The sequence below is a fragment of the Cupressus sempervirens genome, chromosome 11 (genome assembly GCF_028749045.1).
Source record: "Cupressus sempervirens isolate cs-2001-9-10 chromosome 11, ASM2874904v1, whole genome shotgun sequence".
Classification (NCBI taxonomy): Eukaryota; Viridiplantae; Streptophyta; class Pinopsida; order Cupressales; family Cupressaceae; genus Cupressus; species Cupressus sempervirens.
Window position 1 is genome coordinate 2,576,586 of NC_143128.1, and position 144,179 is coordinate 2,720,764.

Below are 144,179 nucleotides of genomic sequence, written 5' to 3' on the forward strand. Positions count from 1 at the left end.
TGCATACGACACCCCTTCTCTAATGTACCCAGTAATCTAAATATTACATTTTCTTGGTTTGGACTGATATACATTTTGTCAAACACTTTTCCTTTTATCTGGCTATATATATGATCTCCACAGGATGGCAGGATTTATAGCTCTGATACCACTGTAATGGGCACCCTTAAATGTCCCAAAAACTAAACCAAATTGCTGAAAGGAATTATGTCAAACAGTTTGCATTCAACTTCTTAAAACCCCTTATAACTCTGGAAATCAAACGTTTATTTGTTTGTTGTGTTTTGTGCATGGAATTGGTATCATACAACATAAACAAGAAAGAAACTACAACAATATGCAAAGTGGAAATGAACTGCTGCTAATAAAATGTTATTTTCAAAATTCATAAAACCAAATACATCGCAGATTTATCAACTCACTAATTACTTCAGCAATATTGTCATAATACTCTAGCCCATGCTTACAAACTTGCTCCTACAATACTTTGTCCTCCAATCAGTCCACTACTTTCATAATACCATTCCCTCCAAGCGGCATAAGTGTCGGACAAGTAGTGAAGAAGATATGAGCAAAATATCAAATCTGCCTGTAGCCGGAAATGCAACTAAACTGCCTGATAATGAAGCCAATAAGAAAGAATTCCAAAGGCCAAACCCCAAGGGAATGACGTCTAGAATGTTACAAGAGAGGATAGACGTCCTCAAATGCCAAGAACAAAGCTGCAACTCACACACCAATTTCTTCTCATATTCAACCTGCCTAATGAAGCCACAAATGCTTCCTTTTATTCTATTCCCACGGGTTCGCTCAACTCATATGGGCAATGTGGGATAAAAGATGTATAATATAAAACATATATTAAAATACCCCTTATGTCTCCTTTGGGTACACATCACCATAAAATAAATATTAAAGTAACAATTTAATATTTTACAATTAAATTAGACATTACTTTAATAAAACTTTAGGCATTAAAATGTATTAGCAATCGGACTCCGAATAATGCGAGTGATAGCTCATCGGCAAGCTCTCACCAAGGAGTATCGAATCCAATCACCAAAATTGACCTGCACTGTGTCCTGCTGACTTACTAGAAATAGTAAGTATGCCTGAAACTGAGTAAATCAACTTCGTTTTGGCCCAAACTGGAAATGACTCGGCCAAAACACTCCAAGATCCCATTAAACCCTTCGTTAGCCCTCGGGACCATGTAGAACAAGGCTAACGCACACACACTTTGTCAACTGCTAAAAGATGGGCTCAATACAAATCCGCCCTCCTTGAAATTGCTTTTCCTCAAGCAATTAAGCAACATAATGAACTCCAACCTCCACCTGGATCCCAATTGAAGTAATGTGTGATATCCATATAGACATTAAACAAACTGCAAATGAACATCATTAGGACAACCCACATGTCCTGCAAGTTAGCTCCCAAAACTTGTGCTGATGAAGTATAAGTCTGGATGTCACTAGAAGGCGGCTCCATAGAAGATCTCTGAAACCTCTTCCTCCCAACTACTGCAACACAAAACTGAATCTTTGTAGATAGTGAAAACTGAGCCCATCTCCACTCAGGTGAATGATTAACATCAGCCTCAAACATCAGATTGCCATAAGACAATGTTGCATCCATGTTGAACATAGTACTATCCCAAGAGTGAACATTAACACTTTGTTGATCGATAGTATAATATGACTCTATCACTATATAGCTCACCTCATTAGCAATAACAAGTGTACTATCATCAGAGCACACATCTACAACCACATGCTTATTACCAAACTCCTCATTGGATGGTTCAACTAACATAGAAGTGGTTGTTGATATGACAGTTCCCTTGCATTCTCCTAATTCCACTATTGCTACATCATCATCCCCTGACAAGGCTTCATATGTGGTCTCCTGACTTTGCACGCATGTCTCTACTGACTCTATCGAAATGCCCACATCACCAACATCATAATTGGTTGGCTCTATACATGTCTCGATCCCACCTGAGGAATCAACTACCTTCTGCTCTGGAGCAGCATACAAATCATCAATGTTGATGCCCATCTATCTAGCCATAAGATGCAACATCATATCCATTTGCCTATTCTGCTCCTGTTGCATACGTTGCCCCTTCTCTAATGTACCCAATAACTCTCTGAACAGTACCTCCCCCTGATCTGGACCAGCACTCCTGCCTCCGCCTAATCCTGTATTCCTGTCATCTCGATCACCCATATTGTTGTCCTGATCAAAGAATATCTCCTCCGTGTCTGTATGGCTAGATTCAATGTCCCCCTGCACAGATGTACTAGACTGTTTGCTTTGAAAATCTGAAATCCTATTTTGTCTTGCTCTGGTATCGCAAAAATTATAAGGCCCCTGTTGCATGCTCAAACATAAATGCTTAGCCTGTGTTTTTTACTTACTTTTTCCCTCTATCCGGCTGTTCCAAATTCCCTATAAGACCTCCATAGGATGGCAGGACTTATAGCTTTGATACCACTGTAATGGACACCCAGGAATGCCCAAAAGATGAATCAACTGCTAAAATTATATTAATTCTAAAAATGTTGCAATCAAGTACAAAGAGATGTATTCCAAAGGCCAAACCCTAAGGGAATGACGTCTAGAATGTTACAACAGAGAATGAACGTCCTCTATTGCCAGAAAAGAGTGTGATTCACACATCCAAGCTCTTATCAAATGCAAGTCATAATCATCCGATACAATAATCCCATACTCAACAATGAGACTTTCAACCCTATTTATCCTTTTCTTCATCCTTCTAGAAGGAACTAAAACATTAATTAATTGCAAGAGCTAGAAGCTTCCTCCTTCCAATAATTAATGCATTCTCTAGAAATCCCTCCCTAGCAATAATTAATTAAATGACGAGAGGCTTCCGCCCTTCCAATAATTAATACATACCCTAAAAGCTACTCCTTTGTAATTAATAATTAAATTAATTAAATACAAAGTCACTTCTAAATTGAATGACTTTATAAGAAATTAATTTAATTTCTTCTTATCCTCCACTTAGACTTTGGAGAACGTGAGAGCTAAAAAGATGGGATCATTACACTAGGTCCATTGATCCACTTTGGCCTAAAGGCCAGTAAGGTTAGGTTAGCTTATCTTATTTATGAAATAGGTATTTCCTTGATTTGTATGAATATTTAGGCACTGTGTTTATTTATGCAGCTATATTGAAAGCAAGCATCATCATTGGCACCCAAATTATAATTTGTTTACTAGGGAGATTGAGAACACTAATAGGATGAGAATGGGCCTTTGCCTCAAACATACAACGAATTATCAAAACATAAGTGAGAGATCAAATAGAAGATCTGCATTGCTACTGAAAATGAAGGATATGCTTGAGGAACTTCAAATTGAATATCAAATTTTGCCGGAAGAAACGCCCGTTAAGTTTTTTGGGTCTACTGTAAGATGAGATCCTCATTCATTTCTAAGGAGTTGAGGTAAATAAAGAATAACAATTTTTATTGGAAGTGTTTATTTTTCTTTGTTTTGTTTTAATGACTGTTTCAATACTTATCTTGGAATCTGCATTGGTAATTATAATGACAAATTCTTTTGGATTGTGTTTTGTAGGGAAGGAAGCTCCATTGCTTTGTGAACAAGGTACATGTTTCTAATATTATAGTTGTAGGATTGAGCATCCTTGCAGCATGGTCAGAACAATTAAGAAGCAGCAACTCCTCAGTGAGGGAGATTATTTTGATAAAAGACATGTTCCCTTCAACATAATTCCAGAGACATCTATGTCTTGTGTTTTTTGTGTTGCAGCTTTACTGAAGGCAGCAATATATCCTCATTGAAGTCCTCGAGCCATAAGTCAGTAGTAATGACTGTGTACACATACAATTTTGTACAAAACAAAGAAGTCATGTTCATCCTTTAATAAATATAATGCCAACAGAAAAGGCATGGAGAAGTTCATGAAAGTCATGCAAGTGCAAATTAGTTTTCTTGTCAACTTGTTATTACCACTTTGCATCCAATTTTCAGATTGGACTACAGCAGGGAGATAATTAAGTACTTGAAAAAAATAGGAGGTCCATTTGACATTATTGCAGGTCATATTGATCCAAATATGGATCATGTATTGAACCAGTTTTTGATACATCAAAATAGAACTATAACTCATTCTTTTGTAGTTTGGGCTACAACCTACCCATCTATAAATTTAAAAGGAAGAGCATTCTCTTATCCACACGACAGAATCAGTATACAACTTCAATGTCCTTCCATTTATGATCTCAAGCTGAACGAACCTCTCTTTTAAAGAACTATAATTAATATACGACAGGTACCGAAAACTTTTTGAAGAAAAATTGACTCGCTTTGAAGAGTTATGGTGGAACTGAAACCCAACAAGATTATTTTCTATGATTTGAGAAGTGTTAGAAGTTGTAATCTTTCCTTGGTGTGTTTATAAACCAAGGTTAGATCTCCTTTCTTTATTGTTATAATATATTAGGATATAAGCCAAGGTATCTTAATATATTTCTTTTTAGTCTTTTTTCCACTACATCTTATTTTGTCATCTAGTGGAATATGTGAGGACAAATATTTATTGTAATTTCTAATTTTAGATTATTCCTCCTTAAGAGAAATCTCACACTTGGCCTCACACACTTATGAATGGTGGCATTCATAGACATGGGAGTTACATTCCAACTCCTCTCTCTCATCTCTATTTAAGAGATGAACCTCCTCTCTCATTCAACAACAATTAGGTTTCTTCCTCTTCTCAATTATTGTATGAGCATTGCTCTCTATCTCTCTCTCTCTCTTTCTTCTTAGGCTTTTCATGCCTCATTCATAATATCACAAGGGATTTTCTTTGCTTTCCCCTTTCCAAATATCTTGTCTCATGGTGTTGGAGCTTGAAGCTTTCTCTCTCCTATTTTATGGTAATATCTTTTCATGCATTTACTCACTTAGATTCTTTCCTGGTATTGTTTATTTACAGATTTCTTTTTCCATTTCTAACATGGTATCAGAGTAGTTTAATCTTTGTTTTGAGTGTTTGCATGAAGGTATGATTCAAAGGAGACTCTTGAGAGAGATTTCACTAATTTCTTCTTTAATCTTCTTAAGATGGAAGAAATTGAATTTTTTTTTTGAGTTTGGCTGGTTTACCACCAAATCCGATTAACTTTTGTTTGCTCTAATTTGTGCAGGTTACTTCTTATTTTTTAATAGTTTTCATCTAACCCCCTTTGGAAGGCTTGCCGCCAAAGGGTTTTCCTTATCAGCAACTCTGTGCATAGGTTTGGCTCGCACTTGAAATTTTTAAAGGGTATTATGCACTCCTAAAGCTAGATAAACATCCTGGATACAAGAGCTGTCTCTTGACCTGGCAAAGATGACCTCTGAGATGAGGAATACAAATGAAGCTTTATTTGCCTGAGAGGTAGCAAGAGCTTCTAGGTCAGGAAACTATATAGTTTTCTTCCGACTTGTAAGAAGAGCAACTTATTTGCAGGCATGCTTGATGCATGCTCATTTTGCTAAGTTGCGGACTCAAGCATTAGCTTCATGTTTCTCTACCACTTGACAGTCTCGACTTCTATTTGGGTTTCCAACTGCAACTTGCATTTCAAGTGATGCAACAGATTTCCTCCTAAGAAGCTTACAAATGTACGTCTTGTAATTTCAGTCAACTTTTGTATCAAAAAACAACAACGTTGTATGGTTCCCAACAATTTTTGATTGAAAGGTGGAGGGAAGTTGCCTGTCCAAAGTTCAAATCTCTTATCTTATGTCATCTACTTGTCTGACTAGTATTTGCATGCGCTTTGTTTTTGCTGCTTCCCCTTCAGTCTCCTGAGCCGACTAGCAATGGGGCTCCAACAGACCTTATCATTCCCATTGCAACTCAAATTCACCACTTCTTCAAAAAGAAATGGTGGCCACTCTTCTTTCCAATCTCCTCCTTGCGCCTCTGCTTCCGGCGTCCCCCTCTTTCGGCTGCATCGAGGTTTGAAACTCGCCCCCTCTCTCAGCTCTCAAAGTAGCCTTCTCTTCATCGCTACACATAGCTGTAATGCAGCTAGGGCTATCAAAAGCCACAGGCTTCTGGGGCTATACTTATTGCTGCACACGAGATAGTGCCTTGCGACCATGTTCGTGAGGTGCTTGGCATCATCTACCACAAAGGTCAGTCGACCCGACATTCAGATTGACCCACTCTCTCTCTACTTTGGAGCCAATATCCATCATTTACTGGCGTCCAAACCCTATCTTTGTCTTGCAGGTCATCCTTACCATGGTTGAGGATGGGGCTGCCCCTTCTTCCACTGGGATTCATAGTGGCCGCCTCATCTGGTGGGCTTCTCTGCTGCGTACCGGACCAGCCGGGGTGCAAGACGATCCGGATGTGCAATCCCATAACACAAAGCTTGTCCCTGTTGCCCTCCACATTGAAAGAGTGCTTTGTTCCTTCTATGGGTCTTTTTGTCAACAACGCTTCCCAATCCTACAAGCTCGTCGTCGTAGAGGATGATCTGATTTCCCCATTCGCCGTCAAGAATCTGAGCACTGAGGTCTTCGAATCAGTGGGGAGGTTTCCAGAGTGGAGAATCTCTGGAGCTCTGCCTCAGCTCTGTAGCCTTGAATCAGGTAAGATGACTTACTCCGATGGGTATTTCTATTGCGTCTTCCTGCGAGCATTTAAATAAAAATGTGGGCACTCTGCAATGAAATGAAGTTGTTGTGGTACGCAATTCTTGTGCACAGTTTTGTCTTCTAAGATTAATATCTGATTGTCTCCTTGTTATTGAGTTCTTCAAAGTGCAAAGAGGATAGGATTTTCCAATGCAAGTTTTGCAACACGTTCTAAAGTTGGCTAATTCCATCACAATTGATATAAAAAACCCCAAGTTGCAGTATAAATTTTAGTAGCTACCCAATTGAAATTGGGATGATTAAAAATAATTTAACTTATGGGGTGTAATTAGCGAAGAAAGAAATCCGGATTCTCTTTGCAGATAACACTCCCACAATATTGAAAAAATGCCAAAATAAGAGACCGATTGAGCACAGTTTGAAATACCACTCTGGATTTAATCAGTGCCCGCCTCATTTACTCGTGGCCCAGCATGGCTTCCTATGAGTTTGTTTGGCTGCCCTTTCCACATTTAACTGTCGCTTGTTCTTTTTTCACAGGTGAAGTTTAGTTTTTGGGCCTATTGGTTTCTTTCTACTGTTAAGTTTATCTGCCACTTTGCTATATTTATCTGTGAGAAATGACAGAGATTTTGAATATCTCTGGGCATCATTATGAAGTTTCAATATTCCCACTCTGTAGTTTATAATAGCTGTTCTGACAGTAACTATTTTTTAAAAAAAAATTTGATTCTTTATTTTAAATTTCGGAGCCCTATTTCAAGCATACCCTCATCAGAAGCCTCGCTGTTAGAGTAGATAATCCAAGCAACATCATTAATGATGTTTTTGGGGCTAAGTGGTTGAACAGTTTTCTTTTAATTAATGATAAATTAAGTGGTTAAATGAACAGTGTTCCATTTTGCTTATATTAATATTTCTTTTATGTAACATCTTCTTTTAATTCTTTTTTATTCTTTTCTTTTGCCATCAAAATTGTGGTGTAAAAATGATATGACTGAATTACTATTTAAGACACTCTTGAATTACTATTTAAGACACTCTGTCTTTATTCATCATATTCATTCTTCTTTATCTTTTTTATAGAAGTATCTTCTCAATGTTAAAGGTAAATATTGTCACTTATTGTATATTTATTTAAGTATATATGGGTGCACACATATATACCTAGATAAATATATAATTTTATGACTATAATAATTCAGAATTTGATTTATACCTTCAAAAAAATGAATTAAGTACTCATGTTTACCTTCAATGGAGTTTTATACTTGATATCTATATTTAGTTGATCTTCCTTAAATCATTTTACATAATTGGATTATGAGTAATCTTACACATTTTCCTTCATTTTGATATTTTGATGTGCCCATAGTTGCACTTTTATGCTTTTATAGCATTGTTCTATGCCCATGTTGGCACTTTATGGTTTTATACCATTGATCTACATGATTTAAATAATATTTTGAGTTGCATAGGGAGCCAATTTTTTCAAGGTTAACTATGTAGGTCCCCTTAGTATAACTGATACATAGTTTCCTTATCTGACCCATGGAGTATTGCTCCATCCTATATTGGTATGCACTCATTTTATATGGAGTTTCCCTCCATTTGATCCTATTTGTTCCATTTTGATACAATAATATTGTTATGGAGTTTCCCTCCATGTTGTTCCATTTTCTGTTCCTCATGAAGGTGATGTTATTATTAGAGTTTTCCCTCCAAATTCAGCTGATTTGATCCAATTTGAAGGCAATATGTTGTTCTATCCTCATAATCCATTCTTTTGATTATCCTAACAAATCATGATAATTCTAATTTGATCAGCATGTCTCTCCTTTATGTTATTTTCATATATTAATGTGATAATGATCTGCATACATTATTGCTTAGATCATGAGTCATGCAAGTTATGGTGTTGCAACCCATTAGCTTGCTGTGGGATGACTCATTAGTGGACTGTCTATATCCATGAGATTGACGCAATGTTGCTACAGATTTCATTAGTTTACCTTGTCTATGGTCATTTGTGCATTAGTATAATATTCTTTTCATGAGAGCATTGATCAAGCTTTTTACTCAATTTGTCCTTGTTGACAATTTTTGAGCATATAATTTATCTTGATATCAGGTTATCTCCATTGTTTTGTGGTAACATGTTTTACTCATTGTTTTTCTATGAGAGTTTTATTATCCTTATTCAAAAGGATTTCGAATTTGCATATATGACGGCATTCTACTTGTGGATAGTTGTCTTGTTGTTCTCTTTTTTTAAGGTGATCCATCAAGGAACCTTCTTGGTTTTCCACATACGAAGAGTTGTCTATGCTTCCACATTCAAAGGACTCATGTACTTCTTTTGGATATGCATATGTACCATATGGCTTGAAGACAATCAAATTACTTCATATTGAAGATTAAGTTGTAGATTTTTGTAAAAATATGGGTTTAATACCCTTTGATGTAATTACCCCAAGTAAAGATTAAAGGGGGGTGTTAGAAGTTGTAATCTTTCCTTGGTGTGTTTATAAACCAAGGTTAGATCTCCTTTCTTTATTGTTATAATATATTAGGATATAAGCCAAGGTATCCTAATATATTTCTTTTTTGTCTTTTTTCCACTACATCTTATTTTGTCATCTAGTGGAATATGTGAGGACAAATATTTATTGTAATTTCTAATTTTAGATTATTCCTCCTTAAGAGGAATCTCACACTTAGCCTCACACACTTATGAATGGTGGCATTCATAGACATGGGAGTTACATTATAACTCCTCTCTCTCATCTCTATTTAAGAGATGACCCTCTTCTCTCATTTAACAATGAGGTTTCTTCCTCTTCTCAAATATTGTATGAGCCATTGCTCTCTTGCTCTCTCTTTTTCTTCTTAGGCTTTTCATGCCTCATTCATAATATCACAAGGGGTTTTCTTTGCTTTCCCCTTTCCAAATATCTTGTCTCATGGTGTTGGAGCTTGAAGCTTTCTCTCTCCTATTTTATGGTAATATCTTTTCATGCATTTACTCACTTAGATTCTTTCCTGGTATTGTTTATTTACAGATTTCTTTTTCCATTTCTAACAAGAAGAAATCAAAGAAATCATTTCATCTGTAAGTGAATCCAAAGAAGAACATAGAAATCCATGCATTCGATTTTTGGACATAAAAACTTACGTAATCAAAATTCTAAATAGCTCATCTAATTAAATTTTCAAACTTTTAAATTTCCAATATTTTAAGAACTACAATTTAATATGAAATCAAATTTAAATATATTTTTATAGCTTCTTTCAACACTACACTTATTCGACGACAATGAGCCAGCATTTAAAAAAAAACCATCTGGCATGTTTGCACTCTCAGTATGTTATGCTTTTAACCTCATTGTTGATAAAATAAAATAAAATGAATGAACTTGCCATAACAATCTCTGTAAGTTCTAGAAGAGGTTCCACACTTAGGCTCCACTACAGCAACGTAAATCTGATTACTTCACATCCATGGTAAATATAGTTTTTTCCTTGCTTTGATATTGAATTTCAAAAACATTTTCTCCTCCTTATTTGTATGGCTCATTTATTTTTATTTTCCAATGCATTCAGGGTATACAATATTTCAACAAAAGAGAAGAGTAAGAATATTTACACAACTATCCAGTACAATTGTCATATGCATTGAAATAACTAAAATTTTATTGAAGAGAAAATGAAAGAGTCTTAATTGCCTTAAGGAGACCATGGCCTAAGGGGCTATGGAACATAACATTTAACACTTTTTGAAGTTTTTTTTTGATGCAAGTTTTCTATTGCAATTCTTTGATATCACCTCTCTATAAAAGTAGGATAACAATAACAACACTAGTAGTCCACTCATTTGGGTTGTTGCTTTATGTGGCACCATTAAAAATTCTCTTGATTTTGGAGCAAGAATTTAGCAAGTGGTCCATCAATGTCTTGAGTAAGTTTTCTTTAGGAGCCTTGCATCTTTCATCAAACCAAGGGGTAGGTTAGGAAAGTATTTAAACTTGTCTTCATAGTATGAGATCTCCTACACGTCATCAAAGTCTTGTGCATTAAAGTGAATGGTATATTGCTGCAATATACTCACTTCTATAATCGTTTTCCTTGAGGGTGTTGCTCAAGTGCAGCCACAAAAAGCTTTCAGTTTTCTTGCTTCACAAGGAATATACCTTTTGTCTATTTTTTTATATTAATGTTTTTGGTTTCCTCTCATTAAAGATCATTTGCATGGATTCCAAACTTAACAAAGAGATATAATGTTCAAGCTTCATTTTTTGTAAGCCAAACCCCAATATTGAAATCCAACAACTTGGAAATATAACTTCAAGAGTAAATCACATAGTAAACCATACTTCCGTCCATTGTAGTTTTGTAGTGACAATGGAGTTATATGCTTCATATGTGGGTTTAAATGTGATAATATGCCAATTTTGTGACAACATAGAATTAGAATAGGTTTCTAGGTTTAGTATGTATGTTCCTTGAAAAATTAATATTTGGCTTTTAAGAGCCTTTTTTTTCTATTTTGTTATTGACTATTTATAATTAATATATTACTAGGCTTATAGCCTATTTGTTTAAAAATAAATTACTCTCTCTAAAGTAGCATAAGGAGCTTTGCTATCTAGATTTTTTCTCTTGTAGATCTTCAAGCTTTTAATAGAAAAGTAACAAGAATCCATCCTAATTGTTGCCCCCTTTATATTATTTCCAGCCAATACTTATGTAGGTCTTCTTTATCTACTTTTATTATTCAAACCTATGATTCTCTCATTGGGATTGTGATCCCTCTATTCCCCTTACTTGTTTCAATACATTCATTCCTCATTGATACTTTATTGTATCCTTCAAAATTTAGAACATTAAATATATCATGCTAATGTTCTTTCATAGGAAAAATAATGTGTTTTCTCTTTGTGAAGGGTGCTGACCTTAGTTTTTTCCTTTATAGGCAACCTCTACAATTCCTACTTGTGATGCAATGTTGGTAGATGTAAAAGAATGTGATTCATATCATCTTGTGGTTGTAGTATGATGTTAGGTAATGTAAAAGTATTTTAGATCTTAGGTTTTGTGTTCCCATTTGGTCTACAAAAAAATTTGTGTTCTTATGAGTATCAACCTACATACAAAGATAGTGTATCAATTTATATAAATGTTTTGCATTCCTACACATTCAATGAATTTGGTGATATGACTCTTTTCTTATTACTTTGTCAATTTTAGGTGATGTTATGTTGGGCATTTGTAAGTATCCTAGAAGTTTGCATCATTTTTGGAGTATTAATTTTAATGTGCATTAATAGTTCTATTTTTGTGAGTTGAATCGAGTTGTTTAAATTTGTATGGTAAAATCCTAGGTAGCTCTCAAAATTGGCAACTACATGCAAACTTAAAATGCTTGTATATATATTTTCCTTCATTTTTTTGTTTGGATAAAAACTAAAGACTATCTTAATTAATTCAAACACCTTGATCATGATAGCGACCTCATAAATGCATTTCCATGGACTAATTTTGACATGAAATATAAATCCACATAAAGGAACCAAACATAATCTACCAAAAATAAATTCAAAATGTCTCAAAACATTATCTAAAGACACATCAATATTTCATACCATGTACAATTTGGCTATGGAGGTAGCTACCCAAGATATAGAGGTATGATCAAAAGTGTTATAACAAGAGATAACCAATATGAGAAGGATAAATTGTATTCTTGTCAAAAATGCAACTAGATGGAACCAATAGAATTAAGTTCACATGAGACCCCTTGGTTAAATAGGCCAAGGTGAGATATAGGAAAGTATAGGATTATGTAAACATCTTAATATTATGCCTTTATACATAAAGTGATAACTTATTACCCACCTAATGTAGAAAAGTGCCAGTATGATAAGTCCACCAAAGGTGAAAGTGACACTTAAGGTGGAAAAGTGAAAATGTAATAATACCATTGAAAGGGGAATATTCCTATGTAGACCTAAGTAAGCTTAAGTACATGAGTATTAAGGGCCTAGAAGATGTACTAGGTACAACACTTAAAACACATCAATGATATTTCTTGCTTTCTCGTCTAATCCTTAGTAAGATGAAGAATGCAAGGCTGATTAAAGACATTTCAAAGAATATAAGAAAACAAAAAAAAAAAGAGGAAACATGAATGATTGATAAAAATTTAAAAAATAAGATATGTGATTTTAAAAGGAAAGAATTAATAAGTTTCAAAAATCACAACCGTAGAGTCTTTTTAAGGGAGCTACAAAATAATGAAACAAAGAGAAAATAATACCGTTAATGCTCACTTGTTGGATTGTGTGAAGTTCCTCCTTTAATGGACAAAGAGGAAAGTAGATACAACTTGTTTTATGGTAGAGACACATTATACATGTATGGAGGCAGTTGAACCTAGAGTTCAATGGATAACTCTTATGGGTTATGAAGTAGATCCATTTGTTGTAACATAACATGTGGATTCCATACTTGCTTTTGAGAAAGATCTCAATGTAGAAAGATGGGGAACTTATCAAGAGAAATCTCAGAAGGTATGGGAGGAGCAGCGAAGAAGTTCAAGGAAAAGGAAGGTGTAGAAAATAGATGATAACATTGTAGAGAAAGAAGGAATTTCTAAAGAGCAGATGGCAGAATGTTGAAAAAAAAGTGAATCTATGCAATCAAAAGCAAAGGTTTCTACCCCTATGATGGTACAAGGTGAAGCTATTATTGAGCTTGAACCTTTAGACATACCAGACTCACTTACTCTAGTGGTCTCATCTACAAATATTTCTCCTACATTGTAGGGAGTAACAAGAAGATTATCAAAGAGAACACCACCTGCAAAAGTTGTGAAGGGTGAGGTCTCAAAGGTAGATTTAATTGCTGAAAGAATTGTGAGACCTACAAGAACACCTAGACCTAAGGCTATGTTGGCAATTTGGCTAAGGATAGTTGACAAGGCTGTCATTAATGGAAACATAACACAAATTTTGAGGTAATTAAATCAAAAGACAAGTTTAGCTATAGGATACTTAGAAAGTTGTCTAAGTATAATAGTGGTAAAAAAGAAAAAGTCATACAATTTTGTTTAGTGAACTTCACATAAGGCATATGAAATTAGACGATCTTAGCATAAGGTAGTATGGACATCATAGATGATGTATGCAAGGCTACTGAAGTTTAAGATAAGTTTGTTAATCTCAAATTGGTTTTGACAAGGCATTAACAAAATACTTAGTCGTTATTCAACAAAATTACACTACAAGCCAAGTGATTAGAGAAAGCAAAGAAATCAATGCGAATTGAGTGATCAAGGCATGTCGAGCATCAGTTGCCAAACAATACATGTTGAGTAATACATATAGTTAATGTCAAGAAGATAGTTAGTGCCGAGTCACTCATAAGATGAGTGAATAGAGTATGCTAACTCATTCAGAAGATGAATTACAACATTGAAGATACAGTGAATGCCAAGAATTAGTGACTTCAATTGCTGAGTGAATAGTTTTGGACATAATTTTTTGTAATGGCACAAACTTCTATGTAACCCATTTTTGGGCTGACTTAATAATTATTTTACGAATCCCTATGTAGCGCATGAAACCAATCAAATTGAGGGATGTTCTAAGTGAAAAAATGGATCAACCAAAGCTGTTTATTCTAACCTAACCATAGTTAAAGTTTGTGTTTACTTAAGGAGACAAACCCTAAATAGTTTGTATTGCATGAAAGAAGAGAAGGAGACACAAGAGAGATCAATGCTAAGTACAAAGAGCATTCATGATGGCTATGGAGGTTGTGACAATGTTATGAATTGCAAAATCACTTAGAGAGAATAGAGAAAAGTAGAGAGAGGATAGAGGAAACATATCTGATCAGAAGGATCAAGTACACACTAGGAAAGAGAAGATTTGACATCTAGCAATAAAGTGTTAACCAAAGGATCATGGTGCTAAATCATTCCAACAAGAAATGTAGAGAAAATCTCCTAATAGATTAGTCTTAACAATCTTGTGTAAAACTCTTAACTGAGTACTTGTTTTATTGCGAGTTTAAGTCCTCTAACAAGGAACACTTTTAGCATGGTGTTTAAATCCTTTAACAGGGTGAGACCTAACAGTCTTTGTAAGCCTTTAATAGGGTAAGCCTATCATAGGGTAGATCATAGTTATTATAGTCAAACTTCTTGTAGCTTTAATTGGCTACACTTTATAGTTGCATCCATGAAGATTTGTGTGTGTCATCCCCACCCTAGTTTTACCTTCTTATCGGAGGGTTTAAAAAATTTATTGTGCTATGTGTTATTTGTTTCATGCTATGGATGAACATTTGTAGTTAGCTATTTCAATTTACATGCTAAATTATAAGATGTATGTATGGTGAATGTTTTATGGTTAAAGTTTGGAAGTACTAATTCACCACCCCCCTGGTAGAGTTTACTTTCCCATTATTATTTCTAACAATTGGTATCAGAGCCTTTTTCATTAGAAAGGAAAGCTTTATAACTATGAGGAAAGATCTTTAAGATGGAAGTCTACAATTTGGGAAAGACTATTGAGAACTAGAATATTGAAATCCATCTTGCCCTACACCAACTCATGGAAGCAAGAGATGAACTACAATGTTCATTGAGGAGAAGGAAATAAATATCTATTGAGCAAAAGGACTCTCATTATTAAGATGGAGACACTATTGAATTGTTTGCAAATGGAAAATCAAGTGAGTTTGATGCAGCTATTGCATATCTGATGGAAAAGTATGGTACCCTAACTAAAGAGGTCAAAAATCTTAAGATAGAACAAGAAGTCTAATTAGTATTTCTATGTGAAGTGATCAAGAAGAAGAAGAAATCCAAGGAGGACAAAGTCATTATTGAAAATGACAAAAGAACATTGACCAACAGGCTGTAAGAGAAGACATCAAATGTGTAAAAGATTCCTAACATGTAATTGGATACAATGAATCAATTGATGATTTCCAATCATGAATTGAATGGAAACGATATTGAGATCACAACCCTAAAGTTACAGAATAAAAAACTGAGGAATGATTTGAGAAAAGAAAAGGATTTTGCTAAAAGTTTCAACAAGCCTAGTGAAGCCATCAAATACTTTGAGAAACTAATGAGATCTCCTAGATCTAATAATGATACTATTGGATTGGGATACACCAAAAATGAGGAAGGAGAATCATCTAAAAGTGGTGAACAATGAAACAACAAAGGTAAGAACTACAAATCCACTTGTCATAATTGTGGAAACTCAGGTCATACAAAAAATGTTTGCAGGAGCAATAATGCAAATTAGAAACCTAAGTAGAAATTCAAGGGTTATTGTCATAAGTGTAACAAGCAAGGATATCAGGCACATGAATGAAGAACCAAGACCTTAAGCATAGAAATATTTGAAGGATATTGTCACAATTGTTAGAAGTATGGACATGAAACATATGAATGTAGATATAATGCCAAGTGGACATCTAACAAGCAGAAAAAAGGTACAAAAAAATGGAAAATCCTACATTTGGGATTACAATACAAGGTACACTTGTCACTAATGTCAATAATATGGACATGTTCCCAAGAATTGCATTAGAACACATTTCAGAGGCAACTACAACAGATGGTTGAGTGAGACTACATGCTTTAGCTTTTTGAAGACTGGTCATATCAGCAGAAATTGTCCAACTAGATCACCAACACCAAGTAATGGAAACAATAAAGGCAATGAAAAGGTCAATGTTGAGAAGGTCAAAGTGAAAATGAACAAGACATGGAAGAAGAAGGAATATTTCAGCACATTAAGTTTAGATGAGGTCACTTCATCTAATGGATTAGGTGATCACATTACCTCCAACTAGGCAATCAAAAGTATGTGTGGACTGATATTTCAATAATATATTTTACATTAGTTCTGAGAATCTAAGTTTTGAAAAGATTATATATGCATGAATTAAGATACAATGTATTGGTTCGAACTTGGAAGAAATCTATAGCTTTGTTAGTTTTCATGTTGTTTCCAAGCATGAAAGGTTTCATAGTTACTACTAAGAGTGAATGAAATTTCAGTCATTTTTGTGTAATGAAGGTATGCTAGTATTGGCTGAGTTTGCTATGTAAACTGAGAAAAGTGGAAATAATGCATATGCTGAGTGAGTTGGAAACCCTATGTTGATCGAGATTATAGTTGTGTAAGCATTAATAATTTATTGCAAAATTGTAAGGGTTATATAATTGTTTCTTGACTCATTTGCATTCACCAACAATCAAAGAGAGCATGAAGAAAAATTGCAATAGGAGATTCTTGGATTTGTGAGCTGAATTCAACTGAAACTCGACATATTCATAACATTGGAAAGGTATTTTACTAGTGTTGAGTTTCATTGTTTGAATTTTTGTAAACCCTAAGTATTAAATATGGCAACTACCTCTTCTACTAGTGTTAGGAAGGAAGGAAGGAAAGGAAGTTTTTAATGTGAAATCAATTAGTAATGACGTAAGACAACCACCTTTTCGAGAAATACCTGAAATTGCCTATAAAGGAGACCTGTCCAGTGCACTATCGATGATACCAAAGGTTCTTATGATTTAGGATGTCAGGTGAGTATAGGAGTCATGGAGATAAGGGATTTGTATAGTCAACTTTGTGTAGATGGAATCTTAAGGGAAGAGAATAAAATTGTAGAAAAGAAAGGGTTGACTTGTGCCCTAGATTTCCCTAACATATTCAAAACTAAATGGATAAAGATTGTGCTTAGTAGAATATTTGATGACTTTGTATGGTTGGAAAATGGACCAATTAAAATCACTAAAAGGATCATCAACTAAGTGACATGATATCCTACCTTAGACAGACCCAAGAGCATGTGAAATGATTCAAAGGAGATAATTGAGAAGAACACAAGTGTACTATTGAGCAAGAGGTTTCTATAGTTTCTATCTTAGACCTACTAATTGACTTTATTGTGAGAGTGATAGCTCAAAAGTTCTTCCAATCTAGCAGATTGAACAGTGTATCTTACATGGCTGTAGATTTGGGGTACAAAATAGTGAAGAGAGACCACACCTATGACCTTGTCGAGTTGCAACTTCAAAAATTATTTGAAAACTTGGAGGCAATAAGGAAAAAAAAGAGTGCATCTTGCAAATTTGATTCTTTACTAGTTTGTATATTCTTTTATGTGCAGAACACATTTCCTACATTTGGAAAAGTTTCTTAGAAGAACAATAGGTCTATTAAAATACATATTGTAGAATTCATAGAGTAACTTGGAGATAACTTTGAGTCAGTGATGACTAGTTATTTTGAGGATTTTAAGAAATCCATGAAAAAGAGACTAAGGATTCCTGTGTCACTAGTGGAGAAACATTACAATGATGTTTCTTCTTAGTGGATGCAGATTATACATATGTGCAGGCAACTATTCCTAGGGTCAAATGGCTTAATACCTTGCCATATGTGATCAATGTTGATGAGGCATCTACAACTATCACAACTCTACTAGCAAAAGAAATAGATAAAAGTGCCACCTCTTTTGGAAACTCTGAGGAAGCCAAGTCTAGAATTACAATTGCCTTGAAGAAAAATTCTATGGTAAGGAAGAAGAATAAACGTGTGAAGAAGCTTAAAGAGAGATTTAGCAAAGGGGGAGAAGAAGATGAAGATGAAGAAGAGGATGAACAAGTCCAAGCCCCTTTGGAACTCACTGAAGGAAAAGGAGAAGATGATGAAGTAAATGAAGAAGGTGTCAAGGGAGAAGAAGTTGATGAAACACCCAAGCCTACTGAGAAGAAGAAGAGAAAGGATAAGGAGCCTGAAGTGGAGAAACCTAAGAAGAATCTTGTGAAAATTACACAATAGAAGCTAACAATAACTGCTACTAAGTCTAGCACAAGGGTAGCCATCAAGCAAGTTAAGGTTGTTGAGAAACCTAAAGGAAAGAGGACTATTATCTTAGTAGAGCTAAGCTAGCTAGCCAAGAAGACATATGTGAGGAGAAAATACACTCTAGTGGCTAAGTTAGATGAGGAGAAGACATAATCTAATAACATGAGTCAATTCAAGGTGGTAAGCCACAATCCCTCCTCTGACTTAGATAATTTGTGTGACAATATTAAACTAGTTTTGCACATATAGGTTTTGATAAGTTAGGAAAGGTTGAAAAAAATATTGTTGAAGAAGCCATATATGTGACAATGGCTACATTCAAATCAACTCCTATTGAGATTTCCAACTCCCTACCTAAGAGTCTATATGACCGAGTTGAGCAGAAATGACAATATAGTTTACAAATTGAGAGACAGATCAGGGAATCCACTCTAGAACAAGTAAAGCCAGAATTGGATAACAGGAAGATTACCAAGGCTATGGAAAAAACAAGTCAAAATTTTCCCTGATATATAGAGCTTTCCATATATTGAACAAGAATATTGAGGATGTGGTGACCAAGAGTACACAAATCTAGAAAACAATCTATGGGTCATCCACTCCTACAATAAAAGACTAAGGTGAGCAAGAAATGAAAGATCCTAAGAAAGATGAAAAAGTGAAAATAGAAACAACACAAGAGGAATTAGTAAAGGATGGTAGTATGGGAGGCACTAAGGAAGCAACAACAATAGAAGCAGCCACTATAGACACCGAAAAATTGGCAAAGACATAAATCACACAATTTTGATCAATCAATGAAAATTAAAGAGAAAATCAGAAGAAACACAACAAATTTTCAAATCAAAAATCACATCAGGTCAGTAACTATCTATCAAGTTGACAAGACCTAAACCAACTTTAAAAGAGGAGAAAAATAATTCAAATTCATGAAATGAAATTCAAAAAAGGAGGAGGAAAACATAAAGTGTTGAGAATAAATAAGACATTTATTAAAACAAAAAAATTATTTATCCTCACAAAATTGAAAATCTCTCTTTTTCATTTTAAAAGAATTAGAAATGTCCTCAATTATCCTCAAAACCAAGTCTATTGGATTCTTCCTCCTAGTCTCTTATGAGATATTTTAAGTTTGACTTTTTTCCACCAATCAAAGGTAAAAATCTCAATTCTTACCCCAACCCCTTCCGGAATTCTATAAATAGGAGAGAAATCCAAGAGCCAAAGAACCCAAGTTTTAGGTATCTGCACTATAGGCACATTTTGATTCATCATTTTAGCAATATCATTCTAGAAAATTCATATCATTTTAGCATTGTTTTTATGTCATTTAACATTATTATTTAAATGTTGGATCATTGTATGACCATTGTCATAGCATTTTAAGAGTTGTTATTTTCATATAATCTGCATTATAGTCATAGATCTTGCATGCATTCTTGTAGATCTTCATTTTAAACTTACTCCCATTCTAGAACTGTCACTAAGATGTTGGTTGTTAGTGAATAGATTGTCCTTTGAAGAAATGTATGCAAATTTAACCCTATATGCCCAAGTGAAAGGACAAACTATCACTAATAGTTGGATAGGTTATCGTGGGAATGAAAACTTTCCTCTAAATTTTATTGGGTACAGCTCCCAGTATAAGATATTAAATGAATTAATTATGGTTGCTTTTAACCAGAAAGCACAAAAGGATTACAAACATCTACCTGTCAATACAAAGTAGATGTGGAAAGCTAGATGACTACAAGAAAATGAGTAACAAATGACACAAAGTCCATTTGCATGCATCGTTAAAAGGAGAATGTAGCCTAAGAAAGAAATAATCAAAGCTTTAAAGACACTTTGAAATCAAATATATTCATAAAGCCATGACATAAATGCATTTAGAGAAAACTAAAAGTCATACAAAGATAACACTCAGTGGAAAGAAAATTGCCCGGCCTCAAAGTTCTAGTATGCAATTATCTTCTGAGTCTCCCTCCTCTAAAAATGCTGAAACAAAAAAGTTCTCATTACATCATACATCTAAATCACTAACTAAAAAGGAAACCTGAATTCCCTCTCTGTACATACATTTAAAATCAAAATATCCCCTGTTTTCCAATTCACAGTTTGAAAAATTAAACAAAACTTTGCTCTTTCTCTCCCAACAAATGAAACTTTCGATCCAACTCCTTTTTTCTGTAGTCCAAAGTCTACAGACCAAGTAGAAAGTGAAACCCCTTCCATTGTTGATGCTGGCCTTTTTATCTTTCCACTTCCCATGGCTTTTTCAGTTTCCCTAACTGAATCTTGAAACCATTTCTCTTCACCTTCCTTGATAGATTTTCTTTGAATTTTATGACATTAAGCTTTAAATATTTTTCACTAAATCAAATGTCATCTTAGCATATTTGGACAAGTGACAAATGAATAAATCAGTCCAAAATAATAATAAATTTTTTTTGCTAGGCGGATTTGTTTTGATAGTCAAATGGGTCTTGGTGTGGGGGCCGTAACTAATTATTCCACTGTTGGATTTCCTTCATTTTTGGATATGTTGGAGAGATCCTAATTCCACACAACTTGACTAGAACGATTGAGAAAATTATGTTCAAGTCAAAAGTTATTGAAGATTGAGTGGACGTATATAAAACTATCAAACCATCACCCGTTGAACCACTTTGAACCCTATCATGTTTCGAACTTGAACTCTAAACTGTTGAACCTTTGAAACTACTAAACTAAAAAAAACTGATCATGAATTGTGAACTCTTTTGAATTGACCATTCTATACTTTGAACCATGAGTCTAAATTCAAGAACCTAAAACTGCATTTCAGAATCTGATTTGGTTTTGCAACTGAACTTCAAATTGTTGAACCATTACCCTTAAACTAATTTATATATTCAAACTATTAAGCTTCAAAGTCTAGCTTGAACATTGTGGATGATGACTAGCTTGATAAACCTCAAAGCATGAATTCAAAACTATGACTTCAAAACTTCATACCTTTAAACTGGGAGCTATTTTCATGGTGTTGAACTACTAAACCATTGAACCACTTTGAACTACTTCAAACCTCAGTTCGAAGTGGTTCAAAAACTTTGCACCTCTCATCTTCTAAAGTTGTTGGGCTAACTGAAATTGAATCACGAATAGGGACTAAATTCTCAACCTTTTTGAACTAACCGATATGCATTTTCAAAATCATTTGAACTGTCGAACCGCTTTGAACTACTTCGAACTCCAGTTCAAAGAGGTTCAAAAACTCTAAACTTGAAATTTTAAAACCATGATCATATTGGGTGCTAACATGGGCTCTAACTGCGGAACTAATTTTGATACAAAATTAGAGAACTCCAACAATCTCTGGGAAAAGAATAGTGCCTTAACATTGGGCAGATAGAGTCAGCAAGAAAATAAGACTAGGAGCTACTTGCAAAGAGGGCAGAGGGGAGCAGGTCAAAACCAACAACACACACCTAAACAACCAGCAAGCACGAGGCTTGCACATTATTTAGACTACACTACGCACAACAAAAACTTATTTACAATATTTACAAAGGTAGAAAAAGAACCTACCATAGGAACCAGAAACAAGAAAAAGTCATGCAAATCCATTTACCGGTTGGAAGAAGTAGCATCCTTTTCAGAGCAGTAAGTCATGTCTCATTTCAGAAAGACCAAACCAGTACGTATAGGCAACATCTTGAATGCCAAACTACATGCTGAAAGCACATATAAATATGCTGGCCAAACATTCCTTCCCAAATAGCCACAATTCATCATAGCATTCCTTTTCACTTGAAAATTGATCTTCCACACTCATCAGATAGGATTTCATTTCAAATTGAAAATGAAAGACTGTTGAAGTTTCTTCAAGAAAAGATGCATGATATCAAGAAATTCCGTCATTAATATTCACCTTTTGCATGTGGCTCCTAATATCATGATCAATTTCTAGGCATAAATATGCCTCCTCTAATGTGAGATCAAGTCCCGAATGTACAACATCTCCACTTCTTCCAAGAAACAAACTGTCATCAAGCATGCAGTGTATGTTGTCTTCTTTCTTTTCAAAAGTATCGTTACATTTTTTAGAATTACTTCTACAATCTAGATCAGAGAAACCATGCATAGAAGACTGAAAAATAGATTCATTTACCAATGTTTCATTTTCAACTTGATTTGGATGAATACTTGAATCAACCTGAGAGGAAAAATTTGACTTGAGTGATGATAGAAATTTTTGCATAATATCTTCTTCCTCATTGAAAAAGGTGTTTTTCAGCATTTTGGTTGAGTCATCAAGTTTTTCAAAAAGAATTTCATCATGAGAAGCTCCAACCCAGGGCATCTTTATCTCATCATAAACATCACTTCCATTTTTAGAGTGACAAGGTTCTTCAATGGGCTGACCATCATTTTTACAATCAAACATATCACTTTCAACCTTCTCATTAAAAAAAAAAGATTAAACTTCTGGTAACACATCATTAGCCGTTTTTACACAAATAGGAACTTTCTCAACAAGCTGATCATCATTTTCTACATAACCCCTAATATTATGACATGTTCTAGTAGAGTAAAATGTTTCATTAAACACAAAATCTGTATTTATAGGAATACTTGCTTCACTTGGTGGAAGTAAAGCATCATTGTTGTGCACACCAATCATCCATCTACTTCTTGATTTATCAAATCATCATAGTGCTCAACCTCATTGCCACAATCTGAATTTTTTATAGTGAGGTCATCTTTTTTTATAACTAATATTTCTTGTTGCTGTAGTGCTGCATAGGCATGGTTATGTTTCCATTCCATCTCAACATTCACATTGTATAACAAATCTTTAGAGTTAGACAAATCTTTAGAGTTAGACAAATCATTATCATTAGCATATGTCATCTTATTATCAGCACAAGATCTAGGTGGAGAATATGATATTGCTTCATTATCACAAATGATAGATTCTTTAATTGGTTGATTACAATTTTCAGAATGCAAAGAATCATCAATACTCATTCTTTCAGTGAGACTAAACTTTTGAATACCATTCTAAAAATCTTTATCATCTGGACCATTTGAAACTAGATAACATTTCGTACCTATGGATTTGAGAGATCTAGCTTCTAGGCTGAAGAAAGAATGTAGTAAAACCTTGTTACCTAAATTTAGGAGCTCTTTAGCATTGTTTTGCTCCTTCTCATTATTTTCAATATGCACACAGCAGAATCTTGACATCTTTAAAGCACCATCTTCAGCCAACAAGGGTTCTTTAAAGTCTCCATCATTAAAAACTGTCAAATTCTAAAACTGAGCAACCTTGGGAGTAGGTTTGGCTTCTTCTAAAACATGCTTCCTTTTTTGTAGCTTCTTCATCAATGTACTGTTGCTGTCCACAAAGGTACTCTTTCACTGGGAGAGTTTTTATAGATTTCATACCACTAAGAATTAAGGCATCATCTAACCTGATTGCTTCTTTTTCCACATTTACCAAATTTGGCATTCCAGGGCGTTGTAACCAAAACTTGACTTCAACATCCATAGCAGCAATAAAGAAGCATACATGATTTCTCTCATTTGGTTGGTCGGATAGAGGAATTTTACCAACAGTCCAATTAAATCTATCAATGAACTCCCTTATAGATTCATCTTCTTTCATCTGAATTTGAAAAAGGTTTACGAATAATTGATGGGAATTGATTCTGGGCTGAAATCTCTCAAGGAATCTTTCCTCAAGATCGTCCCAAGTTGTAATACATCCACCTTGCAAATGCTAAAACCATTCCGCAACTTTTCCTATGAGGCTTTGAACAAATACCCTGACAAACACATCTTCTTCTTGCACACCAAGAATCCTACATGCAACAGTAACCGCTTTGATGTGATCAGCTGGATCTTGTGTTTTGTCTCCATGAGACTTGGGAAGGTATTCCCATGACCTTTTTGGTAAGGTTGAATACTAAGCCAATGAAAATGGTCTGATTTGAGCCCCCCATGGTTGGGTTGCAACTACTGCCATAATACAAGTTGAAACTCCAAAATCAAAGATTCAACGAGTCTGTAATGTAGAGTCACCAATCTCCTCCATGCAGAGATAACCATAAAACTAAGGAAAAAAATGTTAGGCAATGATCTTCATTTCTTTTCCCCTATAGAGTCACCAAAAATTTATTAGTGAACAGATTTTCATTTGAAGAAATGTATGCAAATTTAACCCTATATGCTAAAGTGAAAGGACAAACTATCACTAACAGTTGGATAGGTTATCATGCGAATGACAACCTTCCTCTAAATTTTATCCGGTATAGCTCCCCATATAAGATATTCAATGAATTAATTATGGTTGCTTTTAACCAGAAAACACAAAAGGATTACAAACATCTACTTGTAAACACAAAGTAGACATGGAAAGCTAGATGACTACAAGAAAATAAGTAACAAATGACACAAAGTCTATTTGCATGTGTCATTACAAGGAGAATGAAGCCTAACAAAGCAAGAATCAAAGCTTTAAAGACACTTTGAAATCAAATATATTCAAAAAGCCATGACATAAATGCATTTAGAGAAAACTGAAAGTCATACAAAGATAACACTTAGTGGAAAGAAAATTGCCCAGCCTCAAAGTTCTGGTATGCAATTATCTTCCGAGTCTCCCTCCTCTAAAAATGCTGAAACAAAAAAGTTCTCATTAAATCATACATATAAATCACTAACTGAAAAGGAAACTTGAATTCCCTCTCTCCCTGCATACAATCAAAATCAAAATATCCCCTATTTTCTAGCTCACAGTTTGGAAAATTAAAAAAAACTTTGCTCTTTCTCTCCCAGCAAATAAAACTTTCGATCCAACTCCTCTGTTCTACAGTCCAAAGTCTACAGACCAAGCAGAAAGTGCAACCCCTTGCATTGTTGCTGCTGGCCTTTTTATCTTTCCACTTCCCATGGCTTTTTTAGTTTCCCTAACTGAATATTGAAACCATTTCTCTTCACCTTCCTTGATAGATTTTCTTTGAATTTTATGACATTAAGCTTTAAAGATTTTTCACTAAATCAAATGTCATCTTAGCATGTTTCTCCGTGCAAGGGGCCATAACTAATTATTCCACTATTGGATTTCGTTCATTTTTGGATATGTTGGAGAGATCCTAATTCTGCACAACTTGACTTGAGTGATTGAGAAAATTATGTTCGAGTTAAAAGTTATTGAAGACTAAGTGGAGGTATATAAAACTGTCAAACCATCGAACTCGTTGAACCACTTTGAACCTTGTCATGTTTCAAACCTGAACTCTGAACTGTTGAACCTTTGAAACTACTGAACTAACAAAAACTAATCATGAATTGTGAACTCTTTTCAATCGACCATTCTACGCTTTGAATCATGAGTTTGAATTCAAGAACCTGAAACTGCATTTCAGAATTTGATTTGGTTTTCCAGCTGAACTTCAAATTGTTGAACCATTACCCTTAAACTGATTTATATCTTCAAACTATTAAGCTTCAAATTCTAGCTTGAACATTGTGCATGATGACTGGCTTGATAAACCTCAAAGCATGAATTCAAAACTTCATACCTTTCAACTAGGAGCTATTTTCATGGTGTTGAACTACTAAACCATTGAATCACTTTGAACTACTTCAAACCTCAGTTTGAAGTGGTTCAAAAACTTTGCACCTTGCATTCTCTAAATTTATTGGGCTAATTGAAATTGAATCATGAACAGGGACTAAATTTTGAACTTTTTCAAACTAATTGATCTGCATTTTCAAAATCATTTGAATTGTCGAACCACTTTGAACTACTTTGAACTTTAGTTCAAAGAGGTTCAAAAACTCTGAACTTGAAATTTTAAAACCGTGATCATATTGGGTGCTAACACTGGTCTAAGAGCTATTTTAGTAGTAGTTAGGGAAACATGAGATGCTCATAGAGATTACATTTTGATGATGATTTCTTGGCTTTAGTCTATTTTTTTGTCAATCTATCTGCATTCTACATTAAAGTTTCATGAATACGTGTTCACATTGTATACAACCATAGCTAAAGAAGAGCAACAAGAGGAACAAAATGTACAAGATGTAGAAGTGCCTAGTGAAAATCCTCCACATGTAGATCAAGTGAGTCAACATGACTCAATACAAATCAAGGATGTTCCTAATAATTCTTCTTAGGACATCAATCCTTAGATTGATGATGACATGAAGAAGATATTGAAGGATTCCACCATGGTAGAAAAATTATGCTTCAATCCTATATTGGTGAGAACTGAAGAAATTGAAAAGGAAAAAATGACAATAGCAGGGGAGGAACAAATTGATGCATTTAGTGTGCCCCCTAAAACTACAAAGATAAAAAATCAAAGTGCAAGCACTAAACAACTAAGTGTTATTATTTAAACACTAGTAACATTGTCTCTAGTGCCACTCATTTCAACTAAGAAAGCCTTAGTTATAGTTGAGAAAGATGGAGCATAAGTCAAATTAGTTCAAGAAGCTAGTCCTATACCTACTCCACAAATTCAAGGTGAAGCTCAATAAGAAGTGAGACAAGTTGACAAGTCTAAAGAATTGAAGGTGACTACTACTTTAGAGGAACAAATTGCCATCTAGATTTTGGTTACCTTACTAGCTTTTATGACTCCTACCATTAGTCAAATTCTTCAAAGGCCGAGCACTCATGCCACACCATTTCAAATATCAAGGCCCAATGCAAAAACATCAAGGAGATCAAAAGAAATATCTTAGGGAGATGTAAGTCTAGATGAGGTGATTAAAATACTTTGATCTTAACACAATCACCATTGAGCATATGAGCATTCTATAGGAAGCTCTATAGAGGAAGAAACAACAAGAGTTGCTAAGAAGGGAGCATATTTCTCGATGCTTTCAGTCTTCCAGCTACAAATGAAAACAAACCAATTATTGAGCAACTGGTACACACTATTGATAAGATCAATGATGAAGACCTAGATGTAGATACTAAACTATTAGAATGGTTTGAAAGAAAATTTTATACTAAGGTACTTGAAAAGATATCTAGTGCCCTTGCACTATGATAGGTTGATTTAGCAACCAAGATGGAGAGTGTGAAGAACGTTTTGGAGAACATTTTCTCTCTTTACACCAAGTTATGTGATGTGAATCTTTTCACACATGAGATTCAAAGGCATGTTGATCAACTTGAGGGAGATCTAAAGACTACAAGTAATACCTTAACACTATCTCCTAGTCAAAGTTACTCACATTTTCAAAGACTACTATCCACTCAAGGTAGTCTTGCTGAGGTGAAAGCAAAAGATACTAACATTTGAGCTACTTTGATCAGCATCCAATCCATGTTGAACCCACACATGGAAGTCTTGTACAAGGAACTAACCTATGCTGAAACATTGATGAAGAAATATTCTCATATTTCCACTCATGATGGCCTAGTTAACCTTGTTACCAAACTGGATATCCAATATGAATTTCTAGAGGTAGTGTGCAACAATTGGGATGCAACATTGAAAATCATAATGGAGATCTATAAATCATTTTTGGATAAACACACTATTAGTGTACCACCCATGAAATAAGTGTCAAAAGGAGAGATAATGAATATAAGGGGGATATAATATAGAAAGGGATATAGTGAAGTGAAGGTGAGTAATGTAGAAATAGGGTACAACTAATACACTCAACAGGAGTATTAGATTCATATACAAAAAAGAAACATTTACTCAAGGGAGTAATGGAGTAATGGATGAATGAGGTATGATAACTCATCATCCATTTTGCAAAATTTTGAAGTTTTTAAATTTTGTATAACAACTGAGTCACATATATATTGTCTAAGTTGTGCTCATAATAAGGATTGTATATACATGACAACATGTTTTTGACACTCATGTCAAAGGGGGAGATTGTTAATCTCAAATTGGTTTTGATAAGGTAGTGACAAAACACTTAGTCATTATTAAACAAAATTATAGTCGAGCAATCTGTGCATGTCGAGTGATCAAGTCATGTGGAGCATCAGTTGCTAGACAATACATGTCAAGTAATATACATAGTTAGTGCCAACCACTAGTATGTGCCAAGAAGATAGTTAATACTAAGTCACTCATAAGTTGAGTTAACAAAGTATGTCAAGTCATTCAGAAGATGAGCTACAACATTGAAGTCAAGTCATTTAGAAGATGAGCTACAACATTGAAGATATAGTGAATTTCAAGCATTAGAGACTTCAATTGTTGAGTGAAAAAATCTGGACCTAGTTGTTTGTAATGGCATAAACTTCCATGCAAACCATTTTTGGTCTGACTTAACGATTTTTTTATGATTCTAGAAGATGTATACAAATGTATATCATGAATTCCTATGAAGTGCATGCAACTGATCAAATTGAGGGATGTTCTAAGTAGAAAAATGGATCAACCTAAGTTGATTGAAACCTAACCCTAGCCAACTTGTGTTTACTTAAGGAGACAAACCCTAAACATTTTTATTGCATGAAGGAAGAGAAGGAGACACAAGAGAGATGAATGCTAAGTAAAAAGAGAACTCATGATGGCTATGGAGGTTGTGATAATGTTATGAATTGCAAAATCAATTAGAGAGAATAGAGAAAAGTAGAGAGAGGATAGAGGAGACATATCTTATCAGAAGGATCAAGTACACACCAGTAAAGAGAAGATTTGACATCTAGCAAGAGAGTGCTAACCAAAGGATCATGGTGTTGAATCATTCTAACAAGTGATGTAGAGAAAATATCCTAACAGAGTAGTCTTAACAGGCTTGTGTAAATCTCTTAACTCAGTGCTTGTTTTATTGCAAGTTTAAGTCATCTAACAATGCACACTTTTAGCAAGGTGTTTAAATCCTTTAATAGAGTGAGATCTAATTATCTATGTAGAAGACCTTTCATAGGGTAGATCATAATTTATGGTCAAACTTCTTGTAACCTTAATTGGCTACACTTTATAGTTACAACAGTAAAGATTTGTGGGTGGCATCTCCACCCCAATTTTACCTTCTCATTGGAGGGTTTCTAGGTAACAAATTAATTGTGTTATGTGCTAGTTGTTTCATGCTATGGATGAACATGTGTAGTTAGCTATTTTAGTTTACATGCTAAATCATGAGATGAATGTGTGGTGAATGTTTTATGAATAAAGTTTTGAAGTATTGATTCACACCCCCCTCTCAAAGTTTACTTTCCCATTGTTATTTCCAACAAAGTTTTGGGAAGTTTTCTAATAATAGTTATAACATCGCAAAATAGAGTACTAGAATACTAAGTTTTTGGTTAAGGAACTATTTTGACTTGTCAAAATAATTGCTTGGTAATGTTGGGTCGATATGCTAAAAATTAACTCTCAAATGGAAGAACTTAATAAAAGATTTTGGTAGCACGTGAAGAAGGATAAGGATGATAGTTCAACAATTTTGGTATAAAGGAATATATTTTTGTTTATTGAACTCACAAATTGTATTCTAATGATATGATTGCTACAAGCGCACATTGTATGTACTATATAGATACAAATTTGATGAGCAAAGAAGGAAAGATTTTTCTATGAAGTTTTGTATATGCGGGACTACACAGACACATTATACATTCAAGATATAAACATAGTTGAGGTTTTGTATCTATTCATATAACTTGTAAAGTTGTATATACACATTTGGGAAGTGGGATGAACTTTCATTTCGTATTGTAAATACAAATTCTAATAGCATTGAGGCGTCTGACAATGCCTAGTCCTCTCATAAGGACATATACACTATATAAATGTAATAGACTCATAATAGGGTCAATATCTTTCACAAGATACTTTTAATTAGTTGATCATTTTGTGGGTACTATCCCCATCGAGGATTTTTACTCGGCTATGGGGTTTCCCTAGATAACAAAATATGGTGTTACGAGTTTCTTTATGTTACACGTGGTTTCTCTTTTTAGTTTACTGTTGTACATGCAAGTTTAATATTTGTAAATGATATCCATAGTTGGACAGAAAATTGTTTAAAATACATAACTAATTCACCAACCGCCCTAGTTATATTAGTATAGTTAAATTTGTAACAATTGGTATCAGAGCATAGTTACTCAAAAAAGTTTAGTAACTTGAGGGAGATGACTTTAAATTTAATACATTTGTTGAAGAATCTTGAAGCAACACTTGAGGAATTAGATTTGGTTAATGATGAAAGAAACATGTTAAAAATCAAGCTTAAGGATGCACAAGACTTTATTCAAAAGATGAAAGATCAGATTGAGAGTACAATATCAAAGAAAAAGGACTCACCAGAACAAATCAAGGATTATAAGTCAGCTACAAAGGTTAATAAGGATAATGAAATTTTGAAGCATGAACTTGGAAACACATAATTGAAGATGAGTATGCTAGAAGATGAGAAAAAGAAGCAGTCAGAGTTGAGATTTGAGATTAAAACTTACTAACATGACATTTGAACTTGAGAAAACAAAATTAAGTATGCAAAACTTGAGAATTATAATTGTTGTGATTCCACTGTTGGAGTTGATGAAATCCAACTTTGAAGACACCTAAGATCAACTACATATGATAACCTATCAAAGAGAAGCCAAGGAAGAAGAGCGTGGAGCAAGGAAAAAACTCTAAACAGACATGAGAGAGCACATATGCAAACACAAGAAAATATGTATTTACAATATGATGAAAAGTGATGTGAAATACAATGAGGGAGCTCGAATATAAAGAGCTCCAAGAATCTTCCAGAACAAGCTAGAAGATGCTAGGAGATAAGTGTGAAAACTAAGCATACATCCACATAAGGTGGAAAGTCCTCGAACAATGTGAGAGGATAAGTATGACTTAGGAGAGAAAAAACTCCTGTATTGTCAACAACTTATAACAAACTCCTAGACTACAATTAATAAATAAATGCATTTAACTAAGTAAGCTTAAGTAAATAGAATAAATCATAAATAAATAATTATTTACTTTAAGAACCCCCCCCCCCCCCCACCCCGCCTCCCCCCCCCCCACCCCCTTAAGTGTAACTTAGGGAAATGCCTTAAGCTCACAAAACTAAGGAAAAAATGCAAAATGGGTCTTGGCAACGAGGCCATTTTAGGGACCCAAGTACAATGCAAAGAAATGCAACCTCTGTAAATGGGGAAAGAGAGAAAACCATGTGGGAAAAACCCTCCCCCAAAAAGAGGTAAGAACCTAGTGAAGAACTGAAGAAGCCTCCAACTAGGGAAATGTCCCCTAAAATAGGAACAAGGAGTGATCAAGAAAGAGCATCACTGAAGCATATAGAAGCCACAAATCTGTCAAACTACTGATCTAAAGAATGTCCATGGAAGAAGAAGGCACAAACTAAGCATGTCTATATGGTAGATTATCCATCTCACCGAAATCCATAGGCAGCCAACCACTGCAATCACCTTGTACATAGGATTAACCACTGAATACATAGTTCACGCTATCGAACCATCGAACCACAGATGCATTAGACCATCAGAATAACCCCTCCTTAATGCAGATGGGGTGAGATGATAGGCAACTAAAAAGGTGGGCCAGAGTCTCCTGCAGACAAACCAAGAACGACGAGAGAGGAAGAGGTACAGACACCTATAAAGACATGGTCACACTGATGCTACATGGGACTAATGTCATGGAAGGGACACCCACTTGACAAAGGGAAAATGCCTAAAATAGAAAAAAAAAATCCCCCCATGGTGCTTTATGAAAATAGCGCATGTACAACTGACTCAAAACAATGTTCATGATCCCGAGAATGCAAAAGTGGCACTTTATCTTAGTGCAATACATAAAAGAACTTCAAAATGATAGCTACAATGATCAAAACTAAAAACAAGCTGCAACAAAACATAGGATAGCCTAAAACAAAGGAAACCATGCCAAGAAAATAATCTTTGAGCCTAAAACACTCAAGATATCCACCATATAGAAAAAATGCCAAAAATATGATAGAAAGAGCATGGGCCAAAAACTAAGGAAAATGACTATATTTCTTAAAAGGTGACAAAACCAACTTTCCAAAAATATAACATTTTCAAAAAACTGACATTGGATGCAAAAGATATGCATGCCAAAGTCAAAAATGTCTCAGTCTCAGAACTAGGTTTCTGGTGCTTCTTTTGGATCGAAAAAATACCTCTGTATGCTCAAGTTATGGCCAAAAAACCATAAGTAGGTCTGATACAATGGTGACATCATCATTTCATGGCATTAAAATTGATAGCTAAATGGCTGTCACAATAAAAAAGAAAGCCATATGGCACGCTAGGTGGTAGCCAAATGGCAATGATGATGTGGCAAGGGTGACATGGCAGGTCTACGTGGCAAGGTACCACGTGGCACCAAACCCATGTGTCACCCCCGCAGTGGTTGTTGGTGCTGAAAACATGTAGATAGTGGTGCTAAGGTGGAGTCCCTGTTGGTGAAGTGGCAAGGTAGCTATAGAACCAGGTTGAGAAAAGGAGAGGAGAGGCTCCGCCAGTGACAGAGGAAACACCACCAGAGGAGGAGGCGCTCAGGCGGAGTGCTAGCTAAGGAGGTGGCACAACCTATTTGGGAGGAGCAAAAGTTGTGCACGGGTGGCCCTGTAGTGGCTGCTAAGTGGTACCACAACAGCACAGCCCAAAATTGTTTTTTTAAAAAAAATCTAATAAAATTGTCTATACAATAGTACGGTAAGGGCCTGTAAGAAATTTTTTTTTGCCTCCCGGAGCTCTGTTTCCAAAATCAACAAGTTTTATATGATTCTAATTGCAAATGGCCTTTTGGATCCAATGGCAACATCTATTTGGGCTGAACATACTCCAACAATTTGTTGTTCCCCCGATTTGAAGAAAAAAGCACAAACAAACTAGAGTTTGTGACTTCAAATGATGGCTTCAAAAATCCTTCAACCAAGCAGCAACTGGAAGGCTCTAATACCATGTTGGAGTTGACAAAATCCAACTCTAAAGACACCCAAGATCACTTGCATGCAAAAACTTGTCAAAGAGAAGCCAAGGAAGGAAGAGCGTCGAGCAAGGGAAAAACCCTAAATGGACATGAGAGAGCACATATACAAACACAAGAAAATATGTATTTACAATATGATGAAAAGTGATGTGAAATACAATGAAGGAACCTAAATATAAAGAGGTCCAAGAATCTTCTAGAACAAGCTAGAATATTCTAGGAGATAAGTGTGACAACTAAGCATACATCCACATAAGATGGAAATTCCTCGAAAAATGTGAGAGGATAAGTACAGCTTAGGAGAGAACAAACTCCTGTATTCTCAACAACTTATACCAAACTCCTAGAATAAAATTAATAACACACACCCCATTTTTTACTTTAAAAATGGGGAACACCCCTTTTTTCTTTTAGGTCATGGGAATCTTCTCTTTAGAATAGAGTGTCTCTTGAGATGCCCCAGAGAGAAGGAGTATAATGGTTTGGGTCTCATAGTTAGGAACAAGTAAAATTATCCAAATCTGGTGGCAAGAAAATTTAATCTTTGACATAATCTGGGTAATGTGCACCTTGGACACTTACATATTTGTGCACATGCACAAAGTCAATAGAACAATGCTAGCATCTTTGTAGTCTTTGCACATGCACATTTTGTGCACCATGTGCAGGGTATGCAAGTGTGCAATGTACACAGCTCCCCCTCTAACCATGTTTTCCATTCGCACTTGCATACCCTGCACAGATGCATGATGTGCACAAGTGTGCAGAAACAAGCATCTTACATTTTTTGCTAGTTTGCCTAGAGTCTTAGGGTTTTTTCCTTCCTTTTGAGTCATTAAGAGTCTTTTAACCTTCTAAACACATGGCTTGTTGACCTCTATTGGGGTAAGTGCAAGAAGTTGCATCTCACTTTTTGGCAAAAAGTGGAATTGTATTTTTCCTAATTGTAAAATTTCTTGTCAATTGATGTCAAAATTTGAGGCATTTAGAGATTGAATGTAAAAAATATTTAGAAATACAGATTATAGTTCTTAGAATCTACTTTTTGAATATGCAATTTATTTGTGTACACATATGATAGATTTTTTTTTTGGTATGGATCTTTAAAAATCACTTTTTAAAAAATGCTTGTTTCAGGACCATACAACACTCATGTATGAATACAATAATTTGACACAAATAAACAATTTCCTTTTAAAGGAAGTTACCTAACACACCAAAGATTGATAAAATTATTTTTTCTTATTTTTAATTTTTAATTAGCTATAAAGGTAAATTTTGAAACCTTTCATGTACAGACACCATAATTTGATCAAAATTTCACCTTTTTCAAAAAAAAAAATTTAACATTCAAGAAATTGTATGTAGATTGATGACATATAAATTAATTTAAGAAAAATCGTAAAATAAAAAAGTTATTTACGTTTCAATGAACCTTGCTATTTTACATTTAGGTACCACCTTTATTAAAAAAATAATGTAAAAATAGTAAATAAAATAATAACACTAGAAAATTTATATTTCTGAAATAAGGACAATGAGAACTCTAATATGTTTTTGTTTTGTTAAAAAAAAAAAATTTGGGAGACCCTCTAAAAATTATGGCAAGGCCTAAATTTGTCAATTCAATGCCTTAGCCAAATCTTGAGAGGTGAAGGCATAGGCTTGGTCTCGCCAAGCCTATCTCGAACCGAAGTTCAAGGTGGGAGAAAAAAATCCCACACCATATTGTAAGAAACAGCCACCCATTTTTTAAAATTCAAAAAATGAACACCTATTTTGAAAAAGTATTTTCAACATTTAAAACACATTTTAAATCCTAAAAAAATTTAAAAATTGATTTTTTTAAAAAAATTGGGCACTTGTTTAAAAAAAAGAAATGGGTACCTGTTTGAAAAAAAAAAGGTACCTATTTTTTATTTTTTTAAAATGGGTGCCCATTTTTAAACAATTCAAATTTTTTATTTTTTCAAAAATGGGCACCCATTTTTTAAAATAAAAAGTAGGCACCCGATTTTTTTTAAAATGGGTGCCCATTTTTTGAAATTCAGATTGAGCACCCAAGCCTATTATGGGTGCCTAATTGTAGAAGAACATGATCTCAATCTACGAACTTCCATAGAATTGAGACTCATCTTTGTACACTTACCCATTGGTTTTGAGTAGATTACCATGGCATCCTTATCATCAACAAATGCAATAAAGATTTCACCTAAGTTAGTGACCTTCACTTGCAAAGGAGTCTCAAGAAGTTTGGGTCTATGAACTTACATTCATAGAAAAAAGATATAGATCTCAGACATGTAAGTCTCAATGAATTCCTCATCTTATGCAACAAACCTCATAAGAGCCCTGAGTTCATGTGTGACATGATCCAAAATATTTTAGTGAATACAACATCCCACTTGACATCATTGCAATCTTCTGAGCTTGTTGTAGCTTTGGCTAAAAATTATGTCCCAAATGTGAGGGTGGTAAAGAACATCATGGGAGAGATTATTTTGGGAAATATAACTAGATAACATTGAAAGGGTTCTCCACCTTCCCAATGTTGATCAATTCAACATCGCTTACTACACAATACTTAACTAGTATAGAAAACACAAATAAGAAGTTGATAAGATAGTGCAAGATAAATACTTGATACAAAAAAGCTCCTTAGGGGAAGAAGGTTGGAAAAATTGATATGACTTGAGGATTCAACAAAGACACCTTAGTAGTTTAGATTAAAGAGGCACATGGAGCTCAAGTCCATGCCAATGTTGGACAATAAGGATGACATAAATCATCAAAAGATAAGAAATAAATGCCTGTAAGTGCTCTTATAAGACCCCATCTGAGAAAAACCCAAAAACCATTTTCAGATCTGGAAACATTTTCTTTTGGTGATTTGCTCACCTTGGGAACCTTCCAAGGTCCCCCTTTTTCCCAAGGTGCACAAGATGCACAAATGGGCCTAAATCATCATAAAAATGAGATATATATATGTTTTAGAGGACCCTATCTGAGAAAAACCCAAAAACCATTTTCAAATCTAGGAACTTTGATTATTTGTTGATTTACTCATCTTGGGGACTTTTCAAGGTCCCCCTTTTTCTTAAGGTGCACAAATGAGCCTAAATAAACAGAAAAATAAGAAATAAATAATAGAAGTGCTCCAAGATCTCATCTAAGAAAAATCCATAAATTGTTTTCAAATCTAAGAAGTCTAATTTTTTAGTGATTTTTTTAGATTGAGATCTTGTAAGTCCCAAAGTGCACCATTTAATGAATAAAAATAAGAGCACATGCCTACTTAGCACCTAGTTAGGAGTCTGCTTGTACATTGTTTTTATAAAGTTAGTATTTTTAGCATGTTTATTGCAAGGAAAAATCCCTAGCTCCAAAAATTTCATGAAGGAAAGGGTTTCCTATAGATTTAAGAATGTAATATGTATTCAAGGTTGATGTTTTGATGCAATAGAGTATGATATTGGTGCTCTCATCCTATGTGTAGTTTTTCTTACTAGAATGTGTGTTTCCTTTATGAATTTTATGTTCATGAATAGAAATGGAGCCAATAGTCATATTGTGTTTTAATGCTATTGTGATTATTTTGTTCTAGTGTTTGTCATATTTAGTAGCATAATTGCTCTATTGTGCTAAGTTGTAGAGAGGATAATTTAGTTGGAACTACAATTGGAACAATTGTTATGTTGTCATTGATGACAAACCTTATTGGTGAGATAGTCCCTACTTGAGTAGACTACCATATCGAGATGATTGATGAAAAGTATTTGAGAAGAATAGATAACAAGAGGACCTTGTGGAAAGGTTGAGTTATGTGAAATTGAAAAGGGAACTTGATCAATTGGACTTTGGTAAGAGAATGTGTTGTTTAATCATAACACTAAGTGGAGAAGATAGTTCTATTAAAGCCTAGAAGAGTGATGTAAATTGGATTGCTTCTTAAGCCATTTTCTTCTCTAAGGACTCACCTCAGCTTCCCTTCTAGCATATTAGTGTTCCCCGTTATCACCCTAACCTCAAGAGGATTTCTATTTTATCATCCAATCTTCCCTATCTAGATACACGAATGTTTTTACAACTTCCATCCATGATGCAAGAGAATCTTGGGTTGACCATTTATCCTGGTCATTTGTGTTCATTTTGCTAGTTGTTGTCGAGTTATAGTCATTGTCGAGTACCAATAATTTTGCAGCATAAACCAAGTTAAAATTATCCCATGTTATGTTAACACTCGAGGTAGTGTGTTATCTCATATCACTTTGCAGTGTGTGCCGAGTTCCATAGTGTATGACAAGCTATCCTTCATGTGCCGAGTGATCCTTTATGTGCTGAGTATTCCTGTTGATGCCAAGTGTTAGCATTTTGGATGAGTTTTTTACATTTTTTATGGGAGCCAACTTGTGGGATTAATTTTGATCACAACATTTATGATTAGATCTTGTCTTGGGATGTGTGTAGACTTTTGTTGGGTTGACCTTTCTATTTTGTAATGTTTGTAAGCCATTTTGGCAAGTATAAATAGGGTGTTTAGCCTTAGAGTCAGGGCAGAATGAGAAGGTTTGGAAAGTTTGTGGCATATGTGTCTGGAAGGTGCAAATTTGAATCTAGATCTTGGATCTAAAATATATTTTGTAGCTAGTTGTAACCCATAAGGCCTTATAGTTGGGCATGTATGCTAATCATTTGATGATTCAATAAAAGAATATTATTCTCTCTCTCTATCTATCTATGGAGATAAAAATATCCAGAGAGCAAAGAGAGAAAGCCTAAGAGGAAATTTTGATGACATAAAAATGGAGGAAGGTGAAAATACTGCTCAATATGCTGCAAGAATGAAAGAAGCGGTAAGTGCAATAAGAAGTCTAGGTGGTGAGTTGGAAGAAGAAATTGTCATTAGCAAATACTTGAGAACTCTACTCCCTATCTATGCTATTAGAGTTTTAGCCATTCAAGAGCTAAAAGGAGGAATAGGTTCGTGATTGACTATGCTAGAGCTCTGATGCTAGAGAATAATGTTGCACTAAAATACTTGAGAGAAGTTGTTAGTACTATAATCTACACACTGAATATAGTCCAAGTCAAGAAAGGTACAAATGCAACACCTTTTGAGCTATGGTATGGTCACTCACCTAATGTTAAACATTTCAAATTATTTAGTTGTAAATGATATATTGTTAAAGATGCTAGAAATGGCAAGTTTGATGCAGAGTGATGAAGGCATATTCCTTGGATACTCCACTAGAAGCAAAGCATATAAGTGTTTAAAAACTAACACTAACAAGATTGTGGAGGGTGGAAATATAAATTTTGATGAGCATGCAGAAGTTCAAGTTGATGATTCTGAGCAATTAGAGGATTATAGAACCTTTGTATACTTCTATGAAGGAATGACTGTTGAAGACAATGTTGTAAATCAAGTTGGGAATCATCAACAAATTTTAGTATTTGTAGCTTCACAGCCTGTGAATGCTGAGTTGCTTTCAAAAGCCGAGCTGTACAATGTACAAAATGCACATTCTAATTCTAAAAATAGTAGACATGAGAGAAATGATGAAGTGCTAGATGAAGAAGAAAAAAATGATGTTGAAGCTGAAGTATCAAACATGGAAAGAAGGACAGAACCAAGATTAGCCAAGTATGTAAGAAGGCATCACCTTGCAGATCAAATCATTGGTGACAAGTATGCCAAACCAATGAGAAGGAATAGATTGAGGAATGAATCATGTCTACTAAGCAAGGTTGAACCTAAAAAAGTGAAGGATGCACTACACAATGATTATTGGTATAAAGCCATGGAAGAAGATATAGATCAAACTGGGAAGAATAAAACATGGACCTTAGTTCCTAGGCTAGTTTATAAGAATGTGATTGGTGCCAAATGAGTGTTTAGAAAAAAAATCAATAAGATTGGTGAGATAACAAGAAATAAGGCTACACTAGTTTTTAAAGTCTATGCACAAGAAGAAGAATTGGATTATGGGGAAACATTTTCCCCTATTGCAAGAATGGAAGGAGTAAGAACATTACTTGAATATGCTGCACAAAAAGGTTTCAAAGTGTACAAATGTATGTGAAGTCTTCTTTTCTAAATGATATACTAGAAGAGGAAGTCTACATAGAACAACCAGAGGGATTTGTAGATGAGAAGAACAAGAACATGGTCTACAAATTGCACAAGGCACTTTATGGATTGAAGCAAGCACCAAGAGCATGGTATGAGAGATTGCACAAATATCTTGTGAAGATAAGATTTGAGAGAACATATGAAAAAAACAACTTGTACATTAAAGCTAAGAAAGGTAAAGACATTTTGATATCAAAAATTTTTGTTGATGATATAATATTTGGAGGAAAAGATGTTCTATGCAAGGATTTTACTGATCAAATGAAACATGAATTTGAGATGTCAATGTTTGGAGAACTCAAATTATTTGTTGTTTTTCAAGTACATCAATTGAAACATGGAATATTTGTGACCCAATCCAAATACATCAAGGAGATACTCAAGACATTTGGGTTAGAAAACTCAAGACTAGTCAGCACACTAATGACAACATGCCATAAGCTATTTAAGAATGATGAATCTGCTTAAGTGAATCAAATATTGTATAGATCAATGATTGGAAAGCTACAATGTGTTGTACATAGTAGACCAGACATTACATTAGTTGTTAGAATAGTGGCAAGATTTTTTGCAAATCCAAGAGAAAATCACTTAATGAAAGTGAAGAGAATACTAAGGTACCTGAAAGGAACTGATGACTTTGGCTTGTACTACAAGAGGAGTGAAAATTTTGAACTAAGAGCTTACACTAATTAAGATTGGGGAGGTAAAATTGGTGATAGAAAAAGAACCAATGGAGGAGCACTTTTCTTGGGAAAGAGGTTGATTACATGGACTAGCAAAAAGTAAAGTTGTACCTCACAATCCACTACTGAAGCTGAATATGTTGCAGCTGCTATAAATTGCACCAATATTGTATAGATCAAACATTTGCTGCAAGGTATGAAAGAAGAGGTAATTAAGCCTATGATACTTTACTGTGATAATATAAGTTCTATTAACATATCAAAGAACCACGTAATGAATGCTAAAACAAAGCACATTGCAATCCAGTATCACTATGTAAGAGAGTTGGTGGAAGATAAACAAGTGAAGATAGAATATGTTAGCTCAAAGGAACAAATTGCTAACATCTTCACAAAAGCACTAACTAAAGATGCTTTTCAGTATCTTAGAGGTAAGTTAGGGGTGATACCCCTAGCCAATGCTACTTGAAGAAAAAGCAAGAATTTCCTGCATCAAATAAGATGATTGTTGAAGATTTTACACATTAATGTAGAGGATGTTTCCTTTAGGATTCATGCCTAAAGTAGTAGAAGTGCTAAAGTTCCAAATCAGTCACAAGCAAGGTGACAGAGGGAGAAATGGAATGAACCTGCATAAGCAACACTTGCATATTAAGATGCAAATATGTCTTTGGCATTGTTGTCAAAGAGGGAGAAGTTGTGAGAAACTAATCAACATGAAAAGTTGTGAGAAATTGATCACATGTTGATGATTTGGTAATCAAATGAAGCTAGATGGAGAAGTTGATAGAAATAATCAAGGTTGATCAGAATAGTAGAAGATGAACAATACAAAGGGAAGAGAAACAAAGAACAAGGATACAATAGCTAAGAGGGAGAAGCAAAAATGAAGCAATCAGAATACTAAAAGGAGACGTGAGAACTGATGGTAATACAATTACTTTTCGGAATTTGACTTACTATTCTAACCTAGTTAACATATGGTTGAATAGTTTAGTCTGATGATTGATCAGTTTGGTTTGCCATCAATGACAAAGAGGGAGATTGTTGGAATTCTAATTGAAAAGCTCATTGTTGAAGATCAAAGAGGGAGATTTTTGCAAAAAAAGAAGATTGTCATTAAAAAGACTATTTTCAATCATTGTTTTGTCATTGATGTCAAACTTTCTATTTGTAGGAATGATATTTTCTTATAAGATCCAAGTATTATCACTTAGTTGATTGATGAAGAGTATTTGATCAACAAGATGTAACAAGAGCACCTAAGGGAAAGGTTGAGTTATGATGTTGTAATGAAGTGCAAGGATTAGTTAAAAGAATGCTTAAATGATTTATTGATAACTTACTCAAAGATATAGAGGTTGTTCACACTTAGAAACATTGGAGGAAGAAGTTGTAACAAGGCTGACTGCAAAGCTTAAACTAAGATCATTAGTGGGTGTCGAGCAAGTTAGTTGAAGCTGAGAAAATTCTTAGTTGGAGTCAAGTAATAGGAAATTATAGTGTGTGCCAAGTGAAGATCAAGTGCCAAGCATTAGAAAATCTTAGTTGGTGCCAAGTGATCTTCAGGTGTTAAGCATCAGGAAAAATATAGTTAGTGTTAAGAATTGAGTAGCATGTAACTAGTGGTTTTTTCCAATTTGAGTTTCCACATAAATCATATGTCATGTGTTGATTTATAATGTTTTGTGCTTTCATGTTTATTTATAGTAACTTGGTAGTTAGAAAAGTTAAAGCTTGGATGAATACATGATTCAATGGGCTCACTATACTTAGTGAAAAGTTTGAGTAGGACATTTGGACCTTGAGTAACTAATTCACCCCCCTTCTTAGTTATTCTAAAGGATTTCTAATAGAACCCTAATTTGGATTTGGTTGTAGGTTTATAGATCTATGGATTTGACCTATAACTTGTAGAAGGTTACGATCTTGCATGAAACTAATTTGTAAAGATGGTTCGTGGTAGAGGAAATATTGATAATTCCATAGTGGATACATTGAGACAAATTGCAGCTAGAGTAGATGTTGTGCATCTATCCCAAAGGAGAGGAGCACATCTTGAGGATGTGAGTGATGATGAAGTAGTAGCACCAAACCCTAATTTAGAGCCTAAAGAAGATCAAGACGAGGAAAGATTCTTGAGAGTATTATCTAGGGCATATTTGAAGCCTGATGTAGAAGTTGTTCCTTATGATGGAAAATTAGACACCAATGCTATGTTGGATTGGATCTTTGATATGGAGAAATTATTTGAGTATGAAAACACTCTTGATAATGGGAAGGTGAAACTTGTAGTTACTAGGTTGAAAGGTCATGCTTCACTATTGTGGGATCATTTGCAAACTGATAGAAAAATGAGAGGACATGAAAATATTAGAACTTGGGTGAAGATGGTGAACAAGACAAATTCTTTCTTATTTATTACCAAGTTAGCTTATTGAGAAAGATGCAAAATTTAAGACAAAGATACATGAGTGTGAAAGAGTATATTGAGGAATTCTATAGATTGGACATCAGATCTGGACATGTGAATGATGATGTTAAAAAAATTGTAAGATATCTAAATGGATTGAGATCTGGAACTCAAGATGAGATAAGTTTTATGAAATTGGAAAGTGTGGAGAAGCATATCAATATGCCTTGAAAGCTGAGAAGATCTTGACAAAGAAGCATGAACAAATACAAAGAGGTAGATGTGGTAGATTCCAGAGAGGCAGAGATAGATCTTATCGTGAAGGTGGTAGATCTGATAGTTCTATGCAAGATAAAGGAAAATCTAAATGGAAGAATCATGACAAAGACAAGGCCAAGTGGAAAGTTGGTAGTTCATACCAAGGAGGTACTGGTTCTTATCGAGGAAGAGGTAATTCTTATTCTAGAGTTGGTTTTCGTGGTAATTGTTTTAGATGTGGTTAAGAATGACATAGATCTTTTGAATGTACATCCTCTAAAAGTGGGAAAGGTAATAGAAATGTTGTCATTCAAGAAGACATTGACAGTTCACCAAGTGGACCTGAGGCTAGAGAAAATCTAACAGTGAGAAGAACCTTATGTAGTAAGAGAAGTGATGAGGAACCTGTACTTAGAAGAAGTCTTTTCAAGACTAGATGTAAGATAGCTAGAAAATGATGCAAGGTGATCATTGATAGTGGTGTAATCACCTAAAATTGGTCACATCCTTAAATGCAAAATTATATCTTGGAATGGAATAAGTTTGAATAAATCAAACAAGTCAAATCAATTTGAACACATTCAATTGTGACACATGAATATTAATTTCAGAATAAGCATTAATGAGTCATTATTTTAGAAATCAATTTAATATTTATAAGGGTCCCCCTATCCATAAATGAATATTTTATTCTTTATGGGGTCCAAGGATATTCTTAAACAATTCTGAGTGGGATCTCCACTTCAGATTGTTTATTCTTTTATTTTGAGTGGGATCTCCACTTTAGATTGCTTATTCTAAGTGGGATCTCCACTTTAGATTTTTTATTTTGAGTGGGATCTCCACTTCAAATTTTTTATTCTTTTATTTTGAATGGGATCTCCACTTCAGATTGTTTATTCTTTTATTTTGAGTGGGATCTCCACTTCAGATTGTTTATTCTGAGTGGGATCTCCACTCTACATTATTTATTCTAGTGAGATCTCCACCATGAATAAAATAATCAACCCCCAACCTCACTATGGTTGGATCAAACTCTACCCCAAGCCCTTGGAAAAATCTATAAATACAAGGCAATTTAAGAGCTAAGGGAGGCAATTTTAGAGCAAAGAAACTCTGTTAGATTAAGCATTCTAACATTTCATTTCTTTTATATTTCAATTCTAGATTAATTTATTTTTTTCTTAGCTTGATTTTACTCCATGCTAGCTTAATTTCATTTCAATTCAGATTTTGAATCTTGCATTCTAGGGTTGTCAATGTCACTAATTTGATCTTAATTATGAGAGCAATTAATTTCATTTACATACTTATTCCTTAGTTAGAGAGAAATAAGATGGTTTCATAGGTTTTATGCTCAATTTTGATTCATTATATGTGCTAACCCTGTGATATAATGTCTATATTGAAGTGTGTTGGTTTTGCAGATACGTTACCCACAATTCTCACACACATTTTTGGTGCCCACCATGGGGCAACAACCAAGTTTCTAGCTCCATTTTCTTGCTGGTATTTTAGTTGTATTATCATGTTTGGTTTTTTTTCAGCAACCTATTGCATCTAACCAAGTGGTTTTACAAGTTTCTTACTTTGGTTTTAAGGCTAACCCATATGCAGAATGGTTTGAAGGCTACAACTCTATATTTTAAAAGATTTACTCATATCTTCCAAAAAATTGGGGATACAGATCTAAAAATTTTTTTTTAGAGTGGAAAAAGTCTAGAGAGTCTTTACTCCAAAATTTAGACTTATTTAAATTGATTTGCATGATTTGTAATAATTTTATTATTTTTCCAAAAAATGAGATTTTTGGTGCAAATCAGTAAATTTTTCAATCAACTTAGAATTTTTGGATAGGTCTACATATTATATAGGTTTTTTGTTCTTTGAATTTTTAGGTTACATGTTATATCAATATTCAAATAGTTGATTTACCAAAATTAGTCTATTTTGACAAAGTGGGTCCCATAGGAGAAAATGGGTAGATATGACCAAAATTATTACATTTTTAAAAACCTCTCTAATTTTTAGTAGGGTACCTTCTTTTTACTTCTATTTTTGAAGCCAAAATCATAAGAAATAAATCAAATCTTGTTGACTAGGTCAAAAACCAATATTAAAAAAAGGGCATTTGATGAATAGCTTGCATTTAGTTTTCACATGGATCAATGTAGGATGTAAGCTTTTATTTTGGTTATTTGTTGGTTATTATCACTCTTTAAAATCAAATATTTAGATCTAACCCTATTTTTGCATAAGTCGGATATATATTGCATATCTTGTGTTTGCTTGTTTTGCGTGTTGCTTTATTCATTGTGAGTGAGTGTCCAAGCACAAATGAAAGGTACAATAGAGAAAACATGCATTGAAAAGATTAACAATTATTTTCTTGGATCTATACAACATTTGGATTTGGAAAGGAAATGAGCTATCTCATGTGTTTGGCTTGACTGCTTTTACATACTTTCATAGACTCACACTTCATTTGGTGCTCAAAAAAAGGATCTAGATTTACTTTCATGAATATGTGTTTCACATAGTAATTAGGCCCTATGAACAATATTTGTGGAGTTCTCAAGGGAATGTACTTCATTCACTTGCCTTACATGGGAAGCTCTTCTCAATGATAGATCCCCCAATAGGTAGGGAAAGATATTTGTTAGTATCTCACTATTTTGCTTGGGTTTGTCCTCGACATCCATTACTACTTTCTCTTTTGAGATTGGTGGTGTTTTTTATAGGCTTTTTCAAAATTTTGGTGAGGTGATTTCAAATTAGCGTGTCAAAGAATCTTGTTTTCTATGTTTGGGTAAGGTGAAAAGGCTAGAGGATTATGCTCTATTCCCTTTTGGGTACATCAGAAACTTGGAACCCTTGAATCCAAACAAAGTACCCATGTGGTATGACTTTGTGAGTCTTCCTTGATTAGAGAGGGTTAACCATAGTAAAAATTCCCTTTATTGGGTCAACCATGTGGATGGACCCTCAAGCAATAATAGCCATTTTTGATGTGGTAGTAGCAACTGCTATATAAATGTCCTTGTGGGGGAAATCCTCACAGGTATAGTCTTTTGTCGGGTTGTCAGATCTCCTTAGTATCTCTGATTGATTAAATTCTCAGAATATGTCAAAACTTTGGTGTGTCAGGATTGGATTTCATGAACTCTAGATTGCAAAAGTTGTAGAGTTGAACATTACTAAGAACCATAGTATTGCCAAATTTTATTTTCTAGGACTATGTGTGTAATTGGAAAAAATTTTGAGAACATACACAATGATGGTTCTAGGGATTAGATTGGTACTATGACACTATTCTTGTTTATGTAAAAGATTTCTTTGTGCTTTTCTCATTATTTGAAGATGTTTTCTTGAAATGCCTGATTGTTTTCTTGTGTTCTTAGTTCATGATTCAAGATTAATCACACCTAGTTGGATATTTAAAATGAACCAAATCTGAGTTCCTGAGTTGAGACTTTATGATCAAGCTTCTTTGCTATCCTATTATTTCTAGTCTTCCTATGATGATCCAGTTCAAATTAGGAAATTTACCCTAATGTTAGAAGCTTGTTTACACCTTGGGTTATAGTGCTTTGACCCCCTTCAGGATCTTGTCTCAAAACTGTCAAATTGTTCTGTTAGAGCTATCCATGCTCTAGGTTTGGTATATTACCTACAAAATTTCACCACTTTTCTATCTGTAAATAGTTTCAACCAATGACATCTTGCTTAGTTAACAACTTGTGACCTACACTCAACCTAGTCTCATTTCTCAGTTATCTTGTTCTTATCCTTTAGTGCTTTTCATACTCGATGTCACAATAGTCATAATCTTTGGCTATTCTATTTGTTACTTAGACTAATCATACCTTAGTATACAACACTCTTATCTAACTCTGAGGCTATGTTCTTGTGTGGGCCTTGTCTAGGCTTTTGCTTTTCATCATTGTTTGTGGCTATAAACATTACATTATTTCTCTATCTACAGTGGGCTTATGTTCTAAAACTTGACTATCACTACTTGAAACATAGTACATCAAAATGGTTAACAATAAATACACTAAGTCTAACATTCCTAGTGAGAAAGAAGAGATTCTAATTGCAAAAGGGAAGAAACAAATTGAAACAATAAGCACTCAACATCAAAGACTAAAAGAAGAGGAAAACACATCATTGGGCACATTCTCCTTGCAAAGTTATACTAGTTCATCTAAAGATATTGATCCATCAACTTCTTATGATGTTGAAACCAAATCCTTGGTAAAAAACACAAAACCCAAGAAATCTAAAGGTATCTTTGAAAATAAACCTTGCAAGTTTAAACCAAAGCATGATTTCACACCTTTGGGAAAATCTTACGAATTAACCTTGGAAGAACTTCTTCAAGAAAAACTCTGTTTTACCTAAGGTCACTTTGGTGGGAGTTTCCTTTATGAGTAACTATTGTGCCTATCATAGACATAACTTACATAAAACTTCACATTGTAAGGAGCTGAAGAACAAGATCACCAACATGCCATCACCTTCTAAAGCATCTGAGCTTTCCAACATACCTCCACCAAATGAAGAACTCACTACTTTCTCTATTGACTATATGTACCCTCAAGGGCTACCTATAAAAGAAAGCCAAGATAATCTTGACCTAGCTGCAAACCTCTCCCATACTACTAAAACTAAATATCCAAAACATTCATGCCTGACTACTCCTATTACTCCCACTCTAGCTAGTCCTTCACTATCTCTTTAAGAGCCTACCATGCAAACTCCACATTCTACCTTGTCCTTAGAAGTGGATCCATGTCAAGAGGATTCTAAAAATATTAAACATCAAGATCAAGAACCCTCTCATCTCCCTCAAGATGTCATCCCTCCATCTCAAGAGCCACATAGTTCTCCATCTCACATATCATGCCTCTCTACTAGGAAAGAACATGATATTCCTTCCACCATCACTAATGAGATTATTGAAGATCAAGAGAAGGATACTTTTCCTATGCTACCTAAACTTCCTTATGAAGATAAAAGTATTCCCTCACCCTCTTGTTCTACTTCTCTACATCCACTTCAAATCTACACTCAAGTTATAAGTGCTCCTATAAAAGGTGTTGCTCCTATTAAAGTTACATGTGAGTCTATTAATGGCCTAGGTCATGTTGCTCACTCTAAGGATGTTTATATCCCTATCGACTATCCATTTGTATCTTCTAAATCTATCATTGTTCCTTATCCATCTAAGCTAAAGCCTTCAAACCTTCCATCTATTTTGGAACCTTATATTCCTCCATCTCCTGATTCCACTCTTAACTCATTACCTACTTCTCCTAACCTACCTCAAGATCAACAAAGATATATATCCTTGAGTCCTTCACATAAAGATTTCCATCTAAACCAACCATATCAACCTTCATCATCCACAAGTACCCAACCTTTTGGAAGCAATTTGGATGATCAACTTAAAAATGAACATAATCACTATGTCTCCTTGAATAGACATGTGAATGATAAGAAAGGAAATGCACAAAAGAGACCACAAATTTCCATTGCTGCAAAATCAAAGAAAATATAGGTTCCTAAATCCATTATGGAATAAATACAATCTAAAGTATTGAATGAGAAATCAAAAGCTATATGGATTCCCAAGTCTATTTTGAAGGACTTGAATATTGAAAATAAATCAAAGTTGATATCCAATCTTCCAAAGGCTTCCACTCCATCTTCTCCGAAACATCTTCTTAAAAAGGTTTCAATGCCTTCCAATCCATCTTTTTCTAAAACAATTATACAATCTCCTACATCAAAACCTCAAGCTATCTCATCCATATCTACTCAAATATTCCACTACCCTTCAAGGTGTGTGTCTTTGTTGATCTTTCCCACTTTGACACCTACCCTTCTACAATCTTTTGAAGCCTACACTTCCCTATTATCCACCCTCCATCTATCCATCCAAAACCTACAACCTTATCATCCATCTACCTCTCTTTTTCCTACAATCTCCCTTCTATTACCCTATCAACATCTTTGAGCATACATTTCTATGGTCTTGGTCTATAATGACTTATCCTTCTAATAGGAGCACTATTAAAATTGAAAAAGGCTTGGACTCTTTTTTTTCTTTTTTTTTTCAAATTCAAAAATAAAGTGCCTTGGTTGAAGGAACTTCTTGTGGCACCTTGCTAGAAAAAAAAATAAAATAAAAATGAATATGTCATATGGTGAAAAACACTTCATGTGGCACTTTGGACAAGTACCATGATGAAAAATTGGCAAACAAGCATCATGTGTAATTCTTCCATCACCCATCTATCTGCTCTTTCACCTTTGATCTTGACAAAGTTGATCTACCTATGAGCATTGGCTATCTTATCTATTAATTTCCCTATCATGATCTTGTGTATCCCACATCTCATAGCCTCCGTACCAAAATTTTCTATTCTACTTGCTTGACCCTTTGGTCTTGATCAAAAGAAAAAGAAAAAGAAAATAGGTTCTTAGAAACCTCTTGACATGTCCATTCTCTTGGATAACTTACATTTCATGACATCATGTCAATATCCTACATGCTACCTTCCATTACACCATATTGCTATATCCTTTTACCTAGCTTGGGTACTCTTGAGGAGTCAGTCCTCAATTCACTTTCACTTGCTTCTAATTCCTTACATATCCATCTCTACTTCTCCACCAACTTGCTACTACATCTTGTCCTAGACCTGGCTAGACATTGGGGACAAATCAATGTGATCATGCTTGAGAGCTAGATATCTATTTAAAAAATAAATGCTAAAAATTGTAAGAAGTCTTGAAAAAATCATTATCCTTGTGAAAAACTACAAATAGACATCTTGATAATACCAAAATAAATAAATGTAAAAATCCAAAAAATCCAATAAAATGTTCAACATTCTTGTACAACTTTCTTTTTTTCTTTCCTACTTTGAGTGATTTTCTCTCTGCAAGTTTTATACTTTAGCTTTGCTATCTTTTCTTGTGCATAAGCTCTCATCTAACTTCAAAACATTGCTCATACCTACATGGATTGAAATTGTTCATAAGTCTAGGGAGCAACCTACATATGGATATGTGCAGGATCATGGTGTGCCAAAAAGTGGCGATCTGAAAAATATGTAGTTCTCAAATGCCTCAAAGAATATCAAAATCTATTCCAACTTTTTTTCGACCCATCTTGATACTAAATGAAAATAATTAATACCTTTATAATTCCTACTATAGCTTTCAATACCAACCTTATATGGTCATCTTTAAGACATCTCAAAAATGTGTTTTTGGTATGTTTATATGTGTTTTTTACTTCAAGCATGTAGCTGACGACTTTTTTTTAACCCTAAATTTGATGTAATGAAAAGGGTTTCTTACGAATGCTCTTAAATTTTCATAAATGTAAGGTTTGTCAAATTATGAGTTGACTAAGTAATTATTACTTATTTTCTAATGGAGTTAGCTACAAAGTGCCCATTGACATACTGGTTGAAAAATAGCTATAACTTTCAAACCATATAAGATTTGTGAAATCCAAAAGAGGCGTCACATTCTATGCTTTGACTAGTATAAGAAAATAAAAAGAAAAAATTAATTTTGATTTTTTTTGAACTAGTTAAGGTGGTCAGACACGAGAGTTTTTTAATTCTGAAAATAGTATAGTAGAAAATTCATAATTAATTATTTATTTGGAATAAAAATTCCCAAAAATATGTGTGACATCCAGGAATGAGTCTACTTTTTATATCTAAAATTATATTTAAAAATATTATCATTTGATTATGATTAAAGTGGTCAAACATACACCTACTTTTTTTTTTTGCCCTGAAATTTTTTGTAGTATCGCATTAAAATCCAAACTTTTGACCAATCAAATGATTTTTTATCTAGATAAGGCCTTGTAGTTTAGAAACTAGATTCAATTTCCTATAGATTATTTTCTTACAAATTTTTGATATAAATTCCAAAACCACTTTAAAATTATGTGCCAAGTTGACATAACCCTGATTTGCTAGTTTTTCACTGCCACTTAAGGCCATAGTTTGTACACCATGATCCTGCACATACCCATATTCTAGGGGGAAATGTCCTATACTTTCTAAAAGTCTCTCTTATGTCACTTACAAGTTGTTCTAACTGAGTCTGTCTACTATCACTCTACTACAATGAGATTCCTTTAGTGTTCTCAGAAACTCTCTCACTTCAGTCACCAGTTGTTCTAACTACGTCTATCTCCTATTGCTTTACTACAAAGATTTCTCACACTCACACTATGACTTTCAAACATGACATCAATCAACTTATACCAAACTTGAAAACTAAAAACTAAAGCTATTTGAGTTATGCTGAGCTTTACTTTTGAAAACTATCAAAAATATCTATATATCAACAAAATAAAAAAAAAAATTAATTTTTTTCAAAATCCCAAAAACATTCATAAAATTTCTAAAAATTTGAAACATTCATATTGAATTAAGATCATCACAATAAGTGATACACATTTGAGACAATTTTTAGAAATTTCAAAAAATGCACTTTATTAATGAGTATCTAAAGCATTAGTTACGAACACACAAAGCCAAAACATAAAGCAAATGCTCATCGAGCTCCTCCTCATAGATGCTGGATATTTGGATTCCCAATAGGTGGCATTTCCAACTCCTATTTGTGTAGTTCCAGATCATGAAGCTCCTATTGTTAGTTTGCACCTTCCCAAATTGTATCCATAGGAATTGGGATATGGCCACATCTCAACATAGTGTTCGTTTGTGTCATAAACATTCTATCTAAGAACGATACTCCTCTCTTGTGCTTTGGAGGGACTACCTGATGATACATTCCCATGTAGAATGTCGCCTCTTGTGCAAGCTTCTCTTACCACTCTCGAACTTCATTCATATTTGACCACAGTCTCATTGCCCCAAGTAGCATTTTTACCTCTTCAGTGATGTCCCATTCTGCCTTATATATATTCATAGTTATCTTTTAGGACTCTCTCTTGTACTTCACTTCATGCATCTGATTCATGAAGTGGGTGATCCTTGCATTGGCAGCATTTAATTGATCATGTGGTTGATACGCTATGGCATTAGTCTTTTCCATACTTTCTCTAAGTGCTTCCACCTGAGCTCCTAGCAAAACCATCTCATTGCAAATTTGTTCCAATGATACTCGCTTCATTGCTAGAGATTCCTTTGCAGTCTCTGCTCACGCTCGTTCTACTACCAACATTACTTTTGCCCATTTCAATTCCTCGTGTGCTCCATCTTCTTGGACTGTCTCAATCAAACCTTGAAATAACTCTACGTCTTTCTCTACATTATTGACCCCCTATGTCTCCACCACCAACACTCTCTTTAGCTTTTCTTCCATTGCCACAACTGCATCATGAACTAGTTGCAAGACAATACCAAGCTATGCTTCTCTGAAAGGACAAAATGAATACATAATAGAACTACTCACCTTCTCTTTAGATAAGTCAATCATTCCCCCCAGGGTGTTCTTTCCATGCCAAAATGGTGATGCTACTAGGTTCACCATAGTTCCTTGCTCAATGATCAGGGTAGCCTTTTCTATAGGCATTTGATCTTCTGTCTAGCTATTAGTAAAGCAGATATGCACGTTGCTATCTTCTAGTTGCATCCCATCACCTAGAGATTCTATCTCCTCCACTTTCTCATTTTTCCTTGCGATATACCTGACACTTTCAGCTAAAATTTGCAATAGGGTAGGATCCTCTTCATTTTCTTTTGTTAGATCCTAGGGCAGTTCACCTTGACTTGCCTCTATAGCTTCACGTTCACATTGATGCACATTTCGATGAGAGGATGCTCCACTTGCTTCTGATCAGCTAAACTTTGCTATTCTATGTCTTCTACACCGTGTTCCATCTACCATACTATCACTATCATCATCAACCCATCCACCAAGCTTTGCTTCTCCCATTTGATACTCTTGTTGCAATTTTTCTTGTGATCTTGCCATGGCTATTTTTGCGCACAAATAAATACAACTATCTTCTTATGGATTTTTGGAGTCTTTTGATGCTTTTGACACACTATGAATCAACTCATTAAGACTCATTCACCTATTTATGGCAACAAACTATCAATACCTTCTGCTACATACTACCAACTTCTTAGGGGTAGAAGACTTGTCCACCATCTTTTTCAAAATGACACGTAATAATGCCACTCTGATTAATTTTTGTACATCTCATGAGACATAACAATAACACAAAAACCAACCTCATCCTACCAGCACATCAAACATAATGCCTTTTGACAGTTGCACTGTGCTCTTGTTTCTTCCAAATGATGCTTCCCATGTGCACTCATGCTTGTCCTCCAAACAAGACGAAAATTGACACACTTCAACAAACACATCACATGCTATGCAAATTGTAAGATTCTTTACAAGAATGATTTATCCAATCTTTACTTGGTTGAATCCTATGAGCATGCAAAAATATTATCACAATAGACAAACCTTTAATTATTTGCTACAATGAGTTTTTTATTTTCACTTGCCAACAAATCCACATGGTTCTATCACTGACTTTATTTTCTGCATGGTGACAAATTTCATACTATTTTTTATAATTGTTCTTCAAACAAATATGCACATGAAGATTATGTGATTTTTATTTATTTTTAGTCATGCTTTTTCTAGCAACTCGATGATGTCTAAGACTAGAGATGCCAGGATGAAAAATATGAACTTTTTCTTTGTTTTCTGACTGTCGTGTTTTATTGCGACAATTTTGTAATTATTGTACATATTGGTAATTATTATAAATAATTTTCTTTTCACATACATATTGGCTTGGAATGATAAAGTATTCATATTGCCATAGTTGAACTAGTGGTGATTGTGCTATATCATTTTATTTTTTCTGCTAAATGATGAAAATTAAACCATACTGATTCAGTGAGCAAGTCATAGGGTTGCATTCATTTTAGGTTTGCATTTCAGCTCTGCTTTGTACTACAAAATATCTCCCATATCTCTTTGACTAGCCTTTGACAATACAAGCGGTAGAATATTCAACACAAATTACATTTCATCATCCCCTCCTTAATTTGATAAGCATGAGTCCATTTTCAGCGTCAAAATCAAAATTTGATATTCTTTGACTTTGAGAAAACCATTATCAAACTTGGTCAAACCTAGTCATATGGACCCTCACATCACTCTGAATGGACTCTACACTTTCTACAATCTATTTTGATCTGTTCTACATTCTTCTGAATCACTCATCATATCTACATCTATTACTCTTCATCATGTTTTTTTGAAGTATCATCTTTCAATTTTTCTCCCGAGGAGTTAGGATGATTACATCATTTAATATTATTTCAAATATTTCTTCAAAAATCTTTCTTCAACATTTTCTTCAAAATCTTTCTTCAAAAAATTTTCTTCAAAATCTTTCTTCAAAATTCTATTTCAAAATTCTACTTGAAATCTTGTTTCTTTCTTCAAATCTTACTTTAATATGTCAACTGAATCTAAAGTCAATGTCGTCATTGCTAGGGGCATTTCTACTCTACATATCACACCATCTTTTATCTATCCTATCAACCAATCTACTAATTGAATTTATGTCAGTTATGTCAATCAAACTTATGACAACTCAAATCATAGATCGATGGTGAAGTATTGGGGCATTCTAACCCTGACTCTTAAGGATTAAGCCTCATTTTGGGAATATTCCTATGACTCATGATAGATCTTGTCATCTATTTTATGGACTAGTATTGGGACATTCTAACCCAGACTCTAGAGGACTAAGCTTTGTTCTCGAGATAGTCCCAAAAATCTTATCAATCTATCTTCATATAATCAAAATTGGAACCAATCTCAATTCTTATTCTACACTTCAAATCAAACTATTATTTACATCAATGCGCTACTTGCACATCAATTCAAAGAGGGAAAAATATATTCACCCAAAATTGGTCAATCCTTTAATTTTAGAATTATATCTCATGGTGATAGTTCAAATTGAATTAATTGAATTAAAGAATAAAATGAATTGATTCAAATCAACTATTACAACCCATTTGAATTTTGACACATGAATATTAGTTTTAGAATAAGCATTAATGAGTCATTATTCTGGAAATTGATTTAATATTAATAAGGGAACCCTTATCCATAAATGAATATTTTATTCTTTATGGTGTCCAAGAATATTCTTAAACAATTTTGAGTGGGTTCTTCACTTGATATTGTTTATTCTGAGTAGGATCTCCAGTTCAAATTATTTATTTTGAGTGGTATCTCCACTTTTGATTGTTTATTCTAAGTGGGATCTCCACTTTTGATTGTTTATTCTAAGTGGGATCTCCACTTCAGATTGTTTATTCTGAGTGGGATCTCCACTCTACATTATTTATTCTAGTGGGATCTCCACCATGGATAAAATAATCAAACCCCCAACCTCACCATGGTTGGATCAAACTCCACCCTAAAAAATCTATAAATAGAAGGCATTTTAAGAGCTAAGGGAGGTAATTTTAGAGAAAAGAAACTCTATTAGATTAAGCATTCTAACATTTCATTTCTTTTATATTTCAATTCTAGCTTAATTGATTTCTTTCTTAGCTTGCTTTTACTCCATGCTAGCTTAATTTTATTTCAATTCTAATTTTGAATGTTGCATTCATGCTAGCTTGAACCTCTCATTCTAGGGGTCTCAATGTCACTAATTTGGTCTTAATTCTGAAAGCAATTAATTCCATTTACATACTCATTCCTTAGTTAGAGAGCAATAAGATAGTTTCATAGGTTTTATGCTCAATTTTGATTCATTATATGTGCTAACGCTATGATATAATGTCTATATTGAAGTGTGTTCATTTTGCATATATGTGATCCACATTTCTCACACACAAGTGGAAGTTAGACAAATTTTGCATCGGAAGAGTTGGTTACAAAGTTGCAATTGTAGACCTAGAAAGCCTTATAGCTGGGCATGTATGCTAATCATTTGATGATTCAATAAAAGAATATTTCTCTCTCTCTCTCTCTCTCTCTCTCTCTCTCTCTCTCTCTCTCTCTCTCTCTCTCTCTCTCTCTCTAGTGTTGTTCTCTTTGTGTGTTCACTTCCATTGTGTTAAATTTGCAAGGTTGGTTAAGATTGTTGTGTGTGCCTTTGGCTCTAGTTATTCTTTCTCTCCTTATGTCAAGTGGTATTAGAGCTTGAGGTTCATCCTTGTGGAGATTGGATCATGTAGAAACCTAATTTAGATTTGGTTGTAGGGTTATAGATCTATGGATTTGACCTATAACTTGTAGAGGGTTATGATCTTGCATGAAACTAGTTTATAAAGATGGTTTGTGGTAGAGGAAATGTCAATAATGCCATATTGGATACATTGACACAAATTGTAGCTAGAGTATATGTTGTGGAGACAACCCACAGGAGAGGAGCGCATCTTAAGGATGTGAGTGATGATGAAGTAGTAGCACCAAATCCTAATCTAGAACTTGAAGAAGATCAAGATGAGGAAAGATTGTTGAGAGTATTGTTTAGGACACATTTGAAGCCTAATGTATAAGTTGTTCCTTATGATGGAAAATTGGACACCAATGTTCTGTTGGATTGGATCTTTGATATGGAGAAGTTCTTTGAGTATGAAAAAACTCCTGATAATAGCAAGGTGAAACTTGCAGTTACTAGGCTGAGAGGTCATGCTTCACTATGGTGGGAGCATTTGAAAACTAATAGACAAAGGCGAGCATAGAAAAAGATCAAAACTTGGGTGAAGATAGTGAACAAGACAAATTCCTGACTACTAATTACCAAGTTAGCTTATTGAGAAAGATGAAAAATTTAAGATAAAGAGACATGAGTGTGAAAGAGTATACTAAGGAATTCTATAGATTGGACATCAGATTTGAACATGTGAATGATGATGTTGAGAAAATTGTAAGATATCTAAATGGTTTGAGGTCTATAATTCAAGATGAGATAAGTCTTGTTAAATTGGAAAGTATGGAGGAAGCATATCGATATGCCTTGAAATTTGAGGAGATCTTGAGAAAGAAGCATGAATAAAGAAAAAGAGGTAGAGGTGGTATATTCCATAGAGGCAGAGGTAGATCTTATGGTGAAGGTGGTAGATCAGACAATTCTGTGCAAGATGAAGGAAAATCAGAATGGAAGAATGATGACAAAGACAAGACTGAGTGGAAAGGTGGTAGTGCATACCAAGGAGGTACTGGTTCTTAGTACTGGTGCTTACTGAGGACGAGGTAATTCTTATTCTAGAGGTGGTTTCTATGGTAATTGTTTTAGATGTGGTAAAGAAGGACATAGATCTTTGAATGTAGATCCTCTAAAAATGGGCAAGGTAATAGAAATGATGTGATTGAAGAAGACATTGAGAGTTCATCGAGTGGACCCAAGGCTAAAGAAAATCTAACACTTAGAAGAACCTTATGTAATAAGGGAAGTGATGAGGAACCTCTCCTTAGAAGATGTCTTTTCAAGACTAGATGTAAGATGGTTGAAAAATGCTAAAAGGTGATCATTGATAGTGGAAGTTCTACAAATTTTGCATCAGAAGAATTGGTTACAAAGTTGTAGTTGCAGAGGTTGAAGCATCCTAAATCCTATCATGTTTCATGGATGAAAGATGAGCATAAGATATTGGTAAGTGAGTAACGCATTGTGAAGTTCAAGATTGGACATGACTTTGATGAAGTGCTATGTGATATTATGCCTATGGATTATTGTCATATTTTGTTGGGTAGACCTTGGCAATATGATAGATACATTGTACATGATGGAAGATTGAATCAATATACCCTTTGGGTGAATGGGAAGAAGTAAATATTGCTGCCTTTGATTGAAATTCCAAATGAGGTTAATTGTACTATTATGAGAGTTTGCATGGTTAATGGGAAAATTTTTGAAAAAGAAGTGAAAAGAAATCAGGTTTGTTTTGCTATAGTTCCTAGAGGACCGAGTGTTGGTAGTAATGAACAAGCTACAATACATAGTGGTAGCTGAGTACCAGAAGAAATTATAGAATAGCTAAATGAGTATATAAAGATTGTTGTAGAGGATATTCCTAATGGTTTACAATCAATAAGAAGTATAAATCATTGTATGGATTTGATTCCTAGAGATAGTTTTCCAAACAAAGTACCATATAGATTGACACCTATAGAGAATGAAGAACTTAATAGACAAGTGCATGAATTGCTATAAAAGGGATTAATTAGAGAAAGTTTCAATCCATGTGTTGTACCTATTGTATTAGCACCTAAAAGAATAGAGAATAGAGAATGTGTATTGATTCTAGAGCTATTAACAACATCACTATGAAATATAGGTTTCCTATGCCGAGGATAGATGGCATAATGGATTGTTTGAGTGGAGAAAAGTATTTTACCAAGATTGATTTGAAGAGTGGCTATCATTATATCAGAATCAAAGAAGGTGATGAATGAAAGACTACTTTCTTTACAAAAGATGGTTTGTATGAATGGTTGGTTATGCCTTTTGGTTGGACTAATGCACCTAGTACTTTCATGAGGTTGATCAATGAAATTCTGAAAATATTTTTGGGTAATTTTGTGATTATTTATTTGGATGATATTATGATATTTAGTAAGACTAAGGAATAACATCTTGAGCATATTAGACAAGTTTTACAGATATTGAAAGAGGAGAAGTTGATGATTAATATAAAAAAGTGTTCTTTTATGCAAGAAGAGATTGTGTATTTTTGATTTTTGATTTCAGCTAATGGTTTGAGAATGGATCCTAAGAAGGTTAAAACAATTTTGGAATGGCCTACACTTGAGAATGTGGGTGAGGTAAGATCATTTCATGGTTTGGCTAGTTTTTATAGGAAATTTATAAAGAATTTTAGTGTTGTTTGTAATGCTATGACTGAGACAATGAGAGGAGATAAAAAGGAATTCAAATGGACACATGGAGCTAATAAGAGTTTTGAGACTTTGAAACAAAAGGTTGTTGAGTTACCTATATTGGCTTTGCTTGATTTCAATAAGGTATTTCAAGTTGAATGTGATGCAAGTGGTTACACAATATGAGTTGTATTGAGTCAAGAAGGTAAACCTGTTGCTTTCTTTATTGCAAAGTTGAATGATGCTAAAATAAAGTATTTTTTGTATGATCAAGAGTTTTATGCTATTGTTGAAGCTTTGAAGAAGTGGAGACATTATTTCATTTGTAAGGAGTTTGTGTTTTATACTAATCATAAAACTTTACAGCAGTTGGGAAGTCAACATAAATTGAACCAGAGACATATGAAGTGTGTTGAGTATTTGCAAAGTTTTACAGTTGTGATTAAGCATAAGAGTGGAGTTAGTAATAGAGTTGCTGATGCATTGAATAGAAGACATTCTTTGTTAACTAAGATGAAGAATGAAGTTCTTGGTTTTGATCAGATGAAAGAGTTATATGATACTGATCCTAATTTTTTGAGGTGGGGAGAGAGTGTAGATCACCAAATCTAGAAAAACACATTAGTAAGTATGACGGATATTTTCTTCAAGAAGTTATGTTGTTCAAGGGTATTCAATTGTGTATCCCAAAAATTTCTATGAGAGTTAATATGATTAAGGAAAATCATAGTGGTGTATTGGCTGGACATTTTGGAATTGGAAACACATTGATTTTGCGAAAGGAGAAGTATTATTGGCCATAGATGTATAAGGCTGTTCAAAAATTGTGAAGAGTTGTGGAGTTTGTCAAGTTGAAAAATGAGTAAGTCAGAATACTAGATTGTATACACCTATTTTTATTCTTGAGAAACCTTGAAGTGACATTAGTATGGATTTTGTTCTTGGATTGCCTAAAACAAGAAAGGGGTATGATTCTATGTTTGTTTTTGTGGATAGATTTTCTAAACTGGCTCATTTTATACCATGTAAGAAGACACTAGATGCTAAGCATGATACTAAAATTTTCTTCAAAGAGATTGTTAGATTGCATGGATCACTGAGAAGTATTATTTCTAATAGACATAGTAAGTTTGTTGGTTATTTTTGGAGAACTTTGTGGAAGAAGATGGGTACTAAGCTAAAGTTTAGTTCTACATTCTATCTATAGATTGATGTACAAATAGAAGTTGTGAATAGAAGCTTGCATAATTTGTTGAGATGCTTAGTTGGAGATTCTAGAAGCACCATGTTTTTGAAGTTAGAGACGAGGTAATGGTTCATTTGAAGAAAGAAAGATTTTTGGTTGGAACATATAGTAAGCTGAAGATGAAGAAGTTTGGACCTTGTAAGATTTTGAAAAAAATTGATAGTGGAAATGCTTATGAAGTTGAGCTCCCTGATGACATGGATATATCTCCTATATTCAATATTTCTTATCTGTATAAGTATCATGAGTCAGATGATGAAGTTGTTGTACTTGATGATTATCCTAACAAGCAGATTGAAGAGGTTGAATAGATATTGGATCAAAGAGTTGGTAAAAACACAAAGGGAAAATAGTAATATGAATATTTGGTAAAGTTGAAGAATAGACTAGTTGAAGATGCTACATGGATTTCTAAATTTGAGTTGGATTTAGCTCAAGTTGTGACACTTGCATGATTTAGGAGAATCATTTCTTTTTACCCTAGTTGTCTAATGCAGGAGCACCCTTGGTTGATGTGTTATCCTACTCATTTATGTTCATTCTACCAATTGTTGTCAAGTTACAATCATTACTGAGCTGTAGCAATTGTCAAGTGCCAGTAATTTTGCACTATAAGCTAAGTTGAAGTTATCCCATATCATGTTAACACTCGAGTTAGTGTGCTATACCATCTCACTCTACAGTGTGTGCTGAGTTACATAGTGTGTGTTGAGCTATCCTTCATGTGCCGAGTGTCAGCATTTTGGATGATTTTTTTGCATTTTTAATGGAAGCCTTGTGGGATTAATTTCAATTATGAAATTTATGATTATATTTTATTTTGGGATGTCTATAGACCATTGTTGGGTCGGCCTTTCAATTTTGTAATGTTCTAGAATGTTCTATAAGCCATTTTGGGAAGTATAAATAGGGTTTTTTAGGCTGAGCATTAGGGAAAAATGGGAAGGTTTGGAAATTTTATGGCATATGTGTCAAGAAGGTGAAAAATTGAAGCTAGATCTTGGATTTGGAATGTATTTTGTATCTAGATATAACACAAAAAGCCTTATAGCTAGGCATGTATGTTGATCAATTGATGATTCAATAAAATAATATTGCTCTCTATGTGTGTGTGTGTGTGTGTGTGTGTGTGTGTGTGTGTGTGTGTGTGTGTGTGTTGTTCTCTTTGTGTGTTTTTTCCATTTTGTTAACTCTTCAAGGCTGGTTAGGATTGCTAGGTGTACATTTGCCCCTAGTTATTCTTGCCATCCTTGTGTTAATCCACCATGGAGACACTCCAACTTGTTCTCCAGACTCACAATTTCACCAAGAAGGGTCATTCTACCTTCAACAAAGAGTGAGGGATTAAACTTGAGGGATTTTATACTTCCACTATACTCCTGGTCTCCAAATCCATAGGTTTCCCTATTAATTCCTTCAAATTTGGCAAAATTGTCCTAATTAGGCTTAGTTGAATTAGGCCTCAAAACTTGGTATTTAGGCTATAACTCCAAATTTCCCTGAACAAGATAAAAAGCTAATCACCATTATGAATATCCTTTTGGGAGTACTTCAAGATTTTAGAGGATCTAATTCTCAACTTGTTCATACACCCCCAAATCTATATTTATGCCTACAATTTAGGGTTTCATATCAGCATCTCCTAGGGTCTAATGAAATTCATAAAAAATATTGTCTTGGAAACTTCTCCTTCCATAAATGGATTCCTCATACATCCCTCCTTCTCCAACTCTTAGATTGACCTATCTAGTACATTCAATCTATCAAAACCAACTCCCAAAGAATTGTGATCATATAGCCATGCATTGATAGCTTGCCTAAGGCATCACTTGAAAAATATAAACTATTTTGTCCAAACTTCTCCCTTTCTATGTACATTGTACAAGGACTCTACTTTCATATTCCTCAAGGCCATGATGAATCTATGATGAGGGTTCATGGGGGAGTCATTTTTCACAAAATTGCTAAAAATAGAAACAACAAGAAATCTATGTAGAGATGGGTAGATTCATTGAATCCTACCTAATCCTTCCTTACCCTAAAATGGATGATGGAGGATGAATCACAAAAGATCTAATTTTTCTGTATAAGGGGATACATGGCATGAAACAATAGGCGACATGTGCGAGAACCCAAGTAGGACAAGGATTCTAGGGTGTTGTTTCATATGGTGTCCGAAATATAGAGTCTAAAATTAGCATGTAAAGTAAGAAGACTTAAGGGAATGAATGCTTGAAGGGTGAACAAGCTATCAGAACTAAAGTGTGTGGAATCCAAGTAGAATGGAGGATTGAAATAGAGTTTTGTAATCTACAAAGTGAGATGTAAGTTGTTATCAAATCAAGCATTACTATTACACTTTAATCATTATATCAATCTATGATAAATCCTTTGGATTAAGGTTGACCTAATAGTCATTTGTAAATCCTTTAATTGGATGACATTCCAAGTGAATGATCTAAAGTACTCTAAAAAGGCTCACTCCTAATAGGGTGATTGAAATCCTCTAACCAGGTCACATTTAATAGTATGTATTGTAACCTTTAACAGGGTTGGCCTTTCATAGGGCATCACTTCAAAGGAGAATTAGTAGCATGTTACAGGTGGTTTTTCCCAAATTGGGTTTCCACATAAAATCATTTTGTCAAATGTGTTATTCAATCTGTTATGTTTCATGCTTACATTTCTACAAAGTTGTTTTGACAATAACCTACAAGTTTAAGTGATTGTATGACCTAATGGATGCATGCATGATGAATATGTTATATGGATATGGGTTAACTAAGCTATGAAAAGTTATATTTGTATATTTGGACCTTAGAAAAATGATTCACCCCCCCTCTCAGTTATTCTAAAGAATTCCAACAATTGGTATCAGAGCTATCTTCTTAAGAGGACTAGTTTGAAGGTACTAGAAGGAAAAGATCAAGATTTCAAAAAGAGAGGTACCCAAGCTTAATAGAGATAACATTCATACATGGAAAAGTCTGATGAAGCTACACCTTAGAGGTCATGGAGATCATACACAATCTACCATCACCACAGAGGATGTTGATCCTGCAGGAGCCTTAACTACTGAAGATCTAAAAAAGAAGAAATAACATAACGAGACAATGTTGGAGATTACCTCTACCCTAAGTTATGTTGAGTTCGATGATATCAAGTATTGTGATAGTGAAAATAAAATGTGTGATGCTCTTCACACTATTTATGGAGAAGACACAAATGTTCTAAGAGCCAAATTTGAAAGTCTTAGAGGTAAGTTCAATGATATGAGAATGCAAGAATGTGAGAATGTTTATCGATATTGCTTTAGGATAAAAGATGTTGTTAATGCAATAAGGGGATCCATGGGTAAGATAGATGATGAGACTATACTAATAAAATTTTTGAGAACACTACTACCAATTTATGCTATTAGAGTTTCTTATGTACAAGAACTGAGATGTGTACTAGGTTCTAATCTAACTCTTGAAGGTCTACTAGGTAGGCTCACTACTTTTGAGATATCTAATTTTGATAATTTCAAATCTAAAAATGTTGAATCTACTTTCAAATCCAAGCTATCATTGAAGGAACCTAATGAGAAGAAGAAGATAAAAGTAAAATATATGTCCAGTGATAGTGATATAGATGAGGAAGATGTAGAACAACTTGAAGCACTACTAGCAAGGATATTTTATAGAGGAAAAGGAAAATTTAAAGGTAAGTTACCTATCATATGTTTCAATTACAATGAGGTTGGTCATATTTCTACTAGATTTCTAAAGAAGAAGAATTATAGAGGTGGAGACAAATACAAAAGTAGAAGAGAAGAAGACAATAAACATTACAAAGACAAATGCAAGAAGTCTTGCTACATTGCTGAAGAAGAAACCAAAGATAGATCTGATGAAGTGGTGTATTTTGCAATGAAGGATGATTCTAATGAGGATGACGCAACTACATTGGTGTCTTGTGTAAACAAGAATGATAGATGGATCATTGTCAATGGGTGGTCACATCACATAACTAGGGACAAAAGTAAGTTCATTATCTTGAATTATTATGATGGAAATAGTGTATGGTTTAGTAATGATGCACCCTGTCTAATAAAAGGAAAAGGTTCTATCAAACTCACATAAAAAATTGTATGTGACAATGCTTATTATGTTGAAGGAATTAACTATAATTAGTTGAGTGTGTCACAACTGAATAGTTTAGGTTGTAAGGTCAAGTTTGAGAATAAGATTGCTAAGATATATGATAGTAATGGAAAACTAATTGGGAAATGTGATTAGACTAGAGGTAATATATTATACCATGATATGGATAATGCTACTTTTTTAGTTGTAGAATTTGATGATGTGTGGCTATGACACAAGAGGTTATATCATGTTAATTTTGATAATTTGGTTAGTATCAATAACATGTGAAGAGTCAGAGGTTTTCCTACGTTGAAGAAACCTGACAATATTATTTGGAAACAATGTCAATTAGGCAAAATGACAAACTCAAGTTTTTAGAGTAAGACTCATACCTTAAAAGGAATATTAGATATTGTTCATACTGACTTGTGTGGACCAATTGATGTGCAAAGATACAAAAGAGATAAATACATTATGCTATTTGTTGATGATTATTCTAGAATGATGACAGTTGTATTTATGGAACAAAAATTTGATACTTTCCAAATGTTTAAGTGGTACTTAGCATGAGTTGAGAAGGAAATAGGTAAAAGTATAAAATGTTTGAGATCTAATAGAGGAGGAGAATTCACATCAAATGAGTTTGAGATGTTTTGTAATGATAGAGGAATTAAAAGACAAACATATCCCCCTAGGACCCCTCCACAAAATGGAATTGTTAAAAGGAGGAATTGATTTGTAATGGACTGTGCTAGGACACTCATGATGGAGAAATATATTGCTTTAAAATACTAGAGAGAAGCTATAATTATAGTTGTGTATACCTTGAACCATGTACAAGTTAAGAAAGGTACTCATTCAACACATTTTGAACTATGGTATGGATACTCACCAAATGTAAAATATTTTAAGGTATCCGAAAGCAAGTATTATATTCTCAAAGATTGCAGGAATGGTAAACTAGATGCAAAAAGTGAAGAAGGTATATTCCTCGAATATTCCACAATAAGTAAAGCTTATAAGTGTTTAAATACTAACGCTAACAAAGTTGTGGAAAGTGCAAATGTGAAATTTGATTAATATATAGAAGTGCATGAGGTTGAACCTATGAAGGAACCAGAGGAATGCAAATCATTTGTATATTTTTATGAAGGCATGTCTACTGATGAAGATGTTGTAAATTAGGTTGCAAATCAACAACAAGTTTTAGTGACTACTGAGTCACATATTATGAATGTTGAGTTGCATTCAAAATTTCATATACATTTAGGTGCCAAATTACATAATGAAGTTGAGGCACATTCTAATTCTGAGGTTAGTGTACATGAAAAAGATGTTGAACTACCCAATAGAGATGTACATAGTGATTTAGAAGTTGAGAGACTAAATGAGGAAAAAAAAGAAGAATCAAGTCTATCAAAGTATGTCAAGAGACATTACCCTGCTACACACATCATTGGAGATAAAAATGCTAGACCAATGATAAGGAACAAGTTTTAAAATGATACATGTTTTCTTAGCATGCATGAACCTAAAATAGTGAAAGATACCTTAAAATATGTGGATTGGAGTAAATCCATGAAAGAATAGATTGAAAAAATTGAGAAAAATAAGACATGGACTCTAGTTCCTAGACTAGAACATTAAAATGTGATTGGTACCAAGTGGGTGTATAGAAACAAGTTAGAGGAAAATGGAGAAGTCACATGGAACAAGGAAAGATTATTTTGTAAAGGATATGCACAAGAATAAGGGATAGACTATGGAGAAAAATTTTCTCCTATTACAAGATTGGAAGGAGTAAGAACTCTTCTTGCTTACTCTGCATACAAAGGTTTCAAATTTTATCAAATAGATGTTAAGTCTGCATTTTTTAATGGTATATTGGAAGAAAAAGTCTATATAGAATAGCTAAAAGGATTTGATGATGCTAACAACAAAAACATGGTATGTAGACTACATAAAGCTTTATATGGTTTGAAGCAAGCACCAAGAGCATGGTATGAAAGTTTCATAATTATCTTGATCAAGATTGGATTTGAGAAGATTGACGATAACAACAATCGTACTTAAAGATAGAGAAAGGAAAATGTATTTTACCATCTAAAATTTTTGTTGATGATATCATATTTAGAGGTCAAGATACTTTATGTAAGGATTTTGAAAATGAAATGAAGGAAGAATTTGAAATGTGTATGTTTGGAGAGATCAAGTTCTTCGTGGGTTTGCAAGTACATCAGATAAAATATGGTATATACATTACTCAATCAAAAGATGTAAAGGTGATTCGAAAAACATTTGGATTGGAGGATTCCAAGCTAGTAAGCACACTTATGGTGACAAGACATAAATTGTCTAAGAATGGTGATTTAGCTGAGGTGAATCAAACATTGTACAGGTTTATGATTTGAAAATTGCAATATGTAGTACATAGCAGACCTGATATTGAATTATCTATTGGGATAGTTACAAGATTCTCTGCTAATCCTAGGGAGAATAATTTGATGGAAGTTAAGAGAATAGTGAATATATTTGAAAGGAACAAAAGACTATGGTCTATACTATAAGAAAAATGAAAAATTTGAACTGAGAGTCTACACTGATGCTGATTGGGTTGGAAATATTGATGACAGAAAGAGCACAAGTGGAGGATAAATTTTTTTAGGAAAAAGGATGGTTACTTGGACTAGTAAGAAAAAAAACTATATATCTCAATCTACTATTGAAACTGAATATGTTGTTGCTATAGTAAATTGTACAAACATTGTATGGATCAAACAACTACTAAAAGGTATGAAAGAGGAAATCACTGAACCTATGATACTTTATTGTGATAATACAAGTTCTATAAATATATCAAAGAGTTATGTGATGCATACAAAGACTAAGCACATTGTAATCAAGTATAATTACTTGAGAGAGTTAGTTCAAGGTAAAGAAGTGAAGAAGGAATATGTTAACACAAAAGAGAAAATAGCTAATATTTTCATAAAAGTGTCACCTAAGGATGTTCATGAGTATCTAAGAGGTAAACTAGGGTTGATGGGGACACAACCCAAGCATGTAATGGACACAATAGGAAGAGGGAAATTGTATTAATTGTGAAAATAAGCTAGTACATTCAGTACAGAGAAAATAGACTTCAAAACATGCCCTAAGGGCTTACAATAGCACAAAACTAGAGATAATTTCTCCTTTTGGTATCTCCTCTCAAATTCCACTCCGAACTGCCTTTATAATGCCAAAAATGTCCTTCAATAGACCCCAGAGGGTTAAGGACTAGGAATAAATTCTAGAAAGTGCTAGTAGGCATCCACCGACCAAGTAGAAGGCTCTAGAAGTCATGTTAGAAGTTGGTGCAAATCTAGGAGAATCCAAAAATGGTAACCGAACTTTTGGGAGGCATAACTTTTGAACTATAGCTCTGATTGACGAACCGTTTACATTTTCAAAAAGCACTCGAAGCACTCTATAGCCTTATGGACCAGATTCACTCATCCCCCATTTTTTGTCACTTTTCACAGTCATTTAATGCCCCTAACTTGACTTTGAAGCATTCTTAGGAGGTCTCCAAAAATTGAAAAACTGCAATAACTTTCAAACCGTGGGGCCTTTTGGCCTAATTCTTTTTTTGGAATGCTCTAAATTACAATTACATTTGTCCAACCAATTTACACCTTCTAGTTCACCAAAATAATGGCCCAATTACATACTCCTATTTTTTTTAGCATTTACATGTATCCCAAGGTGTTCAAATACTCTATCCTAAAACACTAATAGTGGAACTATGAGAGTTGGAACCTTTATTTGACCCAAATGGGCATCCAAAAATGAAAACACATGAAACAGAAACTAATTCTAAGTACATTTTTTTGGGTGACACATGATTACACTTATACCTCTGGATGCTCTTGGATCAAGGGGTGATACCCCCATCAAAGGTTATTTAAGAAGCATGAGAAGTGCCTTGCATAAAAAAAAATGATTGACATATGTTACACATTGATGAAATGGATCTTACTTTAGGAGTTGCCTAAAGTAGTTAAAGAGCTAAAGCTACAAATCAATCACACGCTCGATGATAGAGGGAGAAATTATTAATGTTAATATCTACATATTAAGATGGCAATTCTTTGGCATTCTTTTCAAAGAGGGAGAAAGACAAAGAAAGGAAGAAATCCAACATAGGGAGAAAGACAAGAAAGAAAGTGAGAAATCCAACAATCTAGAAAGAGGAGATTATAGAAGATACATGCAGAAAGAAATTCAAAAGAGTTAGGAGAAACATGGCATATCTACTCAAAGGGAGATATAAGAAGTGATCAAGAGGGATTCATAAGGATGAGTGCATCATTTGTTGATTAGAACAGAATTTTGTAACCTATTCAGAAGATGAAAATTGCTAATAGAGGGAGAGATTTTAGTACAGGGAATTACTTTCTTTTTGGTATTATTGTTGGTTGTACTGATTAAGTTTGGTTTTCCATCAATGTCAAAGAGGGAGATTGTTAAAAATAGATTGATACAAGTATGAGAATGTGTTTCAATCATTTTTTTGTCACTGATGTCAAACTTGCTACTTTTTGGTAAGACAATTTCTTAGAGGATTTAAGTACTATCATTTGTTTGATTGATGAAGAGGATTTGATCAAATGAGGTAACAATAGAACCTAGACGAAAGGTTGAGTTATAATATAGAAACGAAGTACAAAGATCAATTAAGATAGTGATATTATAGAGCATTGATTATCTACTTAAAGTTGCAAAGGATGGGTACACTAATTAAGTTTAGAAGAACAAGTAAAATGAGTTAAGTCTTTCAAACTTAATAATTTTGCATAGTAGGTGTGAAGAAAAGTTAGTGTAAACCAAGAAAAAAATTAGTTGGAGCCAAGAAATTTCAAATTTTAGTGTATATTGAGTGACACAGTGTAAGCCAAGTTAAGTTTAGTTGATGCCAAGCATAGGTAAACTTTAGTTCATGCCAAGTGATTTGATAGTGGATGTTGAACAATGCAGTATGTGTCAAGCATCAGAAGCAAGTTAATTTCAAGTGTCAACATTAGGAGAAAGATCATGAATTTGAAGGATCTAAGCCAACAAGTTTGATTTCTTAGATTATGTGAACTATGTGGAAGATAAACTTGATGAGCTAGTGGCATAGAATTCAAGATAAACCATTTTGAGGTGAATTCAAAGAGGATTGAAAGAGAAGTTTCTAGAAGGGAATAAAATGCAAAGATGGGTAGATTCATTGAATCCTACCTAATCCTTCCTAACCCTAAAATGGATGATGGAGGATGAATGACAGAAGAACTATTTTTTTCTTTATAGGGGGATACAAGGCATGAAACAATAGTTGGAATGTGTGAGAACCCAAGTAAGACAAGGAGTCTAGGGTGTTGTTTCATATGGTGGTCATATTATACAGTTTACAATTGGCATGTAATGTAAGAAGACTTAAGGGTCTAAATGCTTGAAGGGTGAACAAGCTATCAGAGCTGAAGTGTGTGGAAGTGAAGAAGAATGGAGGATTGAAGTAAAGATCTGTAATCAACAAAGTGAGTTGTAAGTTGTTATTAAATCAAGCCTTATTGTTACTCTCTAATAATTGTGTCAATTTAGGGTAAATCATTTCAATTAAGGTTGATCTAACAGTCATTTGTAAGTCCTTTAACTAGGTGACATTCCAAGTGAATGATCTAAAGTCCTCTAACAAGGCTCACTCCTAATAGGGTGATTGAAATCCTATAACTAGGTCACATTTACACAATGTGCATTGTAACCTTTAATAGGGTTGGCCTTTCACATGGCATCACTTCAAAAAAGTGAGAATTAGTAGCATGTTACTAGTGGTTTTTCTCAAATTGGGTTTCCATGTAAAATCATTTTGTCTGTTAGAAATGGAAAAAGAAATATGTAAATAAGAAAAACCAGGAAAGAATCTAAGTGAGTAAATGCATGAAAAGATATTACCATAAAATAGGAGAGAGAAAGCTTCAAGCTTCAACACCATGAGACAAGATATTTGGAAAGGGGAAAGCAAAGAAAACCCCTTGTGATATTATGAATGAGGCATCAAAAGCCTAAGAAGGAGGAGAGAGAGAGAGAGAGAGAGCAATTCTCATACAATATTTGAGAAGAGGAAGAAACCTCATTGTTGGATGAGAGAAGAGGGTCATCTCTTAAATAGAGATGCGAGAGAGGAGTTAGAATGTAACTCCCATGTCTATGAATGCTACAATTCATAAGTGTGTGAGGCCAAGTGTGACATTCCTCTTAAGGAGGAATAATCTAAAATTATAAATTACAATATATATTTGTCCTCACATATTCCACTAGATGACAAAATAAGATGTAGTGGAAAAAGGACAGAAAAGAAATATATTAGGATACCTTGGCTTGTATCCTAATATATTACAAAAATAAAGAAAGGAGTTCTAACCTTGGTTTATAAATACACCAAGGAAATATTACAACTTCTAACATTGTCAAATGTGCTATTGAATCTATTATGTTTCATGCTTACATTTATGCAAAGTTGATTTGACAATAACCTACAAGTTTAAGTGATTATATGATCTAATGGATATGAGTTCACTAAGCTATGAAAAGTTATATTTGTACATCTAGACCTTGGATAAGTGATTCACCCCCCTCTTAGTTATTCTAAATAATCCCAACAAGACAAGGGTCCAACACAACATGAATCTTTTAATCCATCAAAGCATTCATGTAATCCAAAAACACAAAACTATCAATTCTAGAATAGTATTTTTGTTGCTTTAGTTTGAAAATTCACTTACTACAACATCCAACCATTGTAATGGGTCTCCTTTTTAATTTAATAGGTTCACTCAATGTTTTTATATAGTGACCATAACTAGAAACTCCATCCTTGCACTATGCAACTTTCTTGTCAAATCTTGTGATGCCACTTTTTGTAATTGTTGACAATTTTTCGCAACTCCTAGCAACTTTTTCATCTAACAATTGGAAACTTCAAAATACACCTACTATGCTCTATTTATGATTTCTAAGCCTAATTTGGCCTTTAGAACATCAACTTACCTAATTTGGAGTAATTTGGCTCAATTGACAACTTTTGCAATAATTCACATCTTTTCCAACTTTGCATCAAATGACAAGAAATGACCTCCAACCTATACAAAAATATGTAACAATGCCTTATAATAAAAATAGAACTCAAAGCCAAAATTTTCCCATACATCTAGGGAATAAGAGCCATAACCCAATTCTTGGTTCTTAAGAACCTAAACATAAAGCAAGAAAAACCATCTAGAATGAATTGAGCCTTGTCAAATACATATAGGAGAAAAATCATATGACCTTCTAAGGTACAAACACACCCAACTAACTTGCCTAAGGTTTTGAGAAGCCTAAAACCAAAATGAGGAACTAGAAAAAAGAGTTATCCAAGTTGCTTCTGCACCAGACTCCCCTGAACACAAAGAGTTCAATTTATCATTGGATTGAGCAAGCTGGGACCTATGCCCAACTTCTTGAAGTATGCTTCCTTGATCCAACTAGCCTTTGCATTATCTTTTTCATGCCACTTGACAAGATGTTCCCAATAGTTATTTGTCCTAGTATGCTTGCGAACTCTTGAGTCAAGTACCTTTTCAATTGTCTTAGGTGGTGTAGGAGATAGGCTCGTGTCTAATACCTCTTGAATGACTTTGTCAAGCCTATGATCAACATTTGGAGCAGGTCCTTTGTATTTAACCTAAATTGTGACATTGAAAATGGGAGACAACTCTATACTTGTAGGAAGGTCCACCTTGTAGGCATTGTTGCCATACTTGCCCAGTATTTTGCAAGGTCCCAACCTTCTCAGCTAAAACTTTACAACCATATTTTTTGTATACAAGCCATTATAAGATCCCTAACTTGGAATTCTACATCTCTTTTTCTATCATCCACCTTATGCTTGAGTTTCTCATCATTTTTAGTTAAGGTCATCCTCACTATTTCATGGAATTCCCTCACAGAGTGGGAATATTCATTAGCATTTTCACTTCCTTTTGCAACATTTTTCATCTCCCTTAGTTCAAACACCCCTCTAGGATGCAATTTATGAACAATTTTAAATGGACTTTTACCAGTTGCCATGTTTATTATATCATTGTATGCATATTTACCTTGGCCAATGAGTTGATCCAAAACTTGTCCATATTCCTTTGTAAGGCTATTTACTACCTCAGTTTGGCTATCTATCTAAGAATGACAGGAAGATCCAAAGGACAAATTTGTGTCTAGTTTTTGCCACAAGGTCTTCCAAAAATGGCTCATGAACTTTGTGTCCCTATCTGAAACAATGCTTAAGGGTAAGCCATGGATTTTTACCAACTCTTTAAAGAACAAATGCGCAATTTGGAAAACATTGTGGATTATTTTGCAAGGGATAAAATGTGCCATTTTACTAAATCTATCCTGTACAACATAAATATTGTTAAACCTTTGCATGGTCCTTGGTAACCCTACCACAAAGTCCATACTTAAGCACTCCCATGGCCTATTAGGAATTGGAAAGGGCTGATAAAGGCTTGCATTGAAATATGTGTCTTTTACCTTTTGATATACCACATAATATTCAAAATATTATTTGAAATCTCTATTCATTTTAGGCAAAAAGTACAAACTAGTGACTAACTCTTGAGTCTTATTGACCCCAAAATGACTACTAAGTGCTCCATTCTATTTTTCTTGAATCAAATTTTTCCTCTTTGATCCCCTAGGAACACATAGTTGACTTCCCTTAAATAATAAATTATTTTACAAAGTGTAGTCAAAAAATTCACTATGGAAATTATTCTTGTACTCCTTACATACCTTGTAAATGTCTACAAAATCTTCAACATTAGGATAGAGGTTCTTGAAGCTGTCAATACCAATGCTTTGCAACTAAACCTCTTGTATTGTTAGGAGTCTCCTACTCAATGCATCAACTACCTTGTTGTGCAGTCATTTCTCATGCTTGATGTTGAAAGTGTAAGATTGTAGGTATTCCAACCACTTCATATGTTTGGTACAAGGCTTGTCTTTAGAGTTAAGGAAATTGAGGGCTTGATTATTTGAATATACCACAAACTCCTTTGGAAGAAAATAATGCCTTCACTTTCTTAGAGCTTGGACTAGATCATATAACTCTAAGTCATAGGAAGAGTACTTCCTCTTTGCATCATTGAGCTTCTCCCTATGAAAAGCCACTAACCTTCCTTCTTGGCTTAGGACTACCCCAATAACCACATTTCTAGCATCAAACTCACACTATGAAGGGTTTGTCAAAACTAGGTAGAACAAGAATGGGCTGAGTGCATATCCTCTTCTTGAGTGTTTCAAACCCTTCATTTTAATTTGGAGTCCATTGAAACTTTGTCTTCATTCCACCTTTGATGGTGTGTAACATAGGAGAAAAAATAGCACTAAAATTTTTGATGAAATTTCTATAATATCGGGCCAAGCCATGAAAAATTCTCACCTCTGTTGCAACTTTGGGAATAGGCCAATTTAGGATGGCATCCACTTTACTTTGATTCATCTTGAGGTTCCCTTAAGTACAAATCAAACCCAAGGTACACTAGCTCCTACTTCATGAAGTCACACTTCTCAAAATTTATCATTATCTTTTCTTCATGTTATTTCTTGAAAATAATTTTCAAATGTTTAATATGATCCTCTCTAGTTTTACTAAAAATCAACATGTCATCTAAATAGAAAACAATAAACTTACCAATGTAGTCCTTTAATACCTCATGAAAGTTGAGGGAGCATTTGAAAACAAAATGGCATTACAAGCCATTCATACAAACCTTCTATGGTCTTGAAGGTTTATGTTCCATTCAATGCCTTCCCTCATCCTAATTTCGTGATAACCACTTTTTAGATCTATCTTGGTAAAGTACCTTGCTTCCCCTGAACAGTCCATTAGGTCTTGAATCCTAGGTATTGGGAACCTACTATACCTAATGGTGATCCTATTAATGGATCTGGAATTAGTACAAAGTCTCAAACTTTCCCCCTTTTTTGGTGCTAAAATATTGGGCACAACATAATGGCTTATACCTTTTCTAATTACGCCTTGTTCTAAGAGTTCCTGGATTTGCTTGGCAATTTCCTCATTTTGTTGAGGGGTCATTTTATAGGAAGCTTTTTTGGGAATGGTGGCTCCTAGAATAAATTCAATTTGATGGCTAATAGGTCTCTTGGGAGGTAGGGAAATAGGTTATCCATCACTAACAATGTCCTTGTACTCATCAATAATTTATTGCACTTCTTTAGGTAGGTATGTCTTCTTTTCTGCCTTGTTAGCAACTTCTTGTTTAGATTTCAAAACTAAGGAAAACCCTTCTCCTTCTCCTTCCTCCAAGTTCTTTAAGAACCACCTTTCAACAACCATAAGGATATTAGGACTTGAAGATTTCACTTCTTCCTCTTATATTAAGGATTGAATCTTGAATATCACACCATCTTTCTTGAAGGAGTACATATATTTTATTTCATCATGCACTGCTTGTCTATCAAACTACCATGGCCTTCCTAATAGAAGATGACATGAATCCATAGGTAGAATGTAACATAGTACCTTTTCCTTATACCTTCCCATTGAAAATTCCACTTATGCTTGTTCACTTACATGAACATGTTGTCTCTTGTTGAACCATGTGACTTTATAGGGTTTGTTATGTTGGATTATTTTCATATTTAGTTTTCTAGCTACCTCCTCTGATATAATATGATCTTTGGAACCTGAGCCTATGACGACTTTACCCACTTTTTCCATCATCTTTCACTTCACCCTAAATAGTGCTCTCCTTTGGCTTGGTTCTTCTTTTATGGGTTCTTTAATCAATATCCTTCTTATCATCAAATTATCTCTGTCTTCTGATTCTAAGGAAACTTCAGATGTTATGCTATTGTTACTAGACTCTTCTTGTACATAATTGACCCTTTTTACACTCCCTTTGGAAGTAGAACCTTTCTCAAGGAATCTATATGTAGGGTGATCTAATTGGTTGCAATGATATCATTTCATAGTTACAAAGTAGGATCCTATACCTTGACTATTGCTTCTTCCTCTTCCACTACTTGTAGAGCTTCTACCCTTACTTGAACTTCCTCTATTTGAGTTACCTTCTTGTTTTTCAGTCAACTTAGTTTCCCCTTGGGACCTTGAATCTAAACCTCTACCACCATAATGGGTATGTGCAGGATCATGGTGTGCCAAAAATTGATGATTTGAAAAATATGTAGTTCTTAAATGCCTCAAAGCATTTCAAAATATATTCCAACTTTTTTCCCACCCATCTTGATACCAAGCCAAAAAATTAATACCTTTATAAGGCCTATTATATCTTTGGATACCAACCCTACATGCTCAACTTTTAAAATGTCCCAAAAATGTGTTTTTGGCTTGTTCTTGTCTGTATTTTACTTCAAACATGTATCTAATGATTTTTTTTCACCCAAATTTGATGAAATGAAAAGGGTTTCTTAAGAATGTTCTTAGCTTTCCACAAATGGAATTTTTGTGAAGTTACAAGTTTAGTAAGTAGTTATTACTTATTTTCCAATGGAGTTACATATAAAGTGTTGATTGACACACTAATTGAAAAACAACTATAACTTTCAAATGGTACAACATTTTTGAAATCCAAAAGATGCATCACATTCTATGCTTCTTCTACTATAAGGAAAAATAAATAATAAATAATAAACTGTAGATTTTTTATTTAGTTAAGGTGGTCAAACATGAGAGTTTTTATTTTTAAAATACTATAGTAGAAATTTCATAATTAATTATTCATTTAGAATAAAAATACCCAAAAATATGCATCACATACAAGCATGAGTCTACTTATTATATCTAGAATCTTATTAAAAAATATTATAATTTAATCTTGATTAAGGTGGTTAGACATATGTCTACTTCTTATTTTTGTCCTAAAATGTGTGTACTATTGCATTAAATTTTAAAATGTTGACCAATCAAATTTTTTTTATAAAGATAATGCCTAGTAGTTTAGAAACTAAATTAAATTTCCTCAAGATTTATTTCTCTTAGTTTTTTTCTAGAAAGTTCATAATAAATTGAAAATTGCACGTCAAATTTACATAACCATGATTTGCTAATTTTTTGTTGCCACTAAAGGGCATAGTTTGGTTGACCATGATCCTGCACATACCCTAACCTCTTTGATTCCTACCAACTCTTCATCAATTTCTACCTCTAAAGTTGGTGTCTAACTTCTTTCTATTCTTCTCTTCCAATTTTAGTGCCAATTGGAAACACTTATGGACTATTGTAGGCATCCATAGAATACTTTCTTCTTGTGTGTTCCACTTCAACCCACCTAGATACCTAGCCACCTTAAGAGGTTATTCTTCTTGGATCTCTCATCTCAAATACAAATTCTAAAATTCTTTAGTATAAGATTCCACATCCATATCTTTTTTGTTTTAGGTTTCGCCTTTACTTGTGCAATTGAATTTTATAATCTTTAGGTAGGTATTGTTCCCTTACCTTAGCCACCATGGCTTTCCAATTTGCAATGAGTTTCTTTCCCATCTTATCCATCTCCTCTTGGAGGTACTTCCACCATGTTAGTGTTGATTCCCTTATCCTAGATTTGGCTATCTTAACCTTTTGTTCTTTAGTAACACCTTTACACTCAAAGTGGTTTTCCATCCCTTCAATCCATTCCATCACAAGTTCAATGTCCATATTTGCACCAAAAAAAGGGATTCCTTCTAGGGACTTCCTACCCAATGCCTTGATGGCATTTAGGAATGGTTCCTCAATCAATGGAGGGTCTAGTTCAGGAATGATGCCTTCCTCATCAATCTTTCCTTTTCCTCTATCACTAGTTTCTCCATCTCAATCTTTCTTCTTAGCTACCTCAAAAATGTCCTCTAATTTTATCTTCATCTCCTCTAGTTCTTCCTTTAGGATCCTATTCCTTTCCTTTTTTTCCTTCATCTCCTTGGAAAGTTCACCATGTTAATCTTCCCTATTGACTATTAAGTATACAAAGACATGCCACTAGCCCCAAATCTTCAATAGCTCTAATATCAATATGATATAAGTTGGATTGCTTACCAAGCCATTTTCTTCTCTAAGGACTCAACTAGGATTCTCTTCTAGCCTAATAGGGTTCCCCTTTGTCCTCAAGAGGATTTCTATTTTATCCTCCAATATTCCCTATCTAGCTACACCAATGTTTTTATAACTTGCATCCACCATGGAGACACTCTAACGTGTTCTCCAAACTCACAATTTTTTCAAGAAGGGTCATTCTACCTTCAAAAATGAGTGAGGAATTCAAATTGAGGTATTTTATCCTTCCACTATACTCTTGGTCTCCAAATCCATAGGTTTCCCTATAGATTCCTTCAAATTTGGTAAAATTGTCCTAATTAGGCTTCCAAACTTGGGTTTTAGGCTATAACTCCAAATTTCCCTTAACAAGGTGGAAAAATAATCACCATTATGAATACCCTTTTGGGATTATTTCAAAACTTCAGGGGTTTTTGATTCTCAACTTGTTCGTACACCCCAAAGTTATATTTATGCCTACAATTAAGGGTTTTAAGGGTTTCATATTAGCATCTCCTAGGGTCTAATGAAATTCATAAAAATTCTTGTCTTGGAAACTTCTCCTTCCATAAATGGATTCCTTGTACATCCCTAATCCTTATCCAACTCTCAGATTGAACTCTCTAGCACATTCAATCTATGAAAACCAACTTGCAAGCATTGTGATCACCTAACCATGCATTGAAAGCTTGCCTAAGGCATCACTTCAAAAATAAAATTTTTTTTGTCTAGACTTCTCCCTTTGTATGTACACTATACAAGGACTCCACTTCCATATCCCTCAAGGCCATGATTATTCCATAGTGAGTGTTCATGGGGGAGCCATTTTTCACATAATTGCCAAAATAGGACCAACAAGCAGTCTATTTACAAATGATTTTCAAACTACAAACAAAAAAACTCCTATAAAATTTTAGGATAAATAAAAATATGTTGTAAAAATATGAACTACAAGGATCCAATACAAACAAGAATCTTTTAATCCATTAAAGCATTTGTGCAATTCAAAAACACACAACTGTCAATTCTAGAACAATATTTTCATGGCTTTAGTTTCAAAGTTCACTTACTAAAACATCCAACCCTTGGGATGGGTTTCTTGTTTGAAATGATTGAAAAACTCATGAATTAAGAGTAATGGAACCAGTAAAAAATGTTTTCAATCATACTTTTTTCATTGATGTCAAACTTCCTACTTGTAGGAATGACAATTGCTTTAGTGATCCAAATACTATAAGTTGGTTGATTGACAAGGAGGTGGCAATCAATAAGACATAACTAGAGTACCTAGAGAAAGGTTGAAGTTATGATGTTGTGATAAAGTATAAGGATCATCTAAGCCATTGATGAATTAGTGTATTGATGACATACTCTAAGACATAGAGGATGGACACACCAAGACATATCAAAGATGTAAGGTTTAGCTAAGTCATTTGTAAAGCCTAACTAAGTTCATTAGAAAGAGCTGAGCAAGCTATTTAGTGCCAAATAGATTCTCAGTTGAAGCCAAGAAAAGTTCAACATAGTGTGTGTTGAGTGATCTTCAAGTGCCGAGTGAAGATCAGGTGTCAAGTAGTAGAAAAGAAATAGGTACCGAATAAGTTTTCAAGTGCTGAGTGATATTGAAGTGCCGAGTCAATTTCAAGAGCTGAGTTTCATTGAATTTCTTCAAGTGTCAAGCATCAGTAAATCAATAATGCTAAGTTGTAGCATTGTTTTGAAAATTGAAGATTCACCAGATCTGAGCCAACATAGTAGTTATCTAGAATTCTGTGAATCAGATAGAAGATAAGAATGATGAGCTGGTGGCAGAGAACACTATGTAAAACATTTTTGGCAAATACAATTGGATTCTAGATGAAGTTTCTAAATAAGAGCAAGATATTGGATAGATACATTGTATCTAACCTAACCCATTGAAACCCTATAGTTGGAGAGGAGAATCGAACAAAAAAGGTATTCCAGATTTCTATTTAAGGAGGCATATGGTCACGAAGCAAGTGTGAGGTGGTCGAGCATGAAAGCATGAAGTGCTAAAGAAGGTGCTAAGGTGGAAGAGAGCACAGATACTCTACTTTGATAGGTGACCATAGATATGATTGCATTGGTATGATGAGTAAGAAGACTCAAGGTGACAAAGCTTGAGATGACAAGCTTACAGAGCTGCAGTGATTAAAGCCAAGCAAAGGATTGAACCAAAGTGTGATCTATAATCTGTAAGATATGTTGTAAGTTGTATCAGATCAAAAGCCATTATTGTTATTCTCTAGCAATTATAGCAGTTAAAATAAATCCTATGAACTTAGGTTGGTTTAATAGCCATGTTGTAAATCCTTTAACAGGGTGACATTCCAAGTGAATGTTCCAAAGTCCTTTAACCAAGCCCATTCCTAGCAGTATGGTGAAATCCTCTAACAAGGTCACATTTAACAATGTTCTATAGCCTTTAATAGGGCAGGCCTTTAACAAGGAAAACCATCAGAAGTGGTTGAAATCAATTGTGCAATTGTTTTGTGGGTATCATCCCCACTTTAATTTAACCTTCTTATTCCTAGAGGGTTTCTGGGTTATCAAATTCTTAGTGTTATGATGTGATGCATGTTTACTTTTCATGATTGTTTAATGTTCAATTGCATGCTTGATAATTTTAGTTATGCACCGTTAAGGATTTGTAGAAAAAACATTAGTAGGGCATTTGGACCTTGGATAATTGATTCACCCCTTGACCCCCCCCTTGACCCCCCCCCCCCCCCGCCTGCCCCCCCTCTCAGTTATTCTAAAGAATTATAAAAATTGGTATTAGAGAATTGTTGCTGACTTAGTTTAAAGGAACTAGAAGCAAAAAAGATCAAAATGCCTAAAAGAGAAGTTCCCAAGCTCAACAAAGACAACTTTGTTGCATGGCAAAGCTTGATGAAGCTAGACCTTGGATCCATAGGAGATTATGCCCAAAATTCAATTGTTACTAAACATGTTGATCCAACTAGTACTCTTACTACAGAAGATTTGAAAAACAAATAGGAACACAATCAGACAATGTTGGAAATTTCTTTTGCACTCAATTATGCTAAATTAGATGATATCAAAGGATGTGACACTGCATTCAATATGTGGAAAGCCCTATCGAAAATTTATGGAGGAGATTAGAATGTCCAAAGAGGAAAAAGAGAAATCCTCAAAGGAAAGTTCAATGATATGAAAATGGAAGAAAGTGAGAATGATGTTCAGTATGCCTCTAGAATAAAGCAAGTCGTAAGTGCAATAAGATGTTTGAATGGTCAATTAGATGATGATACTATTAATAGTAAGTTTTTAAGAACCTTGCTCCCTATCTATGCTATTAGAGTATCAGCTATACAAGAGCTAAGATGTGTGCCAGGAAACAATCTAAGTTCTGAAGGTATAGTGGGTAGACTCACTGCATTTGTGTTATCTAAATTTGACAACTACAAACCTAAGAATGTTGAATTTTCTTTCAAGGCCAAGCTATCACTGAAAGATGCTGAACAGGTGAAATTAAAGAAGGGAAGAAAGATGAAATATGTATCTAGTGACAGTAGCACTGATGAGGAAGATGTGGAACAATTAGAAGCATTACTAGCTAGAAGGTTTCATAGAGGCAAAGGAAAATTCAAAGGTAAGTTGCCTATCATTTGTTTCAATTGCAATGGAGTAGGACATATTGCTACAAGGTGTACACAAAAAAAGGAATAAAAGAAAGGTAATAAGTACAAAAATAGAAGAGAAGATCATAAGAGAGATTACAAAGACAAAAGCAAGAAGTGCTATATTCTTGAAGAAGCTTCCCATGATAATGATGATGAAGTTGTTTATGTGGCCATGAAGGACCAATCTAATGAAGAAGAGCCTATAGCACTAGTAACATGTATGAACAAGAATGACAGATGGATCATAGACAGCGGATGCTCACATCACATGACAGGAGACAAAAGTAAGTTTGTTAACTTTACTTAGTATGATGGAAATAGTGTTAGATTTGGTAATGATTCTCCATGTCAAATCAAAGGAAAAGGCTCCATTAAGCTTACAGAACAAATTCTATATGAAAATGGATACTATGTTGAAGGACTAAACTACAATTTGTTAAGTGTCTCACAGTTAGGCAATGTAGGGTGCAAAGTAGAATTTGGAAATAAAACTGCAAAAATCTATGATACTGATGGTAGATTTATAGGAAAAGGACACCAAACAAGAAGTAATCTATTTTATCTTGATATGGAAAATGCTTCTTGTTTTGTTGCAAAATTTGATGATGCATGGTTATTGCATAGAAGGCTATGTCATGTCAACTTTGATAATCTAATCAATATCAATAAAAAGAAGAAAGTCAAAGGTTAACCTAAACTAAAGAAACCTAACAATATCATGTGCAAACAATGTCAGCTAGGAAAGATGACCAAGTCAAGTTTCAAGAGTAAAAACTATACATCTAAAGAAGTACTTGAGTTAGTTCATACTGACTTATGTGGTCCAATATAAGTACAAAGCTACAAAGGAAATAAATATATAATTTTGTTTGTTGATGACTATTCTAGCATGATGACTATTATGTTCTTAAAGAAAAAATCTAATGCTTTTCAAATGTTTAAGTGGTATGTGGCTAGAGTTGAAAAAGAAACAGGAAAGGATTTGAAACACCTGAGATCAGACAGAGGTGGTGAATTCACATCAAATTCTCAGTGTTATGATGTGATGCATGTTTACTTTTCATTATTTTTTAATGTTCAATTGCATGCATGATAATTTCAGTTATGCACCATTAAGGATTTGTAGAAAAAGCATTATTAGGGCATTTGGACCTTGGATAACTGATTCACCACACCCCCCCCCGCTCTTAGTTATTCTAAAGAATTATAACATTTCCTTCATGGCTTTGTAGGTTTTCTCAAAGGTTTTAGACCTTTATCATAACTAAAAACTCCATCCTTGCACTATGCAACTTTCTTGCCAACTCTTGTCATGCAACTTTTCAAAATTGTTGAGAACTTTTTGCAACTCCTAGAAACTTTTTTATCTAACACTTGGAAACTTCAAAATAGGCCTATTATGTTCTCTTTATGATGTCTAAGCTTGATTTCAACCAATTTTGCTCAATTGATAACTTTTGCAACAATTGACATCTTTCCCAACTTTGCATCAAATGACAAAAACTGACCCCCAGACTATGAAAAAAGATGTAACAATACCTTAGAAGAAAAATTAAACACAAATCCAAACTTTTCCCAGATTTCTAGGGTATAAGACCCATAACCCAAAGCTTGCTTCCTAAAAAGCTAAATACAAAGCAAGCAAAAACATCTAGAATGGATTTAGCCTAGTCAAATCCATCTAGGAGAAAAATCACATGAACTTATAATGTCCAAACACACCCAACTAACTTGGATTAGGTTAGTACAAGCCAAAAATTAAAATGAGGAACTAGGACTAGGAGTTAGCCTAGGTGCTCTTGCACTAAAGAGATGATCGATAAAGAAAAATATACTTAGGCTTAACTAAGATTCATATAAGAAGATTAAGGAACTTATAGTTGAAACCAACCTATGCTAGTGTCAACCAAGTAAATAGTAGAAGTTGAGAAAAATTGGATTTCCACGTTAAATCCTAGTGTCATACTTTTGTAGATGTTATTTATGATTTTTTACTATTAATGTTGCACATTTTGGAAGTTTGTTATTTTTGGGATAGTAAACTACAAATTTTATGTTACTGATAAGTTGTTATAGAGACTGAGCTACTTAATGTTTAGATCTAAGTTGGTTGAAGTATCTAAAAGTTTAATTGGTACATTTAGCCTTGAGGATAACTGATTCACCCCACTCCCCTCTTAGTTATTGTAAACCATTCTGACAAATTGTATAATTTTTGCATAGCAATTTATCTTGTCCACACACACTTTTTGTGGTTGCATGATTTGATGATTTGTGAAACATCATTTGGTTTTTCATTAGTTCCTTCGACAATTGCATCAATGGATTTAAAGATGTGTTGGTCTTGATTTGATTGGTTTCCTTCTTGATCCTTTTGAAAATGTAGTTTGTATATGTATTGTTACTATGACTTATGTCCAATTAGGGATTTGATTTTCAATAGCTTTCTTTAATTTCTTGTTACCCTATCTTAGAAATTATTTTTTGAATATGTGGTTAGAATAGGAATTTATATAGTTGCAATGTTAGAAAACTTGCATTCATCATAAAATAAAAAAAAATACAAAAAATATATTGGTTTGTGGTCTTTTTTTTCCAGCTCTACAAACTTTACAACTACCACTAAAGGCCTCTAGGATACCCACCACTACCTGCTTATAGAATGGAAGGGAAACCATAAGGACTTCTATATCTAGTGAAGTCTGATCTCCTATCCTCCCACCTACTAGACTCTTGTCTAGAAGAGCATCTGACAATGACCATCAGATGGCCAGTTGAGCATGCTTCTACCACATTTTATTTCTTTCTCTAGGGTCTTTACAACTCTCTATTAGAGTAGGGTGTAGTTCATCATCCCTCACCCCCAGTGGGGTCCCCATGTAAATATAAATATTTATCTTCAATTAAGCTACTTAGTAGATTGGAAAACAACTATCTGGAACCTTGGAGTTAATGTTTGATCAAATTTTTAAGAGACACATTTGCAAAAAAATTTCTCATTAACATCATGCAAAATGACTACTCAACAATAATATTATTGTGAGAGGAGAGATTATAGAAACCAAGAAACATATTGAGAAGTTGTGCACAAGCATAGAGAAACTTGAGAACATTTTATAGTGCAAAGACCTATTGGAGATAAGATAATAATTGGACATGTTGAAGGGGAGTCATAGAAAGGATCTAAAATCACAAAAAAGAAGAACTTGTGAATCAACAATATAGTCAACAAGCAGATCATAACAATCAAGTACCAAATCAATTTGAACAACCTAGATATCAAACGATACAATTCAATGAAAGATAATTTGCATGAATTCAACTTGGACACATGAAGAAGTACTACACAGATAAGTATTATGAACCCTTTTATGATTATTGTTATAATGCCTCTATTTATGGACATAGATCTAGTGGATGTAGAAAACCTAATCAAAGATCAAATATGAGAATGCATGAAAGGACTAACAACTAGTAGACCCTTGGGAATGATTAACTTCACTTTATATATGTGCTTTAACTAGGTTAATGTTTAAATATGTTTTTAGAAGGTGTATTAACATTAATACCTTTTGTCACTCTTTTAATCCTATCTTTAGCTTGGTAGCTTCAATTTACACATCATTATAGACATTGGAATTGTGATTTAGTCACCTTTCTATTTGAGTACTTTAGAAAATGGTTTTGATTTTATCTCAAATGGCTTTGAAAGATGCTTGTCATCACACTCTACATTCAGTTTGACGTGGTAAACATGATTCCCTGTTTCACCTTTTCTAAATGAGCAAGCCAAAATAGGAGGGCATATAGCTACTCATGAAATTTATCACCTTCCTCTAGTAAGTAAAAGTGATTTTTATTATCACTAACTCATATTTTACAGAATACAATTACTAATATTTCTTGTAGGTATTGCACATGTGGACTTGGTTATATCATTTTTCAAAAATATACTTATGATTATCTTACTTTAGCTTGCATATACACATAGTATCATATACTAATAAAGTGAGGCATAAATGTATCATCTTAAATTAGAAACACTTCTATTTATGACCTTTTAGCTTCTCTCAGTGCATTTACACTTCATAATTATGCTTGGAGCACACACTTTCCCTTTTTCTCTCTTTCTCTTAGGACAAATTAAGGTAGCACCTAATAGGTCTTCCTTGATTCCCCTTTTTCTCACACATGGGATGAGGTATAATCTAATTTCTAAGAATCTACCTCTTTCTAGGCATTATTTCACATATCTAACCTCAAATTATCAAACCCCAATGCACGTTACACATGAAACTTCCATAGTTCTTAGTGCGGGAACAAAAAACTAGAAAGTTGGCTTCTTGGGAAATAGATTGACCTAGTCAACCTATTTCAAGAAGAGGTTGAATTTAGGTAAACTAGACCATCAACCTATTCCTAGAGGGTCTAGTGATTACATCTCTAGACCTATTTAAGTTTTTGGTTAATTCTTGCCCATTGCAATCAATGCTTGTGGGGATAATTTTAGAATTTTTCTATTAAAGGAAATCAAACACCTCATTTTTAGATGAAGGAAGGATAGGAGAAGCACACATGGATAGCCTGGTCTGTTATAGAATAATTGTAAGGTAGAAGCAAAGGATAATTTTTTTTTCTTTTATTGCAAAGTGAGGTCTTCATTCACAATCATGCATTCAAATCATTATACAACACCATGGATATGCAAGTGGATCATGAAGATGGTTAGAGTAATTTAGCCTTAGGGGCTTGGTATGATTTCTATACTATATTCATATCTTATCATTATATCTTCACATCTTGCATACAATTATATGCACATGCACATTTACATGTTAGGGTTTCACTTGTAGAGTAAATTCTAAGTGTTTTATCTCTTTGACATTTTAGATCTATAATCTAGGATACACAAGCACTAAATACACACACAAAAATATTTTTAAAAACTAGGTATGGAGGTGGAAACACAAAAATGAGGGGTTGACTAAGGATAAGCCTTAATAACCACTCACACATGCCATATCTATAAGAGATTTGAATGATATCGATTCAAAGACTTAGAATTTGAAAATACATCTCACGACCTTTCCAAAAAAGTTAGGTTGACCTAGCTACAATGCCTTGAGAGCACAATGACTTCATCCTCAAGGTTGAACTATTCCTAAGACCTTGATAGAAAAATCACTTTCTAGGTTGTCTATTTCATTTACGGATTCACATTTAGATTTTTAGTAATAGGTATAGATCTACTATCTTTAGAACAAAAGGACACTCTTTCTTACATATTTGAGGTAATTAAGTCCTCCATCATTTGTTTTACTTGTGTGTGTGTGTGTGTGTGTGTGTGTGTGTGTGTGTGTATGTATGTATATATATAGACACACACACACACATATATACATATACATATACATATATGTATATGTATGTATGTGTGTGTGTGTGTGTGTGTGTGTGTGTGTGTGTGTGTGTGTGTGTGTGTGTGTGTGTGTGTGTAATATGTTATGTTAGCATATTTAATTCATAATGTTTGCATACATATGGTATTTTTAATTATCTTGCATTATTGCTTCTCACATTAGATATAGTCAATCAAACAACATTGCATGAAAAAGGCCTTGCTTGTATACTTCATTGATAAAAAATTGATTTTCATTGGCATCACATTATCACACTTGGATTTTCTGATCTAACCTTGGTCTTATTGAGAGTTATGCTTGGAAGCCCCTCTTTGTCTTATAGTGAATGGCTTAGGGATAAAGTGTTAAACTTGTTACACTTAGTTTTCATTATCATATTCATTGATGTCATTTTCCATGTGAACATTAACTTCTTTAGAAAAATTCCATAAAAGTCTATAATGTATAGTTAACTAGTTAAAAAATCCATAAAAAATGGTCATCTTGAAATAGTCATTCATGGGAATCTGTTTTGGTCATCGAAACATGAAATGATTGTCTCTCATTGCATTTTTAATAACTAAGGTGCTTACACATCACCCAAATGGATAGGCAGATTAAGATCTCTCCAACATTTGGAAATCTCTTTTCTCCAAATGCTAATGAAAACATCAAAGTTTCCATCTCTATGAACATTGTAAGCATTGTAATGTCAATATGAAAATGTGTTAATTATAGAGAATGTTGGCAAGATGAGTGAGCTTGAGGAAATAACATTTAAATTTTAATATACATCTCATCTAAAGAAGATAGAAGAAGGAATTCTTTAACCCTTGAAGAAGATGGAAAGGCTACAAGTTGAACACAAAATTTATAGAAAGCGAGGTGAATCAAAGTTGGATCTTCCCCAATTTCTAGAGAGAATAAGTGTTGTGAGAGATCTATAACATTTCACACAATTTTATTTTGCAATGCTAAATTGGATATATTGTTTGGAACATCTCACATATCTCCATTTAAAAAAATTTCATTGAAGTAATTATCATCCAAAATTTCAAGTAATGTACAATACAATGAGTTTGAAGTTTTGGGAATGATAGGCGTAAAGAATTGCCAAAGGCTTTTGGAAATGGAGGAGGGTTTTTGAATCTCTACTTCTTTCAAATATGTTAATTTTTTGACTTGGAGGAGTTTCTTGAAATGAAAGATGGAGTGATGGCATGCCTTGAGAATTTAGGGGTAATATGGAGCACAGAGGTAAATAAAGTGATGGAAGCATTAGAGCCATTGAAAAGAGTTAAGGAAATCAATCTTAAATACTCAAGGTGAATTAAGAAAGAGCATCAAGGAAGAGGGAATATATTGGAAAAAATTCGAAGGCATTAATCTTTAGATAACTATTATTGATCAAAAGAAAATAATAATATTTTTTATTAATTGTATAAGTGGAGTTTTCACATATATAGATTTATTTAGATTTAGATAGTTATTCAATATTTCACCAAGATTTGTTAGTTAGAAAATTATATTGCATTTTTACTAATCATTTTATGAATGTTAGCAAATATTCTTATTTTAAAAAAAATTATTTTAAAAGTCCAAAATATTTTTAATATAATTTATTATTAGGTATAATTAATTTAAATATAAATAAACAATATAATATTTTTCATTTTCTAGGAGCACTACAAATATAATAGCACCGCCATATTTATTTGGTACATTTTTTCCAATTTGCAATAATCTCTTATTTATATTGATAATAAATCAAGAGGAAACATGTATATTCACTAAAATGATAACAACATAATTATATATATAATATCTCATATATATAATTTATTATTTAAATAATTGCACACACAAATATGTGTGTGTGTAACTTTAGTTTAGTCTCAAAATTTATCCAACTAAAGCTACCAAACATCAATACTCCATCTTCTCTAGGGAGGATAAACACAAGACATATATTACACCATTGGTAATATTAAGAATGAAAAATTTTAAGGATATTTTTGATCAAAATAAAACCATCATTTTGATATCACATTAGATATCAAGAGTATTGGTCTTCCAAAATATCAACACATGATATTCAACAAATACTCTAAGTAACATTTTGACATCACATTTGATATCACAAGTATTGGTCTTCCACAATATCAACATTTGATATTCACCAAGTACTCAAAATTTTTGATATCACATCTAATATCATGAGTATTACTATCCAAGAATATCAACATTCAATATTCACCAAGTACTCTTTGAGTATTGGCCTTCCAAAACATTAAGTTGCATGATATTCACCAAAGTACTCTATGCCATGGCCCTCCAAAACATCAATTTGCATAACATTCACCATGTACTCAAAAACATGTTTATAAGGTATGCACACATGCATTCTTATAATGCTTATCATATAAACATCCACCATGCAAAGTATAATCTATCATGATCTACATAGACATAGTAAGATATCCATCATAACAAAAAATTAATTTATTGTAAGATTGTCTCCTTTTAATAACTTCTGCAAATACAAGTGACATCATTTTGAATTTGTCACTTCCTAATGATGTACACTTGGGGTAGGCCCATTAAAATAATTTAGTCATGAGGTATATTCATGAGTTACAATGCTCTTAGCTGCTACAATTTATTGATCACTAGAGAATCCATCTCAATATGTGGTTTACTCCCTCTAAATCAATATGACCAAGATCACCGAAGGTTCACTGAATTATATCCTCTATCTTCTCTCTCTCTTTTGAGGTTACCTCAAATACAATGCTAGGCTTCCTCTGATCTCAATCTCCCTCTTCTTGCAATAACATTCTCAGAGGAAAAAGATCAAGGCAACTTCTCGTATAGAAATATAAGGGAGAGACTACAATGCTTTGGTAAATAAAATACTCAATGATAATAAATAGTTATTTATACATCAATATCCTTTTATATGATCTTTCATTCTATTAGACATTTATTTGAGAATGATCCCCATTATTTCAATATAATAAATATCTAATTGAAGTATATACATTGAATGTCCTCCTCTTTGGGGGGGCCTACACTTGGAATTTTTGGGTGGAAGTTATGCCCCCACCCCATAGCCTTCCCCTAGCCAAACCTCTATTAAGAGTAGGAAGAACAAGATGGCCCTGAAACTGACTGCGTTTAGGATAAACCACTGACATATTTAAAAAAACTACATGCAAATATAACCAATAACAGAATATAATAGATCACAAAAAAATGAACACAAGGCACCAAGATTTAATGTGGTTCACCCAATCCCTTGGCTACGTCCACCAAACAACAAGTTTGATCTTATTACAATCTAGTAATTACAACCTGATTACAATCTGTAATCCCTTATAGCTCAATACCGCCACAAGAAGCAATTTTACATCACAACATAATAAAAATACCCAATCCTAAACCCTTTTATACAAGTATTAAACTAGTTTAGGGTTATAACATGTTGGCCATAAATTAACCATAACTTTAGTGCCAAATCTACAAATGGCGAATAGTACCAAATTTTTTTTTTGAGTGAACCCCACTAATTATGAAGTATGTACAGTACTTTCCTGATCAGTCACCATATGATGGGGACACAACCCAAGAATAGAATGGACACAACAGAAAAGGGAAGTTATATTAACTGAGAAAATAAGCTAGTACAAATAGTACAGAGAAAATTAACTTCAGAACATGCCCTAAGGGCTTACAATAGCATAAATTTGGAGAATATTTCTCCTTTTAGCACCTCCTCTCAAACTCCACTCCGAACTGCCTTTTACACTACCAAAAATCTCCTTAAATAGACCCTGGAGGGTTAAGGACTAGGAGTACATTCTAGAAAGTGCTAGTAGGCATCCACCGACGAAATAGAAGGTTCCAAAAGCTACATTAGAAGTCAGTGCAAATCTAGAAGAATCCAAAAATGGTAATCAAACTTTCGGGAGGGATAACTTTCAAGGTCATTTAATGCCCCAAACCTGACTTTGAAGCGTTCTTAGGAGGTCTGCAAAACTCAAAAAAATGCAATAACTTTCAAACCGTGGGGCCTATTGACCTGATTCTTTTTCTGGAATGCTCTATATCATGATTACATTCATCTGGCCAATTCACACCTTCTAGTTTACTGAAATGATGGCCCAAATACATGCTCCTATTGTTTTGGGATGTTCAAACGCACTAATAGTTGAACTATGAGAGTTGGAACCTTTATTTGAGCCAAATGGGTATCCAAAAATGTAAAGACATGAAAGAAAAACTAAGTCTAAGTACATTTTTTTGGGTGACACAAGATTGCCCTTATACCTCTGGATGCTCCTAAATCAGACACCCAGGGTATATTGAAAAGTGACCCTGTCACTCTATGGATGGTAGAGGAATTTCCAAATCGGAAACCTTAGCTGCTAAAATCCAAGTTGAGTCCTCGATCGGCTGTCCTTTCCATTTGACCAAATACTCTTCATACTGCCTGTTTCTGGTACTCCTACCCACATGATGATCTAGAATGTCTTCTATCTCCTCCTTTTTAGAAGCAGGAATTGGACATGGCTCTAAAACCAGCTCCTCATCTGTACCATCATCATGATACTCTATTAAATCTGCAATGTTGAAAATGGGAGAAATGTGAATACCATCTGGCAGCTCCACCTCATATGCATTTCCTGAGTCATGTTTCTTCAAAACTTTGCAGGGGCCAAATTTCTTCATTTTTAGCTTGTTGTAAGTACCAACTGGAAATCTTTCTTTTCATAAGTGCACCATGACTAGATCCCCTACTTGGAATTCCTTATGTCTTCTCCTTTGATCAGCCCTAGCTTTATACTCTTGATTCATCTTGATAATGTGTGCTTGAACCTCCTCATGTAGATGCTTGATGTGTTCAACAAATTCCTCAGCTTCAGCACTTGTCCTCTCCCCTTGTTCTATCTTCCTCAATTCTGGTGTAGTCCTTGGGCTATTCCCATATACAATTTGAAATGGTGATTTTCCAGTACTCCTATTTACAGAGTTATTATAAGCAAACTCTACCTGTGGTAGAATCAAATCCCATCCCTTGGGCTTATCTCCAACTAAACATCTCAGTAAATTGCCCAGACTTCTATTTACCACTTCTATTTGGCCATCAGTCTGTGGGTGATGCATGGAACTGAATTTCAAGTCTATTCTCAACTTCTTCCACAATGTCCTCTAGAAATACCCCACAAATTTAGTATCTCTGTCAGAAACTATACTCCTTGGAAGTCCATGTAGTCTTACCACCTCTTTGAAAAACAAGTCTGCAATATGGATAGCATCATGAGTTTTGTGGCATAGAATGAAATGTACCATTTTGGAGAACCTATCAACCACCCCAAATACTGAGTCATTACCCCTTTTTTTCCTTGGCAATCCAAGAACAAAATCCATACTTATGTCCTCCCATGGCCTTGATGGAACATGCAATGGCTGATATAGACCAGTATTTTGAGTAAACCCCTTGGCAACTTGACAAACCTGGCAACTTTGTACAAACTTCTTCACATCCTGTGTAATTTGAGGCCAAAAATAATGTTCTCTAAGAATGGCAATGGTCTTATCTCGACCAAAATGTCCTGTCATCCCTCCACTGTGTTTCTCATTAATTAGATTTTCCCTCATGGAACTCCTTGGAATGCACATTTGACTACCTTTGAACAACATTCCATCCTGAATCAAATAGTTTAACCACTTGGTTCTATCTACAGCAATAGGTTCTTTACAAGCTTTCCATGCTTCAGCAAAATCAGGATCCTCGAGGTACAAATTCTTGAGTTCATCAAACCCAACTACTTCAACCTTCATTGTTGTAAGCAACAACTGTCTCCTACTTAGTGCATCTGCAACCCTGTTAGATTTTCCACTTCTATGCTTCAACACAAATGTATAACTCTGCAAGAATTCTACCCACTTCATATGCCTCTGATTCAATTTACCTTGGCTATTTAGGTACTGTAATGCCTGATGATCAGTATTCAAAAAAAATTCCTTTGGCAATAAATAATGCCTCCATTTCTTTAAGGCTTGAACTATTGCATAGAACTCTTGATCATAAACATAATACTTCTTCTTTGCATCATTCAATTTTTCACTAAAATATGCAATAGGCTTACCTTCTTGGCTTAATACAGCCCCAATAGCACTACCACTAGCATCACAATCCACCTGGAATACTTTTCTAAAATTTGGAAGTGCCAACATAGGCTGTTCAGTCACCTTCTTCTTCAACAATTCAAAACTTCTCACAGCTGCTGTAGTCCATTTGAACTCTTTTCTATCCCCTCTTATTGTATCAGTTAGGGTGCACATATGCCACTGAAATTCTAAATAAACTTCCTGTAAAAACTAACCAAACCATGAAATGATCTTACCTCAGTAGCAGACCTTGGAGTAGGCCATTCCAAGATGGCTTTTACCTTCTCTAGATCCACTTTGAGACCTTCAGGTGATATAACAAATCCCAAATAGACTAACTCGCTTTTTGCAAAGAAACACTTCTTTAGATTAATTAACAGTTTCTCTTCCCTTAGCCTTTCAAGGACACTACGAATATGCAGTAAATGTTCTTCCAAAGTCTTGCTAAAAATTAAAATATCATCCAAATAGACAATAAAAAATTTTCCCAAGAACTTCTTAAGTACCTCATTCATGATCTGCATGAAGGTACTTGGGGCGTTATCAATCCAAAGGGTATAACTAACCACTCATAAAGACCCTCCTTGGTCCTGAAGGCTATTTTCCACTCATCTCCTTCTCGAATCCATATCTGATGATAGCCACTCTTCAGATCTATCTTTGTGAAGTACTAAGCTCCACTCAAGTAGTCTATAAGATCATCCATCCTTGGTAAAGGAAATCGGTACTTGATGGTTATCCTATTTATAGCTCGAGAATCTGTACACATCCTCCACTCTCCATCCTTCTTTGGTGCAAGTACTGTAGGTATTGCACATGGACTCAGGCTCTCTCAAATCAAGCCCTTCCTCAACAACTCCTGAACCTGTCTATTTAGCTCCTCTGTTTCAGTAGGAGTCATCCTGTGAGTAGCCTTGTTAGGCAAACTAGCTCCTGGAATCAGATCTATCTTATGACTGATTTGCCTTACTGGTGGCAATCCATCTGGAACATTATCAGAGATAATATCTCCAAATTCCCCTAGTAAATCTGAAACTTCAAATGGTATTTCACTACTACCTTCTTTATCTTTCCAAGGAATCAAAGCATAGCACATATGCTGATGTTTCATGCCATCTAAAAAATTCCTTCCATCAACAAGAAAAATCCTAGCACTGCTACATACCTTTTCACCTTCCTTTTTCATGGGCATCAATTTGTGGCAAACTCCATCCTTTATCAGAGAGTATGTGTTTGCATGTCCATCATGTATTGCATGTCTATCAAACTGCCATGGTCTACCCAACAATAGATGGAAAACATCCATCGAAATAACATCACAGAGAACTTCATCATGGTAACTCCCAATTTTGAATTTTACTAAACATTGTTCACTTACCAGGACCTTATGATCATCTTTCACCAAAGAAATCTGATAGGGTTGGGGATGTTTCTCCCTCTTGAGCTTTAGCTTAGAGACCATCTCTTCTGATACTAGGTTATCAGTGCTACCACCATCAATGATCACGTCACAAAATTTATCCTCACACTTGCATCTGGTACGAAACAAACTCCTTCATTATCTTGGTTCACTCTCACCACTTAGTAGGACTCTTTCATTTACCAAGGTCTCTCCTCTTTCTTCATCCTCTAAATGTGATGATTGTGCATCCTCATCCACATGAGCAACCCTAGCTTGGCCCTCAACTCTCTTGTCTGTCCTTCCTTGTCATTGAGAGCATTCAAAGGCACGATGACCTTCTTCATTGCAATGGAAATAGGTACCACAGAAGCCTCCTCTTCCTTTTCCACATCCTCTACCTCTTCCTCTTTGATTTCCAAAGTCTTGATCATGGGAGCGGTTGAAACCCTCATTCCTCTGGTTTCGTCTAGTACCCACATCTTCATTTTTCTTTTGGGTTTCATTACGGCCTCCAGATGATCTACCACTTCCCCTTCCTCCTTGACTGCGCCCTCTTTGTCTTCCTTTAAATGTTTTATTCAGCTTCTCTTCAACTTGTAGGGCAAACTGGTATGCCTCTTCAACGCTGGTCATTCTTACCAGACTTAATTCCTCTTGGATGCTAGGTCGCAACCCACTTATATAATGTGCAACCTTCTTCTTATTTTCTTCTACATGCCCTGCTCTAATCAAGAGTCAGTAAAACTCCTTTGTATATTCTTGGATTGATCTTCCTGCTTTCTTTAACCCATGCATCTTCTTAAACAGATCAAGGTCGTAGTCCACAGGAATGAACTGCTTCTTCAATTTGTCCACCATGCGATCCCATCTTTTGATCTTCTCCTTTCCTCTTCTAAGTCTTTCCAGTTGAACCTCTTGCCACTAGATTTTGGCATGGACTTTCAATTTGACCTTTGCAAACTTAACCCTATCTGGGTCCCTTATATCCTCATACTCAAAGTATTCTTCCAGTTCATTGATCCAATCAATCAACTCATCTAGTTTCAGATTTCTTGAAAATTTACCCACTTCAATTGTAGGTCTTTTCCCAAACTTAGTAATGGCCCTAAAAAGCCTTTCCTCTATAGGATTTAGAACTTCCCCATCAACTTCCTCTTTTGGTCCCATTACTTCCTCTTCATTGTCATCATCACTATTGTCACCTACGGCAACATTTGCTCCTCTACGAAGCTCCTCTTGCAATGCTTGTACCTGCCTCTAGAGGGCTCTAACCTCCTCAGGATCAATAGCTCTGGCCCTTCCACCATGCTCTCTTTGTGGAGGCATCTTCTAACTCGAACCCACAACCACATAGTCCTGGTGCAAACTGCCTCACAATCGGTGCTCTATCTACACACTCAGGAAAACCTGCTCTGATACCACTTGATGGGGACACAACCCAAGAACATAATGGACACAACAGAAAAGGAAAATTATATTAACTGATAAAATAAGCTAGTACAAATAGTATAGAGAAAATAAACTTCAGAACATGCCCTAAGGGCTTACAATAGCATAAATCTGGAGAATATTTCTCCTTTTAGCACCTCCTCTCAAACTCCACTCCGAACCGCCTTTTACAATGCCAAAAATCTCCTTAAATAGACCCCAGAGTGTTAAGGACTGGGAGTACATTCTAGAAAGTGCTAGTAGGCATCCACCAACAAAATAGAAAGTTCTGGAAGCTGCGTTAGAAGTCAGTGCAAATCTAGAAGAATCCAGAAACGATAACCAAACTTCCGAGAGGCATAACTTTTGAACCATAGCTCCGATTGACAAACCGTTTACATTTTTGGAAAGCTCTCGAAGTGCTCTATAGCCCTATGGACAAGCTTTGCTTGTCCCCCATTTTTCAGCCCTTTTCAAGGTCATTTAATGCCCCTAACCTAACTTTGAAGCATTCTTAGGAGGTCTCCAAAACCTAAAAAACTGTAATAACTTTCAAACCGTGGGGCCTATTGACCTGATTCTTTTTTTGGAATGCTCTAAATCATGATTACATTCATCTGGCCAATTCACACCTTCTAGTTTACCAAAATGATGGCCCAAATACATGCTGCTTATTTTTTAGGATTTTCAAACACACTAATAGTTGAACTATGAGAGTTGGAACCTTTATTTGAGACAAATGGGTATCCAAAAATGTAAAGACATGAAACAAAAATTAATTCTAAGTACCTCTGGATGCTCCTGCATCACCATAATCTAACAATCTCCCACTTGGGGACTGATCAGACTCCACACTAAATAATAATCTCCAACTTGGAGACTGATCCTATAGCAATACCACTAACACATGGGGCTCCCACTGGATCAAACCACCCTGGACTCTGTTGTTCTTTTATTAATGTTCATTCTAAAAGACCAACAAAAGCTAAAGAGGAGTTCTGCTTCTCCCTTGTTACAACCTTTATCAACATATCTGCTGGATTTTCATTTGTATGTATTTTCTCCAGCTTTAACTATCCATCCTCCAAAACTGACTGAATGAAATGGTACCGCAACTGTATGTGTTTGGTCTTAAAATACAGAGCTGAATTCTTTCCAAGATGAATGGCACTCTAACTATCTGTGAACAAATAATTATCCTTTTGAGGATGTCCCAATTCTTCCAAGAAGAACTAAAACCATATCATCTCCTTGGCTACCTCTGTAGCAGCAACATACTCTGCCTCTGTAGTGGATAGAGCATTAATCTTCTATAACCTAGAAACCCAACTCATAGTTGCCCCACCAATAGTAAAGACATAACCTATAGTACTCCGCTTGGTATAAATATCCCCTACCAAATCTGAGTCAACATAGCTCTATAAATTAGTAGTAGAGCCCCCAAAGTGTAAAAACTTATTGGATGTTCCTCTCAAATATCTGAGAATCCACTTGATAGTATTCCAATTCTCAAATCTTGGATGACTCATATACTTGCTAACAACTCCCACTGCATGTGCAATATCCGGCCTAGTGCATACCATAGCATACATCAAGCTTCCTACAGCTGAAGCATAGGGTACCTTGGACATCTTATCCTCCTCTTCCTGTGTCTTAGGACACATCTCCTTAGTCAACTTCAAATGACCAGGTAAAGGTGTGTTGATAGCTTTAGCATTCTCCATAGAGAAACATTGCAACACCTTCTCAACATAATCAGCCTGAGATAGTGTTAATGTTCTGTTCTTCCTATCTCTGCAAATATTCATACCAAGGTTTTGTATTTTTGCCCCCAAATCTTTCATATTAAATGCATGTGCTAACTAGGATTTCAACCCCTTAATATGATCCATGTTAGACCCAGCTACAAGCATATCATCAACATATAAACATAAAATAATGTAGCTATCATCATCCAACCTCTTAAAATAAACACAATAATTTGAATGACACCTGTTATAGCCATGCTCATGCATAAGCCTGTCAAATTTCAGATACCATTGTCGAGGTGCTTGCTTCAAGCCATATAAAATTTTCTTCAATTTTCACACTAAGTTCTCCTTACCTTTGATGTCAAATCCCCGTGGCTGAGCCATATATATTTCTTCATCCAAATCACCATGAAGGAAGGCTATTTTAACATCCAGCTACTCTAAATGCAAATCTTCAGTAGCCACAAGACTTAAAACAATACGGATAGAAGTCATTTTAACAATAGGAAAAAATATCTCATGAAAGTCAATTCCCTTTTTCTGTGCAAATCCTTTTACAACTAACCTAGCCTTAAATCTTTTCTTACCTCCTTCCTCTTCTTTCAACCTGTAAACCCACTTATTCTGTAAAGCATTTTTACCTACAGGCAACTTGCATAGATCCCATGTCTTATTCTTTAGCAAAGAGTCAATTTCATCTTTCATTGCAGACTCCCACTGAAGCTTAGTATCCACTTGCACAGCCTCATCATAACTTTTAGGTTCACCAGCATCAGTAAGTAAAATAGAATACAAAGAGGGAGAAAATCTTTGTGGAGGTCTAATTTGCCTCGTTGACCATCTAATATTCACTGGTGTGTGTGGTATTTGTTGTTGCAGTTGTTGCACATCATGAAGAATGGCTAGAACATTAGCTTTTGGAGTATCATCTAGCATTACATAATCACCTTCTTTCTTCTTATGTTGTTGCAACATATCTTTGTACAACACTTTCTCATTGAATATGACATCTCGACTTCTAACAATATTATGATTTTCAAAATCCCAAAGCCTATAATCAAATTCATTAATGCCATATCCAACAAAGACACATTTCTTTGATTTAGCTTCTAGTTTGGTTCTATTTTTAGAGTCTATATGAGCAAAAGCTTCACAACCGAAGGTCTTGAGAATAGAATAACTCACCTTCTTACCAGTCCATGCCTCCTCTAGAATGCCATAGTCCAAAGGAGTAGAGGGACCTCTATTAATCAAATACACTACAATATTGATAGCCTCCCTCCACATGTGTAAGGGCAACCCAGCATGCAACGTCATGCTCCTTGCGCACTCCATTATAGTCTTGTTCATGTGTTTAGCCACTCCATTTTCCTATGGAGTCCTTGGAATAGTTTTCTGTCTACAAATACCATTAGTGGAGCAATAATCTTGAAATTCATGAGTACAATAGTCACCACCATTATTAGATCTGAGACATTTTAACTTCTTACCAGTCTCATTTTCAGCCAAGCATTTCCATTTCTTAAAAGTTTGAAATACATCAGACTTTTGTCTAAGAAAATAAACCCATACTTTTCTAGTTGCATCATCAATAAATGTAACATAATAATGAGAGCCACCAAGGGAGATACCTAAGCTGGTCCCCATACATCTGTATGCACAAGCTCTAATTTCTCCTTTTTGTTTTCCTTCCCAGTCTTTACAAAACTCACTCTCTTTTGTTTTCCATATACACAATTTTCAGAAAAATTCATATTAACACATTTTAGACCAGGTAAAACTTTCTTTGAATGAAGTACTTTCATACTTTTCTCACTCATGTGCCCAAGTCTGTTGTGCCATAGTGCTGTATCAGAATCTACAATAGCGATTTGGTCTCCCTACTCAACTACAACAATTGTTTCTGAACATTCATTTTTCTCTAAAACAATCAAAGTAGAAGGAACAATATGACCTGTACAAAGATATAAGGTGCCTACTTTCACACCTTTTGCTACTACAAGGGAACCTTTTGGAACCTTCCAATTTTTATCATTAAAAGTAACTACACAACCCTCATCACCGAGTTGCCCTGCTGAAATTAAATTCCTACTCAGCCTTGGAACATGTCTTACCTCATGTAGTAGCCAATGATTCCCATTCTACAAATTAATCTTAAATTTTCCCTTTCCAACAATTTGACCGGGTTCATTATCCCTCAAATAAACAAGCTCAAAATCCGCTTGACCATAATTAATGAAATAACCTCTATGAGGTGTAGAATGAAATGAAGCACCAGAATCTAAAACCCATGAATCATCTACAGTTTTTAAAGATAGAAGCATAGCATCCTCTTTGGATTTGTTACTTACCACATTTGCCTCCTTGTCTCCATCTGATTTATCTCCATTTTTCTTTCGATTCCAGTAATCTTTCTTTTTGTGCCCTAGTTTTCCACAGTACCAACAATTGCTTGGTCCTCTCAATTGAGACCTCCTCCCCTTTGACTTTCATCTTGATTTCCCATGATTTCTAGAGTTACTTCCTCTCTCAGTCATTCTACCCCTGCTTTGTGCATTCAAAGCAGTTCCTGATGTAGATCCACCTAAGGATTTCGTATGAGTTTCCTCACTCAAAACAACACTGATCACATCATCGTATTTTAGGGTACTAGATCCAAGAATAGAGTTACTCACCACCATTACCAAGCCATTCCAGCTTTCAGACAAAGAACACAAAATCAAGAGAGCCCTAATTTCTTCATCAAAATTGATACCCACAAAAGATAACTAACTAGTAATAGTATTAAACTCATTTAAATGATCTGCAATAGATCCACCTTCTACCATTTTCATATTAAATAAATCCCTCATGAGAAATACCTTGGTTGAAGTGGAGGGCTTTTCATATAGTATCACTAGGGTTTTCATCAAATCTTCCATCGTCTTTGCTTTTCTAATATTAAATGCCACCAATGGTGCCAAGCATAACCGAGTGCTTCTGAGTGCCTTTCTATCCAAAAGATTCCATTCAACCTCTAACATAGTTCCCTATTCTTGGCTTTGCCTTCCAATGGCTTCCATAAATCCTTATGATATAGATAGTCTTCCATTTTCATCTTCCATAACTGGAAGTTCTTCCCATTAAACCTATCAAACCTCAGCTTACCCTCATCTGCCATCACTCCCACTCAACCGTGAGACTTTCTTGCAAAGGATAACTGAAAGACAACCTCACTCTGATACCAATTGTTAGGATAAACCACAGATAGAAATAAAAAAACTACATGCAAATATAACCAATAACAAAAAATAATAGATCACACAGAAATGAACACAAGGCACCAAGATTTAATGTGGTTCATCCAATTCCTGGGCTATGTCCACCAAACAACAAGTTCAATCTTATTACAATCCAATAATTACAATCTGTAATCCCTTACAACTCAATACTGCTGCAAGAAGCAATTTTGAATCACAACATAATGAAAATACCCAATCCTAAACTGTTTTATACAAGTATTAAACCACTTTAGGGTTATAACATAGCAGCCATAAATTAGGCATAACTTTAGTGGTGAATCTACAAAGGGCGAATAGTACCAAAAAAAAAATTCGAGCCGATGCCTCGAACCCCACTAATTATGAAGTATGTATAGTACTTTCCTGATCAGTCACCACAATCTAACAACTGCTAATAAGAGAATTAAAATGAATAAGAGGGTGGAAGTAGAAATTGAGGATTTAGTTGAGGAATTTGGTGGGGGTAGAATAAGGTTAGGAAGAATTGCTAAGACTCATGGAAGATTTAAACAATTGGTTTGTCACTCTCAGGAGGAGGAGGAGGATGACACTAACTTTGAGGAGAGTGACAAGAACTTGGGGGATGACTAGGATAAGGGGAAGATGAAATAGATAAGGAGATGGAGAAATGGGATAATACCCTAGATGGTACTTGGGATTTTGAGATGCACAATCCCATCAAGCACCCCTCCCTTGACCCCACCCATGTCTCTACTATGATCACTCAGCCTCCAACTGATAACCAAGAGAACTCCAAAAGCATGATTGACTCCACTGACACCATCTCCTCCCTGGTCAAAAAAGATGGTCTGGTAAAACTAAAGGCCCCCACTGATAATCTTGTGGCACAGGATAGCAGTAAAACTCTAGTGAATAGTAAGGCTTTGAAGTTGGGAACAGAGGAAAAGGGGGAGGTTACTTGCAAGGAACTCTAGGAGCTCAAAGATAGGTGAAATGCTATGGAGGAGGGCTTCTCCCTATTCTCAAAGTTCAACCTTAAGGTGACTCATGTAGTTAACACTACTCTTCAACTACTAGCTAATGCATTGAAGGATGATGACCTGGGCAAGGAGAACTCAAAGCTTCTCTATGGCTTCCTTGTTAAAGATTGGGCCAAGGTGATACCAGTTGGAAGAGGAATGAAAAAAGATGCCACTTAGTGGCCTTTTTTTTTCTATTGTATTTGGTACTCTACTGATTTACACTCTCCATCCTTTGGTCATGGTCTTTTTCTTAGGTTAAACTTAGTGCTGGGCTATAGATGGTATGATGTGATGACCACCTATATGTTTTTTGTTAAACTGTTAAACTCTGTTGGTCCTAAAGGTTGGATCCCTAGTACTTTTAATAATCATTATTTTGTTACTTTTATTTTTTATGTAAATCATTAAGTGTGTTGTGCATGGTTGTCTATTGGTTGTTGGCTGGCTTTTTGTTGGTTGTGCCACCACTGTTGTGATGGGCCAGCCACCTAGTTTTGGTTGCTTTTATATCAAAAACATACATTTTTTGTAACACTATAATCAAATGTTAAATAACAAGTTTTTTAATCTAAATATGAAATAATAATAATACATATCTTATATAATCTACAAACCTTATTTTCTTGTCTTAGGAATATGTCGATCAAGAATATGAATAGTCATCTATTTCAAAAACTTGATCAATTTCATTCCCTTTTCCTTTAAAATTTGTTGGTTCATTGCTATCCACAGTAGGATCTACTTCCATGGAAAATAAGTTTGAGAGTCCATTCACTAAAGTAGGCATTTTGGTAAATTTTTGTTGGAACTAATCACTCAAATTATGAATAGGATATCTTGAAATAATTAAGACTAAAGTGGCACATAAGAAACTTGAATTCCAAGCATTGAACTATAGGTGGTCTTTCTCACACCACCTTTACCTCTCATGAAAATCCATTATATTCCATAGGCTTGCCTCAGAGTGATCTCAAAATTGAGAGAAGAAATTATAGACAACTTATATAATGAGGGAGATTCATGATATTTTTCTTTCGAAATGATCAAGTTTATAGGGATCCCATAGATTTTTGTCTCTATCAAATTATGACTGATGTTTGTTAGATTTTGAATAGATGTTGTGTAGTTTAGAAGAATTGAATTTTCAACTTTGGGTTGGCAAACTATTTAGCACTTCCCTCAGGATTTGTGATAAGGGCTTAATCGCCTCCTATGTACTATAAGTTGAGTGCTTGTATTGGGCACTAATAGATTGGTCTTTTGGTGTAACAACAACCCCACTCTAACAAGTGGTATTAGAGCATAGTCATAGGTTTGAATCCTTAGATCCTTGGGCAATGCTAAGGGGGAGATTGTTGGAAAAATATTCAATTCTCCCTCAAGATTCATGACAAGGCCTTAACCGCCTCTTATGTACTACAAGTTGAGTTGTTGCATTGGGCACTAATAGATCAGTCTTTTGGTGCAACAACAACCACACTCTAACACTTTGAACATGTCACTTGTGTCAATATGTTCATTATAAATTAAATACCGATACTTCGGATCATGTGTTTGTATTTCACCAATATCTACCAATGGCATAGGCCCATAACCTCAATACCAATTGTACAGTAAGCATGCCAACATCCTCTATCACTATAGTTTTTCCTACCCTTGTGCTTTTGCAACACTATACACACTTGTCCTCTACTCATTCATGACCTTGTTGTGGAAAAAGATCACCCAAAAGAAGGTAACACTAACTACAAACATAAGCTAATTTGATTGTTGATTCGGAATTCCACATGTGCATGAGCTCCTGTAGACACCACACTGATGGAGCACTCTCTATTTTCCATGCTTCTCTCATCCCAATTCATTATTCATTATTTGTAAAAGATTAATTTTTTCATAGTCATCAATCTTCTTATATATTAGGCAGGTATTTCGTACATTTGCAGTTGCTCTGATACCATGCTAGTTTTCTAATGATCGCTACAAATGTAATATCATTGCCATATTATTTTTTTATGTGTTTTCCAATTTGCAGAAATCTCTTATCTATGTTGATAATAAATTAAGATGAGACATGTCCCTTCATGGGACATGCTTTTTCATTAAAATGATAATGACATAATTATATATATAACATCTCTCATATTCAAATTATTATTTAATTAACTACACACACACACACACACACACACACACACACACACACACACACGTGTGTGTGTGTGTGTGTGTGTGTGTGTGTGTGTCACATATATGTAATTTCACTTTAGTCTCAAAGTTTACCCAGCTGAAGCTACCAAACATCAACAAATATTAAATAAAAAGTATTTATTCAATTTTTGAACTAATTTATTTTGTGATAAACTATTTTAAACACATTATTTATTTTTATTTGAAATTGTGATTTTGATGGACATCTAAATTTCTCCTTATTAAATACATTAATTTAAGAAAGATTGAAAAAAATGAAAAATGATATCACTCATTTGATTAGGTATAAAAAGTATAGTTATAATTATATCATTTAAAATATTCTATAATATAAGATGACAATATTATATTTATAAATACTTATTTAATATTTATTTAAATTTATTTGTATCTAAGTGTGTATGTGTGTAATATATATTATCTAATATATAATCTATATTTTTAAATTAAAGGTGAATGATTACAAAATCAACATCTCCATACACATTGACGTATTTTAAATATAGAGTATATATTAGTTAGTAGCAAGTGGCATGTCTAAATTTAGCGATCATGTTCTCAAGCATGTTGGTAAATAGATTTATCACTATGAAGTTTTCTCTAAAACCGACCCTGATCATTATGTAAACAGTGACAATTGTGCCAATAGTTGAAGAGATTGCAATTGATCACTATCAGATTGCAATCTTCTTATGTGTTTGAGAGGGGCAACTTCATCATAAGATGGGTGTATTTGTGATTTTTATGTACTTTTCACTTGAAAGTACGAAAGGATAAAACATGAAACTAAATAAGATTAATACTAGAAATCCAAAAGGCATACATATGAACACCAAATTGGATTCCACAATAAATAACCGATTACAAGGAGATTCCAAGAAGATAAATGTAATGATGACAAAACATGAACAACAAACCTTGACGTACAAAAAAAATGTTATTTTGATATATTCATAATGATATACCATGGAATGAATATGATTTCCAAATAGGAGAACTATCAGATTGCATCAGTATGGAAGACATCAATAACTCAACATATGAGAAGCAGGTGATTCAATAAGCAAAGCACACATTCAAGACATACGACTAAAAGAGTTCTTTGTTATTTTCTTGAAAATATACAACTTCAAGAACATCCAATGCATAATGCAAATCTTAAAGTCTCTTTAGAAAATTCTTCAGCATTTTCCCTTTATAAAGTTTCGCACTCTACATTACAAATAGCATAGTATTTAAAGGCTTCATGAGATAACTACCTTCTCTTCGGGTTAATAACTAACTCCCTTTTACATGTTTTGGGAAAGGTTAATTTACCTCAAAATGTTGCACAAAAATGGTCAACTCTTTGGCCTTTGACCAAAAGTGTCATTTTTAGTCACTAATCAGAAAGAGATCATTTAAAAGCTTGAAACTGCACAGGACTTGTGACTATAATGAAAGATTAAATTCATAGCTATGTTGAAGTATATCTCCATCTGGATTTGGTGAGAATTCTTTCCTTTCAAAATTTAATTTTCCTTCTAAGAAATCTAACTAAATCTTTTGTCTGTAATTTAATGGTCATTCATATGCACTCTTTCACTCTAACCTTAAGTTGCATGTCATTGAAGCCTCAAGAATTGAGTTGATCTCCTTAATAAACCTTGAATGATTGAAGGCAAGAATATATTCAACACAAAAGTCTAATATAAAACTCATAGCTCATAATCAATCTTTCAAGACATTTCTCCAAATAGATTAGACAAGGTAACTGTGAATTGACATTTTCATATTACAATTCCCCATTTTCTTGAAGGAATTCCATCCAATAATTTGTAGTATTATATATGATTTCATAGCTAACCATAGAACAATGTTTGGTATCATTCCAACATCCATGGTGGTGTGAGCATCCACTACCACTCCACCCATTTTAGTTGCATCAAATATTGTTGTCTATCTAGGCTATGACATCAGTTACAACTACTATTGTGTCAGTTACCACTATGGAAGCTTCTATTGAAAAATAAAGCAATACTCAAGAAGAAAATAGATGAGAAAAAGAACTAGCAACTTGATATTATTGAATAATGCAAGCCTATTTATACAGCTGAATGAACAACCTACATACGTAAAATATTGCAAAGAAGATTGACAACAAACTCTTAAGAGTGTGACAGCACACTAAGAGGATTTGACACCACAACAAGAGTAATGGACAAGAGGACTACTCTAGACAGCTAAGCTAACTGGATTTAAGATAAAGATCTACAGTTAGTCATTTGTTCAAACTAGAACTTTGTGACACAACTACAATTAAACTAAAGTTTTGTTCCCAACAACTCAAACTTGAGTTGCCACATGTAGCTCATTATACATTATTCTAACAGCTACAACTGCCACAATTGACATACCATTAAATGAATATTCTATTGTGATGTTTGAAGACTTTCATTATGGCCCATGCCACATCTTGTTGAAGCATTCTGGCAACTCCTTGAGTTCCTTCTCCACGATTCCAACAATATTTCTTGAGAAACTCATCGTCACTTTTTCATTACCACTCTCATAACTTATTACACACGTTCGGTTGCTACCACTGGTAGCGGTTCATATATGATTTTCTTCATAGCTTTTATGTCGAATGCATCCTCACTATCCGCTCGTTTGGCAAAATGTATTTCCTTCATAAAGTGTAGGGGTATTATGTCAAACAATTGTCACATATCCCTTGAATAAATTATGCCCATTTGCATTGAAAACAGTTATGTTCACATGGGATCAAATATTTGGCACATATGATCCATTCATCCTTTCTATTCTGTAGAAAACCATTATCACCTTCACAAAATACTGTGCCTCGGGTTTATTTTCATTATCCAATACTGAATCCACCGTTTCAAAATCATGCACATTTGGATAATAACGTTGGAGTAATAACAAGGTGGCTATCCATACCGTGTATGCACTATGCCATAATGTGTCCAACCTATTCACAAAATATGATCTGAAACACATGTTTTGATAGGAACTCTATTTTGGCGCATGTAGTTGAATGATTGGCTAAACGAGAATTTGGTCTTCCTGTAGGCCTCTATAATTGTCTGCTTTTTGGCATGGACACAAGCAGCATAACTAACCATTATTGAGGTTTATTAACCTTTTATTTAGCAAAGAGCTTAAGAATGTGCTTCAAAATATATGTTTTGGATTTCCTGCTTAACATCTTTTATGTCATAGAGGTTAATATTCCTGGTCAAAACACATTTTCAAAGTGCCTTTCTTAATCTTCTTTTTTGGTTAGAGAGTTTAAGAATTGGGAGGGAATTACATGTTCTGGAAGGCACAATTAACCTTGAATAGCTTTTGACTCAGGAGTCAGATTTTGAAAATTTGAAATGCTGAACTAAGCTAAAGACATTAAAATCACGAAATCCCTTAAAAAAACCATAAATTATAGACTCTTTTAAAGCTTGAATTTGGAACGCTTTTAAACCTATGTAGATTTGAAAAGATGACATTTTTGCAATTTGGCGGGAATTGAGGCAACAAAACAAAATTATGGTTAGTGTTAGGGTTAAGTAAGGCTTTGGATTATAATTATAAAATTGCATTTAGGTTGAGATTGTTTTTTATCAGTGTTTGCATGGTTGGAATTACTATTAGTTTTGGAATTCATAAAAAAAAAATTATAATTAGGTTAAAGGTAAATATTTAAATTTGGTCTTTCATAAGAGTTAGGGTTAGGGTTAAGGTTAATAATAGTATTATGTAGGATTTGGTTACTTGTAAAGAGTTAGGCTTAGAATTAAGGTAAAGATTTACTAGACTCCTAAACCAATTGTCCTTAATCCTAAACACCAATCAAAATCCTCATTACAATAATCATCAAATGTCAATAATTTCCTCAATATTAAGTTGGCAGCTAAACCTTCTCAATTCAATTAATTTAGTTTAAACTCCTAGTACTTTAATTAATTTAATTAAACCTAGGTTCCAAATATGCATAAAATGAATTAAATTGATTATATATAATTTAACCTCTCACATTTCAGTTATTGAATTTAAATATTATTAATTGAGAAAATTAATTAATATTCAATTATCGTCAAATATCCTTCAAAATTTGAGAAAATCAAGTTGAGTTTGAAAGAGGAAAATTAAAAATAATTTAAAAAGTTGGTGACTAGTCTAATATAATTCCTTTAATCTCTCAAAAGCTATCATTTAATAAAAATTGTCTTCTTTTGAACTCAACTCTAGATTGATATCAGAGTTCACTAGCCTCAATCTACCTTTGATTTATTTGGGATTTCTATAAAAGGAAGCTTCCAAAGACTCATTTTCCACCTACAATAAATTGAATAAATTAATATAATTAGGGTTAAGGTTAGCATTTAGCAAGTGTGATTTAAGGTAGGATTGGGGTATAGGATTTTAGTTAAGTTAGAATTCAATATTAGGGTTAGATTTATGGTAGTAATAGTATTCTTTGTTATGATTATGATTATTTTTGGGGTTATGATTATGGTGATGGAAAGGTTAGGATTAAAATTCTTATTATAAAAATAAAATAATGGTTGGAATTAAGATTTATGTCATGCTTAGGGTTATGCTTTAGGATTCAAATTACAAATACATTTAGTGTTCCATATATTTGTGATGTGTCTGTGTGTGTGTGTGTGTGTGTGTGTATTTGTCAAAAAATCTTTTAATACCACACAAAGTCATGCATATTACAACTAAATAGTAGAACAAAATAAATTACCAATAGTTAAAATATAAACTTATGGGAAGTCTACTTGCACATCACCTCAATATTTAAAACAAATTCATTTATCTTGTACTATAATATGAATGAAATTAAATTGGAAAATGAGTAAAAATATTTTTACTACATACATAAAACATGTATATAACATTAAATATTGTAAATATTATTGTTTTTGAAATTAAAAGCGACCAAAAGCAAGGGGGTTGGCCCTTAACAGTCAAAAGGCTGGTAACCAACATATTACAAACCAGTAGCAAAAACAAACAAAAAGAATAGGAGAACTAGCAGTTAGAGATAAGAACCTAAAACAAGAGAGCTAGAACCTGAAAGGAACCCTAGCAACTAACCAAAGTCCAACAAGGCACCTAGGCCTAATAAAAACATAATTACAGCTGATAACTAGCAAAACTATAACTATCATAACAATATATAAAGTCTTTGGATCCATGGACCCCATAACTGAAGAGAAATAAAAAAAGACTTAGATTTCTTTTTTCCCTTTTCCTCTTGCATGAAGAAGAATTTGGGCCTAATCATCAGCAAGGAACTTAAAGAGTAATTTATTGTTCTCCATGTCCAATCCAGCTTCCTCCTTCTCCTGTGCTAGCAATTGGAGGGTAGTAGCAGCAGCATGAGCAACTTTAAGTCCAAACTTGGAGAAGGTGAAAAACCCCTCCTCCAAAGCTTTGACTCTTTCCTCCAAGTTTCTATAATGCTCCTCCACCGTCACCGTCTCCTCTTTATGCTCCTCGACCTTTGTAGCAACAACCTCCTTCATTTTCTGTCCCTTTGGTTTATCTTGCAGCACCCGTGGGTTAGAAGAAATATTTGAATTTTCCTTAACAGAGGAAGAAATGGTAATTCGGGAATTATCCTTTTTGCTCATCTCATCACAAAAAGTAAGGGGTTTAAGTGAGAAGCTAGCTGAAACATGGGTTGTCTTAGTATTCCTTTCTTTGTCGTCTGAAACTTGAGTTTGAGTGTCATCCATGAAAATGTTCCCAAAATTGAAACTTTTTACCCCCTCCTCATTACCATCATCCTTTTTAGAGTTAGAAATGCTTTCCTCCTCCCTTCTGTCACTGTTATTGTTAGAGCTATCTTCTTGTAAATATTATTGTTTATCAAATTTACATAAATCATTTTAATAACTAAGAAATATCAATGATCTAACAAAAATTATTATTATAAAACAATTTTTTTTAAAGGATGCTTTAAATGATGCTTGATGAAGAAATGAACTCTCTAAAACTTAATAATAATTTAACATTTAGATTTGTTAAAAACATTTTCTAAAATGAAAGAAAATGATGATATGAGGACTTCACTTACCTTATTTGATAAACATAAAAGTAAATCTGAAATGGTTACATTCTAATTTAAATAAACATTCTCCTTACTTTCTTTGATTGTATTTTATATTTATAATATAAATGATTTTATTTAATAAATCTGATTTATGGAAAATCAATGAATTATTGAGTTAACAAAAGTCTATATAAACACAACACTAGTCAAGATTTTGCAAGTATTATAACACAAGTCTATATAGTGAGTTAACAAAAGTCTATATAAGGGTCAATTAGTGAGTTAACAAAAGTCTATATAAGGGTCTATTTGGTTTGTGGAAGATGACAGAATTGGCTCTTTTAAAAATTGGATTTGAAAATTTTTGCGTTTGATTCAAAATTGGCAAAATAGAATTAGAATACCAGACTTCAAACAATCTGGCAACTCCAACACGCATAAAAATCTGTCATCACACTCATCTTCCGAGTGAAACAAGGTTCAAATAAAATCCCAATAATAAGAATGAATATTTGCAAAACCTTGATTTGACTAAACTGAATTTCTACTCTGTTTTGATTTCTACAATTCCACAAACCAAACAGACTCTAAATGAATATAACTTTGGAAGGCCCAACCCTTCCCACAAGATCACTCTTAACCAATGAATACTATTAGACATAATTAATTTAAATTAACACATTGATACCATTCCGCATTAACAATCAATTGCCTTTTCTTCTCGTTATTTCAGCTTGCGTTGGAAATAAAATTTGGAACTTTTTTTTTCGGATGGGAGGAGGGAATGTAAATGGTTTTTAACTCGAACAGATTGTGAACTGGAGAGACTTTTCAATCCGACTTTTTTCTTTTTGGCGGAATGAAATGGAATGTGAAAGGTTTTTCATATTCTATTTAACCTGTGATGGATACACTTTTTAACTTACTCTGTTATGGATACAATTTCAATATCTCATGCAATGGAAAAATCTACAGAAAATGGCTGTAAGGAATTTGAACAAATCTCCTTCATCTGTAGATGATCTTGAATAGGAATTTGAATATGATCCCATCAAAGAAGATGTTTTCTCTGGAATGTGTAGCTTTTGTGGGTCTTATAGCAGGACTGCTATCAAGCCTCCCAGCTGGGCCTCTGAAGAAACAAATTATTTGGGGATTAGATTCATGAAAGTGGTTCTTTTATGGTTTTGGTTATTTTATAATTCGTGTGGGAGCATTCTTCGTAATTGAGAGGAATTTCATTTTGATGAAAAAGAGGGTCCTCTACTTTCTCTATGGAGTGAGAAGTAGTGCAAAGAATTGCCTCTGGTTTGGATTAGTTTTTTTGGTCTGGAACCTCATGTTTAACAAAAAGGCACTCTTTTGTTCCACAATCTCATTATGAATTGTATTTTCATAATTTCTTTTGTTGGTGGGGATGGAGTTTTTAGTTTTATTCATCTACAAAGCCCTCTTTTATATTCATAGTCTCTTTGCAAAATCCTAATGTTTCTGTGTGTTTGTGTTACTAAAATTAACTGTTTGAATAAGCTGTAATTGACAAATTGCATGCTCTATCAGCTTTACGTTAACCGAAGAGTAGTATGCTCAAGTATTTGTTAGTCAATTTCTCCGTTTTGATAACATGTGAAATTAATAAAACTGGCAGAAAAATAAAGGCCTTTTCAGAATGTTTTTTAATTTTTAATATAGGTTCCAAATAATTTGTTTGTGCTTTCTTTCCTTAACACCAGAATCTGATACCATGTCAAATAATATATTATGATCTAACTATAAGATATACTATTTAGGTGCTCTCAATAGGTTCATTCTTGTCCTTTTGATGAGCATTATATCATCGTGTCTGATATTTATCATTTGTTTGTTGAATCTTTCTTTAATGACAACAACATTGAGAACATATTTTCCTCTCCTTAATCATTTTGCTCAATTTTAATGATCACCTTATGTTAGATCATAATATCATAGATTATGATTCAAAATGTTGATAAAAAAACATTTACATTATCCAATTTAGAATAAACTTCAAATAATCTTATGAATTGTAGAAATCTATTTTTTCTTTATCTCTTCTAATGTCAACCTAAGTGGAGTTGCATCTTCTCTTGATTTGAATTCTCTTGTTATCCCTAGCCACTCCATGCTACTATCTTGACACATTTGGATTCTCATTTGAACAAATCAACCACTTCAGTGATCACTGTTCTTGAGTCTTCTATGACAGAGTCGCAGTTCATCATCAGATTGCAGAAAAATTAGTATTTTCAAAATCATTTATGTTGATTCCTTGAAACATTTCACTTGAGAAGAAATTCAACAATTTGACAACTTTAAGATTCTATCTTCCAAAAGGAAGATGGATTATTTGTTGCAAATGTACCTACCACAGTATAGTACATTATGTATTGGCATTGTTTCTCTTGTTTGTGGAGGCACAAATGGATCATATGTTGGGATATGAAGTTATTATCTGTGAGTTTGAGTCCTAGGTGGTGGTGAACTTTCTTTCTTCGTAGGAGCTTGACAATGTTAGTTAGTAGCTGGCCACTGTTGTTAATCAGATTATTCTCTTCTCTACCTCTTTTCAATTCATTAGGTTCATGTATATTCCTCGTGAATGGAACAGAGCTACTGATTGTTTAGCCAAATGGGCTTCTAGTCATGATTCAGGTTGGAATATTATGGATAGGAGGCAACTTTCCTTTGAGATGGTGCAAGAATTTGATGATCTTGTTGCTCAGGATCGAGCTCCTTGTTTGGCTCTCCTTGTTTTATTCCTTTCTGTCTTAATAAATTTTTACCCCTCGTTTTCCAAGAAGTTCAACAGTCAATATTATTCATTCTTTTTGGACTCTTTATATTCATAAAGCTCTATATAATAGCCGTGTGCAGCCCATGTAATTGTATTGATTATTCATTAATAGTGATTCTCTGGTAGACTGTAGACATAAGCAAGATTTTCCTAACCATGATATATATTGTGTTTTATGTATTTGTCTTCTTTATTTATCATTTTGTTTCACTTCTCTACTTGTTTAATATTTACACCATAGTTATCATTTTCACTTTCTCTAAGATGTTGGAGTAAAGCATGTAAAAGGATTGAAACTCTCATGCAGCTTTAGTATAATTTACAAATCACATGCTCTCTTAGCTTTAAGTTAACCAAGGAGTGCTATGAATTAAGACTCTTTCTACCTTGTTAGAATCATTCAATCATTTTCTTCACTCTGATATCATAGAGAAGCTCCTAATTTATCTCCTTTACTACGCTGTATTTTATTCAAGACACTATTGGGAAAGGTTTTGGCTTTAAATTTGACAAAATTTAGAAGTCCATAATCCATCAATATATCATTAAAACTATATCTTCGACCCCAATGCTAGAATTCCATCAATCCCCTACCCTACCAGATAAAAAGTCAATGAAAAATGAAGGACATAGAGAAATTCCAATAGATCCTTCTGAGACTACAAATGATGTTAGTACAGGCCAAAAAGGATAAATATCGAACAACTATAGAAGTTGAATTAGTGGAATGTATATGCTTGGAATATCAAGAGATCAATTTGTCTGATTAGGTGTTTAATTGTTAATGTAGCTAAAACAATTGATAGATCTCTGAATTTCCACAAATATGATACAGATCCCTCTTTCTAGGGACATACCTACTCACTAATTTATCCTTTTGGTGATAGATGAATGTTTTGAAATAAGGAAATTCTTAATGAGTCTAAAATCACAATTAAATAGCTGCATATACTTATCAATGCTATTGCAATCATAATCATACTAATTTTTTCTTTGATTCTTCTCCACATTGTTAGCACCCATACTATTGTCATTATATTATCTCACCTGCTACTTGTGTCATTCACATAGGAAATTGTTAACGTATTAATTAGGGTTAAAGAGTTAAATTTATATTTCAGTTTTTATATAGTTATTTTATAGCAGTTAGAATTATTATATGGCTACTTTATTTATGTAATGAATCACAATAGATAAAATACAACAAAGTTTTGATTGTATATGGATAGCCAAGGCCACAAAGGGATTCACACGGAAATAAAAGTGACCGCAGGTTTGGAGTATAAAGAATAAAATATGGACATCATGAAACAGAGTAAATTTCAGATGCTAAATATAAGCTAGTGAATTATGTCAAGTAAAGCAAGTTTAAGAATGAGATTTATGGGTTCAATGTGTGAATGAAAACCAAAATAGTTTCTTTTTTACAATGTTTGTATCATGGACCGAGAAATATCTAGAAGTTATAGTGGGTTCTAATCAATAATTTTATGTCAGAGAATGAGAAAGACGATTGATGATATATAGATTGAAACAACATGGAATATGGATGCTCTGCATCAAACGTACAAATGCATAAGTAATCCATAAAGGAGGGTTAAATGCAAAGCCTCCTATCTCAAGGAGGTTGAAATCCATGGCTTTCTAGGAGAAGGCATGATGACCATAGATATTGAGACCATAGGAGAAATAGCAAGAGTTGGAAGGAAAGAAAATATGAGGAAATAATAGGAATGTAATATTTGTGCTAAGAAACATGTAAAACAAGATTGAAATCCTAAATATTAGGCGGTCCACTAAATGTACTCATATATAGTTTGATAAAGACTTGATATTTCCCCAACAAGAAGAGAAAGGGGAGTAAGAGATATTGAAATCACCAAGAGATGCAAGAAAGTGGGTGTGGTTGAACATAGGAAATTTCAATTCAGTTACATGAGAAATAGGGATTTAGGGCCCCATAGGAGTATTTGCACATGATAAGTTGGAATTTTAGAGTTTATCAATTAGGTACTTAGTAGAGTGCAAAGACATAAAGTGTTATCAAACATAGTGTGACAAATGTAGAGAACAAAATTTTAAAGGACATGATAGTCTCAATATAGAATGAAGATATTGAAAAGGTAAAGAATGTGGAGGGATCATAGTGTTAATGAGAAAAGCATGGAGTGGAATAGTAAAAATAGCAAAAGAAAATCCAAACAAGTAGTTTATATGGTCAAAAATAACATTAAAGGAGGCAAAATTAGGGCAGATGCTTGTTACTTTTCTCCAAAATGCTCAAAGTTCTACAAGAAAAAAAATCTACATATAGAAAAGATCCTTAAACTACTTTAAAGAAAGTCAATATTTTATTTTATAAAAAAAAGAGAAATAGTTTTGATTGGTGATTTTAATGCTAGAACAACAAAAAACCAATCTATTTAATTGAGCAACAAAGGAGGGATAACAATCCTATATAGCTAGAGAAAAGTGAAGGCTTTGAGAAATGAGTTCACATTATGGGGATGGAGTAAGATTATCTGTGAGTCTAATTCCCAGATGGTGGTGAACATGCTTTCTTCATAGGAGCTTGAGGATGTTAGTTGGCATCTAGCCACTGTTGTTAAGCAGATTATTCTCTTCTCTCCCTCTTTTCAGTTCATTAGGTTTACGTATATTCCTCATGAATGGAACAGAGCTGCTGATTGTTTAGCCAAATGGGCTTCTAGTCATGATCCGGGTTGGAATATTAGGGATAGGAGGAAACTATCCTTTGAGATGGTGCAAGAATTTGATGATCTTGTTGCTCAAGATCGAGCTCCTTGTTGAGCTCTCCTTGTTGTATTCCTTTCCGTCTTAATAAATTTTTACCCCTCTTTTCTCAAAATGTGTCAAACTATGTAGGGTAACTACTAGGTTTATATAGTTTGTGTGGCATGGTTATTTGTACTGGCATGCCAACTTGATCAAAATCCCCAAAGGTATTTCTTGTAAAACCTAAAATGAGAAAAGTATTGGCATGATAACTATATGATCTATTCTTGAAGTACTATTTCCAATTTGTCATAGTTCAATACTAGAAACACACTAGATATAGAATACATAAATGTATAGAAAAAGGAGGGAAAAGAAGCAAAAGAGAAGAATGACCTCAGACCAAGGCACACTACCACTAACCATTGACTTAGACACTTCATTGAGAAGGTTTGGTACACACAAGGTGAATAAACCTTTTGTTCCTTTGTTGATTTCAAAACATCCTTTGATCTCATTCCAAGAGTCAAGTAAAATGGACAAGCTTTGGATATACAATGAGTATAGAGAAATAATTCACAAATTTTATGAGAAGGTTAAGGCTAAATTCAAAATTAAAGAAAGAAGCCATGTTTGAATGCTTTAATAGCAATGCTGGCATCAAACAAGGGTGGTCTTGTTAAACATGAAGATTGTTTAAACAAAGCTATTGGGAAAGAACTTCGACTAACATGTTACTTGGTAAAGTTTATTTTATATGCAAATGATTTTAAGGCTTTAGAGCTCTTTTACTAAAAGGTCAAAATACAAGTGAATATAAACAAGACAAAAGTCGTGATTTTTTCATTGTTTAATTTTATTTTTGAGAAAATATCATTGGAGACAGTAGAGGAATACAAATACCTAGGAATTTATTTCCACAAAAAATGCAATTGGGGTACTAATAGAGCTAAAAGAATACAAATTTACTAAAGAGATTTGTTCTTACTTTATAATAGACACAAGAAAGTGGACCAAGAAATATCTACAAGTTATAGTGGGTTCTAATTAGTAATTTTATGTCAGAGAATGAGAAAGACAATTGATGATAAATAGATTGAAAAAACATGGAACATGGATGCTCTGCATCAAATGTACAAATGAAAAAGTAATTCATAAAGGAGGGTTAACTGTAGAGCCTCCTATCTCAAAGAGGTTGCAATCCATGGCTTTCTAGGAGAAGGCATGATGACCATAGATATCGAGACCATAGGAGAAATAGCAAGAGTCAGAAGGATGGTTTTTTTATAGATTTTGGATGATTTGTGTCATTAGTAGTAGAAATTCCAATAGAAGCTCCAAAGGTTATGAAGATAAATATGTGGCCTCTTGTCCACTAGCTTCATCAAGGGAAATGATGTTGTTAATATTATTTCCTCTCTCGTTTGTTAAGGAAAGGAATATTATGTAGACACTGGCTAAAAAGCTGAATATTTGCATTGGCCTATTAGCTAGTGCCTTCCTTCCCTCAGTCTACCTCTGTTAGTTTGTAACAATTTAATTACTGTGCAATATAGTGAAATGCACTAACAAGGGAATATCGTACTTATGTTTGTAATGTCAACAAAATCAGCCAAACTAATACCAAAGAACATATGGACTTCAATTAATTTTAAATTTAAAAAAAATTAAATTAAATTATAGAAAGTTGTTAATTTAATAATATATTATTTTAGACAAGTAAGAATTTTTATTTTTATTTTGAAATAAAAATTGACCAAAACAAGGGGGTCATCCCTTACAACCAAAAAGCTGACAACCAGCACATTGCCAGCAAAAACAAGCAGAGGGTAGCCACTGCTACAGTGAACAACAACTAGTAACCAAAAAACACCACATGATTAAACACAACTAACAGAGTATCATCGATACTAATTCTAAAACTATAGTACTAAACATACTATGATTGTTCAAAACATAAACTATTAGCATAAACAAACCAACCCAACCCAAAAACAACACATGATCATTTACAACTACTAGAGTATCATCTATACTAATTCTGAAGACTATAGTACTAAACATACGATGAAAGTTTGGAACATAAAACTGTTGGCATAAACAAGCCAACCCAAGTCTAAGAATAAGTTGTAAACTAGAAAGAAAGGTAACTACAAAAACAAATAAAAAACTAGGGCTAAAAACACCTAGAGACCACTACATTATTTCTCATTCTTATCTTTTCCTTTCCCAACCAAAAGCACCCTAGCCCAATCCTCAACAAGAAACTTATAAAAGAGTTAGTTGTCCTCCACGTCTATCCCCACCTCATCCTTCTCCTATGCTAATAATTGGAGGGTAGTAGAAACAACATGGGTAACCTTCAAGGAAAATTTAGAGAAGGAGTAAAACCCATCCTCTAAAGATTTGACCCTTTTCTCCATCTGTGCATTCTTCTCATTTTGTTCCTCCTCTTTCTCCTTGTTTCCTTTTTCTACATTCTTATGTACCTCCTTAGTCTTTGTCAATGGCTGGTTCTCATCTTGAAAAACCTGAGGGTTAGTAAAAATATTGGTTTTTCCCTTTGTCGGAGAGGATATTGTGATAGGGGAGTTATCCACTTTATTGTTATCCTCATAGAAGGTAACAGGCTACAAGGTAAAACTAGCTGACACATGAGTAGTCTCAGTGGTATTGACATTAGTAGCAGACACCTATGTTATCAACAGAGTTTTCACTTTTTTCAGAGTTTTCACTTTTTTCTTTCTCCTTATTCCCCTTTTCTCTCTTGGAGTCAGAATGTTTGTCCTCCCCAACTCTCTTTCATTGTTCTCAGAATTCTCCTTTTCCACCTCCTAGACCCTAAATCTATTTGCCTTTTTTTTATACCTTGGTTGTGTTTTGGCTAACCTTCCTGACCTTCTCCTACCATTTCCTCCCTCCTCCTCTTTTGAATCCCCAATGTCCATCTCCATTGGCTTTTCAATTTTGATTTTTTTACTACCCTTCTATTCAATTACTAGGTAGGGGTTTTTTTTTTCTTATTGTCCCTACTAGGGGAAGGGTACAACACGTGGATTCTAGTTCTAGTGCTGGTACTCGGAGAGGAATTCTTGTGGTGGCATTGATTATCAACAACAACAACCCTAGGGGGACAAAGGGCAAGATGAAACTGGTAAAGTCAAAAAATCAGACCCTGGTGAATGACAATGAAATTATTACCCTTACTTCTCTTCTCCTTAACATCATTTATCATGTCCTCAAGGGCATGTAATAGAAAGAACGGAATAGAAATAAAGTCTCCATTTGTAAAATGGTTTAGGAGAGGAAAATGATAATAATAATAAACTCCAAACCTGCCTTTGAGCGTGAGGTATTTCATGATCACCAGACAGACATCTTTCGAAGGAGCCAATAGCTTATCCCTCTGGAAGCCTCCCCTGTAGTGAATAGGTTCTTCATCCTCAACAAAAAGGCTATTCAGGTTGGCCTTGTCTACCATTTTCGTAACCTTCTTCCATTTTTTTCCCTTTCAGAGACAAACCAATGGCCATCACAATAACCTCTTCATTTACTTGGAATGTGATACCATTTATGGTAACTCTACAGTCAGTTCACCCATTCACAAACTGATTAGAACAATTTTCATCATAATCTGCCATTACTTGCATAGAAGGAAGAAATCCCCCTTCTTTTAACTGGAATTAGGTTAGAATCCTATCCTTAAAATTTTCTATCTTTGTTTACTCTAATTGATTCAAATCTCCACCCATTTCTTCTCTGCTAATTCCTAACCCCCCAACCTTAGTAATTTGCATTTGAGCCTTCTTACCCTCAAGCTTGCTGACAATGGGGATATTTCTAATCAATAATAGCACTGCAATGTTTAAAATAACATCTCTAGGGTCTTTAAAGATCCTACAAGAATGGTTTCAAGGCATTTCAAAATCCCATACCTTTTCATTATGGGATTCGTGTGTACTTTGCATCATAACTCTAACATCCCTAAAATCTCTGGCAGTATCTGTAATGATATTTTTTATACTTTCAAAAAGAAAATGTTTAAAATTTTTTATTATGTTACCATAATTGTGAAGTAATTCTTGCATCAAATTGCATCTGTTTATTATCCAGCCTATAGGATAGTGTCTCATCATCTTTCTTCTATACTTCTTGTTAAATTTAGCAAGCTTCACCTTCCTAGATATGATATTGCCAAATTTGGCAATGATCTTTATTTGTTTAGTCATACTCAATTTTTGCTCCCTCGCCTTTCCTTGCAAATCAGGGCCTTAATTTCCTCCTTTAAGATATCCATTCTTCTCCAACACATCATTTCTTTTAACTTAGACCCCATGGCAGTAGTAGCATCTGCCACCATATTATCTTTCCTATATATGTGTTGTAGTTAGACTTTTTCCATCCCATTTAGGATATGTCTAATATCCATGATAATATTTTGGATATTCTAGCCTAGCTGAGAGACTCCCTTCACCATATCAATTATTAATTTAGAATCACCTTCTATAAGTATTCCCTTTATTTGCATATCATTAATCAATTGTAGGCCCCAAAGTAGAGCCATCATTTCAGCCATGTTATTACTTCCTCCACCGATTTTTCCAGAATAGACTAGTAGCACTTCACCATTTGCATTCCTCAGCACTCCACCTACAGCTCCAACTCCCTCTCTTGTAGTACCATCAAAGTTTAATTTAAGCTGTGTTATTGGTGGTGGTTTCCATCTTGTATGTTGTAAAACTGATTAAAGTTTCAGTGGATACCCCATCTTTCCGCTATTTGGTATTCTTTCCTTCCTGGTTCTTCGTTCAATGCCTTGCATTTGATAATCATTATATTTTCTTTATTAGTTTCTCCGTAATTCCCATAACTACCTCCACAAGCCTTTCCTCTTCCTAAAAGATTCTATTGTTTCTTTCCTTCCATACGTGCTAGCAAATGTATGGTGGGACAATTTTCCATAGGAATATCAGCTTGGGGTGATAAAAGGGACAATCTCAGTTTTCCACAAATTGACTCAAATTTTCTTTCAGCACCCAACATAGTCAAAATTTCTCCCACACCAGGGAGTAGATCTTTAGAGCATACTGGCATTCAAGGAATAGGTGAGATATAATCTCCTCTTTTTCTTTACAAAGATAACATATGTTTTTGATAAAGAAACCTCTTTTTTTTAGATTGTCCAATGATAGTATCTTACCATGTTGAACAATCCACCAAAAGAAGCTAATTTTGGGAAGACGATTACTAGTCCAAACTTTACACCATGTTGTGGGACAAAGGTCCTTACAAAAGAGAATTTTGTAAGTATATTTGATAGTATAATGGCCACTAGAAGTTATATCCAACACAACTATATCCTCCTGTATTAGAAGTGGGAGTCTTTGAGCTTCCATGAACTCCTCAACTTCTTTAAGTAGTTGAATATCCTCCTGGGGACATGTATCTTTTGGTAATTTCTTCCACTTCCTTGTAGGGTCAATATAATCTACCACTCTCAGCCCCACCTCAACCTTCAATGTTTCCATTAGTCTTCTAAATTTGTTGTAAGCCAGTGGTTTTCCCCCATCCAATTATCCTCCTAGAACTTGATGTTTTTCCCATTGCCCATAATCCACCTCACCCCTTCCCTCAGTATACCTCTACTTTTGACAATATTCATCCATATTTTGGGTCCTCCCAAGAGGCCATTATTAAAAAGATTATGAGTAAATAGGGAGTTAGATAGGTATTTAGCTTTCATGATATTGCTCCAATCCATGATTTTTTCTCCCAACCTCCATCCAATTTTAGCAAGCTGGGCTTTATTCAAGTCTCTGAGTCTTCTCACTCCCAAACCCCCCCTCTCCTTTGGTTTGCAAACATCCTCCCAGTTGACAAGATTTAATTTGTTCTTTTCCTCTATTCCTAACCAAAGAAAATTCCTTTGTATTCTCTCAATTCTATCTGTCATGTTTTAGTTTATTTTAAAAAGGGATAGAAAGTAAATTGGAATGCCCTTGAGAGCCACAGAGAGTAGCTGTAGTTTTTTGGTATTACTGAGAATTGTCTCTTTTCATCTTGCTAGCTTCTTTTGGATTCTTTCAACAAAGGTATTCCAGAAGTCATTTATTGCCTCCTTGGTGGTTAAAGGTAAACCAAGATAAGTATCAGGGAGGTTAGCCAGTTGATAGCCTAAAATGTTCCTAATCTTCCTCTGCATAAAAGCATCAGTGTTTAAAAAAAAATTCTGCCTTTAGATTAATTTATTTGCTGACCTGGCCTATCTTCATAGTTTCTAAAGATACTCTTCCATGCTCTGACTTCCATTATAGAAGATTCTCGAAAAAGAAAAGCATCGTCAACAAATTGTTGTAACACTTCAGTTTCAGCAGTAGTGGCGGGTTTAATACCTTTAACACAACACATATTTACCAGTTTGGAAAATGATCTCCTGAGCACCTCTACCACCATAATGAAGAGGTAGGGAGATAGTGGTTCCCCTTTCCTTAATCCTCTCCCTACTTCAAAATTACCCCAAGGAGAGTTGTTTAGTAATATTTCATACTAGACAATACTCACCATCATCCTAATAAGGTTTATGACCTTTTCATTAAACCCCACTCTTTCAAGAACATCGTAAAGGAAGTCCCATCTTACCTTATCATATGCCTTAGAGATATCCAGTTTGAAGGCCATACTAGGTATTTTATTTCTCTCCATTGAATGTATGATCTCATGAGTGGTTATTACAGCATCCAAGATTTTTCATCCCAGCACAAACCCCTTTTGTGGAGTTCCTATAATGCTCACTAGGAAGGGATTAATCCTGTTGACCATTACTTTGGTAGAAACCTTATAGACTATGTAAAAAGGGCTTATAGGTCTTAAGTCAAGGAGACTCATGGGTCTCGAAGTCTTAGGGACCAAAGAAATACAAGTCTTATTTATCCTTTTTAGCATTTTCCCCATTTTAAAGAAATCCTTGGTTGCCCAAATAAGCTCATTTTTAATAACCTCCCAGAATTGCTGGAAAAACGCTGGGGGGAAACCATTAGGTTTTGGGGCTTTGTAAGCTTTCATAGAAAATGCTGCCTATTTCACTTCTTTCTCTATGATATTTCCTAGAATGCTATTATTTTCCACTTCTCCTAGCACTTGTGGGGTCATGTTTATCAAACTTCTTCTTATTACCTGATTTCCTATTCTATTTTCCTTTTTATAAGCCTTGGAAAAGTAGTCCATAGCATGTATTCCCATCTCCTCTCGGTCCTTATATTCTCTTCATTCTTCTCCTTCCAACCTATTGATCATGTTTCTTATTTAATGGTTTGAGGCCAACCTGTGGAAAAAGGTAGTGTTCTTATCACCTTTAGTTAAGCATTGAACTCTTGATCTTTGCTTCCAAAATATTTCCTCTCTCAAAATGGCGTCCTTCCATTTTTTTCTATACTCTTCTTCTTCTTGTGTAGCTTTTTCCAAATTATTACCCTAAGCAATCTCCCCCTACAAATTTTTAAGTTTCTCCTCTACTTCTCTTTTGACTTTGAACAAATCTCCAAAGGAACTCTTAGTCCAACCCTTAACATTTCTCCTTATATTATCTAATTTTTGAGTTAGTATGTACATTGCAGTACCATCTATCCTTATTTCCATTCCAGGTAGGATTCCCACATTATTTCATACTTAAAAGGTTTTTGACCTCCTTTTATACCATCCTCACAATGGAAGATTAGGGGAATGGTCAGAAGCAGTTCTTGTGAGGTTCTCCAGAAAGGAATCACTTAGCGAATTCTAGTTCCTTGTCACTATTAGTTTATCCAATCTTACTTGAATAAGATCACTTCCTTTTCTATTATTAGTCTAGGCGAATGGGTTCCCTCTCATGTCTACATCTATTAAATCCATTTTTCCCATAAAATCATGAAGATCTTTCAAACTTTAAGGGTAATCTCTATTTCCAACTAACTTTTTTAAGTGGTAAAGGGGGGTATTAAAATCTCCCATACACATTATCTATTTTTCCTTCATAGTATCCATTATCCTCTCCAGCTTTCCATATGTTTCTTTTCTCCCTATCTTATTATTAGAAGCATAGATATTGATAAGCCCCCATCTTTGATTACTAGTTTGGAACTCAATTATTAGAAATTTTTTGTCTTTCCATAACTCAAATCTAGTCATAGAACATGAGTTCCACATGGTAGTAATACTGGTTGAGGCTCTATCAGCAACCAAATGCATTAAGGCAACCCCAGGCCAAACATGACCAACACGTCTACCAAAATTACCAGACATTTTGGTTTCTTGGATTAACACACGATCAACCTTTTCCTGTAATATACACTGCTTTAAAGCATATTTTTTGTAGGGGTTTTTTAGCCACCTTAAGTTCTAAGAAAGAAATTTAATTTTTTACCCCTTGTTACAGTCTCTACTATAAGTTGCTTACCACTACCCATGTCCCTTGCTACTTGTTTTATCCTAGTTGCTCTACTACTTAGTCTTCCAGCTATACCACATGTTCCTATATTGGGTCCACCCCTCACCACCCCCCCCCCCCACCCCTTCCCCCCCTTTTCTTCCTTTTCTAAACTTACCATTTCTCCTTATCACCTGCTTGTCGGGAAGTGGGGCTTAGTTCCTTTTCAATTTTTTCTTTATCTAAACTTGCCATCACTTTTGCTGCTATCTCTACTAGAGAGGCCTTCATAATTCTTAGAGGGGTGCATAACCTCTCATGGGTAACACAGTCTATAGACTTTTGTTCCTGTAATCCCTTACTTCTTGGACTTGCTAGAGAACTAGGAAGGGAGTGGTGTACCACTATTTCACCTTCCTCCATCATCTCACCTTCTTGAGGTCCCCCCAAAGATGACCTTATTAATTCCTCTATCTCTCGTCTAAATGGATACTCTTCTATTTTCTTCTTTTCATCTAAAGCTTCCCTAACTTTGGGTTCACTTAGCCCCCTAGACCCTGTGATAGGGGTATCTTGCACCATATTAGCCTCTAGGATTGGAGTGCTAGAAACAACCTCCTCTAGTTGTGGAGCTTCCAAGGATTCCCCTATGGTTTCTTTTACAATTCCTGGGGATTATTCCTTTTGTTTCTCCTTCTGTAGTTGGGCTTTATAGTCCACTATGACATGCCTGAATTGTCCACACTTTTGACAAAAAAGTCCCATATTCTCGTATTTTTTTAATATAATATTGAGTAATTATTTCAATATATATATTATAAAAAAATTCTTTATCTTAATAAGTCAAAATAATGTATAATCTATTTCAAAATTAAGTAATAAGAAAAAAATAACATTTGCATTTTTTTTAAAGATGGTTTTTTTATATAAATAAAAATAATTTAATAAAATAAAATAAATAAATGGTATTTTAAAAAAATTCTTAAAAGTCTTAAATAAATTCACGTATTCCAAATATATTCTAAAAATATTTTCCCATCAAAATATAATATTGAATTTTTTAACAAAATAAAAATACTTGGATATTAATAAATAGTACTTATAATAATTTCAAAAAATATTACATACTATTAAAAATTGAATTTTAATTTATAAAAAGTTATTTGAAAGACTTTTAATTTAATATTGTAAGTTGCAAGTTTATAAACTTAAGTTTAAAAATTATTGAAAAATTAGTCTCTAAAGTTGTCAATGCAAGTGTGAATGGATATAAATCTAATCCAATTATCACTTCCTAGGATGGAAGTATCATTAGGGAATGGAAATCTATATTCATACCATTAGGATTTGGCACATCTTCAAAATTGCATACACCTATAGATAGATCTACAATTAAATGACAACCCCCTATGCCTAGATTTGTCAAACTTAACTTTGATGGAGCATCTAGAGGTAATCCAGGACAATCGGGCATGGGAGCATGCATTAGAGATTGCATTGGTAAAATGCTAGGAATTACAATAGCACCCTTACCTATAGGAACAAAAAATGGTTGAGGCTCAGTCATTGCTTTCAGGGTTAATTCTTGCAAAAAAGGGGAATTTTCATCATGTGCAAATTGAAGGGGATGCTCAAGTTATAATCTCAACTTGTGTCAAGAGACAATCATCATCTTGGAAACTTAAGTATGTGCTTCAAAAAATTTGGAATATAATTGATCAATTTCAGGAGGTTGCTTTATCACACACATATAGAGAAGGAAATGAAATTGTTGATTATCTCTCTAACTTACATTGTAATGGGATTATTACTTTTACATTAAAACCTTGAGCATTCATGGAGCACTACAAAGACTTGTAGAAATTGACATCTAATGAGTTTTTGGACTGACAATAGTAATTTGTTATTTCTTATGTTTTCTTGAATAGTGAATACCATTTCATTGTCGAACAACAATATTACTAACAAATTTCAACTATTGTTGAGATACAACTCTTGTCAAGATTCAGTAATTGCCAAGCAAGGTAGGGTAAAGCTTTTGCTGAGCTACATGAACATAGAGTATACTATGCAATCTCGAGTTTAGTAATGACCAAGTTCCTTAAGCCTCATTGAGCTACTCGGTTGAATGTCTACCGAGTGCCTACTTTGGTCGAGCTGCATGAACATAGTGTATACCACGCAACTTCGGGTTTAGTGTTGACTGAGTTCCTTGAGCTTCACCTAGTCAATAAGTTTAGTGTTTACCATGAATGTACCACATATTAAGTAGCAGTGTGTTGAACAAGCTCTAGTTGGGTTTCTGCCAAGTTAAGTAGGGGTTTTTGCCAAGTGATCCAGATTTTCCATTACTGAGCTTTTGATGATCAACATGTAGAAGTGTGATGAATGACTGATGGTCACTAAGCTTTATAAAAATTTGCATTTCTAGTATGGGCCCAAATTTAGTACCAAACATAGATTAGTGCCTTTATAAATCTTAGGCTCTCATGTGTGAGATTATGGTAAAATTGTGCTAAATCTTTTCTTACTACTCAAAATCATGTTTGTTGATGTCACTTGAGTAAAATCTTGCTTCATTTTGGATGTGTGGTTCTTTGTACATGACAAGATCAAATTCAACACATATGACAATATAACAATTTTTTCCTTCTTTAATTCTAGGGGCGTCAGTTTTGTACTTTTCCCTTCACAGTTGCAATTGGGTTTTGATTTAATGGCAAATTCTTTATTACTCACATGAGATTAGGTATTTCACTTCCTTTGAGCATATGATGGGGGATTTATTTATATGTGAAGAATGGACCTCTTTTCATATCTTCATCTTCCCAATTATTTGCGCTTGTCATCTCAATTGCTTCTAGAATGCCACTCCCACATAATACATGCATGAAATGTGATTCTTGTCACCAATTTCATCAAAGTATTCTCCCCAAAAACTTTAGAATCAAACTTCAACCAACATTTTATGGAGATGCACTCTCTCATCCTTTAGAGAATGCAGTCCTAGATACTATGTTCACTGTGCATTCCTACAACATTTGTCGAGTTATTCAAACCATTATTGGGGAGGAATTATTTTTTGTATCCTCAAGAAATGTTTTATTTCCTTCAAATTTGGTCTCCATTTTCCTATCTAATGCCATGTATCTCCTATAGTCAATGTTGAAATTGGAAATTATCGCTATCAAGGTGGTCCGACTGGAGTACTAGGCAGAAAATTAGTTGAAATGGGCAATGTAGAGTTATAATGTGTGGTCCAAAGATACCTTGGTGGGAGGACTGTTTCCAAGAACCATACTCATGAAGAATCATGAAGCTATGATGACATTCAAAGTTCTACATAAGTCCTTTGAAAAGCACAACCCTCGGTTCCTGATTAAGACCTTGCATGTCACATCACGAGCTCTGGGTTTTCAACTAACCGAGGAGTTGAAGAAAGCAGGATTTTCATTGCTTGATATTTTGGGTATTCCAACTTTTGATGCACAAGAAAAATCAGCCCACATGAAGATACCTTTTGTTGATCTCATAATGGTTTTGACAATTGAGTGTCAACACACTTAAGAAATTTTCTTAGTTGATGCTAAGTTATAGTATGTGCCAAGCTAGAAATTCATCAAGTGCTAAGTTATTTAGATGCCAAGTGAACTATAGGTGTCGAGCAAGACAAAATTTCTATAGGTGCCGAGAAAGACTGAATTCCTATGTGTGTCAAGCATCAGTAATCAGTAAGTGTCGAGTAAAAATAATTAGCATAAGAGTTTGTGCCCTCACTAACTAAGATGTAAATTATTTTTGAGCCGACATATGATGAATCTCGAAGGATTAAAAGATAAGATCAAATCTATTTCATTCCCTATGCAATCAACATGCAACTAATCAAAAAAATGGAAAGATTTGAGTGGTAAAGATGGATGAATCTTAATCATAGATTCATATCTAACCCCAAGTCATGAAACCTTTTTAAGGAGGTCAAAACCCCATAATTCAAGTATATACGAGAATGCAAGAGAGAATGCATGCAAGGATAGAATACTAGTGAAGTTTGAAGGAAGTGAAAGGGGTGAAAAGACGTAGAAGAAGGACAACATTACAACATTAGTTAACAAAATAGAGTATCAGTACTTCAAACAGAATCATATCAGATCAAAGAGGATTAGATCATAATGGACTAAACATCAATCTAAAATTAGTAATTAAGGATTGTAAGTTATTAGGTCAACACATTCTACTATACTTTCTAACCATTGTATTAGAAGAATGAAAATCCTATGAAGATAGGTTGGTTTAATAGTCATATTGTAAATCCTTTAACAGGTGACATTCCAAGTGAATGTTTTGTAAATCCTTTAGATAGGTACACTTTTAATAAAGTGTTTGAGCATTTAACAGGATAGGCCTCTCATAGGGTAGACCATTGATGATGGTCAAAGTTTGTAACCTTGAGAATTTGCATATTGCTGCAATGATAAATTGTTGGTGTCATCCCCACCCTAGTTTTACTTTCTCATTTTGGAGGGTTTCTGGTTGATTAGTTGTCTATTTTTAAACATGCCTTTATTTTCATGATTATTAGAAAATTTTCATGCATGGATTGATTTCAGTTAAAAGTTGTATAGCTTAAAGTTTGGTACTTCTGATTCACCCTCCCCACCCAACTACCTCAAAAGTATTCTTCCCACTTGTTAATTCCAACAATTGGCTCCCCCAATTCAGTTAGTTCATCAACTAGGTGTCTTGTTGACTCCAGCTATTAGTGCTCCTAGCTTCATACACCATGTCTCACAAGAAACTACTTGGTCTTCCCATTCGAATTCCCCCAAATCAAATGTTTGGGGTGTGCCTTCTATCACTAGCATTTCAGATGCTGCAGCTAAAGGCTCGAATTTAGGATGGGAGGTTGCTCCTATAACATGTTCAAATTTTTGATGGGGCTTCTCTATCAATCCTTATTTAGCATCCACTTCTATTGAGCCCACCTCATGCGAGGATATGGAAGAAAGATAGCACAAAGCCTTCCCTCTATTTTTTTGGGTAATTTTTCCAAACTTCAGGCATGCTATGTTAATTGTTGACAATCTTGGTTGAATTCGAGTCATCCATGCCTGCTATTTGATACACATGAAAATGTAAAATTTGATAAATTTTGAATTCTTGATGGTATTAGTTTTGATCATCAATATAATACGATTGTAAATATTGATGTTAGTCACTTGTACATATTGCGACGATGCTGGGTTTTCTTTTCTAGTTCTTTCCTAGCTATATGTGTGTGTGTGTGTATGTGTGTGTGTGTGTGTGTGTGTGTGTGTGTGTGTGTGTGTGTGTGTGTGTGTGTGTGTGTGTGTGTGTGTGTGTGTGTGTGTGTGTGTGTGTGTGTGTGTGTAGTGGCTTGTCCACTTTTGTTGAAAAATAATAATAATTCTTGTTTGATCATTGATATGTCTTAGTTATTAAAAGGATTTATGTAAATTTGACAAACAACAATATTTACAATATATAATGTTATATACAGGTTCTATGTAAGTAGTAAAAATATTTTTACTCATTTTTCAATTTAATTTCATTCATATTATAGTACAAGATAAATGAATTTGTTTTAAATATTGAGGGTGTATGCAAGTAGACTTCCCATAAGTTTATATTTTAGCTATTGGTAACAATTTATTTTGTTCAACTATTTAGTTGTAATATGCATGAATTTTTGTTCTATTAAAAGATTTTGTGGAAAATATGTGTAAAAATAAACAAATAAATAAATAATGACCCTTGAAGCAAGCTAGAACTTAACTTCTTAATAATCGAACAAACACACAGTTCAAGTACCTTTGTGAGCTATTTTATTCACTCATTAATTGGAAGACCTACCCCAACCCCCTACTATACTTTAGTCACCAGGGGTGGATGGAGGAGGTTGATTGGACCTAGGAGCAGATAGATTTCAACCCCCATGAATAGACCAAGATGAGCTACAGTCAATCTGGCAGGGCAGAACCATTGGAGAGAAGGGCTATCCCATTAGAGACTGGGACACACACACATATGTGTGTATTTGTTTTATTTTGATAATAAGAATCTTAATCCTAACCTTTCCATCACCATAATCATAATCATAACAAATAATACTAGCCATGGTCATAAATCCAATCCTAACTTTGAGTTGTAACTATAACTAAAGTTCTATACTGCAACCCTATCTAAAATTATTGTGGATGGAAAATGAATCTTGGTAAAATCAATTCAATAGAGTTTTTTTACTCAAATTACACATAATAAATGAGAAGCAATAGGACTCCTTTTCTTACGAGTTTAATTTTATTGACCACACAATGTGAAATATTCCTTTATATGGGGATGTGGCACATGAACTTTATAAATTTTTATGTATTCATTAGAAACTGGAATATACCTAACATGACCATTGATTTAGGGGCATTTTTTATGTTGGTGTAAATAAGTATTTACTTATTACACTTACTTAAGTTTTACTTAGGTTGATGCATTATTTAATAATTTTGCATTATTTTATTATTATTTTAGGTGAGACAATTAGGAGTTTGTGTACTCTCATTGAGTTATGCAACTCTAATTATGCACATGGTGTCTACAACATAGGAATATGCATCATTCACTGAGTTGTCATGATGACAACACAATTATCCACACTCCTCATTTAGCACATGTTGTCTACACCATTGATTTGTGTACTACACCATTGTAGGCTTATCCTCACATCATCGCACTTAATCCCATTCTTAATGGAGGATAACCCATATCTGGTGGACATGTGCCTAGTTGTATGACATATCATGATGCTAACTTCTATGCATTCTAGAAGCTCTCCTGAGGCCTTTATATTCAAGCACTCCTAGTGTACTGTCATCTAGTTATTGAATGAATATCATCATTCTAATCATACTCTGTCTATTGCTTGTTTTGAGTTCTTTAGTTCTTGGGTGAATTCTGGCTTAAGCCAAATTCTTACATGGTGTCAGAGCTGAGGGAGATTCTCATCATGTAGTCATTCGAGACTGTTCATGCTTCAACACCTCGACACAAATTTGGAGGATTCGTAGAAATTAGGAGTTTCTAGAGCTAGATCTAACCTCACCGTTGCGTTCAGAGCATCAATTCGGTGAAGATCAACTATAAACTTGCCTATATTGGGTGAAAGTTGATCGTGAGGCAAAAAAAATTTGCAAATCAGAACCCGAAGGCCTCGATTTTCAATTTAGGCATGGTCAATTTCGGATCTATTTAATTATTATTTTTAGATCTAAAATATTTTTCTTCTCTACAATTTATTTTTCAAATAGGTATTTTCAGAATTATTTTTCCGTCAATTGTATAGGCAAAGAAAAAATTTAACCGAATCGAGTAGTGACACCCTGGCTCTGCCCTATTATTTTGGTGGAATTTTTGGGTTTATCTATTTTTGCAAGGTTTTATATTATTTAATTGGTGAGCAAGTATGCTACCATATTCCTTGGGCCGTACTGCATAAAACCCTCCCTGCAGATCTGACATTCTCTTACGAAAATATGGAAAAATTCCCAAAGCTAGAAAGGCCACAATTTTAACAGCCTCAACCCAACCTCTACCATAAGATTCTGCCTAGCAACAGCCAAACCTACCAAATCTGGTAACAAGGTTTCTGCTAGACCTTGCAACCATTGTGGCAAGACTTATTTATTTTAAGTCTGCGATCTTCCATTTAAAAGGAGTGCTTGAAAGTGCTATCCCAATGTATGTGGGATTAATCAACTGCTCCATTGACAGTTTATATCTCCAGTAGCGAAAAGGATATTTCAGCAACATTTTATTTGATAGTACCCTATCAGTCTCACGGTCATTGTACAACCCTGTAACACGTGGCACCATGTCAACTAGTGCCATAGGGCACCATGTCTGCCAACTCATCGAGTACAGTCACTCTACCATGTCAAGGCATTATTGAGTCAGCATTCCATATTGAGATGCAAGCAGGACACGCAGCAAAATTTCATACATTTTTGTATGTTTCGTACTACCACGTCCCTTGCCGACATCATCACTGTCCAATTTTTTACTGACGTCATCCTATCATGAGCTTAAAATTGATGCCCATCTAGACATCATTCCAGGGCCAAATACAACTGCTACAATAGCCATATGACCATCAAATTTAACCCCATCATTCGCTGATGCAACCCCTCTCTAGATTGATTTTGGTATTTAGAGTCTGACTTCGGGAGGCTATAACTCGCACATCTGGACTCGAAATCAGGTGCAATTTTTTTAGAAACTGGGTAGAATTTTCTAAATTTTTTAGTGGTGCAGCTATTTTCTGGTTTTGGTGCATGGATTGTTCAAAATTTGCATTTTTTGGTGACTATACCTATATAATCCTACATTTTGCAACTTCAAAAGCTCCGTACGGGCACATCTGGAGTCAAAAATAGGTTCTATTTTTTTTGGAAGTGCGTATTTTTTGTTCTACTTTCTAGATCTAGCATCAAATTGTAGTGTTGTGTGGAAAAAATTTTCACTTTCATATAGGGCCTTTCTTTGCTTTGTAATGCTTTAGAATTGTAGCACATTGTAAATTTTCAAATTTGTACTCCATTCAGAGGTTGTAACAAGAAAAATCAAAAGTCCACAAAGGCCAAAATTGGCAAGTGGCCCATTGTAATTGCACTACTGATAAAGTTCCCAAAGCATCTATTTTGGGGGGGTTTCTTGATTTAGTGAAAAGGGGGAGTGTTCTTGGTGTTGTGTTCTCTCTTTTCTGCACTTTTCTTTCATTTTCTACATTATGGGAAACTTTAAGTTTCCTAAATTAACTCCTCATAACTGTGCTTCGCGGTCAATCAAAATGTTGTATCACTTAATGCATAATGGAGTTTCATAATATGTAGATGGTACTCTTCCTAAACCAGTAGGTGATAATGTTTTTGCAAGTGAAATTTCAAATTGGGTAGCAATGGATAGAAAATCCCTAGGTGATATATGTTTTGGGGTAGATGATAAAATCATGTATCAAATCAAGAAATGTACTACATCCAAGGAAGCTTCAGGTACCCTTGAAAGCCTTTATGGTAAAGTATATGAAGAGGATGTGTTTAAAATTGAAGATGAGCTTGTTTCTGTAAGGAAACTTAGGTGCAGAAATAGCTTCCTACACTAATCTCATAAGGAAAGTATGGTGCAAATAATTTTAAAAAATCTTCTATACTTACATATTCAATATCATGTAAACAACATTATTGTAGCCAACCATACATATAGAAAATAGATAGAGAAAGAACATATAACACAAAGATTTTCCGGTGGAGAAAAACCTTTCGGTAAAAGAACCCCACCCCTCCAAAACCTACACAATGTATTATGTTCAACACAAGATTACAATACACTTGCAATGCAAGTTCAACATCAACAATAGAAGACTCTAGCAACACCTCAGTACCTGCAAACTTTCATCTATCACACTATTGCATTACAACATGCAATACTCCTTTTATGAACATCTTAAGACCCAACAAAATGCCCACAAAAGAGTTGGGCATTTTTCATGGCTCAACCACCAAGAAATATGCACAATGCCACATGTACATCCAATACCAAGAAAAGGGCTTCCATCCCTTGAATAGACAATGACAGCTTGTCATAGAATCTGCAAAAAATAGCGATCACAAGAGAAGTGTAAGGGAATCTGTCATACCAACCTATTTTTGGCATATTCTCTTACACACACCAACCACTCATTCTTGGGTGCCCAAATAGGCCTCACATCATAAGATTCTCTTACACTTGTCATAGCTCATTCCTTAAATAGCTCTTACGCATCATAGGAATCTGTCATAACCATTTCAGCCATGACCTCCTCACACACTTCAAGATGCCGACACATGTAAGTGATCAACATGCCAACTAGACATGTACACTCACATTTACATATTATTTGCAAAAATACATTTTACAAAACAAATAATAATAAGAATAATAATTATACAAGGTTGAGACACCTTATTCCTAACATTCTGCCACTTCTCGAACACCTTGTAAAAACAATCAAGAACATAATAGGAACTAACCGCTATAGGCCAAAAGGCCCATAAACTCTAAACACCATCTGAACTTCTTAGTGCCCACTTGTTTTGTTAATGCATCTGCAACATTCTTCATAGTATCTACCTTCTCCAAATTTACCTTTCCATCTTCCACCATATCTCTCACAAAGTGAAACTGCACATCAATGTGCTTTATTTTGGCATGGAAAGTTGGATTCTTCGCAAGACAAATAGCACTCTGACTCTCACACCAAATAGTAATTTGTTTTGCATCAACACCAACATTAGAACACAATCTCTTAAGCAAAATGGCTTCCTTACAAGCATGAGTAGCAGCCATATACTCAGCTTCTGTAGTGGACAAAGTAACCATAGGTTGTTGCTTACTCATCCAACTGATGGCACCACCAAACATAGTGAACACATAACCACTGGTGGATCTCCTGTGATCAACATCACCTGCCCAATCTGAATCGACAAACCCATGAATACAAACTGAATGTGAAGATCCAGAAGAGTTACCATGGTAACATATGGAGTAATCTGATGTACCCCTCAAATATCTAAATACTCACTTAACTGCATCCCAATGTATCCATCTAGGATTAGCCATAAATTGACTCAGGGCTCCCACTGCTTGGGCAATGTTTTGTCTAGTACAGACCATAGCATACATAAGATTGCCAACTGCACTAGCATAAGGTACTCTACTCATGTTCTCCACCTCACTAGGAGATTTTGGACAATCATCTATAGATAACTTTGTTCCCATAGAAATAGGAACACATAGTGGTCTACAATCTGCCATGTTGAACCTGTCCAACACAGACTTCACATACTTACTCTGACTCAACCAAAGTTTTCTGTTAGACCTGTCTCTACTGATTTTGATGCAGGAGCATCTTACATGGAAAATTTTTTGAAAAAAAAAAACAAACAAAAAAAAAAAATTTTAAAAAATTAAAAAAATTATGGAGAGAATTAGAGGAGAAATAATTAAAAAATAAAAAGGAGAAAGGAAAAGGAGAAATTTCTATTTTCAGGGTGCATAGGTGGCATAATAGAAAAAGATAAAAAATAAAAAATAGTTGTCATTACATTTATCAAGGTGTGAGGGTAGAATTCTAGAAAATTATGAATATTGTAGAAAGTTGTGGATATTATAGAAGGTTATGGAAGTTGTAGAAGGTTGTGGAAGAATTACAGAAGGTTGTGGATAAGTCATGCATGGGGTGGTAAGTGTTTATTTAAGAAAGGCATATGAGCATTTCTAATCAACCTCAAGGGGAAGATTGAGGAGTAGAAGCTCAAGAGGAAAGCTCAAGGAGAAGCTTGAGAGGTGGAAGCTCAAGGAGAATCTTGAGGAGTAGAAGCTCAAGGAGAAGCTTGAGGAGTAGAAGCTCAAAGAGTAGCTTGAGAAGGAGAAGTTGTGGAAGGTGAAGCTTGGAAAGCTTAGAAGGCTTCAAGGTGTGAAAGAGGACGAAGTGAAGAGTGAGTTTTCCTGAGTCTGTGGACAGAGCGCCGAACGTGAGGTAGTTTACAGCAAGATTGTGGTGGACTTGTGAGTGTGGACAGAGCGCCAAACGTGAGGTAGTTTACACTTGGATCTTGGATAAGGTTGGAGAAGAGCTAGTGATTGCGGTTTAGAAACAAGGAGGTTGCTTGGTGGCTTGTGAGAAAAAGTTGAGATCTTAGAGGTTTCTACTAGAGTTTGGATCTAGACTAGCTTGGGTTTGGATTGGATCTTGAGAGATCTTGTTGCATTCTTTGTCATGTGTTGGTAAGGGTGGTGTGGCCCTTCATCAGTGGTATCAGAGTAGTACTTCATCAGTGGTATTAGAGCATACCTTCATCAAGTGGTATCATAGTGGTATCAGAGCAGGAGATTCTGAGTGTACAAGCAGATCGCCGAAGTGTGAGACAGTTTGTACCAAGACCTTGGTTGGGAAAAGTTTATTAGAGTTGGTGGATTGCAAATCCATTGTCCTAGACTTGTGATGTGGTTCCTGATTGTTCATGCAAGGTGGCAGGTTATGATTTGACTTGCAAACAATTTAGTTGTCACAAGGAGCATAGGAAGGATTTTTTGCAGAGGGTTTACAAAGATCTTGGAAGATGGCTCGAAGAGGATGGGACCCTAAGATGATTGCCAAATCCATGATATAGTGGAGAGAGATTTTTCTAAAATGTTTTCTCGGTTGGATGATAGATTGGCTGATCAAGTTAAGGAGGTTCGTGAGAGAAGATGGCAACACAAGGTTGAGGTGGAAGAGGATGGTTTTGTTGATCAGATTGTGGAGTCGGATGCAGAACCTGCAGAGCAACTAGAGGTTGTTGCTGAAGATATTCTTAATGTTGTTGATGTTGGGATGGAGATTGGTTTTCATGATGAGTTGGTTGAGTCTGACATGGAGACTATAGAGCATTTGGTCATGGATGATCTAGTTGATGTTGGTGGTGACTTGTATGTTGCAGAGCACTTGCTCGTGGATGATCCGGTTGTTGTTGGAGGTGAGTTATGTATTATAGAGCATCTTGTTGTGAGCAATGAGGTTGTTGGTGTTGAGATTTTGGCATGTGTTGATGGAGATCTACATTTGGCTGTTGATGTGGGGTTTGTTGCTACTAGTGTGGATTCACTAGTTATTGATGTGAATGAGGGTTTGTTGATGAAGAATTATGTTCAGTTTGTTCCTAAGAGTGAGCATGCTGATTGGATGGTTGAGATTTAGGTGTTTGATAGAGTAATGCAAATGTGGAAGATTTACATGGTGGTTTTCTTATCCCCGTTCAGGTGGAAACCTTTGGTGAAGACGAAGATGGTGATAGATCTTTCTTTTTGGTGTCAAAGTGTGGGACACACTATTTTATCTACCGGGGGAGTCTGATGCAGGAGCATCTTGCATACAAAAATTATTGAAAAAAAAACAAACAAAAAAAAATTAAAAATAAAAATAAAAAATTATGGAGAGAGAAAAATGATGAAAATTAGAGGAGAAATAATTTAAAAATAAAAAGGAGAAAAGAAAAGGAGAAATTTCTATTTTCGGGGTGCATAGGTGGCATAGTAGAAAAAGATAAAAAATAAAAATAGTTGTCATTACATTTATCAAGGTGTGAGGGTAGAATTCTGGAAAATTATGAATATTGTAGAAAGTTGTGGATATTGTAGAAGGTTATGGAAGTTGTAGAAGGTTGTGGAAGAATTCTAGAAGGTTGTGGATAAGTCATGCATGGGGTGGTAAGTGTTTATTTAAGAAAGGCATATGAGCATTTCTAATCAACCTCAAGGGGAAGCTTGAGGAGTAGAAGCTCAAGAGGAAAGCTCAAGGAGAAGCTTGAGAGGTGGAAGCTCAAGGAGAAGCTTGAGGAGTATAAGCTCAAGGAGAAGCTTGAGGAGTAGAAGCTCAAAGAGTAGCTTGAGAAGGAGAAGTTGTGGAAGGTGAAGCTTGGAAAGCTTAGAAGGCTTCAAGGTGTGAAAGAGGACGAAGTGAAGAATGATTTTTCCTGAGTCTATGGACAGAGTGCCGAATGTGAGGCAGTTTATAGCAGGATTGTGGTGGACTTGTGAGTGTGGACAGAGCGCCAAACATGAGGCAGTTTACACTTGGATCTTGGATAAGGTTGGAGAAGAGCTAGTGATTGTGGTTTACAAACAAGGAGGTTGCTTGGTGCCTTGCAAGCACAAGTTGAGATCTCAGAGGTTTCTACTAGAGTGTGGATCTAGACTAGCTTGGGTTTGGATTGGATCTTGAGAGATCTTGTTGCATTCTTTGTCATGAGTTGGTAAGGGTGGTGTGGCCCTTCATCAGTGGTATTAGAGCAGTACTTCATCAGATTTCCATACCCAAGATGTACCTAGCTGCCGCAACATCTTTCATCTCAAACTGTGCTGACAACTGAGATTTAAAATCAGAAATCATACCCTTACCCTTACTAAATAGCAACATATCATCAACATATAATGCAACAATAAAAAGGTGATCATTTTCAACTCTGAAATAAACACAATGATCTAATCTCAATCTTACAAATCCAATTGACAAAACAAAGGCATCAAACTTAAGGTACCACATACAGATTTCTTCAATCTGCAAACAAAGGATTCTTTACCTTTAACAATGTAGTGCTCAGGTTGTGACATACAAATCTCTTCCTCCAAATCACCATGAAGGAAAGTTATCTTCACATCCATCTATTCTATCTCTAAATCATATGATGTAGCAAGAGATAATAGAAATCTAATGGATGTCAACTTTGCAACAGGAGAGAATATTTCACCATAATATATTCCCTCTACCTGTGAATACCCCTTTGCAACCAATCTAGCTTTGTACCTTTCAACACTGCCATCTGCACAAAATTTCTTCTTGAACACCCATTTACAACCAATAGGTTTTCTCCCTTTAGGCAAAGGTACAAGGTCCCATGTTTTATTTTTCTCTAATGAAGCCATCTCATCATCCATAGCCTCAATCTAGGAACCTGCATCTTCCATGTCCAAAGCCTCTTTCATAGATCTAGGCTCATCAGTGTTAGTAATCAAAGAAAAACAACAACTGGAATCTACTATAGAATAACCAAACCTTTTTGGTTACTTCTTTTCTCTCATGGATCTCCTCAAGGGCTGAGGTTGAGGTTGTTCTTCCTCTTCTTCTGAACTATCAGAGCTTCTAGAGCTCTCCTCATCATTAGACCCAACATGGTCTCTTTGTTCAGTCTTCTTAGGGGTAGGAGGCAAATGAACAACATCTTTTTTCTTTTCTTTTTCATCTGGTTGTAGCACAATAGGAGAAGATTTTAGCTCTCTAAAAATAACATTTCTGCTATACAACACCTTACTAGTCACAAGATCCCAAAGGTTTTATCCTTTCACACCAGCACTGTACCCAATGAAAATACATTTAATAGCTTTGTTTTCCATTTAGATCTTTTCTCCTTTGGAGCATATGCATAAGCTTCACAACCAAAAGCACGAAGATGTCTAATTGAAGGCTTCTTACTAGACCACACCTCCATCGGTGTCTTACCAACAAGAGCTGATGTAGGAGATTCGTTAACCAGATAGCAAGTAGTGGCCATAGCTTCAACCCAAAACCTTTTTTCTAAACCAGCTCCACTAAGCATACTCCTAGCCTTCTCCATCAGTGTCCTATTCATTCTCTCTGCAACTCCATTTTGCTCCAGGGTATAAGGAGTTGTCTTCTACCTCTTGATACCTTGTTCTTTATAGAACTGTTCAAACTCTGTTGAGCAAAACTCACCACCATTGTCAGTTCTCACACACTTAATCTTCTTACTAGTCTGATTCTCTACAAGGGCTTTAAATTCCTTGAATCGACTAAAGACTTGTGTCTTACCTTTAAGGAAATAAATCCATGTCCTTCTACCATAATCATCTATGAAAGATACAAAAAATATAGACTTGGAGATCGAAGGAACTTTTACAGGACCAAATACATCAGAATGAATAAGATCCAAAACATTAGAAGATTTGTGAGAACTAGAGTAAAATTGAACACGATTTTGTTTCCCATATACACAGTGTTCACAGAAGTTGAACTTGAGATTGCAATCATTTAACCCCTCAACAAGATTTTTCTTTTTCAGGGTTTAGAGACCCTTCTCACCAATGTGGCCAAGTCTCATATGCCACAACATTGTCTTTTTTTCAAGAAGCTTTCCTTCCAAAGTGTTTTCATTTCCATCGAAACCAATAACCATAGAATTCTTCACTGCTCATTCAGATGGTGAGGATGAAGAACTGTTACATAGAAGAATACATGCATCTAGCTGAAACAAAGTACCTCTCCTAGTACCCTTAGCAAGCACCATAGATCCTCTAATCATCTTACAACATTCTTTCGAAAAACAACTTGCACACCTACATCGTTCAACATACTTACAGATAATAGGTTTCGTGCCAAGCCTGGAATGTGCATAACTCCATTGATTCCCTTTACTCGTCCATCAAGAAATTTGATAGTGACCCTTCTGTGTCCAACTATCTTTAGGTGAGAATCATCACCCAAGTACACATTTCCACCATCGAACTCTTCATATCTTGAGAGCCAATTTTGATGAGAGGTCATGTGAAAAGATGCACCCAAGTCAACCAACCACACATCATCAGATGCATGGGTTTCCAAAGCTACGATGAATGCATCACCATCTTCTTGCGATTTTTCAGAACTAGAATCCGAGGCTTTCTTCTTCTTCTTAGGCTCTTTACAGTCTTTATGGAAGTGCCCAGTCTTTTCACAGTTCCAACATTTTTCCTTGGACTTATTGGAAGTCTTTGACTTCCCACGGGATTAGGATCTACCCTTATTGTCAGACTTATTTTCATTTTTCTTTCTTCTTTCCGTGGATCTCCCATGAACAGCAAGGGCTTCTTTTTTTGAAAAAAAAGCCTTTCTTCACATCTCCTTTGATAGCAGCAAAGACACCACATCATCCATTTTGAAGATGAATAATGTGCTTTCGAGAGCCATCACAAGATGGTCCCATGAATCCGGTAAAGAACACAAAAGTGTGTAGCAATGATCTTCCTCCTCTAACTTGACACCAACAGATGTCAACTGTGCAGCCAGCAGATTAAATGCATTTAAATGATCTGTTAAGGATCCACCTTCCTCCATTTACAGAGTATACAACTTCTTCCTTAGGAACAACTTGTTCACCAGAGATTTGGCCTGATACATAGCCCCAAGTCTCTCCCACAAACTATATGCGATTTTCTCATCTAGAACATTTAGAAGGACTGCATGAATTAAACAGAGTCTTATGAGACCCTTAGCTTTACGATCTTTGATATCCCAATCTGCTTGAGTTATAGTTGCTGGTCTTGCAGCACTTGTAGTCGCTTCCCATAGGTCACGATCTTCCAACATGTCTTCCATCTTGAGTTTCCACAACTCAAAATTACTGCCATTAAATTTCTCCACCTCCATTCTTCCATATGATGAACTCGCCATCTCAATCTGCAAATAAGATTTAGGATGGTCTGCACAAGACTCCCACTAAACTTGAGATTAACTCAAAAAACCCTACCCAACAACTAGGATCAAATGTTGATCAAGCTTTGATACCACTTGAAAGGAAACTCAGGTGCGTAAATAGCTTCCTACACTAATCTCATAAGGAAAGTATGGTGCAAATCCTTTTAAAAAATCTTCTACACTTACAGATTCAATATCATGTAAAAATCAATATTGTAGCCAACCATACATATAGAAAATAGATAGAGAAAGAACATATAACACAAAGATTTGCCGGTGGGGAAAAACCTTTCAGTAAAACAACCCCACCACTCCAGAACCTGCACAATGTATTATCTTCAACACAAGATTACAATACACTTGCAAAGCAAGTTCAACATCAACAATAGAAGACTCCAACAACACCTCAGTACCTATAAACTTTCATCTATCACACTATTGCATTACAACATGCAATACTCCTTTTATGAACATCTTAAGATCCAACAAAATGCCGACAAAAAAGTTGGGCATTTTTCATGGCTCAACCACCAAGAAACATGCACAATGCCACATGTACATCCAATACCAAGAAAAGGGCATCCATCCCTTGAATAAGCAATGATAGCTTGTCATAGAATCCACCAAAAATAGCGGTCACAAGAGAAGTGTAAGGGAATCCATCATACCGACCTATTTTTAGCATATTTTCTTACACACACCAACCACTCATTCTTGGGCACCCAAATAGGCCTCACGTCATAAGATGCTCTTACACCTATCATAGCTCATTCCTTAAATAGCTCTTATGCATCATAGGAATCTATCATAACCATTTCAGCCATGATCTCATTCACACACTTCAAGATGCCGACACATGTAAGTGATCAACATGCCAACTAGACATGTACACTCACATTTACATATTATTTGCAAAAATACATTTTACAAAACAAATAATAATAAGAATAGGAATTATACAAGGTTGAGACACCTTATTTCTAACACTTTCCTTAGATCCTAAGTCATATGACTCAGTACAGGACTTCATCATTAAGGTGAATGAATTAAGGACAAAGCTTACTAATTGTGGGAGTTCTATAAAAGATGATAGACTGATCTATCTCATTCATAATAAGCTCCCATCAAAATATTCCACATTTGTATCTTCTTTTAACACCTCAAAGACTACCTTAGGGTCTGCCTACAAGAAAGTCACATTTGATGAATATGCTAAATTGTTGGATGATGAAGAAAAGAAGTTGAAATCAATGGGGATTCTCGAAACACCTCAATCCAAAGCATTGGTGGCTAATGAGGGTTCTCAAAATTCAGCTGGATAGTCTTCAAATAAAAGAAAAGGTAAGAAGAAGTGGAAGAAGGACAAATTTGAAGATGCAAAAAAGTCAACACCACAATCAAATCAACAAGGAAAGTCCTCAAATTCCAACATGAAAGGGGACAACAATAAGGAGAAGAAGAAGTGGGCTTATTGCAAGAAATTGGGTCATGAAGAGCATGAGTATTATCTTAAAAAGATTGATGAGTTGACTCACATCATGAGGAAACATAATGTTCCATTGCCTAATGCTTATAAGGATAAATGATCATCTTCAGATGCCAAGGGCAAAGGGAAAACATTCATGGCAAATGCAAACTCTTCAAAGGAATGGATATTTGATTTAGGTGCCTCATATCATATGGGTTCTTCAAAGGAGGATTTTTCTTCAATGAAGTAGTCCAAGGTACTACACATCTTCATGGGAAATGATAGTAAAATGGAAGTTGAAGGAAAAGGAAAAGTGGAGATGGAAAATGGAGAGTTTCAAAATGTTCTCTATGTTCCAAACCTAAGTTCAAATCTCCTAACAATCTACCAAATAACTCACCTTGGAGATGGACATAGAGTTGAGTTCCTTCCAGACTTAGTAAAGGTGCATAGTCTTCAAGATTATTCCTTGGTTGCAGTGGCGAAAGTGAATGATCACAAGAGATTGTACTCTTTCTCTCATTTTGTACACAAGTCTTCTTCAAAGGCCTTGTTATCTCAATCCAATTCAAACATGCAATTATGGTATCAGCGGTATGGTCATCTTGACTACCACTATCTTCAGCAACTTTGCACATACTACATGCTAAAAGGTCTACCTCAAATCAACTTTTCTAAGGGTGAATTTTCATCAGATTCAATTGATATGCATCCAAAAGGGAAGTTACAAAGAGGGAAGTCTTCAAGAGCAACAAGTGTTCTACAGATCGTTCACATGGTATTAGCAGGTCCTTTTGCATTCAGCTAGGGTCGCTATATACTTACCTTTGTTGATGACTTTTCAAGGTTCACTTGGGTCTATTTTCTTCATAGTAAGAGTGAAGTGTTGGACAAATTTCTAGCCTTCAAGGCTCATGTAGAATGGAAATATAGAAAGGCCATCAATGTACTCCGAATGGACAATGGAAACATGGATGTGAACAGAAGACTTATGGACTTTTGTAGACATGAGGGAATTGATCTTCAAACTCCAGTAGCATTCAGTCTATATAAGACAGATGTTGCACCTTTGAGGATTCGCACTCTTAAGTCTATGGCAAATTGCATGATTCATGCCAAGTCTCTAAATCCATCATTAGAAGTCGAAGAAATCTCAAGTGCCACTAACATTCTTAATCGTTCTCCTCATCCAACCTTAGATGGAAAAACTCTTTTTGAGGCATGGTGTGATAGAAAATCTATTGTGACACACTTCAAAGTATTTGGTTGTCCCGCATGGGCAAAGGAATATTTTAGGGGATGCAAGGCATAGTCATCTCGACTTTGTACCTTCATTGGTTATGAAGATGGTGTGAAGGCATACAAAATTCTAGATCTTGAGACACATTAGATATTTGTGGAAGGATGTACATTTTGAGGAAAGTTCACCCAGCTTGTCCTCTACTGCTCTTCACACATCATATAGAGTGGATATTGATAGTGATTTCAGTGATAGTGCTTCAACAGATTCAGACATGTGGGGTTTTGTCGATAGATATAGTGAGAGGTCACTTCATCAGTTTAGTCCACATGCATACATCACCACAATGATAGATCCAAATTAGCAGGGTACATCTAGTCTTCTAGATACAAGTTCAGTGACAAATTTGGGGGATAGTATTCATGATCTGTCTCTTCTTCTTGATGCAAAATTACCTTCTTCAGTTGTCATGAGGGTTTTATCTAACTCTTTTGTTCATTCTCTACATAATCAATCATCCCAGGTTGAAGTGATTGTGGATACTTATGATTAGCAGTTGTAGCAGGGTTCTTCATCTGTTGCAAAGACAAATAGTTCTTTGGGATAGGTTGTTTAGCCAATTGACCAAGTTTCAGATACATCACTCATCCATGGGATTCTTTCCACACATAGTGGAAGCATCTCATTTGTACCCTTGTCATTGTTTCTTCCTAAGGGGAGGAA

General features: G+C 34.6%; 1 protein-coding gene across 1 annotated transcript in view; it reads left to right on the forward strand.

Moving 5' to 3' along the window:
- LOC149527943 (mechanosensitive ion channel protein 6-like) overlaps positions 1-3,839 on the forward strand; it is a 10,481-nt gene extending 6,642 nt beyond the window's left edge. Inside the window, exons 6-7 of the mRNA XM_089811193.1 lie at positions 3,613-3,642; positions 3,808-3,839. Coding sequence (XP_089667319.1) covers positions 3,613-3,642; positions 3,808-3,839 — 62 coding nt within the window. The remainder of the gene's footprint in view (positions 1-3,612; positions 3,643-3,807) is intronic.
- Positions 3,840-144,179: the final 140,340 nt, after the last annotated feature.